This window comes from Cololabis saira, chromosome 4 (genome assembly GCF_033807715.1).
Source record: "Cololabis saira isolate AMF1-May2022 chromosome 4, fColSai1.1, whole genome shotgun sequence".
In the NCBI taxonomy this organism is placed as follows: domain Eukaryota; kingdom Metazoa; phylum Chordata; class Actinopteri; order Beloniformes; family Belonidae; genus Cololabis; species Cololabis saira.
Genome location: NC_084590.1, coordinates 157,501 through 277,500, shown reverse-complemented (window position 1 = coordinate 277,500; position 120,000 = coordinate 157,501). Strand labels below are relative to the sequence as shown.

The 120,000-nt window shown below is 42.0% G+C and overlaps 1 protein-coding gene and 1 pseudogene across 3 annotated transcripts; one reads left to right on the top strand and one right to left on the bottom strand.

The window, feature by feature from the left end:
* Window positions 1-26,737: 26,737 nt before the first annotated feature.
* On the bottom strand, window positions 26,738-29,537 carry LOC133442183 (uncharacterized; annotated as a pseudogene).
* Window positions 29,538-56,644: 27,107 nt separating this feature from the next.
* On the top strand, window positions 56,645-104,772 carry LOC133442199 (ATP-binding cassette sub-family G member 4-like). 3 transcript variants are annotated; one of them, XM_061720146.1, is made up of 16 exons: window positions 56,645-56,770; window positions 62,520-62,788; window positions 66,247-66,364; window positions 66,532-66,664; window positions 66,839-66,889; window positions 67,219-67,263; window positions 69,454-69,599; window positions 71,930-72,053; window positions 78,580-78,694; window positions 78,807-78,949; window positions 86,715-86,813; window positions 86,891-87,059; window positions 87,173-87,273; window positions 98,597-98,755; window positions 99,093-99,211; window positions 102,773-104,772. In XM_061720146.1, the coding sequence occupies exons 2-16, from the start codon at window positions 62,533-62,535 to the stop codon at window positions 102,996-102,998; spliced, it is 2,004 nt and encodes a 667-aa protein (XP_061576130.1). In that variant the 5' UTR covers window positions 56,645-56,770; window positions 62,520-62,532; the 3' UTR covers window positions 102,999-104,772. The 3 variants fall into 3 exon arrangements, with proteins under 3 accessions (XP_061576130.1, XP_061576131.1, XP_061576132.1); XM_061720148.1 differs by having other exon boundaries at window positions 56,729-56,770; window positions 62,520-62,562; XM_061720147.1 differs by lacking the exon at window positions 67,219-67,263.
* The last annotated feature ends 15,228 nt before the right edge of the window (window positions 104,773-120,000 follow it).

Sequence of the window (120,000 nt, the reverse complement as noted above, 5' to 3'; positions counted from 1 at the left end):
TCCTTTTTCTGAACACATTATTCACTGGATGGAAGGGATGGAAGATCCATTTCACCCAGTATAACAATAAATGTTTTTGAATACAATTACAGAATATACCTTTAATACATATATATATATATATATATTTTTTTTTTAATCTATTTATTTATTTATTTTCTTTATTATTATTAGGCTCAGAAATACTTAAAGAAACGCCGACTAATATGCATTTGGCCCTAAAGATTTGGGATGAAACACATAACTGTGTCTTTTTTTAATTTTTTTATTGAGGCCAGTGGGGGGGTTCAGCAAATTTGTAGGGGGGGGGGGGGCATGGGCACCCCCCTGGTGGCGCCCCTGTTGGCATGGACCATTTTAATCTCTGCTCTTCAGATCAGCAGGTCAGAAAGATGCAGTTTGTGAAGGAGGAGTTGGAGCTGAAGCTGGAGGAGATTATTCTGGAGACTGATGTCCTCTCAGCCTTACATAGCAGAGGGATGAACAACAAAGCCAGCAAAGAGTCTCTGAGAGTGACCAATCTCTGTCTGGAGGAGAGGTGAAGCAGGCAAATCATGGACATGAGACCATCTTAGACTATTTAAAGCATACAATTCTTACCTTTGCATTCGTTTTTGCATCCAGCATTTAGCAGCTGTCAGTTTTCAATAACTTTTAAGTTTGAATCCGTAGTGACTTGAATGGATTTGACCCAAACCAAACCTACAAGTCACTGAGGCGCTGATTAACCTTAAACAGATGACGCGTCTCCTTGCGCATGCATGCCAGTTGTTTGAAGGAATGTACATAAACATCCTTTAAGATAAGATAAGATAAGAAATCCTTTAATAGTCCCACAGAGGGGAAATTTGCAGATTACAGCAGCAAAGGGGATAGTGCAAAAAACAAGAGGCATCAATAGAAATAGTTATCACACAGTAATAATAAAACACTATAAACAGAAGAAGAAGAAGAAGAAGAAATAATATGAAATACTAGTATATAAAAAATAACAGATGGATATTTACAGATGTTATTTACTTAATTGCACGTTGCAGAGAATGATATTGCACATTATTTTCCGGTATGTATATTTATTGTCAGGTTGTTATGTTTGTGGTCTACTGTGAGCAGTGCTGGTTGTGTAGTCTCACAGCTGCAGGGAGGAATGACCTTCTGTAGCTCCTTCACACATTTAGGGTGAAGGAGCCTGTTGCTGAAGGAGCTCTCCAGCGCTCTGAAGGTGTCCTTCATGGGGTGGGAGTCCTTCTCCATCATTGATGACAGCTTAGCCATCATCCTCCTCTAATTAAAGGATTTCTTATCTTATCTTTATGATGCTCAAAAAAAGGGGTATTTATTGGTTTACAAAAGCTCCTTTGTCACCAACGAACTACATGCACTTATATTATATAACTTGCATGAGATCAGTAAAACAATACCAAACTGCAACATGCCAAGCCAAAGGGAAACAGTCAAAAAACTGTGATCACCGGCGACCAGCACACCTGCCGGTGATCAGCCTCACCTTTATAAAACATATTCCCTGGCTCCATAAACCACCTGAAGCACAACAATACAAATTGGCTCTAACAGAATCCATAATCTTCAATACGTTTTTCATTACTATGGATCTTAGGGTTTAGATCATAAATAAATGTTAAATGGATAAATGATCACGGCAGTGCTACGGTGTGTGTGTGTGTGTGTGTGTGTGTGTGTGTGTGTGTGTGTGTGTGTGTGTGTGTGTGTGTGTGTGTGTGTGTGTGTGTGTGTGTGTGTGTGTGTGCGTGTGCGTGTGCGTGTGCGTGTGCGTGTGCGTGTGCGCGAAGTTCCATACGAGTCATAATGCGTGCGCAGCTGTCGACTGAGCGTGTCAGGTAAATCTCATTGCGTGTGGTAAATTAATCTATTTGCATTTTCCCCTCCCAGTATTTAGCGCTCTCTGGCTGTTACGCCCCATATTGATTATTCATCAGGGCAAAAGTACTAACTGAATTGCGTGTGCAATTTTGCGCATTTCAGAGACGCAGTCGTCTTTGCACGCTGTTAGTAGATCAGCTCGCACATTGCGGGTGCTGTCAAGTTTGCACAGGTTTTTACGCACGCAAACCTTTAGTAAATCAGGCCCTAAAAGCGTGTGCATGTCTGTCTGTCACTGTTAGAAGATTTCTTTTACGCGGTCACACACACGTGCGTTTGCATCCCTGAGTGTTCGCAACCGGAAGTACATTTCCTCGGTGCGCAGCAGACGCATCACTTAAGCGTGTCGTGTAGTTTCTCTGTGTTCCATTTTCATCCAGTATATGGTGCTATCGAGTCAATAATAGGCACAACTCTGCTCACCTAGACAACACAGTCATCATCGGAGGAGACCTCAACATGGTTCTGGACCCTGGAGTGGACAGGCTCAGTAATGCAGGCGGACACAGGAGTTGGCAGTCAGCAAGTATTGTTAAGCAATACATGAATGATCTGGTTCTTTGCGATACATGGCGCTCTTTACACCCAACCCTTAGGAACTACACTTTTTTCTCAGCTGTTCATCACTCATACTCTAGGTTAGATTATTTTTTAGTCAGTAGCTCTCTGATGAGAGATATCTCAGAATCACAAATTCACCCAATCATTATTAGCGATCACGCACCTGTTTCTTTCACTCTGGGGAAGAGGGGGAGCTTATCATCCTCCAAAATTTGGAGATTTAATACATCATTGCTCAAACTAAAAACGTGCATGCGTGCGTGCGTGCGTGCGTGCGTGCGTGCGTGCGTGCGTGCGTGCGCGCGCGCGTGCGTGCGTGCGTGCGTGCGAAGTTCCATACGAGTCATAATGCGTGCGCAGCTGTCGACTGAGCGTGTCACTCGCGCGTGCTTTGACTGTGCAGCAAAGCAACGGGTAACATGTAATGTAGTTTCCCCATTGATTTATAACGGTCACGCGTGTATGCGCACGTTCATGCGTAATGACTGCTGCACACGCGTGATCACAGTACGCGTAGAGACTACATGTAACATTTACATGTTTTTTGCGAACGCACGCATGAAGATGATAGAACATTTTTGTGACACGTGCGTGCGCGCGTGCATTGTTACGTACGCAGACTACATCACACGTAACAAGAAGCTGCGTACTACACTAAGGGCCCGATTTACTAAGATCCTAAATAAAGAGTACTAAATTGCGTGTGCACTGAAAAAGTTTGCGCGTGCTGTTTGCGTGTGGTTTGCGGGTGATCAACTAAGATTGCGTGCGCAATTGATAACAGGTGCAAACAGCAGTATTTAAATGAGGTGTTGTGTGTCTTAAGGTTTGGGAGCGCAAACTCTGCGCCATGGAGAGTGGATGGAATGCACAGTCACAAGTCACAAGCGCAAAATGAAATTTGACGAGTTGGAGTTAGAGATATTAGTGGAAGAGACAAATAAACACATTCATGAACTACAGCAAAGAAATGTAAACATTACCAAAAGAAACGCAATATGGGAGAAAACCTGCGATAGAATAAATGCAGTTGGTAACACAAAAAACGGAAAAACGTCTGGTTTTTCATATTTCAATTTTTGGCACAGATCAAAAATACGAAATAGAAAAACCAGCCACAGGACTGAATTTGATTTTAATATTTAATTGGTCGGGTTTACGTGACCCCGCGGTGATGATCTGAGGAGAAAAAGACAATCAGACACAGAGCTGGAGAGCGCTTTGATTCATCTATTTATGAGTTAAGTTTTTATTCAGATGTCCACAGTATATTGCAAATATCATATATTATATAGCAAACACTGACAGTAAATGTGTGACAGACGGGACCATCATATGGCAAGAAGAGAAGAGAAGTGTTCAGAACAGCGCACAGAGCGCACACTAAAGGCTGATTTATGGTTCCGCGTCACACCAACGCAGAACCGACGGCGTAGGGTACGCCGTCGATTTAACGCAGAACCATAATTCAGGCGAAGCTGCAGTCTCTGCGCTGATCCTGACACACCGGGTCGGAGCGGATTGATGTTTAACCTGTGTTTTGTGATTAATAAGCACGGGTTTTAATTAAATGTAATTTACGAAGGATGATTTCACGTTCAATAAGATAAGTAATCAATAAAATACAAAGTTTTGGCACAAAGGCTTGTCCTGCTTGTGGGCGGGTGGAGGGGGGCACATTAAAAGAAGGTGGCAAGATATAAAGCGGAGAACTAAAGATAAAGTGGCCTTTAATAAAACTTGTGCAACCATTTTTAAAATAGCATGCAGCAGAATAAAGACTCTCTCTCTGCGTATTCTTTGATTTTGGATGTCGCCTCCTTGCCACAATAAGAGCAGCAGCAGATTAGCACCTTCCTTTCGAACGTATTAAATACAGACGCAATCACAATACGCGCAATTACTTTCAGGCTTGGTAAATCTCATTGCGTGTGGTAAATTAATCTATTTGCATTTTCCCCTCCCAGTATTTAGCGCTCTCTGGCTGTTACGCCCCATATTGATTATTCATCAGGGCAAAAGTACTAACTGAATTGCGTGTGCAATTTTGCGCATTTCAGAGACGCAGTCGTCTTTGCACGCTGTTAGTAGATCAGCTCGCACATTGCGGGTGCTGTCAAGTTTGCACAGGTTTTTACGCACGCAAACCTTTAGTAAATCAGGCCCTAAAAGCGTGTGCATGTCTGTCTGTCACTGTTAGAAGATTTCTTTTACGCGGTCACACACACGTGCGTTTGCATCCCTGAGTGTTCGCAACCGGAAGTACATTTCCTCGGTGCGCAGCAGACGCATCACTTAAGCGTGTCGTGTAGTTTCTCTGTGTTCCATTTTCATCCAGTATATGGTGCTATCGAGTCAATAATAGGCACAACTCTGCTCACCTAGACAACACAGTCATCATCGGAGGAGACCTCAACATGGTTCTGGACCCTGGAGTGGACAGGCTCAGTAATGCAGGCGGACACAGGAGTTGGCAGTCAGCAAGTATTGTTAAGCAATACATGAATGATCTGGTTCTTTGCGATACATGGCGCTCTTTACACCCAACCCTTAGGAACTACACTTTTTTCTCAGCTGTTCATCACTCATACTCTAGGTTAGATTATTTTTTAGTCAGTAGCTCTCTGATGAGAGATATCTCAGAATCACAAATTCACCCAATCATTATTAGCGATCACGCACCTGTTTCTTTCACTCTGGGGAAGAGGGGGAGCGTATCATCCTCCAAAATTTGGAGATTTAATACATCATTGCTCAAACAAATTTTTTTAAGAAAGAATGGGATATATTTTTACAAAATAACGACCAGCCGGAAATATCAGCGAGCATCCTATGGGAAGCAGGAAAAGCAATAATGCGAGGCAAAATCATTTCCTTTTCCTCAAATAAGAAAAGACAACTTAAAAACAAAAGAATTAGAATGTGAAATAAAGACGCTAGAGGAGGCCTTTCAGACCTCTGCAGACGAACGTATCCTTAACAGAATAAGGAAAACTAAAATAGAATTAAATAAAATAATTGACGCAAAAACACAGTTTCTAGTACAAAGGCTTCGCCTGGAAAACTTTGCACATGCTAACAGATCGGGAAAATACCAATCAATTAAAAATAAACAAAGAAAAAACAACCATAACATCTATTAAGGACCAGTCAGGGGAAGTTACACATGATACCTTTTTAATAAATTCAGTCTTTAGAGACTTTTACTATAAATTATACTCGTCACAAATTGAACCATCTGATCAATCCATTAATGAGTTTCTTGGAGAAATTAATCTGCCGAAGTTACATCAGGAACAGGTTACGAATTTAGACTCACAGCTCTCAATAGGAGAACTCCATGAAGCTCTCCAACATATGCCCAATAATAAAGCTCCGGGCCCAGATGGTTTCCCAGCTGAATTTTATAAGGAATTCTGGAGCATATTAGCACCAACATTTTATAAAATGATTCTAAATGTTAGGGAGAATAAAAGCTTACCCTTAAATATGAACTCTGCTAATATTAGTCTTTTATTAAAACCGGACAAAGATCCCTTGCTCCCATCGAGCTACCGCCCAATTTCATTGATAAATGTAGACCTTAAAATAATTAGCAAGGCCCTTACTGAACGTCTGAAAAAAGTCACCCCTTCTATTATACATCCGGATCAAACAGGCTTCATTAAAGGTAGACATTCCTCTACTAATATTCGCAGACTATTAAATATTATAGACTATTCGAGTATCAATAAACAGGAAACTACTATTATATCCTTAGACGCGGAAAAAGCATTTGAAAAGGTAAATTGGAAGTTTTTATTGGCAACTTTGCATAAATTTGGATTTGGCGAATCTTTCATTGACTGGATAAAAATATTATACAGCTCTCCCAAGGCACGTGTAAGGACAAATGATCAAATCTCTACAAGTTTTACCTTGCAAATAGGCACTAGACAGGGTTGCCCTCTCTCTCCCTCATTATTTGCAATATTTATTGAACCTTTAGCAGCAGCTATTAGACAAAATCAAAATATTACCAATATTACCAAATAGGTATACAATGCAAAATATTAGAGCACCAAATAAGTCTTTATGCGGATGACGTACTCCTCTTCCTCCAGAACTCACGATCTTCACTAACACAGACAATTGCACTTATAGAGGGATTTTCATCTCTGTCTGATTATTCTATTAATTGGTCTAAATCCACTGTTTTGTGTGTTAACTGCAATTTTAGGAATATAACCAATACTCAATTACAATCAGGGAACATTAGATATTTAGGCATAAACATCTCCCCTAGGCTGTCAGAGTTAATAAAATTAAATCATGTTCAGCTTATTAAGAAAATAGAAGATGATCTTTCCCGATGGAGCTCTCTCCCCATCTCGCTCATGGGTAGAATAGCCACCATTAAAATGATGGTTTTACCAAAAGTAAATTATTTTTTCTCAATGATACCATGCAAACCCCCTCTTTCCTGGTTTAAATCGTTGGACTCATATGTATCAAAATTTCTGTGGAAAAATAAAACTCCACGTATTAGTTTAAAGACATTGCAAAAATCCAAAGAATATGGAGGTTTAGAGCTACCTAATTTTCAGTATTACTTCATAGCCAATAAATTACAGTATATTGTAAAATGGTCAAAAGATCATCCTTTAGATAGTCAATGGCTGGACTCAGAGCAAGTGTTTTGCAACGAACTAGAAATCTCAGAGTTACCATTTATTAGTCAAAGTATCAAACATCATCAATGTTTCAAAAGCATTAATATTAACACAACTTTATCAGCTTGGTGGGAATTTCTTAAAGTAGCTAAAATTTCACTTTTTCCATGTGACCGTACACCCATATGGAACAACCCAGACATCGTGAAAAATGATAAAAAGATGGTTAATTTCGTTCAATGGAGAGATCAAGGAATACGGTATTTACAGCACGTAATTGTAGGAGGACAGTTTGTACCTTTCAATACACTTATTGTTCAATACGGAGTTAGCAGGAATACATTTTATGAGTATCAACAACTTAAGGCCATAATAAATAAAACATACAAAATTAGCCAATTAGACTTACAACTTCCCGCTAAGATAATAGATTCATTGAATCTAAGCACTTTAAAGTTGTTATCAAAACTCTATAGGTTAGTGTCTAAACTGGACGATTCAGTCTCTCTCCCGATTTCCAAGTGGGAGGCGGATCTCTCTTAATACCGACCAGTTTTCTTGGTCACAAATATGCTTAAATACGTTTACTATGACTTAAAACCCAAACTTACAACTTATACAGTACAAAGTTCTTCATAGAATACACTATACTGGACAAAGGATGTTCCAGATGGGCTTTGTCACCTCTAATATCTGTTCACAGTGCACAAAAAACACCCCAGATAATTATATGCATGCTTTATGGTTCTGTACACCGGTACAGAGGTTCTGGAAGGAGATTTGTGAGGATTTATCCACATGGATCAACTACAGAATCCCAGTGTGCCCCACGGTATATATATTAGGTCACCTGGGAGACATTCAAATAGAACCTAATTGGACACACCGGGTTCTCACTGCCTTATGTATCGGAAAGAAAACCATTCTAGTAAATTGGAAACAAAAATCCAGTTTATGTATCAACCATTTTAATTTTTTATCAGATCATATTAGTAGTGAGATAATGTCTGCCTCCACTGAACAACATTCGGCTGAATTGCACTCTCTCTGGTCCCCGATTATTGGCTTCGTTACCTAGTGGGGGCGGGGGGGTGGTGATCTCGTAGCCCTTGGGGTTGGGGGTCGGCTTGGGGGGTCTGGGGCGCGGGCCTCTGGTGGCCCCTGGGGGGCGGTGGGTGGGGCGGTGGGGTCCTGTCCCTGGCCGGTGGGGTCTTGGGGGCCTATGGGGGGGGGGTTACCTCATGGCGGTGGGGGGGGTGGCTGGGGGGGCTCGGGCGGGGGGCTGTGTCTAGGGCGTCTCCGGGTCTCCCGGGGGGGGGGCTGGGCCGTGGACGTGGGGGTCCCACTCGGAGGGCCCGGCCCTGCCTGGGTGGGGGGTCGCTGTCTGCGCTGGGGGGGCATTGCTGCCTTGGTCCTCCGTCGCTGGGCGGGCGCCGCGTGCCCCTGCGGATGTGGGGACTCCGTGACCCTTGGGGTGTCCGTGGAGGTACGGTAGGGCCCTGGCCCGGCTCGGAGGGCCGGCCCCCGTCTACCGTCTCCATCCTGCGACTACGCGCATTACTTTTCTCTTTCAAAAGTGTTACCGTGGCGACGCTAGACGCCCACAAGCGCACCCCCCCTTCATCTGATTGGTCCATATTTGATAGTTCCCCAAAAGGCACCAAATTTGGCACGCAAGCAAGGCTTGGCGATAAATATGATATTTCATGGTTTGCATTAATGGCTGTGGCAAAATGGCTCAACAGCGCCCCCGGAAAACTTTGTGCCTCAAGCCCCACAATACGGTTTGACGTACATGCACGAAAATCGCTACACACCTGTATCGTGGCACAACTTAAAGAAAAGTCTCTTGGAGCCATGGCCAAAACCGAACAGGATGTCGGCCATTTTGAATAAATTGTGTCATTTTGGCGAAATTTATGCCATTCCTTCGGTAGTTAATTCAGCCCGAACCGTAACGTGCACCCAGGTGTGTTATACATCAAAATGTGCGTCTACATCCTGCGACACCACGCATTACTTTTCTCTTTCAAAAGTGTTACCGTGGCGACGCTAGACGCCAAAAGGCACGCCCCCCCTTCATGTGATTGGTCCATATTTGATAGTTCTCCAAAAGTCACCAAATTTTGCATGCAAGCCAGACTTGGCGATAAATTTGATATTTCATGGTTTGCATTAATGGGCGTGGCCTAACGGCTCAACAGCGCCCCCTAGAATACTTTTATCTGCCATAACTTTTGAATGGTTTGACATAGGAAGTCGTGGGTGGTGTCATGGGACTCTGTAATGAGTTCTTAAGCTTCGTTGGCCTTGATTAGCCCCGCCCCTTCTTCTGATTGGTTGTCCCGATTTTCTGCTATAACTTTGGAATGGTTTGACATAGAGAGTCGTGGTTGGTGTCATCAGATTCTGTATGGAGTCCTTGACCTTCATTGGCCTGAATTAGCCCCGCCTCTTCTTCTGATTACAAATATTTAAAAAAGTAGGAAAAAAAAATTCCAGACATTTTATCGCTATGTTGCTCTCTCCTAAGGCAGTAAGTCAAAGTGAAAGGAACAGCTGAGACATAGCTCAGCCAGAAAATTGCGGTCTTTGGTGCCAGGGGTCGGGAGTTCGAGCCTGCCTGTATGCTGAAATTTTTGTCAGTAATTTTTGTCTTTTTTTTTTACATCAAAATGTGCGTCTCTGTCCTGCGACGACGCACATTACTTTTCTCTTTCAAAAGTGTTACCGTGGCGACGCTAGACGCGAAAAAGCGCTCGTCCCCTTCATCTGATTGGTCCATATTTGATAGTTCTCCAAAAGTCACCAAATTTTGCATGCAAGCCAGGCCTGGTGATAAATTTGATATTTCATGGTTTGCATTAATGGGCGTTGCCTAACGGCTCAACAGCGCCCCCTAGAATACTTTTCTCTGCCATAACTTTTGAATGGTTTGACATAAAGAGTCGTGGGTGGTGTCATGGGACTCGGTATTGAGTCCTTGACCTTCATTGGCCTGAATTAGCCCCGCCCCTTCTTCTGATTGGTTGTCCCGATTTTCTGCCATAACTTTTGAATGGTTTGAAATAGAAAGTCGTGGGTGGTGTCATCAGACTCTGTATGGAGTCCTTGACCTTCATTGGCCTGAATTAGCCCTGCCCCTTCTTCTGATTGGTTGTTCCTTTTTTCTGCTATAACTTTTGAATGGTTTGACATAGAGAGTCGTGGGTGGTGTCTTTTCTGATATGCTTATGTGGGGCGGTGGACGTGAGTGCGAGGGCCCGTTCATCGCTGCTTGCAGCTTTAATTGTTATTATTTTTTTTTTCTTCTGACAAAAGGAAGGCCTTTTTGCCCCCCTAAACGTACCCAAAAAGTCACCAAATTTTACACGCAAGCCAGGCCTGGCAAAAAATCTTATATTTAATGGTTTACATTAATGGGCGTGGCAAAATGGCTCAACAGCGCCCCCTTGAAAACTTTGTGCCTCAAGCCCCACGATACAGTTTGACGTACATGCACGAAAATCGGTACACACCTGTACCATGGCCCAACTTAAAGAAAAGTCTCTTGGCGCCATGGCCGAAACCGAACAGGATGTCGGCCATTTTGAATTAATCATGTCATTTTGGCGAAATTTATGCCATTCCTTCGGCAGTTAATTCAGCCCGAACCGTATCGTGGAACCAGATGTGTTATACATCAAAATGTGCATCTCCATCTTGTGACTACACGCATTACTTTTCTCTTTCAAAAGTGTTACCGTGGCGACGCTAGACGCCAACAAGCGCACCGCCCATTCATCTGATTGGTCCATATTTGATAGTTCCCCAAAAGGAGCCAAATTTGACATCCAAGATAGTTGTGGGTGGTGTCATGGGACTCTGTATTGAGTCCTTTACCATAATTGGTGAAAATTAGCCCCGCCCCTTCTTCTGATAGGTTGTCCGATTTTCTGCTATAACTTTTGAATGGTTTGACATAGAGAGTCGTGGGTGGTGTCATCAGACTCTGTATGGACTCCTTGACCTTCATTGGCCTGAATTAGCCCCGCCCCTTCTTCTGATTGGTTGTCCCTTTTTTCTGCTATAACTTTTGAATGGTTTGATATAGGAAGTCATGGGTGGTGTCATTTCTGATATGCTTATGGGGGGCGGTGGCCGTGAGTGCGAGGGCCCGTTCATCGCTGCTTGCAGCTTTAATTATTATTATTAGTATTATTAGTATTATTATTATGTATAGTATATCTTATTATTAGTATAGGTATCGGATAGGTGAATGGATGAATGAATGGGATGCCTGGGTCTGGGGCCCTCCGTTGTCGGGCCTGCGCGGGTGTCGCCCTGTTGGGGCGTTCCCTCTCTCGGGGCCCGTCTCCGGTCCCCCCGCTGCCTCTGCGGCGGGGCGCCCCTCTGGTCTTGGAGGGCCACTTTCGTGGGGGCGGGTGCGCCTGCCCGTGTCGGCGGCCGGGGCGGCTCTGTCTCTCCGGGCAGGCTGGCCCCCTGCCGGGTGGGGGTCGTTGGCCTGGAGGGTGAGGGCCTCCTGGCCACGTGTCCGGCCCGGACCGGGTGGCCGGGGATTGCCTGGGTCGCGGTCCGGGGGGCTCGCAGGCGGTGGGTTGCCTCCCTCTTACTTCTCCCCTCTGTGGGGTTGCTGGTGGCCTGGGTTCCGGGTTCTTCCGTGTCAGCCTCTGGTCTCGCGGGTGGCAGGGTTGCTCCCCCTCCTCCCCCACTATAGATACACTTCAGGTTGAGCTTTGTTTGGTTTATTACACACACACACACACACACACACACACACACACACACACACACACACACACACACACACACACACACACACACACACACATATAGCCACTCAGTCACATACATATACACAAACATACACAGCCACACAAACATATACATACACACACACACACGCATGATCATATACTTACTTGCTTGCTTATGGCAGTCCATCGTTGTCGATGATGACTTCATATCTCCCAGGGGGGGGCGGGGGGGGTTCAGCGCTTGGTGCGCTCATGCCACCTCTTGTGGCTGTGCAGACCAATTGCTGATCCGCACACTTTTCCACACAAGGGGCAGGTGTGTGTTGAACCTGGTAGAGCAGTCCTTGCAGCGCGCTCATGCCGCTGCCTGCGTTTTTCCGCACGTGTTAGGGATGACTTCTCCTCCAGGTGGGAGACACCTGAGAGGCAGGAGGATCGCCAGATGTCTCGGTCTGCTGCTGTCTTTTCCAGGTTGGTTGGTGCTATGTTGCAGTTCTTGAGCAGTGCCTTCATGTGGTCCTTGTAGCGCTTTTGTTGCCCTCCTGCAGACCTCAGGCCGGATTGAAGTTGACCATAGAGGACCTGTCGAGGTAGGCGGGCTGCAGGCATGCGGATCACATGACCTAGCCAGCGGAGCTGTCTGCGAGCCAGAATTACCTCTATGCTGGATGAGTTGGTGCGCTCGTAAATCTCTGCAAAGGTCATGTGATGTTCCCATGTGATGCCCAGGATCCTTCGCAGACAGCGGATGTGAAAGGCCTCCATAGATCTTATGTGTCGTCTGTATGGTGTCCAAGCTTCAGAGCCATACAGTAGTGTGGACACACATACTGCCTGGTACACTGCTGCCTTGGTTGATGCCTTCAGGTTCTTGTTGGTGAAGACCCGTGACCGTAGGCGACCAAACGCGGCAGAGGCAAGGTTGATGCAAGCTTGGATGTCGGCATCAACATTACAACTGTCTGAGAGGATGCTGCCAAGATACTTGAAGTGTGGTACCTTTTCCAGAGGGGTGTTGTCAATGTAGAAGAAGGTGTGGGAGTGTGTGTGGAACTTGGTTGATGGACTATTTGCGTCTTCTTGATGTTGACCTGAAGACCGACAGCTCTGTAGGTGGCAGCTACCACATTGAGGGCATGCTGAAGGGACTCGGGGGAGTGAGCAACCAGTGTGCAGTCATCAGCATACTGGAGTTCACAGACTTGGAGGGCAGTAGTCCTGGTGGATGCCTGGAGGCGCCGGATATTGAATAGGTTTCCATCCAGGCGTTAACTAATGCTGACTCCATCCGTGTTCCTCAGATGTTTATGGGAGATGAGTGTGACTGCTGTGAGGAATATATTGAAGATAACGGGGGCTAAGACGCATCCTTGTTTTACTCCAATCTTGACATCGAAGGGGTCGGACAGTTGTCCACCAATTCGAACCCTGGCTTGCATGCCATCATGGAACTGTTGGAGGATGGAGAGGAAATTGGATGGGACCCCAAACCGGCTGAGTATGCCCCAGAGTAGCTTTCGAACTACTGTGTCGAAAGCCTTCGACAGATCAATGAAAGCCATGTACAGATCTTGCTTGTGTTCTCTGGACTTCTCCTGTATTTGCCTGGCAGTAAAAATCATGTCTGTTGTGCTACGGTCCTTACGAAATCCACATTGGGTTTCTGGCAAGATGTTCTCTGATATGTGCATAGCCAGGCGGGAAAACATGATCCTTGCCAGGATTTTGCCTGCAACTGACAGGAGTGAGACACCTCTGCTATTGTCGCAGGAGGACTTATCGCCTTTCTTTTTGTAGATGGTGATAATGGTGGCATCTTTCCAGTCTTGTTGGACAGTCTGAGTTGTCCAGATGGCAGAGATGAGTTGGTGTAGCCGGCGTGTGAGGAGGTAACCTCCACAATTGAAGACTTCAGCAGGGATGGAGTCTGAACCTGCGCTTTTATTGTTTTTAAGGCATTTAATTGCTTTCTTAACTTCCTGAAATTGGGGAACTTCATCAAGTTGGTGAACTGAGGGGAAGCTGGGGAGTTCATCCAGGATGGACGTGTCTGTGGGGTTGCTCTGATTTAGTACAGTGCTGAAGTGCTCTGCCCAACGTTTTAGTATATGTTGCTGATCCTTTATGAGCGTGGTGCCATCTGCAGATCTGACTGGTGCGATGCTTCTTCTCTGGGGGCCATAGATGGTTTTAATGGCATCATAGAAGCCGTGCGTGTTGTTGACATCTGCGAAGGATTGAATTTCCTCCGCTTTCTTGACCCACCAGTCATTTTCCATCTGCCGGAGGGCTCTTTGAACTTCCGCTTTGACAATGGACAGTTTTTTCCTAAGGGCTGCCGATTGAGGGTTGGCTAGGGCGCTGGTATGTGCCTCGCGTTTTGCCTTGAGAAGGTCATGAATGCCAGGTGCATTTTCGTCGAACCAATCTTGGTGACGTTTTTTCGTGAATCCCATTGATTCTTCGGCAGCATGGTAGATGGAGGAGCACAGTGTGTTCCAGGCAGCATTAGCATCCTCGATGGCAGGGCTTTCTGGGATGTTGTACAGCTTGGCAGCAAGTCGGTCTCTCAGATGGTCAATGGCTGTGTGGGATTTAAGGGCACCACAGTCAAGCTTCATGCTGGAAGCCTGTTTGCGTTGCTGCGGGCGGATCTCCAGGTTGACTTTTTTTTTTTTTTATAAATTTTTTTATTGAGATCAATAGCCAAAGTAACACTGGTACATACATCTTCATAACTATTTCGAAGAGAAAAAAAAAACAAAACAATAGAAAGATCACTACATTCAGTGACCGTAGTGTACCAAGTATCACTAAAAGAAAATCACAAGTCAAAGATTTTTTTCCCCTTTTTTTTAACGCCTCCAACATAGAAACATAAAAATAAAAAAAAAATAAAATAAATGGATATAAAATTATAGCAGGATAAGAATTAATTACGAAAAAGAAAAAAAAAGAATAGAGAATAAATAAATAAAAAGAAAATAAATAGATAAATAAAAAATATATATATATAAAATAAAAAAAATAAATAAATAAATAAAAACAGCTCACTAAACTATTACTCTAAACACCATAATGCAAATACACACACACGCATAAATAAAATTGCAAAAAGGAAATAAAAAGTATATGAAAACACCTGAATGAGTGCCAAGCACTATACAGGCACCTCTAAGTGGGTAACACTTTTAAGTTTGAGACATGGGATATGAAATGTTGCCATCTTTGATAGAACTTTTCAGTACTACCACGACTGGAGTACCTGATTTTTTCAAGTTTCAGAAAAGACATCATATCCTTAAACCACATAGAAATTGAGGGACTTACAGCAGATTTCCAATGTAACAATAATGTACGCCTTGCTATCAAAGACGTAAAGGCAACAACATCTCTCTGGGCTGAGTTTAAATTCAGTGAGGAATCCGGAATCCCAAATATGGCGATGAGAGGAGAGGGCTTCAGATTAATTTTAAAGACCATAGAGATAGTCTTAAAATAATTCAACCAAAAATCATATAAGCAAGGACAATGATAAAACATGTGGCCAAGGTGACAAGGAGAGCACTTACATTTATCACAGATATCGGGAACTCCAGGGTAAATACTAGCAAGACGAGCTTTAGAGTAATGAGCCCTGAAAACTACTTTAAACTGAATCAAGCTGAGGCGGGAACAGGAAGATGATGTCCTAACACGGCTCAGAGCTTTGTCCCAGGTCTCCTGATCAATTTGTATTCCCAACTCTCTCCCATGAATTTCTAATCTTGTCACTGGAATCGTTGTTTAGTGTTAATATAAAATTATAGATATTAGATATAAGCCCCTTTTTGTGCGGACTGTATGAAATAACACTCTCCCAGGTCTGTACTGAAGGTACAGTGGGGAAATCAGGAAATGATTTAGAAACAAAATTCCGAATTTGAAAATAACGAAATAAATGGGACCTTGGTAACTCATAATTTGAAGATAGATTGGTAAAGCTGTCAAACTGTCCGGAAGTGTATAGATCTCTAATTTGATTGATGCCCTTGTCTTGCCAAATTGAAAACCCAGAATCTAAAATAGAGGGTGGAAACAGATGATTCTTGGCCACAGGGCCTGAAGCAGAGGCAATCAAAAAATTGTGACAACGTCTAAATTGAAACCAGACTAACCGTGTTGAGGACCACTTGATTATCTGTATAGTGCAGGTTTTGCAGGCAACGAGGAAAAAATAAGAGCAGGAATAGAAGACCCCCTGCAAGATAGCAATTCCATTCTGCACCAGGCGGAGCTAAATGATTTTAACCAGTAGCAGATATTTTGTATATTAGCTGCCCAATAATAAAACTGAAAATTGGGCAGAGCAAGTCCCCCGCTGAGTCTGCATCTCTGCAGCAAAGACTTACGAAGTCTAGGCGGTTTCCCATCCCAGATAAAACCGCTAATAATTTTGTTCAATGAATCAAAGAAAGATTTTGGCAGAAAAAGAGGAATTGACTGAAATAAGTAAAGGAATTTGGGTAAAATATTCATCTTAACGGCATTAATCCTACCCAAGAGGGAAAGAGGAAGATTACGCCATTGCTGCAAATCAGAAGTAACTTTTGCAATGAGGGGGGAGAAATTAGCGGATGCTAGGCCAGATAATGAGCGTGTTACATTTATACCAAGATACTTAAATCCATTTAACTTAAGTGTAAAAGGTAAATCAGACTGTTGGAGATTACATGCAGCTGAATTTATGGGAAAGCGCTCACTTTTATCCAAATTCAGTTTATAACCAGAAAAAGAGCTGAAATTACTTAAAATATTCTGGACATTAGGGACCGAACTCAATGGATCCGACACATAAAGCAACAAATCATCTGCATATAGGGATAATTTATGTACAGTTCCATTTCGGATGATCCCAGTGAATGAAGGGGAAGAGCGCAAAGCGATAGACAGGGGCTCAATTGCAATTGCAAAGAGCAACGGCGATAATGGACACCCTTGCCTGGTACCACGGCCAAGGGGAAAATAGTCAGAGAAGATATCATTTGTGTGGACACTGGCTTTTGGGGATGAGTATAAGAGGCGGATCCAGGAAATAAATGTATCATTAAATCCAAACTTTTTCAAAACAGCAAACAAGTACTCCCACTCCACCCTATCAAATGCTTTTTCGGCATCCAGGGATACTACGATTTCGGGAACATGAGAGCATTGCTTGGAATAGATTATATTGAAAAGAGTGCGTGTATTGAAAAATAATTGACGTCCCTTAATAAAGCCATTTTGCTCTTCAGATATGACAATGGTAGAACCCTCTCCAAACGAGTAGCAATTACCTTGGCTAACACTTTTACATCAGCATTCAACAAAGACAACGGTCTGTAAGAACCACATAATGTCGGATCTTTATCCTTTTTATGAAGCAAAACTATAGTAGCCTGTGTCAGAGTCAGTGGTAAAGTACCTCGTTCTAATGATTCATTAAACATTGCCAAAAGTAAAGGAGCCAATTTTTCAATAAATTTTCTGTAAAACTCGATGGGAAACCCATCAGGCCCCGGAGCTTTATTTGATTGCATTGCTTTGATAGAGTTTGTTACTTCAGTGAGGCTAAGTGGAGAGTCCAAGCCACCGGCCACCTCCGAACCAATAACAGGGCCATTAAGACCATGAAGAAATTCATTCATTTTTTTGAGTCAGTAGGAAATTCTGATGTATATAAAGAGGAATAAAATGATTTAAATATAGAATTGATTTCTTTGGGGTCTGTTGCAATGAAACTTCGGGTCTTTTGTATCCCATTTATGAACCGAGAACTTGCCTGACGTTTTAGTTGATGTGCCAATAGGCGGCTAGCTTTGTCACCGTATTCATAATATGAAGCCCGACTATGTAATAACAACCTTTCCGCTTCTTTGGTTGAAATTAAATCAAATTCTAATTGTAAATCAATCCGCTGTTTATACAGCTCAGGAGTAGGGTTTAAAGCATATCTTTGATCTAAATTACCAATGGCAGTAGACAGTTCGGCCAACCTCGCATTGCGTCTCTTATTCGAAAATGAGGAGTAATATATGATCTGACCTCTTAGGTAGGATTTAAGTGTTTCCCATAGTAAAGAATATGAAGTAGATTCATTTTTATTACACAATAAAAATTCATCGATTGAGTGAGAGATAAAATCACAGAATTCCTTTTCCGCCAATAGAAGAGAATTGAACCTCCATAGAGGTGGACTGCATTTGTGAAAACCTATCAGAACATCTAACAGTAGTGGTGCATGATCCGATATAATTATACTCAAGTAGTCAGAGGAAACTACACAGGAATTTAAAGACTGATCTATGAAAAAATGATCAATCCTGGAGTAAGAATGGTGTACCTTAGAGAAAAAAGAAAATTTTTGTACAGATGGATTGCGGGATCTCCAGGGGTCAACCAAACCATTACGATTCATAAAATCAGAGAATGCTTGAGACATGGAAGATATATTCAGACTACGAGGATTGGAACGATCTAACGCTGGATCGAAGACACAATTCAAGTCGCCTCCAAAAATTAACAAATGTGTATTTTACTCAGCAGGCTATTGGCAAAACCAGCATCATCAAAGTTTGGGGCATATACGTTGACTAATAAGACTTTTTTATGCATTAACAACCCTGCAACTATGACATACCTGCCATTCTTATCAGCTATGACATTGGTGGGTGAAAACTGAACTTTCTTACTGATTAGAATAGCGACTCCTCTGGATTTGGAGTTGAACTCTGAGTGAAAAAATTGACTCACCCATGGGCGCTGCAACCTATGATGGTCTTTAGTCTGAAGATGAGTCTCTTGTAAGAAAACTAAAGAGGGCTTTAACTTTTTCAAGTGTGTAAATACCTTTGACCTTTTTACTGGATGTCCCATGCCCTTGATGTTCCAACTAATGAAACGAAGAGATGTGCGTGGCCCAGCAATATCAGAACTTATGGTGTTATTATTCATTTAAGAACATAAAAAATATATATATAATAGAATGAAAAAAATAAAAATAAAAAAAAATAAAAAAATAAAAATAAATAAAAGTGAGCTGAGTTAAAACACCCTCCCCCCCAAAACCCTGAACAAGTACACCCATAGTCCCCATAAAGAACAAGAACAGTGGAGACAGCAGTGTCATTTTGAAAAACGGTTGTTCACAGCAAAATAGGAACAACTCGGAAACAGAGTAACCAATGGCAGAAGAACAAAGCGAGAAGTGACTCCCACCAATTTCAAAACAGAAATAAAATATGTGCAATATTGATAAAACATATAAAAAAAACAACCTACATTGGGAGTTCAGCAAAAAAAAAGCGCGGCTCACCCTGGGATCAAAGTCTTCACATAAAGCATCGCCTCCTCCGGAGAGGTAAAGTACTTCTCTGCACCCCCATGAGTAATACGTAGCTTCGCCGGGTGCATACCTGACTTGCATACCTGGCCGGGTCCATACCTGACTCCTTCAATGTCCCGGAGAACACGCCTGACACCGTTGAAGGCAGCGCGAGCACGGGCCACCTTCGCAGTATAATCTGGGAAGATCAATATCACTTTGCCCCCAAATTTGATTGCCTGAGGCTCTTTTGCACGACGTAAAATGTCGACACAATCATTGTAGTAGTGGAGCCTGCATTTTAAGTAGCCATGTGCTACTGCACGCTATGCTATCTTGTATTTTATCATAATTGTGGCATTACAGCCGTAGTTATATGTCTCTGTGTAGGTATGTCTTTTTTTTTTTTTTTTTTTTTTATTGAAATATATGCCCAGGAAAATGTTACATCACTGTAGGACAAAATGTAGATACACAAATATAGAATATTTCACATTTCAAATTTACATATCCATGAAAAACAATAAAGTAAAAGAACAAAAAATAAAAATAAAGAAAATAAAGAAGCTCGAGATACAAGATTTATTGTATTCTTCACACAGTCTTCTAGTTTTGCTGGCTTTAGGATTCATACTTTCTTTCAAGGATTTTAAATAGGATGAAAAAAGTGCTTTAAAGGAGCTTGAGGCTCCTTTTAAGAAATGAGACTCTCTAGCGCCACCCTTCACCACGACGGCCGTTGGGGGTACTGCAGCCAACAGTGAAGCCGGCACGGGAGAACGGGGAGAACGCAAATTTGGTACAATGAATATGAAATTTAGCTAATAGTATTAGAAGGTTGATAACATATAATTTATCTGAACTTATTTCCTCATTTTGTGACAGACCAAATAAAACATGTTGGATGTTCAGTTTACAAGAATAGTCAATTTTGTTATTTATGAAATTATTTAGATCGATCCAAAAGACATGAGAGTAGGTACAATCCCAAAATAAATGACATATGGTTTCCTCCATACTGCTACAAAAGGAACAGTATATCAATATTAATCTTGGATTTTACAAAAAGGGTCTTGACTGGATAACATCTGTGAAGTATTTTAAATGTAACTTCTCGTACCTTATTTGTGATACAAAACTTCCTTGATAACATCCAAGTGTTCTTCCAATCTATGTCATTATAAATACCATTCCAGTAGAAAACAGCTGCAGGCTTAGAAACAAAGTCTCTTTGAATAATGTTTCTAATGCATTGATTAGTGGCTTTATCACTTAATAGAGAACATAGGTTACCAATATATATGTCATCAGGAGTCAACACTGGAATAATACAATTTTTACCTTTAGGAGCAGATAACAATAACCTTCTTACCCCTTCTGGTATTGCATCAAATACAATAGAATACTCTCTTGGTGTAACAGGGAAACTATGTGCAGAAAGAAACTCTTCATAAGTGAACAGCTGACCATTTTCGTGTAGTAATTGACTAACGAGTAAGATTTTATTATCAACCCATCTCTTCATATACAAGGATTTGTTCTTAAATCTAATGTCTTGATTGTTCCAAATGAAATATTTATGTGGAGAAAAATTGTGCGAGTACATCATTGACCAGGATAACAAAAGCTGACTATGGAAGTTGGACAGTTTTATTGGTAATTTAGTGATATTGTAATTGCACCATAGGAGAAAATGCATTCCTCCAAGTGAGTTAAACACATGGGCAGTAATAAAGTTCCAGTTTGAGGAGGTGAAGTCTAGAGAATTAATAGAGAATAGAGAATTAATTCCACCAGAACATAGCTTATTTATCATGACATTTTTCTTAGTATAATGTATTCTTTTTTTCCAAATAAATTCAAATAATATTCTGTCAATTTTAGTGCATATTTTTTTGAGAAACCTAGTGTTTACACTCAGGAGAAGCTGCGAGCAAACTGTCAGCAGGTGTCACAGCTGAAGTTTGTAAAGAATTATGGCAGTCAACTGAATGTATTTTATACACTAGACATTTTAAGTTATTTTATTATTTCATATTTATTTAATGTATCTTATTATTTTTGTTAATTTACTGTGTCCCCTTTGTGCAGCATATTTACAGCTGTGGAAGTTGGATGTTTGTAGCTTTAAAAAGAGAAAATAATCAATACATTTACACAATCAGTGAGAAAAAACAAATAACTCCGGTAGTTTATTAGCAAAACTTTAATAGTCAAGTAAATCATTAATGGCTGATATTCAATTCATAGTCACAGCTCCAAATCACTGATGAGAAAATAAAAAAATGTCAAGACTTGATGTTATTATTCAGAACCCTTATTTCTTAGATTTTTTCGGAACAACACTTTTACTAAGGTTTGTGAGACTAGCACACACAATAACAATATCATCTAGAAGGTCAGCCTGTGACAGTGGAATTCTTGTCTGCAACATTTTGAAGTTCTTCCATCTCCCTATAACACGTTGTCTTGATGTGTCGACCTCCTGTGCAGAAAGTTGCCGTTTGCCTTTGGTGGAAGCTGGAATGCGCAGGGTGGCACCATGAGCTGCAAGTTCTTCGGCTATAAGAAATCCCCTATCCGCCAAAATTTATTTTATTTAACCTTTATTTAACCAGGCAGGCAATTTAAGAACAAATTTCTTATTTAAAAAGACAAAATCTCATCATTAAATTCCAAAAGATCATAAAACCCTGATTATTTTGTTATCCTCTTGTCAGAAACCCGCCCACCCCAACCCTTTGAGAGAAATTAAATAGCCCCAGCTGGAGTGATGCCAATCAAATATTTCAAGGTGTTATTGTGTTTATAGTTTGACCACGACTGGGACCTGGAGGTCATATGACTGGGTCTATTAATGAAAATCTCAGTGCAATCTATTATATAGCGGCATCTCTTAAATTTTCGCTTGAACATTTTAGGCATATTTCTTTGTGCAGCTTCCTTGCTTGGCCATTTAATAAATGGCTTGAGTATTATGGCCAGAGCTGGTATCCAGCTCCGACAAATTTTAGACAAGGTAGCTGTCGAGATCTTAAACCTATAGGCTAAATCAGTGTTAGTTAGGCCCAACCTTAATTTCATTAACACTATCAAAAGATGATCCTGTAGAGAGAGCTTCTTGCTGAATATTTTTACACTTCCTGCAATTTTGGTGCACAACCAGTCAAAGACTACAGATGTTATTCCAGTGATAAACAACAGTTGTACCATGCTGCACTTAATATTTGAGTATGAAAATGTAGACTTCTTCAGCTCCTCTTTAAGTCTCTCATTTTCATCTCGCAGCTGTTGATACTTTTCCTGCAGGTTGACGTGGTCACTCTTCAGCTCGGTGTACCTCAGGTTCAGGTCATTGTATTGTAAAGACAACAGTTGAGAATTGAAGACGAGATGAATGGATGAATGGATGGATGGATGGAGAGGTGTATAGAGAACATAAGATGGGCATTGGAATCAGTAGAGGACAGTTGTGAATAGGAGAGGAGAGAAGGACAGGGACAAGGAGATTTTATTTGTCACATACATAGACCTAAGATTAATTGCAACTGTGTTAGTCTACACTGTGCATAAATATGGGTTGTAAAGAAAAGAATGGATGTGGAGATCAGCATAGGGGGAGAATACTCAACATGGTTGAACCATTATACAATGCAATGAGACATGAAATTGTGGCTACACTTACTAGGACTGTGATACATGCTGGTGACTTCCTCTGGAGTTCCAGGAGCAGGAGCAGGAGCAGGTTGATTTGGTGGAGCAACCAGAAGTCTTTCACTCCATTTCTTTTTTCTTTGGTACCTTCACATAAAAAACTCAAATGAACAAAAATACTGATCTCAAGCTGTAATACAATACATTCCCATCTTAATTATCGGTTATGGTTTGCTTAATACCAAAATAAGTAAACCCTTAATATTCATGAGTTAATCATGTCATTAGATTTCGATTTGTACACCCGTACACACAACAGCTGGTGGGCATGTTGTTCTTTTATAACGTTACTGCAACTCCAAAAACGCAACTTAAGAAACAAATCTTCCCTCGCTCTAGTCAAACTCATACAACTTCTTCCGCTTCTTCCGCTGCAACAATGCGCTGTGATGACGTGACGTGTGACGTGTGATGACGTGTGATGACGTAGGCTGGAAAGGGTTATGTTTAGTTTGTCAGCTATTATGGAGATTTTTTCAGGCTTCCTGTGCTGAGCTGTTATGTTATTTGTGTTATTTTATGTAACTGTTTGCTGATGTTCTTTCAATAAAAAACGTAGATTTTAAAGTGATGAATTGAATCTGGAAATCCGCAATTTTAAGCCTTGCCATTGGCTGTCCGGAGGACCAGCTGCCCGGAAGTATCTTCCTCACTGTCACCATCTATTTTAATGACATCTTTGACATTTCCCAACACAGAAACACTAAAGTGTAACCCAGCAGTACGATAGATTAATGCTAAGGCTATCAATTTGAAATATTTCTTCTTAGATTCTGAGAAATACATTATTCTTTTGTCAGTTTTTGACTCGATAGCACCATCTACTGGATGAAAATGGAACACAGAGAAACTACACGACACGTTTAAGTGATGTGTCTGCTGCGCACGGAGGAAAGGAACTTCCGGTTGCGAACAGTCATGGAATGCGGACGCACGTGTGTGTGACCGCGTAAAAGAAATCTTCTAACAGTGACAGACAGACGTGCACACGCTCTTAGTGTAGTACGCAGCTTCTTGTTACGCGTGATGTAGTCTGCGTACGTAACAACGCACACACGCATGCACGTGTAACAAAATTCTCTGTTATTCACGCGTGCACACACGCTGCTGCGCGCGGCTCTTTTATTAAAGACGCTAATAGGACTTCATAGCGTGTGTGCGTGCGTGCGTGCGTGCGTGCGTGCGTGCGTGCGTGCGTGCGTGCGTGCGTGCGTGCGTGCGTGCGTGCGTGCGTGCGTGCGTGCATGCAATCAAATTGCAGGACAACCAATGACGAAGAAATGGTAACCAAAAAAATGATACCGAAGATAATTTCGTTTGGGTACAAAAACTATGAGGTGGTGAACAAAAAACGAATTGCAGTGCAAAACATGCGGGTCGAAGATCACAGACGGAGAGGCAACAACTTCCAACCTCGTCCGACATCTGAAGCTGCACAAAGAACGGTAAGTAGAGCTGGCGAGCTAATGCTCAGCTAACGTTACTTTATCTGCTAAGTAAAGTAACTTTGTAACTGTAGTTAATGATGCTGTACTGGTAACGTTACATTACAAACATGGTAATCTGTTGCGTCCACTCCCCGACTCCTACTTTGATGGTCACCCGAAATAAGTTGACAAAATTGGCTTTAACCAGCACTGCAAAGCTTCAGCTTCGAAGGTAACGTAACGTTCACGTTACTGCATGGATTTACCATGTATGCAATCCAGATGGAGTGTTTTCAGCTTCAGTCTGATAGTCAGTGCATCCGGTATTACTACACGGCTGGCTAAGCAGTGGTAGTCATTATTTTTGCTTTATAAAATCAACAGTCATAAATGTCTTAACATTGTACACAATTAAATTAATAGTAAGACAATGTTAAGATTGATATATTAATGATGTGAGTAATGAAGAGTAGTTTCACAAGTAACTCATGTGTGGCTATAAGCGATTTTCTGACATCTGTTTAATATGCTGGTATCTTACAGATTTGACGAATACCAGATGAACAAAAGCATTCCAAATGAACCACAACAGCCTTCAATCTCACAATTCCTGGATACTTCTGTTGGGCATTACAGCATGAGTCATCCACAACAGAAAGCTATCACCAATGCAATACTGTCTGACTTGATTATTGATTGCAACTTGCCCCTGTCTATCGTGGAAAACAAGAGCTTTCGGCACTTTCTGACAGTACTTGATCGTAAGTACAGCCCAGTGTGTCGCAGAACATTGACATAAAAAAACAGAGAACCTCGCTGCAGAGAGACGTTCAAAATTAAAAACTCAACTGAGCAACACTCACCATGTTTCAGTCACTGTGGACATTTGGTCTGACCGAAAGATGAGGGGGTTCCTTGGTATCACTGTGCATTGGATAGAGAAAGAGACGGAGACAATACAGCTAAAGTCCAATCTCTTGGCCTGTAACCGCTTCAAAGGCTCACACACAGCTGAAAGAATCTGTGACCAATTCCATGTAATATGCGATGAATACAACATTAAAGATAAACTGGACTACATTATTATTGACAACGCTGCTAACATGCGTAAAGCCTTCACTGTGTGCTTCCCCACCGAACAAGAAGATGATGATGATGACGGGGATGATCTAGATGACCCAGAGCTCTGGCATGACTTAACCCTGGAAGACCAGCTAACAGTAGATGCTGCCATGGCAAAGAAACAGCGCTTGCAGTGTTTTACGCACACTCTCCAGCTGGTGGTGGGAGATGGCTTGAAAAAAACAAAAGTGGCATCTCCTTCTCTTTCAAAGTTATCCAAACTCAGTTCACTGCTGCACACAAGCACGACGTTCAAAGATGTGTTTGATGCTCAATTTGGGGAACAGAAAGGCATTCCTGCTGCTGTGAACACAAGATGGAACTCAACACTAAGGCCAGTGAAGGCAGTTCTCCAGTGTGATCATCCAAAGCTCTGCGTTGTTCTGGAAAAGGCTGGGCAAAAGGAGTTGTCATTCACAGCACGGGAGTGGAATCTGTTGAAGGAGTTGGTGGACATCTTGAAGCCGTTTGGAGAAGCAACTGATATGACACAGGGGGAGAAGGTAGTCACAATCAGTGCTGTTGTTCCATCTATCTTGTCCCTCAATCACCACCTTGAGAAGATGAAGCCTCAAGTCCGTTTCCTGAGCGGCCTGGTCAGAAGTCTCCAGGCATCCCTGAACAAAAGATTTCTTGGAATCTTCATCAATGTGAAAATGGCCAGGACACAAGATGGGATCACTGCCCCCTTTTCAGACCCGTCCACCTCAAAGCAGCTGTCTTGGATCCAGCTTTTGCTCTGTTGTGGGTGGAGCCCCATGTGCTGGTCAGTCGTGATGTCGAGGCAGAGGTGGCACAATGAGTTAAAGGTAAATATTATTGAGTTTGATGTAACTTTTTTTCCCCTCACAGTCTGATCTAAATGATTGCAACAATAAAAATGTTTTCAGTCTAACACACTTCATCACCCACACCCACAATAAGGGCTTGTTTGTTTCTGCTATTTTTCACTGCAAAGCATCCTTTTCAGCAGTCATAAAACTACTAAAACACGGTAATGAGAATTTTCAAATAAAATGTAATTATTCTTGGAAAGTAGCAGCTGACTATATTTTAGCAGCTTGGACAATATCTTCATTGAACCTCTGAGACTGCTGGTCCACTCTGAAAAGTTCTGCAACTTTATTTCTTTTTCAGGACAATGTGGATCTGGCACTTCGCCTAAAAACACAGAGGGAGGAAGAAAACAACTAAATGTAATTGTACAGTAAATGTTCAACAGTCTGTATACAAACAGTGGGTAATTAAGAAAAGGTCACCTCATGCCAGCGCAGGGTAAAGACGGGCAGTACCAGATGACAGTGCGGGCAGGCAGGTGCTAATCTTGTCTGGGTCTCCTTCATTAATTGAGGGTTTTTGGTTGAACGTATTTGTCAGGGCGGTTGCGTTCCGTAGCTGAGGGGCGTCCTCTTGTCCAGAGGAATCACTGTCGTCCTCACTCTCTTCCTGCTCTGGCTCAACTTTTTCAGAGTCCCACTTGGCTGCAAGAAAACATCCCATCTGGTTTGACAAGAGGCAATGAGCATTAGTATTAATCTTAATAGGCATGGTTAAAGCAGCATTTAATTTTGGGCTTTAAGAAGTTTGGTCACTACTGGAAAAAAAAGAACATCAATTTCTTGCAGATAAAAATTTAACCCATAAATGAAATGGCTCATTGCTAACTTCCCTATGCTTTGGGGGTTTACTGTTATGGTCTTGCTGGATCTGTGTCCTATAGCCATACACGTATAAAAGGAAGAATGCCAGTTACATCCCTTAGTTGCTGCCTCCTGTGTCCACTTCTCAAAGAATGCTGCTCAAAAAATGACCTTAGTTAAATGACTTAATCTGCCTAGCATAACAGTGTCAGTAAAACTTCTAAGTTATAAATCTGATCAGTTAGGAAACACATCAAATGTAAATCACTAATTTTTAACAGCTTGTATCAGACCACATAATTACTCACTTACAATTCATGATAAATTATTGTAGCCTATCATGTATTCTAATTTAATTACATGAAAATAACTGAGAAGGACTACACTTTCTCAATGAAATGTGGACCCTGAAAGACGAAAATGTTTTTCAATCTGAACTTCACATTTCTGTTTCTCTCATGCTCTACAAGTTCAGCTTGTTAAAATGCAGCAATATAACTTGAAAATACCGTATGTTTGTCTATATCCTCGGCTGAAAAGGATGCTTTGTAGCCTGTACAAGACACAGTTATTTTTGCTGCTGGGAAAAACAAAGAAAGAGGTAATTAGCCAAAGAAAACACATTGTGCAGAGTTACTGAGCTTTGATGTAAATGTTGTATTTTCATACTTGAATGAAGTACACTGCTGGTAACTGGAGGAGGACTGGAGCTGTTGTCAGCAGCGAAACAGATCAGGCGATGCTCTGCCAGGTCTGTCAGTTTGACGTAGCGGCTGCAGCCCCGGCAGAGCTCGGTGCGGCTGCCGCAGACCACCCTATGCTCATCCAGGTCCTTCACCGGGACTTCTAGCTCACAGAACTCACACACCTGAAGACGTTCCTGACACTCATTCGACTGGGGGGGTGGAAGAGAGTAAGAGTCATTTAAGTGCCACAACTGGAACATGCAGACAATTGTTAGTTGTCCTAAAAACTCTATAGGCCATAACCTGAAAATGTATTAATTATTTAACCTGAAAATGTCACTCTGATCCGACAATATTTTCTTTTTTCATATGTAAAATGTTTTTGCTTCAGTTTTTAATTATTTATGGATTTTTTACCTTTTCAAAAATCTAATTAAAATATGAATATGATTGGAAATGTTCTCTGTACAACACTGCTGCATCTTGGGATTCACCTCATGATCCTGTAGGCAACATTGTTCCATCTTCCCATTACACTTGGAGCATCACACCTTCAAGTGAGTAAAGTTGTGTAAAAGCAGATCAGATGAAGGTTAATGTTAATCAAGCAAGCAAAACCATATTCTGTGATGTAATGGAAGTGTGAAGAAGTGTGGTGTGTTCACCAGGGTGTTCAGTGTTCCTTCAGCTGATCTTTGGGAACTGCTTCATAACATTCAGGGCACGAACACAAGAAATGCGTGCAGTGTGTTGCAGGGCGAAATTGGCTTCTGCAACCTCCTTGTTGCTATAAAAAAAAAAAAGAGATGCACAGGTGAAGGCTAACTTTTCTTATCAGTGATCAGAAATTAAGGCATTTCACAGCTGAAGTCAATTGCAGATGGCCACACCTGCATCTTCACCAGACCAAAGTCCAAACGTGTATGCAGGTATATTAAGGGCCAGTCTCAATACACCCCCTAGCCATACTTTTCAGCCCTACCCCTAAATTTTGCGCGTTCCTGTGAGGGTAGTGGTTTAGGGATTTCAGATGCTGACTTTGCGACCGAGGGCCAGAAAGATTTCCCAGAATGCTTTACGTCATCATTTGCAGACTGAATCAAACAAAAAAACATGGCGGACATTTCAAATTTTTGGTGAATAAAATCAATATTTTGAGATAGTTTCTGCATAAAAATGCGTTTTGATTACATTTCTAGCAAGAAATATGTATTTTACTTTCATAATATTCACTCAGTGGATGTACATAATCACTCGCTTGCCCGTTGTTGTGAAGTCTTTTCAGATCTCGCCAGAATAAAGGCTGATTTATGGTTCCGCGTTACACCAACGCAGAGCCTATGGCGTAGGTTACACTGCGACGCGCGCCGTACGGAATTCAATTCAATTTTATGTGTATAGCGTCTAATACAACAGATGTTGTCTCTAGACGCTTTCCAGAGATCCAGAACATGAACATAAACCCCCGAGAAATTATTACATAAACAATGGCAGGTAAAGTAAGTATTCACAAGGTTTCCCCACACTGTTGCTGGTATTTTGGTCCATTCCTCCATGCAGATCTCCTCTAAAGCAGTGATGTTTTGGGGCTGTCGCTGGGCAATATGGACTTTCAACTCCCTCCAAAGATTTTCTATGGGGTTGAGATCTGGAGACTGGCTAGGCCACTCCAGGACCTTGAAATGTTTCTTACGAAGCCACTCCGTTGTTTCCTGGACGATGTGTTTGGATCATTGTCCTGCTGAAAGACCCAGCCATGTTTCATCTTCAATGACCTGCTGATGGAAGGAGGTTTTCACTCAAAATCTCACCATTCATGGCCTCATTCATTCTTTCCCTACACGGATCAGTCGTCCTGGTCCCTTTGCAGAAAAACATCCCCAAAGCATGATGTTTCCACCCCCGTGCTCCACAGTAGGTACGGTGTTCTTTGGATGCAACTCAGCTTTCTTCTCCTCCAAACACAACAAGTTGTGTTTCTACCGAAAATTTCTCTTTTGGTTTCATCTGACCAGATAACATTCTCCCAACCCTCTTCTGCATCATCCAAATGCTCTCTAGCAAACTTCAGACCTGGACATTCAGCAGGGGGAACGTCTGGCCCTGCAGGATCTGAGTCCCTGATCGTAGTGTGTTACTGATGGTTACTTTGTTACTCTGGTCCCAGCTCTCTGCAGGTCATTCACTAGGTCCCCGTGTGGTTCTGGGATCTTTACTCACCGTTCTGGTGATCATTTTTACCCCACGGGGTGAGATCTTGGAGCCCCAGATGGAGGGAGATTATCAGTGTCTTGTATGTCTTCATTTTCTAATAATTTATCCCACAGTTGATTTCTTCACACCAAGCTGTTACCTATAGCAGATTCAGTCTTCCCAGCCTGGTGCATGTCTACAGTTTAGTTTCTCACATCCTTTGACAGCTCTTTGGTCTTGGCCTTATTGGAGTTTGGAGTGTGACTGTTTTCAGGTTTTGGACAGGTGTCTTTTATACTGATAACCAGTTAAAACAGGTGTCTTTTATACTGATAACCAGTTAAAACAGGTGTCTTTTATACTGATAACCAGTTAAAACAGGTGCCATTAATACAGGTAACGAGTTAAATACGAACTCTGCTAATATCAGCCTTCTATTGAAACCAGATAAGAATCCTTCAAGCTACCATCTAATATCCCTTATAAATGTAGATCTCAAAATAATCTGTAAAGCTCTTTCCAAAGGTTTGAAAATAATTACCCCTTCCCCTTTTCCTCCACCCGGATCAAACAGGCTTTATTAAGGGTAGACAGTCTTCTACTAATACTCGTAGACTACTTAATATTATAGATCATTCGAATATCAATAATCTGGAAACTAAAATTATATCTCTAGATGCAGAAAAAGCATTTGACCGGGTATTAGATAAGATAATCCTTAGAAAGATTAGTGGCGAACCTGAAGCGCTGGGTTTGTTGCTGAACCCTCCTGAGGTGTAGTGGGCCAAAATCAGCGAAACACCTATGAGGGAGGGAAGCCCACCTGATGATCCTAGAGTGCCATAGCTCGCTTCGCCTGAACACCCTACAGTGGTGATTCGAGTACCAACATCCAACTCAGGTAAGCTATGCGGTCAAGAGCAAGCTTGGCTCAGGGAGGAGGGCACCCCTGCCATGCAGAGTGCACGTGTCCCGTGTATCATATCCCATGTTCTATGAATCTGAATCATAGTGTGGGGAGACTGATGCGCCTGCAGCCACCACATGAGCCTTGGCAGAGAGGGGCCTTGATCCAATGGCATGGAGTCCATGATGACTGGAGACCGCCCTCTGCTGCAACCTTCATCTGCCTTCAGGTCCGTTGTGACTTACAGTGTCATCCTCCGCCACTTCCGCTGTTGAGGTCTTTGGATCGCACGTGCTCTGGAACCTCCCCCTCAACCTTACTGCCATGGTTGAAACTACCAGGAGCATTAATCTCCAGACGGTATCCCCCTTAGGTTCATTGGAACACACAAGGTTGAGGTGAGCGATATGGCAAAAATATCATCACAATTTAAAAAAAATGAATTCACGATTTTGATTTCATCACGATCTTAAATTGAAAAAATAAAAACATAAATCTTTCCTTCAAACTTATTAAAGTGAAAGATTGAATTGCACTCTGACAGCTGATTTAACTTTAAACCTTCTGCTGAATTTTTACCAGTACATCTTTTTTTTTTTGGAAAAGTTTTTACGGTTGGGCAGCTCGTACTGCGGGTCAGCGACTTTAAGCAGGCGTTTGGAACACCTCATTTTTGCACCGTCTTTAGCAGTACCACATCTTTTGTGAGATGAAAGGTAACAGCTTCTCCTCTTTCCATTACTGTTTTTGAGTTGTCAATGCCTGTGTTATTGTCGTTTGTTTTGGTCTCATGCTAGCTGCTGCTTGCGGCGCCTCCATGCCCCTCGCTGTTTGGCTCTCGGCATACTGCTCCCTCTTCAGGGGATTTTGTCTAACAGATTTGTCGCGTTACCACCCAATAATAAAAAACACTACAGATACAATAGGGTCCTTGCACCCTTGTGCTCGGGCCTTAATACTACTACTACTACTACTACTACTGTCATTTCGCAGACGCTTTTATCCAAAGCGACTTACATCTGAGAGAACAACACAAGCACAAAATCACATAGGAGGTCCAGCTGGATCAGTGCTGGTCAGACTGCTGGGAGTCCAGTTGGACAAAGGAGCTATAATAAACACTACAGATACAATTGGGTCATTGCACCCTTGTGCTCGGGCCCTATTAAACAGCATGATTTCAGAAGGTTCCTCGCACCCTCTCGTGCTTGGGCCTTAATAAACAATACATATACAATAGGGTCCTCGCACCTTCAGTGCTCAGGCCCTAATAATAAACACTACAAATAAAATAGGGTCCTCGCATCCTTGTGCTTAGGCCCTAATAATGACAGTAAGTTCATATGCAGTTTACTGAGGAGGCCTGAATCTTACATCCAGTCATTCAGTCAGCTATGTGGAGAGCAGGAAGCATCATCATGGACGTTCACCAGCATCAGATGAAATTACTTCAAATGCACCTGTGAAGACTGAATAAAAAAAGACCAGTCATCACTGGTTACATATGTAAGGGTGTGGACTGAACTTTGTTGATCTTTGTTATGAAAGTCTGATAAGATTTTCTATTAATCCAATTCAAATATGACCAAAGTGTTTGTTATGAAACAATATTTTCGCTGATAATTTTTATAAATTACACAATGATACGCCAGTAAGCTCCACGTGACAACACCAGCACACAGCACCTTGACCTCCAGAGGTTGCCATCTACCTGCAGAAACTGTCAAACAAACCTGATGGCATGTCAAGCTGGTTGTGATGTTCCTGCTGATTTAAACTTGCATGTCAGCATGAAATGGCAAAAACTAAAGCATTAAAATAAAAAAAATGATGCTCTCCATGGTTTTTCTTGTATTGGTTTATTTATCACGTCACAAAAATGTAGCAACCAAGTTTAACAATTTCAATATTTCCCTATCTCTGGGTCCAAATTCCAGCTTGAACCATTAACAGGACGTCCATCTCTGCAACACTTTAGACTTTTGTTTCCTGGTGGGATGAGTCATTTCCTTACAGTTTTGTTATTTCTTGTTAGTTTTTCTAATACATCTCATTAAATAACTACAGTGTTTATTGTGATTGACACTAAACAGGAGGAATTTGGCATAAAGTGATGATGTAGATTGCTGTTACTGAAGTCTGAGGTATAAATGTGGTACATGTACTTAATTTTATGAGTAAATTTGTCGGTTCAGTACGAGTACACTTTGAGAATATTTCATCTCCTCTACCCTAGACCCTAACAATGAGATTCATTTTAGGGCAAATTTGTAGCAAAAACTAATAAATTATAGGGAGGGGTCACAAACTTTATTCCCACTGTAGGTTAATATATTATATCAAGCAAAATTCAGAACCAGTCCATAAATCTGAATCAAGGACCCTTGGGAAAGAATTGAATGGGGAATTCATCACTTTACAAATTACCCTTTGTTTCTTTGCTTTGGTCTTCTGCGTTCAGCTGCACTTTCTAACATTTACATTTGGAATGAGACTTGCTCCACTGCTCTTTCAGAGTTTGTATTTAGTACAATGCAGTCAGCTTAGTGTACTAAGTAGAAATTGGTGGATGGGGTACTGTTGACTTGGTGATGATCGGATACAGCCAGGCACCAACCATCTCACTTCTGCATTGACGCTCATGCAGAACTACATTTCATTGTAGTGCTTGAACTGGCTGATAGAGGCTGGCAGCAAAAGCGAGTCAACCTCCCATGTTAAAATGTCCGACTTTAGAGCAGAAATAAACATATTTACAGCCTGGTTCACTGCAAAAACTCAATGGGGGGTGGGTGGCATCTGCTGCTAGTCTGAAATGAGAGAAACACAAGGAAATGCACAATGGGCACACAAGCCTTTGAAATCTGTAAGAGAGAAAACAAACAAATGCACCGACGCGAGAACAGGCAGAGACACAAACAGAAACCATTTCAGGTCTCTGAAACTGAATCAGGTGAGTGAACAGGTGTGTATGTCTGTGTAACTGTGTGTGTGCAAAGAGAAAACAAAGTTTTACCTGAACTGCAACTACAGTGCAGGAGGGAGGGCACAACCACGCTAACCTAGAGACCAGAAGCCGACGAGGAAGAAACCCGAACCCGGGCCACCAGCAGCCACATGGAGGGCCAAAAGAGGGCAGCAGGAACCCCTATTTAAAATAAATAAAGAATTTGAGGGAGAAAAAACCTTTTTATTGCATTGACTCTCTCTGCCAGGGAAATAGGAAGGGACCTATAAAACTGAACGTTATGTAGCAACATTACCAGCTTCCCAAAGTGACTGAAAATCTTTTGTCAATTCTATTCCTAGGTAAGTGAATTCATTGTGTGTAATTTTAAAAGGAATGTTTTGCAATATTGAGGGCTCACAGAGTTTAATTGGCATTAGTTCACTCTTAGACTAATTAATCCTATATCTGAAAACGTACCGAAGTGAGAGATGGTGTCTAAGGGTGCTTTTCACACCTGTCCTGTTTGGAGCAGTTGTTCCGAAACAGGGAGCGTTTCCCCCTAAAAATTGGTTCGTTTGGTATATCTGAACACAGCAATCGCGCTCAGATTCGGCACAAAACAAGCAAGCTGAGATTGCCTAGGAGAGGTGGTCTCGACTCGCTTCCATTCGAGACCTGGAGCAGTGTGTTTGGAGTGAAAACATAATCGACACAGCAACCAAAACAACTCCATTCATTGTTTATGTGCTACCGTGGCGCAAGGAGAAGAGTTGGCGCAGAGCCTCCACCATCTTCTCTCCTATTGGACACAACTTCTTCTCTTCGCCCTTCTCTCTCTTCTCCCTTCTCTCCTATGACGTGCCGAGATGTCGTCACAGCGTGGCACGGTGAAATTAAAAAATGTTCAATTCGAGCAGGCAGGCGCGGCGCAAACGCCATGGCAGGTGCCCTCTTGCAACCGAGCTCGGCGGCAGAGTGGTCCGCTCTTGAGCCACGGTAGCACATACACAATGAATGGGAAAGCTGGCAGTGGACTGCGCTTTGCGCCCTGTGAAAGGGTTGTTCTTCCCGGGGTACGGAAGAGGAAACTCCTTCCGCGTTCAGTTCTGACCAATGAGAGAACAGTTGGTTGGGGCATGGCATTTGTTAACAGCTTTGAACCGCTACAGACGGTTGCCCTGTATCGATTTAGCCCCTGAATCGGAACAAAACAAACAGGCCAAAGGTCTGAAAGCACCCTAAGATGGCTGGAATAGTACATTGAGGATTGGTTATAAGTAAAATTTTGCTATACGCATTATCATCCGCATATAGCGAAGTTTTACGTATTGTTTCTTTAGTACTGTATCCGTGTATAAGAGGGTTGGATTGAATTATTTGGCCAAGCGGCTCTAGGGCTAAGGCAAAAAGCAGCGGGGATAAAGCCTTCTCAGCATCAAGAGAGAGGACAGCTAAGTCAGATGTCCTCTCTCTCTGGGAGTAAATTACATTGAAAAGGCGTCGTAAATTAAAGAAGCAATGTCTGTTTGGTATGAACCCAGTCTGATCGGGGTGTATAAGTTTACCAATTAGTGAGTTCAGTCTTCTGGCCAAAGTTTTAGCTAGTATTGTCAGGATTTGACATTTTCCTGTTTTATTTTGAAAGCTCATGTCTTTGTGTTTAAGTTCTGTCTTGACATTCCTGTTTCCCGTCTACCTTGATCGTCTGCACCGGTGTCTCGTTAACCTTTGTGTATATCTAGTCTTCTCTTTCCCCTGCTTCTTGTTGGTCCATCCTGTTCCTCCTCCATGTTTTCCATGTCATGTTTTTTTTAGATTTTGGATTCTTGTTTCAAGTCCTGGTTTCGTATCCTGCTTAGCATCGTTTTTGGTTAAGTTTTTGTGAATAAGTCACACAGTTTTTGGGAACTCCTGCCGCCTGCTGTCCTGCATCTGGGTCCTCACTAAAACCTTCCTGACAGAACGGACCAGCCAGGATGGACCCTCCAGGAGAGCGGATATCCCTTTGGGAATTTTTCCGCCAGGAGGCAGAGAAGACCATGCCGCGGTTCAGGGAGGAGGAGTCCCCCTTCTGGGGAACGCGCCTGGCTTTCGGTGGGCCCAAGAGCATTCAGGCGGTGTTCCCGGACCCACCTTGCCCTGTTGCAGTTCCTGTTCCTGTTTCGGCGGTGGGCCCGGACGCATCAGTTCTTGCTCCAGTGATGGTCCCGAATGCCCCTCAGCCAGCGCCGATGACCCGGTGTCCCCCCGAGCCTGTGCCGAGGACCCGGTGTCCCCCGAGCCTGTGCCGAGGATCCGGTGTCCCCCCGAGCCTGTGCCGAGGACCCCGTGTCCCCCCGAGCCTGTGCCAAGGACCCGGTGTCCCCCCGAGCCTGTGCCGAGGACCCGGTGTCCCCCGAGCCTGCAATGGGAATGTCAGGATTTTCCATTTTCCTGTTTTATTTTGAAAGCCCATGGGTTTGTGTTAGAGTTATGTCTTGACCTTCCTGTTTCCCGTCTGCCCTGATCGTCTGCACCTGTGTCTCTTTAACCTTTGTGTATATCTAGTCTTGTCTTCCCCTGCTCCTTGCTGGTCCGTCCTGTTTGCCCGACCATGTTTTCCATGTCATGTTTTTGTAGATTTTGGATTCTTGTTTCAAGTCCTGGTTTTGTATCCTGCTTAGCAGCGTTTTTGGTTTAGTTTTTGGGAACTCCTGCCTCCTGCTCTCCTGCATCTGGGTTCTCACTAAAACCTTCCTGACAAGTATCTTTGGATCATACGTCAACAGTGATATCGGTTTATAGCTACCCACTTCTTCAGGGTCCTTACTCTTTTTCGGTATTACTATTATAGTGACTTCGCTCATAGTGGGAGGCAGTGTGTTATCTAAAATTGCCTGGGTGTACATTTTTAACAAATAAGGTGACAAGAGATCACTGAACTCTTTATAAAATCAAATTTTCAGTGAATTGATTGCATCCTGTGTATCTAGAATTAACATATCTGCGTTGAGGACATCTTTCTCATTCTGGATGGAAGATTACAACTGTCTAAAAATGTCTGTATAATAGAGTCATCTTTTACCGCTCTAGATGAATATAGTGATTCATAAAATTGTTTAAATCTGTGATGTCTTTTTGAGATGTTAAAATATGCTCATCTTCTGATTTCACTTTGCTAACTGTACAGTCACTTTCCATTTTCCTTAATTGTCTTGCCAATAACTTGTGGTGTTTCTCACCAAACTCCAAATATTTTCATTGCATAAAAATGAATTTGCTGGTAATAAGATCTGAGAGCAATTTGTATCTTAGGGAGATAATTTTTTTATGCATTTCTGTAGAAGGGTGTGCAGCATTATCTTTATCCAAACGATTAATTTGTTGCTCTATCAGTTTTTCTCAATCCTGGTCCTCGTGGGCCCCTGTCCTGTATGACTTAGATGCTACCCTGCTTCAGCACACCGTGATACAAGTACCTGTGTCATCAACAGAATTGTGCAGACCTTGATAACAAGCTAATGAGGACCATTAATTAGAATCAGGTGTGTTGGTGCAGGGAAACATCTAAAACATGCAGGACAGGGGCCCACGAGGACCACGACTGAGAGTTTCGGGAAGGTCATTCACTTCAAGGAAAAATGAAATCTAAAAGTCACTCTCAGTTTTGCGGGGTATAAAAGTCTCTATCGACCTCCTGGCTTGTCCCGAAGTAACTCCCTGGCTCTGTTAAATGCTGCTCTGCGTTTTGCGACCTCGGGGGTGAAATCAGGGAAAATGCGGATCCTCTGCCCCTGGTAGAAGACCTCCTTCAGGGTTGTGGCTCTCCGGAGCACCGTTGTCACGTCGCGGAAATAGTGGAGTCACACTACCAGTGCACGAGGAGGTTCTGTATCACCTGGCCGCCTTCGTAGAGCTATATGAGCGTGGTCCACAAGCGGTGCATCATCCAAAGACAGTACGTCTTTCAGGAGCCGCGAAACAAATGTATTTATCTCCGCGCCTTTCTCGGCCCCCTCTTTTAACATTGCAATCCGCACATTTTGTCGTCTGGACCGCCCTTCAAGATCCATCCACTTCTGTGCGAAGACGTTTAACCTCTGATGGTAGCGTATGGCATCTGGTGAGTGTGTGGCTGTGCACTCTAGCTCCGTAATGGTTCCGCTATGTTGGTCACTCGATATTTGCAAGGCTTGGATGGTACTCTGAGTCTCGATTTTAAAAGCAGACAGTTCTCCCCTAATCGCGATGGTTACTTCATCAATGCAAGTGTCTTCTGGCAAATTTCGGCCTTGGTGGCTTGTATGTTCGTACGCAGCACGTTGATAGCTTCCAAGATAGTAGCATCATCCGACAGGTTGCTAGCTTCAGGAGAGTGGGCCCTGTCTCTTTCAGTTACTTGTCCTTGGAGGAGTGCATTCTCAAACTTGCCTTCAATCCTGTCCTGGCACGTTAAATAAAGTTTAGACTATCCCTTGTCATAAATTCCTAGTTGTCCCGTGTTAAAATAGTGCTAAATACATTTAAAGTGTGCAGGAGCTGAGGGGAAACACGACCTACAGCTTCATTGCTCACTAGCGCCCCCCGGGGTCTCTCTTTTAGGTAGAGCTGAGAGGCTTTGCTGTTGTAGTAGCAACATTGTTATTTCGTTTTGCTTCATCATTACGCCAAGAACATCATTTCTGGGTTCCAGATCCATTGCGTTAAATCCTGGTTGTTCATGTGAATCCTGCGTGTTGAATGAGGGGTTCACAGGGAGTTGCACTTGGTCTTGTTCAAGTGAAGTTATATTTATGTTCGTATTTGTATTTGTTTCGATTTGTTTTGGAATAAATTCATCTACATCAACATTAAGTAACTGCTTATATTGTGTCTTTTCAAAATATGATGTCATCCCATTAGAAACCTTTGCTGCCCCTTTTCCACTTGTTGTTCTTCGTATCTTGAGAATCTCAAGCTTTGCCATTTTTTTCTACAATTTCAGTGTTCAGTTTGAGTTCTTCTCTCTTTTTGCACAGGAGTTGCTCCACTTCTTCCAAAGCGTGCTTTTCCTTTAATAATATTTGCCTCATGCTTAAGGCTGCCAGCTCAGCTTCTGCCTTTAAACGTATGGAAGAAGTTGAAGAGCTCTCTGACTGAAGTGTTTTGTGGCTTCCAACATTTAAAACACTGTCACTTGGTTTAATGTCATCCTCAATTTGATTTTCTTCATTCATTTCCACAGATTGTAATGGAGTTTCTGATGAATCCGGGTGCTCCTGAGAGGTTTTTTGTTCACTTTCAAAAATCAATTTTTGAGTGCCTTTTTTAAATGTATTGCTGTAATTCATGATACTTGAAAACCATTCCTTTTGTTTAATGAGTTCATCTTCAGGAAGTAAAGGCAACAGTCCATTGTGTGTAGTTGTAGCATTTTCACACAGTGTGTTTAATTTTTTCAATTCAATTTTATTTGTATAGCGTCTAATACAACAAAAGTTGTCTCTAGTGGTGTTTCAAGAGACCCAGAACATGACCTCCAGAACATGACTTTCTATCTCATAATTTCGATTCGGGGGGCTCAAAAATATTTCCAATTCCCCAAGGGGGGCCTGACTGAAAAAGTTTGAAAACCACTGGCCTAGTGGATCATGTCGGTGCACAACTGCAGCATCGGCCTATAGCAGCATATCTACCACAAAGCTAAGTTTGAGACTAACTATTATAGTCTTGTTCTAATTGTTTTTAACCCTTTATAGGGCACTCATTGAAATACTTGGAAATGTACAATTTCAACCCTAGAGTGTTATTGGGGGCTACTACCAGAGCATTTTTCATTTTTTTTTTATTCTTGATGCAAATCAAGGTCAAAGAAGTTACCATATATGGTTCCTTGCCCATCGCGAGTAACATTGTATCTAACACTGATGTTACCATACAGTATATGGTTACTTGCCCATTGTGGGTGAAATTGTACCCATACATTGGATATGTACAAAAATACAAAAAACACATAAAAAATAACATTTATGATACTCTCTTCATAGAGATATTAGAACTTTTATCTATAAATGGTACAACTTGACTTATAGGGCTTCTCTTTTTCTCCATCCATATATTTCGTCCAATCAGTCCAATCACCTCCTGACCCTCTCTCTCCACCAGCAGCATGCAAGTTGACCATGCCATTGACCATCCCACAGAACAAGAAGTGAAGAATAGCATTAGAATTAATGGTGGTACTGATATTATGCTATACAAATCTGTGGCAACATCCAATGCAACATCCAATATTGTCTTACCTTATAATGCGCTATTTGTAAAACGAAAACAGCCAAAGTATGACTTACTAGTTTCAACGGGCATATGTCTACAAAAGGACACTGTGACTTGAACTAGTTTGACCATAAGGGGGTGTATTTGTAAAAAGAATACACAAAGTATGGCTTACTAGAGTATCCGTCTATAAAAGGTTCCTCAGTCACTTGCACTAGTTTTACCACACAGGGGCGTATGATCATATATGGGATCACCATTATTCATGCTAACTATTTCATTAATTTCACTAATTCTGCACAAACAACACTTATCTCATCAGTTAGCACCATCATTCAAACACATACTGTGTGAGTGTCATCAATTTACCATGGTTAGTTTCAGCTTTCTGAACGTTTGTGTGAAAGAAGGTAGGAGCAAAAATGTGAATTTTCCCCTTCTTGAAAATCAATGAAGTTCCCGCTTCTCCAGGGCACTGCTGATTGGTCAGATGCCATGATGACACTGTCTGTGACAAAGCATGATCCGTGCTGATTGGCAGGATTAACTCATATGACTTCAAGACCTCACTGAGAAGTGTGGGGAAAGTAGTTTTTCATGTCCACGGAAATTACCGTATATGGTTACTCGCCCTATAAAGGGTTAAGTTTAGTTTTAAAGATGGAGGTGGTGTCAGCCTCCTTAACCCAGATTGGAAGTTGGTTCCATAGTAATGGTGCCTGATAGCAGAACGCCCGCCCTCCAAATCTACATTTGGAACTACGAGTAAACCTGCACTCCGAGAACAGAGAGCTCTACCAGGAACATAAAGCACTATCAGGTCTTGCAAATAATGCAGAGCTGAGCCGTTTTGAGCTTTATACGCAAGTAATACAATTTTAAATTGGATTCTGAATTTTACGGGTAGCCAATGGAGCGACGCTAACCCTGGAGAGACGTGGTCTCTCCTGCTGATTCCTGTCAGTACTCGTGCTGCTGCATTTTGGATCAGCTGGAACCTATTCAGCAAATTACTTGGAAATCCTGTAAATAACACTTTACAGTAATCTAGTCTAGAAGATACAAACGCATGAACTAGTTTTTCTGCATCACTCTGCAAGAGGATTTTCCTAATCTTTGCAATATTACGGAGATGGAAAAATGCTATTTTACAAACCTGATTAACATATAAATGACAAATCCTGATCGAAAACAACACCAAAGTTTCTCACAGTTGCACTGGAAGCCATTGCAACACCATCTAGTCCCTTCCTAAGATGCTCTGGACCAAGAATGATAACCTCTGTTTTATCTGAATTTAGAAGGAAATAAATTGCTGGACATCCAGTCCTTGATGTATCTAAGACAGTGGTTTTCAAACTTTTTCAGTTAGGCCCCCTTTGGGAAATTGGAAATATTTTCAAGCCCCCCCCCCTATTGTATTTTATGAACATATATTAATTTACATGAACTCCTATTTGTACTGCAGGTTGCAAATAATCACATCACTATTCAATTCCTATTCCACACTCTATCAATGACACTGTACTGTACAAACATTACTCTACTAATAGTAAGACACAAAACCCAACTATAATTTTATATTGTATTATTAATTGAACATGAACAAACGTGCTTGTATTTGCAAATGATTCGGTTACACTGTGAAATAATTAGAATAGTAAAATAATAATAATATAACTTTATTTGTATAGCACTTTCTCAATTCAAATACCAACCAACAATTATGATACTAACAATAACAACTAATAATTGAAACGAGGCCTTCTGCCCTGAGTATTCATTTTTTATTTTATGAACATATATTAATTTTCATGAACTCCTATTTGTACTGCAGGTTGCAAATAATCACATCACTATTCAATTCCTATTCCACACTCTATCAATGACTTGTGTGTGCTTGCTTTTGTTGGGTCCAAATCAACATTACATAAATTCATAATGAGGAAAGACACAAAGACTACCTTGGAATGGGTTTTTAGCGCACTCCTGCAGGAGGGGGGAGAGCAACAGGAGTGCAGAGCAACGTAGCCCTCATTGAGAACTCCTGAGCCTTCCCCAAGATCCTCCCTCTAGAAGATGCTTTTATTAAGAAACTTTGACAGGAATTGATCATATAAGGACAATGCATAGTAAACAGTAGACAGTAGACATTGGGTAGTGGACAATGGGTGGAAGTGATAACATTTGATTGAGTACTGACATTACAGTGGTCAACTGTCACAGGACAGTAGTCAGCTGTCACTAGGTCAGTTCAAAACCTAGTAGATCAGGAAGTGGCTGATGTGGCTTCTGTTAGCCACGCATGTGACAGTTTCACAATGACAAAACAAGTTCAAAGGTTGATTTACCTCACATTTCCCTCCTCTTGTCAATTTGAAACTTCAACTAAAATCCGTCCATTAGGCGTAGAATAATAGCCTCATAAACATTTAAGGTCAAACATTTAAGAAATAGCTAGGGCTTATCGCGTAATTATATGTCAAGGGAGAGGCGAAAACCCGATTATATGGGGCAAAATTCCTCTCCGACCCTCCTAGTGAGCAATCACTCTGGCCAAGACACATAAAAGCTTAAAACATTTCACAGTAAACAAAATGAAACAATCTATACTCCAGTGTTATCATAAACAGGTTGTCCTCATTTAGAGTTTGATGGAGTTGTTGGCAATACTGGACTAACTTCCTTAGTCCAGTGGATGGTTGGATGGTTCTTTGGATCATTGCACTTAGACACAGAATGATACACACAGAACAGTACAATGACAGTAATAATCGAAATCATAATCTAGCCATTATGTCAGTCCAGGGGCCGGAAGTCAGCCAGGACCCAAAAGTGGTCTCATGCTGAGCGTCTGTCTTCTGACACAACTTTGGCTAACTGACATAATTCGGCTATAGCTTTGGTAACATTCAGCTTCAGTTTATGAACGTACATCAGTGTAATCATAGTACAACACAGCAATGCAAGTAAAGAGTTTAAGGAACAATTCCTAACATGTCAGCATGAGTCATTAGTGGAAAAGTTTCTTTCATCTCTCGGACTCCTCTCAAGTCTGTTGTCGCATGTCCGCTTGGGCTAGTCATCTTCAGGCTAGCTTTCACTGCAACTGGTAGACGCATGTAGATCGTTCAGCCATCTTTACTGCTGTCGGTGTCCTGATGTAGACCACAAAGGGGCCATCCTGACGGGGTGATGACCATGTTTTTCGTCTCACCAATCAGGATCTGGATCTGGTTTCAGCAGTTCCTGCTTAGGAGAAAGAGAGAGAGAGAGAGCAGAAATCAGCAGCCCACAAGAAGACGATTCTCATGTACAGTTCGACTAATGGCCGTCATTCAGGCCATGGCTTTCCTGAGCCTTAATTTAACAGGCCATTAGTTCACTCCAAGAACGAAATCCATATGAACAACTTCAAATGGATAGGTCCTTTCACGACACTGACCTCTCTTAGGCCTCATATTGCCTTGCATATTGTATCTGCAACATGTCGGAAAGACCCTACAAAAATTTTTTAGAGGTTATTTAGTATTTAATTCTTTGTGTACTATACTATTCATCCCTCCTGTTTGAGCTATGGGACTTCCCATGGCTCAATTTATCCACCAGGGGGAACAGGTTTTCGTGTCACCTAGAATTTGAGTTGTATTGTCAACAGAGGTGGAGGTCTCGTTGTCATCGCTGCCAGAGTCCTGACTTCTTCCCAGATAAGTAAGTGGTTCTCCCACTTCTTGACCTTTGCACCCTGGCAAGTCGGCAGTCTGACTTAATGATTTTCTAGGGTCGGTTATCTCTATGTCCCAGAGAGATCCCCCAGATCCCCCCTCCCATCACCTTAGATTTAGAAGGGGGCAAAACCTGTTAAATTCTGTCTCCTATCTCAAGGACCACAGAACTCTCTTCATTCCAAAATTTTCGTATTTCAATGCCAAGTGTGTTATGGTTTTATGAAAGTAATAACACACAAGTTAACATCACGGTCCAGTGACCAAACGGTTAGTCACATAACGGTCCTGGCTGTTCAGACTCGGATGCCTCACAGACACAACTGTCTGTGCAGCAACTTTCATGCAACGTTAAACACTAGTCCTCAGTGAACTTATATATATATATATATACAAACAACTCATGGTTACAAAACCCTCTCCACACTGATCACATCTGGTGTGCACTCAGTTCCACGGGTTTGTTTCTTCTCCACACATTCCTTTCCTGTGTAAAATGTCACTGACTGACATGCAAATGACAATAGGCTCATGAACACGCCTCACTCCACTGTATCCAAAACACAGCAGCGCCCATTTCACGGGACGAAACTAGGGCTGAAACGATTCCTCGAATAATTTGAGTAATTCGATTACAAAAAATGATCGAGGAATTTTCTCTGCCTCGAGGAATCGTTTAATTTCACCATCTCAAAGCCTCGTATTAGATGGCAGTGATGCACCAGACTGATACCGAGGGCCTTCACCATCAGTCGAACCTGACAATTTACCCTCTTGAATTAAGCTTAGCTTTCTATGCTGCAATTCCAACTTATCCCTCTCAGTCTTTTGCCTCATCTCTTCCAAAGCCAGTTCTAGCTGCCATTCATGTTTTTGCTTTAACAACAAAAGTTCCTTTTGTTGCTCAAAACAGTATCTGCAGAAACTGAAAAACGAGTCCCCACACCAGGTTTAAGAATTCCTTTCTCCAACAAACCTGCCTTCACACTGACTTTAACAGACTCCTTTAATTTTCTATCTGCTACCTCAAGCTCATACTTCTCAGCAATTAGCAGCAACTGGTCCTTAGTACACTGATCTAATAGTACTGCTGACGGTGAATCAACAAATTCATCCACTACAGATGCCATGCTACACTATCTACACAAAGTGACAAAGAAAAAATAAATAAATCAATACTTTAAGTGTTGGAACCACAAACAAAGCCTGGGGGAAAAAATAAACAAGGAAAAAAGGTAAACCCAAAAGTAAAGAACCAAAAGGAGATGGAGATTCCGGCCAAAAAGAACAAAAGAGGGGTAAGCACAGGGCCAGCCACGCAATGGGCCGTCGGACCATGCACTTTCCCCACTAAAGAAAAACCAGGTAAATCTATAACCTTAAACAAAACTGACAAAACAGGACTACCGGCAATCTCCAACTCAAACTAAAATAAGAATACTCTGCCAATATGGACAGAGGAAAACACTCCTTCCCCAAGACCAGTCTCAAAGTTCCAACCCTCACCTTATTTATTGCAACCAAAGCATTACAAACCACAAAAACAAAACTTAAGGACAAATGCTCTCCTACTCCTAAACTCCACCGACCAAAACCTCCTTCAAAACTGAAAATCAGAAAGAGAAGAATCACATGTGGAACTCCCAACACTGGCACCTAACTAATTGGCTTCAACAAGTGCTACTAATAAGCCACTCTGAAACCAAATAACTTCAAATACAACTACGGCCAAACTAAAATTCCTAACAGGAACACAAACCATATGCCAGCATCAAAAACCAATAGTCAGACCAAAGGACGAGCCCCCATTTTGTCACACACCGGGCCAGTTAGTGACAAAGAGGGAGTCCACACATGAGTCACCAAATTCAAAAATGTAATTTATTATAGTAAATGTAGGTTTAAATGTAGCCCTGTTAAATCGACCCAGAGTCTACGCCGCAGCCTACACCACTCTCTGGCGAGGGCAGAGAGCGCCGGTCCGGCTGGCGGTGCTGCGCTGCCATGCAGGCTCTTTTGCCACGGCTACGCCGTAGGGTACGCAGCGACGTGCACCATTCTACGTTGTTGTAACGCAGAACCATAAATCAGCCCTTACCCAGTACATAAACCTCTGTTCCCGCCACAGTTTTAATTAAAAGAAAAGGCAGAAAATGTCAGACAAATAAAAACGTCCATCCATCCATTATCTATACCCGCTTTATCCCTTGCGGGGTCACGGGGGTCTGCTGGAGCCTATCCCAGCTCATTTCAGGTGAGAGGCAGGGGTTACACCCTGGACAGGTCACCAGTCCATCGCAGGGCCACCTGCGATGGACTGGTGGCCTAATAAAAACGTAATAAAGCTAAACTGGGTAGTTTTCAATTTTAGCTCTGTAATCATTCATGGATAAAACAATTAGCGCTGGTGCCTAATGTGCTCCAATACAGCAGCGCTCATCATTTTATTTTGAACACTGCCAATACTCTCACTTAAAACTTAACTAGAACTTAAAATTAGCTTGACACAAATGAAAGTTCAATTGAAACACGTGGAAAAAACACCCAACCTTTTAAGTTATGTGTGACACCAGGTGCAATGGCATTTCTAGGTTAGAAACAAGGACATTTCTTGATAAGATCCACAGCCCTTTGAGTGAAGGCAGTGAACCCGGTCAACGTATCAAGTTCAGGGTCTTCAAATGCACAGCCATGAACCCACTGTACCACATAACCTAGTCTTAGTGATGTCAATTAACATCTAACATCTTATGTATATTTATAATTTCTCTTTAACTAAACAAAAATATGTTTTATCCGATTACTCGATTAATCAATGGAATTCTCAGTAGAATACTTGATTACTAAAATATTCGATAGCTGCAGCCCTAGACGAAACACATCCTGATGAAGCTGTGAATCATCAGTATGTGACTTCAAGACAGACAAAGTAAAGACAAATTATTGATTTGTTTCACACTCATGTCACAGTCACCTTTCCATACGATTAAAACATACAAAGACCAAAAACAGTATTACAAAAGTAATCTGCAACCATTCGACAGTGAATTAACCCCATTTGACAATTCTACATCACTACACCTTCATTCAGGGCTTAGAATGATAGAAAACTATATTACTCAATTTCTCTGCCTCCTCAAGAGGGGAGTTTCTCACTTGAAACACTAAACAGAACACCCTCTGAAGCTCTTGTGTTGTAGCAGATCCAAATACAGTTATCTGTATCATTTTCCACAAAAACTTCCCCATAGAAAATTTAACACTCACCCCATGGACATCTAGTCCCCAAAATGAGAAGATCACTCCTTCTCAGGATTCCTCCAAGCCTCATCCATGCAGCTTCTCGTAGCAAGACAGGCAACATGGAGCACTTCTTACACAGACAATCTGATCTGCAGCTTGTCATGACCTTTGGCCTGCTTCAGCTTCACTCACACTCACACCCCCTGCACCATGACTGGCCCTGCAAACTCTGCAGCAGCCTCTCTCTTCTACTTCCCAATTTCCCATCAAATCACATCTCTTATACCATTCTTTTTCACAACTTTCCCATTTCTTTCTTTTCACAAGATTTTGTCACAAGCTTTAATTTCCTAGTTTTTAGGGACGTCTCCCGTAGACTAAGCATCTTTTAGAAATTATTTTAGGCATAAGTTTCAGCTTAACCACACATCTGCTATTTTAGCCAGCTATTTTTCTTAACTTTAAGTTTCTTTTAGCTCATAAGTTTCCCTTTTTGACAGTTTGGTTTTTAGCACTGATCTTTTCAGTGAACAATTGAAACTTGACTTCACAATTTTAGAGACCACAACATTGTCCATAAACAGTTTCAGTCATGAACATTAGACAAGAACATTAGACAAGACACACATTGGCCAAAACAAACATAGATAAAAAAACCAAAAACCCCATTCCAAATAGAAACCTCCTCTCGTTGGGTCCCCAGACCCGTGGGTGTTGGTGAAGTCCATGACTTCTCCACAGTGGTCCCAGACCACAGGCTATCCCCATTAGCCCCATAACCCCATCTATTAAAGTAACACATTTAAATACCCCAGGTATTTATCGAGAGGAGCATTTCTTACCCAGTCCCAGTGCCCCTCCTGGCTCGAGGAACCCCGTCACCGGGCATCGTCCTGACGCCTCAGATGTTGGGGTCCCGGGTTTCGGGCACCAAAAATGTTGGGTCCAAAACAACATTACATAAATTCATAATGAGGAAAGACACAAAGACTACCTTGGAATGGGTTTTTAGCGCACTCCTGCAGGAGGGGGGAAAGCTCAGGAGTTCTCAATGAGGGCCACACGTTGCCCTGCACTCCTGTTGCTCTTTAGGGTTAGGGTTAGGGTTAACCCTAACCCTAGCCTCATGGCGGTGGGGGGGGTGGCTGGGGAGGGCTCGGGCGGGCGGCTGTGGCTTGGGCGTCTCCGGGCCTCCCGGGGGGGCTGGGCCGTGGACGTGGGGGTCCCACCCGGAGGGCCCGACCCTGCCTGGGTGGGGGGTGGCTGTCTGCGCTGGGGGGGCATTGCTGCCTTGGTCCTCCGTCGCTGGGCGGGGGCCAAGTGCCCCTGCGGATGTGGGGACTCCGTGGCACCATTCCCAGGTATCTATGTCTTATGTTGTCAGTATGAATGGGAGGATGTTGGACCGTTTCCCCCTCCGTCTGGGGGCTCCGGCGGCGCCGGGGGCGCCCGTGGAGGTACGGTGGGGCCCTGGCCCGGCCCGGGGGGCCGCCCCCCGTCTACTGGATGGCCGGTGGGGGGACGCGGGTGTCTTATCAGGGCCGGCTTTGCTGGTCCTGCTTCCTGGCTTCGGCCTCCGCTCCCCCTCTTTCCCCCCCCTACACGATTCATACGTACATAGGCGAAGGGCGGGGGGTCCGGGTCGTGGGGGGCACCGTCCCGCGTGGCCCGGCACTCCCCGCCTCACGGTTTTAACAGCAAAATAGACACTGCACATTCAACACTTAATAAATACATTTGACAAGGACACGTAGTTCGGGAGGGGGGGGGGGTCGGTGTCCATCGATACTTGGCTCTCCCCCCTCCCTGTTTTTATGGCATTAATCACACGCACTCAACACCAGGGGCGGGAGGGGGTCCCACATCACCCGCGTTCCCTCACCGGCCTGGGTGGGGTGGGTCGGGTTACCCGGGCCTGGCGGGGCCCGCCGTGCAGCCTGGGGTGCCTTCTGGCGGTGCTGGACCCCCCCGGGGAGGGGGAAACGGTGCGTGATTGTATGTCTGTGTCGGTGAGAATGCGGTATGGAAGGGTCCTGCCATGGAGGATCTGAGCCTCCATTGGCAGGACATCAAAACTTAATAATTTATGAATATTATATTATACAAAGATGGTTATTATTATTATTATTATTAGTATTATTATTATTATTATTATTAGTATTATTATTATGTATAGTATATTATATTATTATTAGTATAGGTATCGGATAGGTGAATGGATGAATGAATGGGATGCCTGGGTCTGGGGCCCTCCGTTGTCGGGCCTGCACGGGTGTCGCCTTGTTGGGGGGTTCCCTCTCTCCGGGCCCGTCTCCGGTCCCCCCCGCTGCCTCTGCGGCGGGGCGCCCCTCTGGTCTTGGAGGGCCACTTTCGTGGGGGACGGGTGCGCCTGCCCGCGTCGGCGGCCGGGGCGGCTCTGTCTCTCCGGGCAGGCTGGCCCCCTGCCGGGTGGGGGTCGTTGGCCTGAAGGGTGAGGGCCTCCTGGCCGCGTGTCCGGCCCGGACCGGGTGGCCGGGGATTGCCTGGGTCGCGGTCCGCCGCCGCGGGATCCCTGGCTGCTTCTTCCCGCGCCGTGGGGGCCCCGCCCGCGGGCCCCCTCGGCCACCGCCGGGGGGGGGGGGGGGCTCGCAGGCGGTGGGTTGCCTCCCTCCTACTTCTCCCCTCTGTGAGGTTGCCGGTGGCCTGGGTTTCCGGGCTCTTCCGTGTCGGCCTCTGGTCTCGCGGGTGGCGGGGTTGCTCCCCCCCCCTCCCCCCCTCCCCCACTATAGATACACTTCAGGTGGAGCTTTGTTTGGTTTATTACACACACACACACACACACACACACACACACACACACACACACATATAGTCACTTAGTCACATGCATATACACACACACACACACACACACACACACACGCATGATCATATACATACACACACACACACATAGACATACACACTGGCTTGTTCACCTGCATGCTGGCTCTCTAGTTTTTGGGTTTAGGTAGCGGTAGCGATAGCTTAGCTCAGACAGCGATCAGATCTCAAGATTTAGGTCGATTGCTGTTATTGTTTTGGTTGGCTCCGTGCCGGTTTCGTGCTTTGTTTGTGTTTTTTTTTTTTTGTTGCAGATCTCCAGTGCTTGACGTGTGTCTCCGTGTGTTCCTGCTTCCTGGATTGGCAGTGGATGTCGTCACCCCCCCCACCCCAAAAAAAAAAACAAAAAAAAAAAACACTGGGTTTGTATGTGTATATTTATGTATGTGTACGCATATGTGTGCGTATATATATATATGTATATATATTAAATATAGTAATAATGCACATATATACACTTTTGGTTTCTACCGTCATGGTATCAATCAATAATATGTGTGCAGACAAGGTAGAAAAAAAAAAAAAAAAAAAAAAGCTGCTAAACCCAAACACAAAAACATAAAACAGCAAAAAAGTTACCACCAAATAAACTAAACCCAACTAATTAACTTTTAAGAAGCAGGAGGGTCCTTGCTTTCTGTTTTTTTTTTTTTTTGCTTTTTCTATAGCCCTTTTTCTCCAATACAGCCCTCCAGTGATCATATGATTGTGTCTCTGTTTCTCCACAGTACCAGTTGCCGAAATACTGCCTGTGTGATGGCGTTTTTTAGCTTTCCTTGCACTTGCTGCAAATAAGCACATCTGTCTTTCTGGTGTATTTTCTTTTTCCTTGGGCTGTGTGCTCTTCTACCTGTTTCCTACATCCGCTTTCATTGTGTGCTTGTGTCTGGGTGGATGGTGATGATAATGGTATATATGAAAGTATGTATTGTGAGCATCCAGGTGCAGCCGTCACCTGTGAGGATGCAGCCCCTGACAGGACAACGTAGCCAGGTGGCAGTTGTGACAGGTAGTGCAGCTGTGGATGTGCAGCTGTCAGTAGCAATAAAGGTGAAAGATAACACTTGATTGTTTTCATTGTAAATCCATTGTTTTGGTGCAAAATTGTATAGATTCTGTCATTGTTCAAATCCTTCTGTACGGAACTGTATATGAAGTATGCTGAGGTCCTCACCATTGTGTGAGTGTGGCAGCGTTTACTTCGGGGAGCTGGATGTTGGTCTCAATCATCAATCTACCGTGTGTTATCAGATGTGCTTGTATAAACGAGCCACCACTGTGAACCTTTTTCCCGTCACAGTGCACAGCATTTGGGCAGAGAGTGTCAGGAAGACGCTGTGAGGTTAATCAACTCTTTTGAATTAAGATTGTCATTATGAAAATAAAAAACTATCAGAATAGGAACAGAAGTCACCAGACAGGCCATTCCCTGATGGTATTTAGGTATTTAGGGCTTTGTTAACAGCTGAGCAGTGTCTTTAGACACATCTGTGCAAAGCCTCACAGAGTTCTTGTTTGTCTAGAAGGGGCTCATTTATTGACCCTTCATGTTGTTTCAAGACTTTAAGCTGACTTAAAGGTTAGCTAGGTTTAGTTGGACCATCTGATAACACGAGACCCCCATGAAGGTTGGCCTGGTGACTTCTGGTTTGTAAATAACCCAGTATCTTTAAAAACCATCTGTTCAAACCTCCAACAGAGGGTCCTGTTTTAGTTGACCCCTTGACTCTTTGTGTTTTAAGGATGTCTGTTTGTTTCTTCATACCAAGCCTCTTCAACTGAAAAGTCATGTGTGTGACCATCTGTTTTTGTCAATTGGCCATCTATACATTCACTGTTTCAAATATGGTCATTCCTGTCAGCTTACTGAATAAAAGCGCCAGCTCTGCAGAGAGCCAGTTGGGAGAGGTTTTGACGAGCTCTAAGAGAAGGGTCGTGTTGCCCTAAAAGCTCCTCAAGATTTCTCTCCAACCTTCTGCAGAAGGCCATTGAAAATCATTTCTGACAGTTTCCGGTGTCTTTTTCTAAGTTATTAATATTGTGATGACTTTTTAACCTAACAACGCCTCCACCACCCGGTTACAGTCAGGCCACTGAGCTGGACTGTGGGCCCCGATGAAAGATCTGAAAAATACAATCCCATACATACTATTAAAACACAACTTTTTTCAGTGTTATTTTGTAATGAGATATTTTGAATTGTTAATATATTTTTTAAACAGCCAAGACCTTGCTCTTGCTTAGTTTATCTACCTGTTGTAGCTCTGATGCTTCTATGGTGTTAGTTAAGTTCAGGCTTCCATCTGCCCGTCTCCTAAAACGCGACTCCACTAAATTCAAAAATAAAATAAAAAGTGTATGAATAAAATGCAACACTTGAACAATTGGAACATTAGTCACACAGACACATGTGTGTAACTGTGTCTGTTTATTAGCAAATACAAATGTAAAACTGTGTGGATTATCTCATGCTAAACAGTGAATGAATGCCTGCAAGTACCACCATGATTCCCCCAGGGGATGGAGAGTTGTAGTTTATTCACATTCTACTAATTATATACACTGTATTTACTTGCAACACTATTGTTGTTAATATTAAAAACAGGGGTTGGAAATATCTATGGTTTATAACAATGCATTGTAAAGATTTATTTCCAATTTGGAGGAAAACTCCTTTATGTTTTGTTTGATTGATCTACAAAGCCAAATCATGCTCATCTGATTTACTCCTATATCCGATTTTCAATCATTATAATTCGCCAAGGTTTGTTCATAAAAAGTTGATGATCCTTTGTTCCCTTTTTGCACTGCATTTTATTGTTTATCCGTACATAACTTTACATTCACAGGATTTAGCATCCGTCCCAAAACCACCTTTACGAGTGGTTTTGGCGTCGTTTTGACGCAGAACCATAACTCAGCCCTTACGTCACCATTAGTAGCATGTACGTTACAGAGCTATGCCACAGATCTTCATATAAAAATATATTTGCACTTACTTCTGAAACGTCCGGAAAATGTGTGGGGGGAGGATTTGCTGTAGTCGGAACAATCTTCAGGCTGGTTTTTCTGAACAGCAAACCGGAAAAAAAAAAACATCCCCAGCAGCTCCGCAGCGGGCGGAGCCTGTACTCGCTCCTGATTGGTCCATTTCTGGATATCGCCGGGACATCCAGAAATTTACCGAGCCCTGATTGGTCGGAGCTGTCAATTCTTGGTTAATTCTTGGATAGATGCAGGAACGCGATTGGCTGTCACAACCAGGAATAACCAAGAATAACCTAGATTTACAAGTGGCCAGAGGAATAACCAAGAATAACCTAGATTTACAAGTGGCCAGAGGCGCCACCGTGCCCCCATGACATTTTGACCATTCTAATGGTTGAATTAAATGATAACATCAAATTTTGATCAGCGGCCAAACCATTTTTGTGTTGGGGGTTCTTGACCACAAGGACAATTAGGAAGAAAAAAATGAACAAGCTTTTATGTAACTCAAATACTACATATTCTTTCCACAAATAGGCATATTTTGAAACATTTTGAAAAATGATTCCATAATTTAATGAGAATTGAAAAAAAAAAAAAAGAAAAAAACATTTTTATTTTTTTTTCAGTTCTCCCCCTACCCTGGGCCCGGAACAACAAACCCGTTTGTCCCCCTCTCGGTGGGCGTGCCGCCCGCACACGCAACGTGTGTTACACGGCTGGCTTGACCGCAGTCCCGCCCGCACCCGCAAAACTCTGAGAGTTCATGCCCGCACAATAATAGAGATGCAATCATTTTGTGTCCTCTCCCGTCCCGCAAGAGAAATGTCCTACACAAATCTATCTGATTTAATGTTAACATGATCATTGTGGAGCTTGATGGATAATTGACGGTTCATAGGCACCTGACCAAAAGTTAGATGCAAATCCATCATTGTCATAATCACACGTTTTTTCGCTTTTCGCTCATCAATTATGTGATTGAGGTTATAACAACGAGGCTGTGAGTGGCTCAAACACTAATAAATAACATAAAATAAACAAAGTTAACCAATGAAACAAATTAATTTAACAAATTAATCATGTGGCCATTACATTGCTGTGGAGGAAGAGAATGTTGCTGACCGATTGCAGTCCCAATCCCGTGCGTCTCTCTTCCAAAATGCGCCACAGACACTATTCGCAGTTTCTCCAAATATCTGACTTCCCTTGCTTTGTCTTTGTAAAGACCTTCTTTGAGGTTTATTTTTCACGTCATTGATTTCCACTTTGTCGCTAGACTACATCCCGATCCCGCATTGTTTTTTTTTGGCTGCCCGCTCCCACCCGCAGGAGAGTTCAAACCGCCCGCTCCCGCGAGATTTGCGTTGGGTCCCGCGGGACCCAGCGGGACCTAATCCCAATGCAACCCTCTAGTTTACAGCTCCGCTCTGTCTTCCCGCGCCCCCCCCTGCACCCCACAGTTTGAAAACTGCTGCTCTAAGACATGCCTGAAGTTTAGCTAACGGTTCTGTTTCATCTGGCTTCATAGACAAATAGAGCTGCGTACCAGCATAGCAAGGAAAGTGTATGCCGTGATTCTGGATTATACTTCCCAATGGCTGCATGTATAAACTGAACAAGATTGGCCCTATCACTGAACCCCCACCATAACAGACCCTTGACTGTTCTGAAGAAACTTCATGTACATGAACAAACTAGAACCTGTCAGATAGATACGATTTAAACCAACGTAGAGCTGTCCCTTTAATCCCAACAACATGCTCTAACCTGTGCAGCAAAATGCTAATCTACAGTGTCAAAAGCAGCACTGACGTCCAGTAGAACCAGTATGGACACTAATCCCTTATCTGAGGTCCAGTAGAACCAGTATGGACACTAATCCCTTATCTGAGGTCCAGTAGATCCAGTATGGACACTAATCCCTTATCTGAGGTCCAGTAGAACCAGTATGGACACCAGAGGTGAGTAGAGTAGCCAAAGATTGTATTCAAGTAAAAGTACTGTTACTTCAGAATAATATGACTCAAGTAGAAGTAAAAAGTAGTCATCCAAATAATTACTTGAGTAAAAGTAAAAAAGTACTTGGTGAAAAAACTACTCAAGTACTGAGTAACTGTTGAGTAACGCCTGATTAATTTTTTTAACACAACCATTCAAACAGACAAAAGTACAAAATAATCATCTTCAGGCAAATTAAATCAATAAAATAATAAAATAAATTAAAATTAATAAAAAAATGGCTTGAATTAAAATAATCTTAAAGTAAATTCAAGTACTTATATAAATAAATAAAATAACAGAATAAGAAATAAATTAAGCACAAGTAGCACAAAAAAATCCTTTGTACTTTTCTTTTTTAACCAGGCAGAACTAGAACAAGCCCATGAACTCATAGAAACTCTGTGTGTGTTTGAGTCTGTGTAAATGTGACAAAACATGCAAAAACAAACATTTTTCCCAAACAATCCCCTAGTGATGTCATGAGATTGACGCGTACGCGGATAAAAGGGATAAAAGTAACAGCTCAACGTAGCCTAATGTAGCGGAGTAAGAGGAACAGTTGCTTCTTCACAAATCTACTCAAGTAAAAGTCAAAAGTATAGTGATTCAAAACTACTCCTAAAAGTACAACATTTACCAAAACTTACTCAAGTAAATGTAACTCGTTACTACCCACCTCTGATGGATACTAATCTCTTATCTGAGGCCATAAGAAAGTTGAAGTTCTCCATACATTGTTTCACTTCCGACACATTTTCTCTTGTTTCATGAGCTCTTTCATTTGTGGTATCAAACCTTATATTTGATCAACTACACGTTTGTGTTCTTTTTGCAGTATTTCAACTTTATGCATCCAACCCTTTTCAATGAGTGAACATATTATTGATTATCTCAACAAGGCAGCATCAACGTTCCTCCTTGAAAACATCAAAGCTTCCATAGCCCATAGCAACAAAGTGCAGACGTCTTTCAGCGCACGGAGCGCACATAATGCCCAGACAACGCATATCCGACCAGCTTTTATTCATTCAACTGTTCCTTAAGGAGACACTTCGACGTGATGCAATCTGGATTCCTTCCTTCCTGTATACACATATACATATATATAGCAAGCAGCAAGAAGATCCCCGGTTCGACTCCCAGGTCCGGCAGGTGTGGAGTTTGCATGTTCTCCCCGTGCTTGCGTGGGTTCCCTCCGGGTACTCCGGTTTCCTCCCACATTCCAAAAACATGCATAGTAGGTTCATTAATGATTCTAAATTGCCCGTTGGTGTGAGTGTGTCTGGTTGTGTGTTACTTTTTTATTTTTTTATTTTTTTTTAATTTAAAATTTTATCAGTGCTCCTACAGGGTGCACACCGAGAAACATGGCCTCCCAAGGACAAAAAGGATAAGATTTACTCTATTGCTACTGTACATGGATGCATGTCTTCATCTACATTATGGTTAGATATTATTCAACAAATATTGGATGAAAATTATGCAAATTTAACTTAAACTTTAAACTGTAAATTCCTCATTTGCATTCAAGTGCATATAATTACGTCAGTGGTTGGAATGTTACAAAAGCCATATATAACTGATGTTCTGAAGGAAATTTGATCTCATATTGAATCTATTAAAATAAGGTAGGTAGTTCAGTGTCTCCCATTCCTCCCTAAACACACATCCCCCAACCTGCCCAATAGTATACAGCTGCAGGCTCGGAGGCAACGCCCTCCAGTGCAACTGTGACGGTCCAGAGACGCTGTAGAGGCGGCAGAGCGCTTCACGGTGGTGAAAGAGCAGCAGCAGTTGGAGAATAAACGCATCTGAGTGACTCTGAGGGACGACAGCCAGATTTCCCTTGATGCCGGAAAATGTAAGCTCTGTGATTCTCTAGTTCACCACTTTTATCAGGTCTTCGCTGGTCTTTGCTCCATATTACTTGTATAATCTTTATAGCGGCCGTCCTACTGTACATGTTCATACACTACTTTTCACTTCTCAGGTTTCTTTGACAAACTATCAAACACTGTCAAATAATTATTTTTTTTTGCATATATGCTAGTATAAACATTGTTTTAAAATATTTTAATTTCAATTTTAAAACTTTTTATGTCGTGTTTAATGGTATAAAGGTCTGTATTCACTCACACAAATGCAGCAAGTTAATACAGTTAAACTAAACCAAGATCATTTATTTTTACTTCAATTGGGCTAATTTCCACTACAACAATAGACCTGTATTGAGAACAGTTCAACATAATTAAAAACTTTTTTTTATTTACTTTTTGTTTTAACATTCTAGTCATTTTGATCACTAGTCGTAATTTCAACACTGTTAAAACGTTATGTCAGTTTAGTCTATAGCTATTTCTAGCAGCAAATCCTGCCATCCACGTGACTAGGCTACTCCAAACCTTCTCTCTACATGTATAAAAGATATCAGTTTTAAAAGAAGATATCCACTTTAACATGTTTAATAATATAAAGTTCCATATTTACTCCATCCTAGTGTAATGGAAAAATAAAGTGGAAGAGATAAACCATGTAATTAACTTAAATTATCACTAAATGCTCTAATTTAAACATTCCTAAATGTCAACCTTAATTAAGGTTTTCCTTATTAAGGTTTCTCTCTAACAAACTCAGGAATTTGTGAATCTGTGTGGGAGATGGTGAAGTTGACCAGGCTCTGCAGGTCCTGGGAGAGCTCAGCTGGCCATCCTTGTGGAGATTGGTCGGCTAGGCAGAGCACCGGTGTTGGCGGAGAGTTGAATCTGAATCAGGAGTGTTTTGGAGGTGACCACCATCTAAAGCACGTAGGCGACTGGGACCTGAGGGACAGGGTTGAAAAACACTGCTCTAGCTTACTGGCCCCAGTTAGCAGCCTGGAGGTAGCTGCTGCCAGCTGCTTCACCAGGAACCCTCTCTAATTAAGCCATTCTGTTAGAATAATTAAAAGAACAACAAGCCAGATTATGGTTATATCAAAAATGATTATTCTGTTCGATCTTTGTTCATAGATCAGAAGTCAAGTTAAGTATTAATAGCTAAAGTGATGACAACTGGCAGCATAAACAGCAACAGAGCTATCAAAGAGATGAAAAACTGTGCAACAATTTGTGGTTCATTATAATTTGAACTGACGAGGTAAAAAAAATCATCATCCACGTACAATGTTCATAGATGTGAAGTGTAGTAATGGAGATCAAAACCATTTTTTGCACCAGGTTGTATGCATGTTTTTTTAAAGGGATTGTGACATGAAAAACACATTTTTCTTGATTTTTTGTGTTTTGTTGGGTGTCTTGACATCAATTACACCCAAAAAACAACAAACTTTTAACATTCAGTGTATTGTGTGCTTTCTGGGATTTTCCGCATAACTATGCAAAAACGGCGCATGTGGTTTGGTGGCGGATCGTTACGTAACGATCCGCTAAATCACCGCCCCCTCCACCCAGCTCCCTGCCTCCTCTCCTCTCAGCGCACCATAAAGGCTGATTTATGGTTCCGCGTTACACCGACGCAGAGCCTACGGCGTAAGGTTACGCGGCGACGCGCACCATACGCTGAACCCTACGGCGTAGGCTCTGCGTCGATTTAACGCGGAACCATAAATGAAGCTTAACAAGGAGCTGTTTAGAGCCTCTTTTGTTCTAATCACCGGAGGAAAACTGCTAAGAAGACCCGCGGCCACTGACTGGACTTAAGATAAGGGGAAGATAAGGGGACAGTGCTGCTTGCATGCCTTTATTTTTATGATTGTTTGCTGTGGTTCGCCCTCCTGCTTTTCCGTGCATGCTTCGCCTCTCGCTCTCCGACGCCGCTGTGAGCGTATGGCTGGAGGAGGAGGAGGTTTGGAGGAGGAGCGGAGCAATGATTGACAGGAAAGGGGGGAAAGGAAGCATTTTTCACGGCGCAAAAAAACACTGTAATAAAAAGCCAGGAAAAGAGTACTAGAGTGAAGTTTTTCTTGTTACACTCTTTTAGACACATTTGAGGGATGTTGGCCAAGACTTTTAATAGTGTTAAAAGCATGTTAAAAATGATGTCACAATACCTTTAACAACGGGGTCAGTGGAGACAGACTCAGTTTTGGAGCTTGCCCCTAGTGGTCAGCAGAAGAACACTTTGTGCACTTTGCATTGGCATCAGTTTAGCAACTCTATTGTCACTCTTTGGTTTTAGTGTAGAAATGATTAACATCAATGAAAAAAATACTAAAAGATTTTACACAACAGTGTAAAAAAACCTATAGTTTGCATAAAGCAAAACAAATTACTTTTGTTCACTTTAAAATATCAATCGCAACTTCATTTGACGGAATATTTGTTTACTCTTATGACGCATCTTCTAGCTGCAGTGATCATCCATTATTGGGCAAATTCAGACACAGTAAGTTCTTCTTTGTCATGGTCGGACAGTTGTGTATCACTTACAGTTCAATGTCACATATCAACAACAATGAAACTAGCACAGAGCGAGCCACAGGACACATCATAAGGACAGAAAGATGCTCAAGAAGGTAATAATGGAAGAGAAAATGAGCAAGTGAGCAAGGGAGTACAAAAGTAATCATTTGATTGCATTGTATAAGCGTCCACACCTTCCCCGCCAATATGATTGTGTCTACTGCTGTGAATAATCAACTAGCTGATGGATTGTTATGCAAAAAACAAAAACAAAAGTCAATCAAATCTGTATGAGAAAAGCAGTTTTGAATTATTCTTAGCGATTTGTACCGTACCAAGCAAGGTTATTGAGTTTGCATGCTTATGACGAAACCCATTTTTATTCTTAAAAAGTTTCTTGATTTATTTAATTCCATCTTAATTGCTAGGCAGACTATATTTTCAATGCAAGTATCATCCGAAAATCAAGAAATAAAGCTAATTATGTGATAAGTTTGACAAACAAAGAAGCCTTTTAGCCCTTTTCACACAGCATGTTCAAAAGGCACATCCCTGTGTCATCTGTAAGCCACCTGAGGTGGAAATGTGGGGGTCACCACATTTAAGATGAATGTACAGCTGAAAGACTTGAGTTCACACCTAAAATATACGTATATATGCAAGACCATTTACAAAGGATTTAAATTCAGAAACCATTTCTTAAATTATTTGCAAGTCTTTATAACAAACTCATTACACTTTTCTGATGACTATGTTCTGGAGGAACTGCAGTCAGCTGAGAGAAAAATTCCCATACTGATGTTGTACAGTGAAATGCAACAAAACATTAGAAATAAACTTTAAAAGTACGGTGTGAAAAAAACTGTGAGGTTAAAAGAAAAACGGTTTACCAGGTTATGAGTTTATGTAGTTTGAATTCAAAGTACAGATGTGTTTCGAGAATACTTAAGAAATAAAAGCCTTTTATATTTGTGATATTTCCTACACAATAAAATCTGGTTTTCATTATATTCAGTTCAGCTTTGAACAGTAAGGTCATAACAGAAGTTGGGGTAAAGGTTTCTCACAGCTGCATTTTTTCTCACTGGTTAAATATATCGGTGTTTACATGAGTAGCTTTTCAAATATCCATTCCATCTTCTAATACCTGTAGTTAAAGAGGTTTACTAGTTGTAGGTGAATTGGTGACACCAAACAGAGCTAAAACTCCAGAAGGAGTTGGATGGTCCTCCCTCTCAGAGAGGCGAGATTTTCACTTTTATTTATTCATCTATAAGGCTATTATTGGCTTGCTGCGACTTATGTTTCCTCCCTCCTTGCTTGGCCTGCTAGTTCACACCACACTCGATCCAAAGTCCCCCGAGTCTTTACTGAGCTTGGTAGATCTGCTTTTGGCTTTTCTGCACCATCCACCTGGAACTCAAAACACTCTAAAAATCAATTCACTAGTATCTTTTGGTCATTTTAAATCCCTGATCTTAAATATTTTAAGCACTGTTTGTATTTGTTTTAAATTATTTTATTGTTACATTATTTATAAATTGTAACTTCATTTTTGTTTAATTGACTGTTCTTTTGTTATTTTGTTTTTGTTTTTGTTTTTTGTTTTTTACTTTTGTATTTTCTCGACGTCATTGTAAATGAGGGCTCGCCCTCAATGATTTTCGAGTATAAATAAAAGATATATATTGTGAATAAGATTTTACATTTCAATTCATATGAACTGGAACTGTTTACATGGAAATTTGTATACAGTTTTATTCATAGTATTGTGTTAATCTGGTTAAAATCTGAATATTGTCAATGCGCTGACTGACAAAAATGATGACGTGACATTAGCCGTATAAAAAGTGGGGCTTTACAAAAAAGAGATCTTTTATGTTCAAGGTTCTTTCGTTTAAAGACTTGTTATGGCAAGCTGCTTTTGCAAATGATGGTCTCCACAGCTCCTACTGTTTTTCGTTTCCTCCTGCACTTTGTGGTGAAGTTGGGGGAGGAGGGCTCGTGGACTGGTTGCAAAAGAAGAAAATAAGGCTAAATATGCAATTATGAACAGAAAAAAAATATTTTAGCTGTGAAGTTTGGAGGTCATCATACAGGTCAGGTAAATCACAGAAACCCTGAAACACAAATAACCTTTTGTTCATTTGAGTCAGCATAACTTTGTTATGATCACTTTTTTCTCATGGATCTGTGAAGACATGATTTCTTGATTTAATTCTAAAAGCCTTTTAATCCAGCTGGTACATCATGTCTAATAGTCAAACAGAAGTGTAACAGGGTTACAGTATATAATCTGAAGCAGAATGATCTCAGGTCACCGAGTTCTTTCCCTCTCATCTCTCCCCTCTGTGGACCTTTCCTTTTGTCCCGAACATTACTGTCCATCCAAGTTAACTCGTGACATGTTAGCTTTGTAAAATCTCTCTTTTTCCCAACCTCCCTTTTTTAGGATGCTTTGACACCAAGAAGAACTCTTTCTATGGGCTCTCTTCCCTCTTCTCTTCCCTTGTTGTCAATATAATCTGTTTACATAACAGTGTGATGCTGAGGGCAAGTGAAGGAGTGCTTTATTCCCATACGTTAGCTTGGTTTGGTTCTTGGTGGTGTACCTGAGTCTGTGGAATTTTTCCCAAGCCAGTAACCTCAGCCCCCTCTAGCTCTGATAAGATCAAGGGTAGAAAAAAAAAGTTTATTTTAATCCCTGAGAGGATTAAGAACCCAATGAGTGATTTAATGAGACTTCTTTCTCAAAAAGAACAATTTACTGTACCACCACAGACTTGGGAACCATTTTTACAGTGGTCAGTGCAAAGTCGATTAATCATGTCTCCATTTTGATTATTACTAATCACTTCTCGCATATTTCTGCTACTTAGAGTCAAATCTCATTCATCATAATAAAAATGGCCATTTCAAGGACTTTGGCTTTACCTGAGCTATCATTTTATGTAACACATGTATGTATTACACGTACATACATACACATACTCTATGTATACATACACACACACCAAAATTCTTTTCTCTCATTTGTTGGCATTGCTAAAACTGTTTTCCAGCTCATTCTTTCGGCTGTTTTGTTATTTTTGTGTCAATTTACAACTTTCATTTAATAGCCTTCAAAGATGCACACACAAACACACACACACAAGCTGACTTCTTTCTCATTAACATTTTTTTCTTTATTTTCGTTACATCCTCCCACAGTGAGAGAGTTGATATGGACAATAAAGCACTGGAGCCTGATTCTGTGAGTATCTCCATGGAGGAGGCTGTCATGTGTAACGGGGGTTGCCAGCCTTTAGCTCAGACTCACCTGCACCAGGAACCATCCAGGCTTGCCCGCCTGAAGAAGGTTGAAAACGCTATTAGTGATCCACAGCGTTTCTCTCACCTACCCAAACGTTCAGCCGTGGACCTGGAGTTCATCAACCTCTCTTACACCATCCAAGAGGGATCTTGCTGGAGGAGGAGAGGTAGTATATACTCAAGAGCTGAAGTTACAGTAACCACAAAGTAAACATGTTTCACCCCTTCTTGACCAGTTTGAAGCAGGTGAGGCTGGGCTGGTGCTAGAGCCAGATCAGAACTAATTCAACAGAACTGCTTTGCTTTTCCATAAACAGAGCCTCTGTCATCATGCCATTTAATCTCTTCAGTGATCTTTGAACTTACATTTAGGCAGGGCAAGTTTATTTTTATAGCACTTTTTCAGCAACAAGGCAACTCAAGGTGCTTTAAGTAATGAAAACATGATAAGTAAAAAAAAAAAAGAAAGATTATGAGTTACAGTACAAAAGCATAATACAGAAAAGTTAGACTTAAAGGAGCATGAGGCTCCTTTAAGAAATGAGACTCATAGCGCCACGACGGCCGTCGGGGGTACTGCAGCCAACAGCGAAGCCGGCACAGGAGAACGGGGCGAACGCGCATGCAGCGCCATTTGACATCACATCCGCAGGACAGCGCTGGAAATTCCGGTCCTGGATTTCCCGCGCTGTCCTGCGGATGTGACCTCACATGGCGCTGCATGCGCATTCTCCCTGTTCTCCCATGCCGGCTTCGCTGTTGGCTGCAGTACCCCTGACGGCCGTCGTGGCGCTATGAGTCTCATTTCTTAAAGGAAACAAGCTAGAGTTACAGTGTAGTACTGAAATTAACATTGTTTAAATTTAAATTCAGAATGGTTTAAATAATTCAGTCAAAGGCAGCTATAAACAAATTGGTTTCTAACCTTGATTTAAAGGAACTGAGGGTTTCAACATTCCAAAACGTGCGTGGATTTCAACCTGAATCCGTGCGTGGAATTTTCACGTACGCAAAAAAAAATTCAGATTTTCAAAACTGTGCGTACACCCAAATCCACGCAGGTTCCTTTGAACATCACAATCAGGGTGGATTTGAGCGTCAACACTCCGCCCTGTCTCCTCCCTCAAATACATATGTTTGAATATGATAATGAAGATAATTATCCATTAAAAACCGCTCATCCTAACAAGGAACTTGCAAAAACAAGTAAAGCAAATAAAAAAAAAAAATTGGCTGTGAACTGGAGACGCTCATGTCAAAAGTTGAGGCCTAGAAAAAATAATTTATTTGGGGGCATTTCTTCCGATTTAAGCTGCATTGCATTATGGGTATTGCTGTTCTTTGCTTTGTGTTGCGTTCCGTGAAGAGTTGTGGGTTTATTATGATTGTAAGGGTTTGTGAATGTTTATGGGCAGCGTTAGTGCATCATTACACTCTGCTTTTCTTGTTTGTATTTTAAGAACCGACACCAGAACTTATATTGGTGGATGAAAAACGGCTGCTCGTTCCGTTTTATTGTCACGCATGTTATATACAGACGGATTAAGACCAACATGTGTATTGAGTTTTACACATTATGGATGTCCGCGATCACCTCTCTCATAAGTATAACAATGTGAACAACATAAACTTATATTCAAAACATGAAGCATCACGATCTGAGCTGCAGAAAGACAACTTGTGCCAACGGGATTATCGAGGTGCAAACGTGAGAAATAAAGAGCAAAGTTGCTTTAACTCGGAGTGTTGCATCCGCAGGAGGAGAGACCGGTCTAGATCCCGGTCCAGGTCCAGGTCCTGAGAGGAGAGACCGGTCTAGATCCCGGTCCCGGTCCAGGTCCAGGTCCTGAGAGGAGAGACCGGTCTAGATCCCGGTCCATCACCAGAGAAACACTTTCTGGATCCTGCAGCACCTGCAGCTGACTCCATATCAGACTGAAAGTTGCCTAAACATTCAATAAAAACTTATTTCATTCAACTTCATTCATTCATTGCTGATTCACATCAGTTCGTACCAACAAACCTTTCCAAAAGACAACTTTAGAACCGGTTTTTTGCTGCAAAATGTATTTTAATGTTTTTCTGTCCAGACACCGTTACCGGATGTTTTAGGATCTGGCTTTTATCTTCAGTAGTCGTCCCATATGGTTGTCATGGCGACTGAGAGATGTCTGACCTGTAGCAGCTCCAGCTGAAAGCGTCATGTTGGTCTTAACCGGAGCAGCTGGTCCAGTTCAGGGCAGAGATCCAGAAGATCCTCTTGGTACCTAAACCAGCTGATGGTCCAGTCTTAGTCCTGGACCAGCAGGTCCAGACTAAACCAGCTGATGGTCCAGTCTTAGTCCTGGACCAGCAGATCCAGACTAAACCAGCTGATGGTCCAGTCTTAGTCCTGGACCAGCAGGTCCAGACTAAACCAGCTGATGGTCCAGTCCTGGACCAGCAGATCCAGACTAAACCAGCTGATGGTCCAGTCTTAGTCCTGGACCAGCAGATCCAGACTAAACCAGCTGATGGTCCAGTCTTAGTCCTGGACCAGCAAATCGGTGTGATCTGATCATCAGCTGGTTCCTCTATCGGAGCCAAAGCTCAGGTGGTGGTAATGCACATTTTTTGAGGTTCACAAGCTGCATACAAAGAGACGAAAAAGAAGAATTTGTTTCCATTAATTTGTTCAAGATATCTCATGAACAATATTAGCATTTTAGGTCAATAGCCTCCAAGTCATTTTGTTAATTGACTTCAGTGTTTGATCATAGTACTACTCTGGCTGCATGAGATACGCCTCCAAGTTTTATATTTAAAATCTGTTCATAATTTTTTATTAATTTCTATATGTAAATATTAGCATTTTAGCTCAATAGCTTCCAGGTCATGTGATCTATTGACTCAAAAACAGTGTTGGATCGTAGTACTACTCTGGCTGCATGAGATATGCCTCCTGATTTTATATTTCAAACCTTTTTATAATTTTTATTAATTTCTATTTGCATAAAGGCGTGTCTCATGAATAATATTAGCATTTTAGCTCAACAGCTCAATAGCTTCCAGGTAATTTGGTTAATTGACTCAAAAACAGTGTTGGATCATAGTTCTACTCTGGCTTTCTGAGATACGCCTCTTGATTTTATATTTCAAATCTGTTAATAATTTGTATTAATATATTTGTATATGTAATATATATAGCTTGTTAGCTCAAATACAGCTTTAACAGCTTTAAATACAGTATCTATGCTCATGAACGGGATGAGGCCTTCTTGTTTCACACACAATGTAGAGTCACACTTTGGTGCTGGATATGGAATGCTTGTTTTGTATAGAATGTATAGGACACATGATTGCATTATTTTTGTCTCTTGTTTGAGCCAGTATTTAAATGTGGAGAAAAATCAGTGGCCCACTTTTACAGAAATGTTACAGAACACCAGTATGTAAACTCCTAGTATGTAAGCGCCTAAAGAAATGCTGGTATGCAAGCCCCTAAAGTTTTTAAAGGAACAGCACAATAACATATCATCAGAGTAAAAGGGATTAGATGCTGCTGAAATGACCAATATTTGTTAAGTTCTTGATTCATTTATTTCTTTCCTTTTAGTGTCTTGAATTTCTGTTTTATTGTTTTTAGGTTACAAAGCTTTATTGAAGTGCCTTTCCGGGAGGTTCTGCACTAGAGAGCTGATAGGAATCATGGGGCCCTCGGGGGCCGGGAAGTCCACTTTAATGAACATCTTAGCCGGATACAGGTGCGAGAACAAAGTTTGGTAAAAAAGACATAGCTAATGCAGTTCATACAGAAAAGTATAACACTTTCAGATGTTCGTGTTTGTGTATCATATGGTCAGTTTATGCCTTTTTATAAACATCTCTTCACCTATTTAACAGTTTGGTATATTTTGTTCATGCTCTTCAGGGAAACAGGGATGAAGGGTCAGATCCTCGTAAATGGGAAACCCAGGGACCTGAGGATGTTCAGGAAAATGTCCTGCTACATCATGCAGGAGGACTTACTCCTGCCACACCTCACTGCCAGAGAGGCCATGATGGTTAGATGTTCCAAAAACCTTACACTCAGAGAGGGATCTTATTTTTAAGTGTAATTTGATTATAGTGATACTCCTAATCATTAATTATCCTGTGTTGTACTTGAGACAGGCTTTCCCTACAAAGTCTTAAATAACTTTCTTGACATAACACCAAATTCTTTGTCTTTCTTGCAGGTTTCTGCCAACTTAAAGCTGAATGAAACAATGGATGTGAAAAAAGAATTGGTGAGCAAAACAACAACCTCAACTTCACATACAAACGCAAGCACAGACAGCACACACAGCTCACATTTGAAGTTTTTTTGTTACCCTCATTCGACAGAGTGAACTCAGCCGCACGTCTACCAGAAATAACCCAAATCTGGATTTTGTTTGATCCAGTGGGCCACGTTTGCCCTCAGAAGACTTTCCATAATCTATTTCAAAATCAGTTTTTGTCACTTGTAAAACATATTGCCCATTCCACACTTGGCATAATCCAATTAACACCAAGCTCATGACCTTTGGATTACATCTGGCCCAGGTAATACTTTGTCACGCTGTTGTTGATTTAGGACCCAAATGCAGGAGACACGCCAGGAGGCAGGAGTTCCAAAAAGGTGATTTATTTTGAAAAAACAAACCAAAAGCACTGCAGAGCAGGGTTAACAAAAGCCACAAGAGCTTTAGCCAAAAGCCAGACCTGAAACATGGAGGGATCAAACAGTACAGTACACAGACACAGGGTTCAAAATAAAACAGGAACTGACCAAACCCGGACACACTTGCTAGTTTCGTAACCGAGCCATAAATGCCAAAAGTAACTCTGACTGGGACAAAATGTCCCTTCTGTCTGGGAAATAGGTAACAACAGTAATACCTTTTTCTGAACACTAAACCCTGACCTTAAAGTGGCATATTCATTCATACATTATACATCATATCTAGGGTTGTCCCGATCAGGATTTTTTAGCTCCCGATCCGAACCCGATCAGTTGAGTTTGAGTATCTGCCGATCCCGAGTTTTCCCGATCCGATCACTTTTTTTGGCTCCCGATACATTTCCGATACTTTTTCCCGATCAGATACATTTTGACAATGAATTAAAAAAAAAGAAAAAGAGGACCAAAACTAAATTATCCCAAGTTTCTTTTATTGTCCATTGGAGAACAACATGGACATATATTTCAACAAAGCTTATCAGCGCTGGTGCTACAAAACATAAAAACACAAATTGTGAACTAAAACAAAAGGTGTAAACTGTAACAAAAGGTCCAAGCATGAACAACTTTCACCAGTTAATGTAGTTGTGGACCAGTTCAGACTTCAGACAAATCTTGTGATCTGCCTGGTTTCAGAGTCAGACTTTCATAAACAAGACAGAAGAGAAAATGTGTCACTTATAAAATACTGGTTCCCCTTAAATCTAAAATGACTAAAATAAAAAAAAAAGCAAAAGAGGCCTGTAATCAGTGTACACAAGAACACATGGATGATCATTGTTTGTGGTCACTGATGCACTGATTCAAGACTAACAAAGGTAAAACGGTGAAGGGAAAAAAAAGAACAAAAATCTAAAAATTAAATCTGACAGGTATTCTTTGATTCAGTTGTTTTTCACCAAGGAAATAAATGACATTTGACTCAATTTTCATCCCAAATAAAATAAAATAAAAAGTATCAAAAGAAAAAAACTATCTGAATATTTAATTTAATTTAATTATATTTAAATAGCGTCTATTACAACAGAAGTGGTCTCTAGGTGCTTTCCAGAGACCCAGAACATGACTCCCGAGCAATTATTACATAAAAAATGACAGTTAAAAACTCCCCTGGTGGGAGGAAAACCTTAAACCAAACAGTGGCAAGAAAAACTCCCCTTTAGGAGGGAAGAAACCTGGACCAGGACCAGGATCATAAGGGGGGACCCTCCTGCTGGAGGACAGCTGGACAGAGCAGGAAAAGAGAAAACAGACAGAGAGATACATAAGACAAGATATATTAGTATTAACTAACCAGGTGGTGCAGGAAAACTATGTACATATTACTGATACGTGGCTACTTGGTGCACAACAGAAACATCTACACAGACAGGTGGAAGCAAGCAATGGGATAGTCAGAGGGTGGGATTGCAGGGCAGGATGCAGCTCCTGAAGCTCTGGCCTGCAAACATGTACAGAAAAATATGATGAATCCTCAGAACTAACTGCACTTCTCTCAATGCATTGTACCATTTTTTACCTGGATGATTCAGTTTACAACAATTCAATTCAATTCAATTCAATTTTATTTATATAGCGTCTAATACAACAGATGTTATCTCTAAACATAAACCCCCGAGCAATTATTATATAAACAATGGCAGGTAAAAACTCCCATAGTGGGAGAAAAGCCTTAAGCCAAACAGTGGCAAGGAAAAACTCCCCTTTAGGAGGGAAGAAACCTTGAGCAGGACCAGGCTCATAAGGGGGGACCCTCCTGCCGAAGGCCAGACTGGGGGAGTCAGGGACGTCAGCAGCACACAGCAGTCATGGGGAAGCAGCAGCGGGATGACCAGAGGGGGAAGGTGCAGGCAGGCGGAAGCAGCAACAGCAGACATCCACGTAGGCAGGTGGAAGGAGCAACGGGATGACCGGGGATGGGGGGGGGGGGGCATTTATATTTGTCATAATCAGCACCTTTTTCTTTCTTTGATGCCATTTTCTTTTATATTTCTCCCCCATCTTTTAACTTGTTATTAATTAAAAAATAACATTCCCTATATTTGTACCAAGTTGTTGTTGTTTTTTTTTAACCTCTACTACTCTTAGGTGAATGAGATTCTGACAGCTTTAGGGCTTCTTGACTGTGCTCACACACGTACCAGCTCATTATCAGGTGGTCAGTGTAAACGCCTGGCCATCGCTCTGGAACTGGTCAACAATCCACCACTCATGTTCTTCGACGAGCCCACCAGGTGAGACAGACATTGACACTTTGAGTGTGAAGAAAAACGTGATATAGATATATTTGTAGGCAGCATGATCCCAAATCATTCATAGTTTTTCTTTTTCATCTTCATTTTATTTGTTAGTATATATATATATATATATATAGTATGTCCATTTTATTTTTGAATTTCTGGCCTGCAGCACACTCCAAAAAAATATTGACGATTTAGTGTTAATAAGGAGGTGAAAAGAGAAAAAAATTGTTATTTCAAACAGGTGATATTCCCCTAAAAAGGATTGGCCACCTTTCTAGGATATTAACATATTTTGTCAACATATGTGTGAGAAAATCATTGAAATGAAAACAAAAAAAACTTCCTCAAAGAAAGATCAGAAAGGATTTGCATTTTTTTCTTCTACAGTGAATAATACTATTAAATATTTCAAAGAATCTGGATACATTTCACTGTGTGAAGCACAAGTGTGTATGCATCTCATCAGTTTTATTTTTTACAACGAATGAGATGAGATGTTAGTCTGGGTTTGTTGGATATCTGTGTTCCTCAAAGGCAGGACTGATGGAAGTGGATCGGGCTTCACCTGGGAGGCCAGGTGTGTGTAACAACAGCTAAAGAAGAACCAAAGAGACAAAGATAGTCCAAGTCTGAAGTCAAAGCAATAAACAAAGTCAAGAGCAGAGCAGCTATTTCTTTAATGAAACGTGGACATGTTTGCTGGTTTTAACATTGCTGATGACAATAATCAATCAGCAGCTACTTTCAATCAGTCTGGGCCTTATATGACTGTTCTGATGAGGTCCATGTTGATGAACTGTATGGGTATCAGTTGCTGAGGAGCAGTTGGTGTTCTTGTCTCAGGACAGATAGAAACAGCCGACAGAGCTTGATGCTAATAAATATGGAGCTAGAACATTCTCAAAAGTGACAAATGACCACGCCGATCCACAAATGCACAGGACAAGAGTCAAAAATGCACAGACCAATTCACTGGTGGGCTGTTACGTCCACCGATCATCAATCATCTGAACTGGATACAGAGGTCATCGCTCGACCGACACCGACTTTGCTCCAGATATTTCGGTACATTAATCTCCTGACGACATGTGTGTGCACGCTCCACCTGGCTGCTGTAGCTCCAAGCTCGTCCTCGTCAGGTAGCAGGATGACAGCCAGCTCTCTGCTGCGGTCTCAGACTCGCCGTGTCTGGTTTGGAGCCTGATCAGCGGGACAATCCCAGAAAGATCAGGGGGCCGCCCTCGGGGCTGGGCAGAAAGATCAGGGGGCCACCCTCGGGGCTGGGCAGAAAGATCAGGGGGCCACCCTCGGGGCTGGGCAGAAAGATCAGGGGGCCACCCTCGGGGCTGGGCAGAAAGATCAGGGGGAGCCCTCGGGGCTGGGAAGGGCAGAAAGATCAGGGGGCTGCCCTTGGGGCAGGGAAGAAAGATCAGGGGGCCAACCTAGGTTTCAAAGTTTATTTAGACGGGACAATGAATATTCATGAACACTACATTAAGCAGTGTAAATACACCGGGTTTAGCAGAAATGCTAGTTTCCACCCGCAGTCCCCACAAACAACCAGACACACTCACACTCACGGGCAATTTAGAATGATCAATTAACCTAGCATGCATGTTTTTGGACTGTGGGAGGAAACCGGAGTACCCAGAGGAAACCCACGCAAGCACGGGGAGAACATGCAAACTCCACACAGAAAGGTCCTGCTGGGCCTGGGAGTCGAACCGGGAACCTTCTTGCTGTGACGCAACAGTGCTAACCACTAAGACACCGTGCTGCCAGGTGGCTTAGTGGTGCCCAGCCCTCGGGGCAGAAAGATCAGGGGGCCGCCCTCGGGGCTGGGCTGAAAGATCAGGGGGCCGCCCTCGGGGCTGAGCAGAAAGATCAGGGGGCCGCCCTCGGGGCTTCAACTCTGGCCTGAATCCCGGGCGCGTGGCGTGAGCCAAGACCGTGGTGCTGGCTGAAGAACGAGCAGAGTCCGTGGCAGGGTTCTGGGAGCCAGCTGAGGGGCAGACAGGGTCCTGGGTGCCAGCAAACAAGAACAAGATTCTATTCAAGAAAATGACAAAAAATGTCTCCAAATCCCAAACTTTTCAATGAATAGGAGTGCATATGATGATACTCATTCATAACACTATCCAACATCTAATTATTGGAACAACATATTAACTTTAGGTTCAGGTTTAGTTTTATCTTGCAAAACAAAGTTAGAAGTGAATGTAGTTCATTATCATAATAGCATTTCCTTAAAATCTATTGTGAAATAATTCCCTCTACTTTTGATATTACTTAGGTATTCATCAATTTCATTTTGTTTTCAGTGGTTTAGACAGCGTCTCGTGCTACCAGGTTGTGTCGCTGCTGCGCTCTCTGGCACTAGGAGGACGTACAATCATCTGCACCATTCACCAACCAAGTGCCAAATTGTTTGAGATGTTTGACAAGGTTGGTGTCTGCCTGTGATGGATGGATGGATGGATGGATGGATGGATGGATGGATGGATGGATGGATGGATGGATGGATGGATGGATGGATGGATGGATGGATGGATGGATGGATGGATGGTAGGATGGATGGTAGGATGGGTGGATGGATGGATGGATGGTAGGATGGATGGATGGATGGATGGATGGATGGATGGATGGATGGATGGATGGATGGATGGAGAAGCGATGGTGCATGCTAATGTTACATTTTCATAGTGACAAGAAAATCTTTTGTGGGCAATACCAAGTACCCCCTTTATAGCTTGATGGACAACAGGTATACAAACCTGTATAAAATTAGTTTAGAGCAGATCTGGAGTATGCAGGTGTGTGATAACACAATGCCAAAAGGAAAAGACATCAGCAATGGTCTTAGAGAAGCAACTCTTGCTGCATATCAAATCGGGAAAACATTGAAAAACTGTTTCTAAACAGTTTGGAGGTTGGCGTTCTACAGTGAAAAGATTATTCACAAGTTGAAAACATTCAAGAATGTTGCCAATCTTTTCAGAAGTTGACAACCTTGTAAATATACCACAGGGACCCTACATGCCTCATTGCATATGGTAAATGTTGAAGTCCATGACAGTCCAGTCAGAAGACGACTGAACAAGCACAGTTTGTTTGGAAGGGTTGCCAGGGAAAAAGCCTGATGGAAGTAAAGGTTTACACAACTGTATCTGAAAAGAAGAGGAAATCAGATGTAACATTTCAACAGAAGCTGTCTATACCCATTGTCAGGATCAGCATGGGAGGAGTGATGATTTAAGGTTGTTTTGCAGCCACAGGACCGGACACCTCGAAGTCATTGATTCAAGCATGAATACTGACCTCCTCTGCATACCAGTGTTCTAGAGGCAAATGTGACATCTGTTATAACTGGATTGTACAACAGGAAGATGATCTAAAATGCATGGCTGAAAAGTAAGAACTGAGATTGTTTGGAATGGCCTAGTTGAAGTCCAGACATTAATCCAATCAAAATGTTGTGATGCAGCCTTTAGAGTGTGGATCATAAGTAGGCAAAAAAATATAAATCTCAATGAACTGAAGCAGCATGGTAAAGAGGAATATTTTTATGTTCCCTTAGAACCATCTGAGAAACAAAAAAATAGAACTATGAGAAACTCAAAGTCATACTCGAAACGAGTAGTTTCCAGTATGACTTAGTTATTGCTGGTAAGAGTTCCACGACTAGCTCTTGAATCATGGGTGTACTTAGTTTTATCCTCAAGTTATTTGTTGTTGTTTGTCTGAAATCATACTAATGGAATAGTAAGACCCACTATGACCAGTCAATATGTTTACATGCACTATAGTTTATTTCTTTATTTCAATATTAATGCATGTGAAGGGACTCATTATTGACTAAATTAGGCCACACTCTAGGGCTGGGCGATATGGACCAAAAGTCATATCTCGATATTTTCTAGCTAAATGGCGATACTCGATATATATCTCAATATTTTTTCTGTGCCTTAATTGGGGTTTCCCCCAAAGCATTATAGCATAGCATCTCTGTTAGCTTCATTTTTTTCTGAGGCAAACCCTTAAAAAAACAGTCAGTTTTAATACAAAGCCTCTTGCCAAATGTCACACGGGTACCTTTGTTAACAGAGGTCTGCACAATATCAAAATGTATAAAACAAATGAAATAAAAATAAACTGCCTGCATATATAGAATAAAAATGCGTCTTGAATAAAATAAAACAAATATCCCTTTCCTGCATAACAATTACATTAAAATACACTGTGCAATTAATACAATGTAGACAGTAACAGGCAGACTTTTCCACTGAGGTTGCCAGTTGTGCAAATAACAAAACATTTGTGCAAATCTCAAATAAAACATTCAAGTCAATTTGTCACAAAATAAGCTATATCAAAATCATTAAAAAAAAAATGTAAAAAAAAAAAAAAAAAAAGTTTTTTTTTTTTTTTAAATCGATATAAACGATATTGTCTCGTACCATATCGTGTTTGAAAATATATCGATATATATTAAAATCTCGATATATCGCCCAGCCCTACCACACTCTAATGGCGCTTTTACACTAGTACCTACTCAGCCCGACTCGACTCGTCATCCCTCGTCTCGACTCGCCTTGCCCTCTTTTCTTTTCAATACCCAGATCAGAAGTAGGAGGTTGGAGCGAAGCTGCTGTGACGTACTCGATTGTGTGATCTAAACGAAGACAACAACACTAAAGATGTAGAACCTGGAGGAGATGATAGATGTGCTGCTGGGTCTGTGGCTTGTGTTCGATAATAAGTTAAAAAATGAGAGTGAGAGAAGCTTCAAGCGGCAACGCTTTTTTTTTGTTTGTTTGTTTGTCCCGGCGCTGATGAAAAGTCCGTTGGTAGCCACGAGCAGCTATGAAGTGACAAAGCTCCTGGTGGATCTGGTCGTTCCTTATTGCCCTTCTCGATCCCTTTTTAATTCTCTCCTCAGCACCAGGTTTATGAACATCTGCACCTCAGAGTTGGATTACGAAACAGACTTTTGTGCTGCCATTGCCTGTTGCCTGACTAAATTGAAAAAGAAGCCGCAGTCAGAGTCTCATTCGCTGATTTCCGCCTCCTGACTCAGATGTCTGACTCCCAACCCCCCGACCAATCTGTTGCCTGTAGTGTGATGACGTCAGATGGAGCCAGACTCAGCCCCAGGATTAAAGTTCTCCGTCTCTAGAAGGATTTCCGTCAGTTGGAAAATGAGGGAAAAAAAAGAACAAAAAACATTTGCACGTGCGTTTTCTTGTAGTAGAGTTAAGACTATCCAATGAAATCATGTTAGGCATTAAACTGACGCTGTTGTAAACCATTAAAGCGAGCCAGAGCCTTGGTATCAGCCAATCAGAAACAGAGGAGGGCGGGTTCGCCCCGCCCCTTAGGGGAGACGGGGACCAGTAGGCACGTCATTTAATTCACATATCAAACAATGAACACGGCGTCGAAGAGCAGCGGTAGCGTTAACAAAGCAGCGGTAGCGTTAACAAAGCGCTGGTTTTTAAAACTCAAACTAAATTACGTTTTCTTTTGAGAAAATGGTGAAAGAAGCGGCCGCCTGAGAAACCAGCAGAAGCTACAGAACCACGGGTTACTCTGTGCAGACAGCGGGCTGCGCAGGACTGTTAATGCTGGAAATTACTTGCTGTTTGAGTCTGTGTTTATGCTGCCATATGCGTTAATGCAGTGTCGGCGCCATGGGCGGGCACCAGGGGGCAGTGGCCGCTTACTTCAGTCACTGTGCCCCCTCACTTTTCTTCTTTGACGGTAAACAAATTTCCCGAAAGCGCTCCTCCATTACACTATCCTCCTCTCCATCCAACACAGACTCAGCCATCCTGGTGGCAGTCTGTCCAGTCAGCCCCTTCAACAGAGCCTGACTTCTAGACTCTGCCATCTCGCTCTGTACACCGGTCGCTTCGCGCTCCGCAAAAACCTGCGCCCCACTTTGCGCCTCGCCCGGCGCCTCGCCAGGCGCAGCAGAGTCGGCTGGGCTTTCAGCTCTGACAGCCGGCTCTGCTCCCTGCCGTTCCCCCGCTCTGTCGGGGCATGAACGGATCAACTTGATATATTAAAAACATGTATGTGACCTCGTTGTGTGTTACGAGTAAAGCCTTTTTCACATAGAACACGGCAACAGCGCCGGGGTGGCGCAGAGTCGTCGCAAAGCATGGCGCGCCTGATAAATGATTCAATTGATCCTGATATGAGGCATGGAAATGCTATATTTTATTTTAAATGAACATTTTATTGTTAAAAGAGCAAAAGAATATCACATTTCTACCACTTTTAAACACACAGGTATGTCCACATTCTAGGAGATTTCTCTCCACTTTTGTCCCTTTTTATTGATGTCCCGATAGGCCTGCAGTCTCGCATCCCACAGCTCCTCACAGAGACTCACAGAGACTCACAGAGACGCCCATCCCGGCGTGCGCGGCGCAAACTTCGTTCTAGGTTAAAGCCGCTTTGCGCCTTGCTGCCGCGGCAACCCAGCGGCGTGCGTCCACTTGCGCCCTTTGCCGCCGCGCAAACTCAGCGGCGTGCGCCGTGATACACAAAGCATATACACAAAGCCGGCAGCGGCTGCCGCTGTGCGCACTCTATGTGAAAAAGGCTTAAAACGTTTTCAGTCAAATTAAAATGTGTGCTTCCTTGCATTATTTCCACTTAGTGATTTGATTTCTCCACATGTTTTAGACAGATTATTAATAGGAAAGTAGTGAGAATGCACTTTTTTCCTTAAAATGCTGTCCTACACGACTGATTTGGTGCCCGCCCTAATAAGCCTCGGGCCCCCTCTGAATACTTGCTCTGGCGCCGACCCTGCGTTAATGTCCGCTCACACAGACAACTAGCTGCGTTAAGAAACGGACCTCGCTCCAACCACGCGAGGAGAGCGCAGCATGCTTTGGGTTGCCCCCCCGTAGGGTATGCGGAGACGCGCAACGTACGGTGCACGTCTCCGCATACCTTACGCCGTAGGCTCTGCGTTGGTGTAACGCGGAACCATAAATCAGCCTTAATTGGGAATTAAAAGTTGCGTTCCGTATTGAACCAATACAGACACACAATATGCTCTTATTTATTTATGTCATAATATACAGGTGAAGGTCGGAAAATTCAACTTAAGGTGAAACAAATATATTATTTCCCACTACATGCAGATATTTCAAGCCTTTTTTTGTTATAATTTTGGTGATTATGGCTCACAGTTTATGGAAACCCCAAATAAAAAATCTAAAAAAATTAGAATATATTATGAAATCAATAAACAATTCAATCATCATAATTATAACAAATAAAGGCTTAACATACAGTATCTTGCTTTGCCTTTAATGAGACTATGTAATATACATGTATTAGTTTCACCTCTCAAGTTGAATTATTGAAATAAATTAACTTTTACACCATTTTCTTCACCTGTAACTATATTCTACATCTGGGCTGATGTGGACATACGTAGCATAGGAGGATATTTCAGTTGCTAGTACAGTTGTCTGTCTGTACAGTCATGCAAGTTCAATGCTATTAAAGCACTTTAAACTTTAAATAAAAGCGTTTTGTTTTTTCATATAAAATAAATACATTTCTATGCCGTTTAGAAGTTTTGGGGATGTCACTTTTTTTGGCTCCTGCGCTGCTGAAAGCGTCCCTTATTTCTATTTCTGAAAGGTGGCAACTCTAGTCATGCTGTAATACAAAATTATGATTCCACCCACTACAGACGTCGCTGTTAAAGTAAACTGTGTGCTGGCAAAACTTGCAGATCATTGAATCGCCAGACACGTTACACACAGACAAGGACACACTCATACACACTCATACACACCCCCACCCGTGCACAACCCCTGTTCAGTATGTTTTGGATATTTCAGCTTAAATTTCAAAACGTTATATAAGTTCAATGAAGTTCATATTATCTATATTTATTATAGCTTGTTTGGTTTCTTCTGTAATTGGACACAAGGTTTGTCATGACACCTGAAAAATGCCTGATGCTTCATGGCAAGCTGTGTGGCTGTTCACTGCATTAGCTATTGCAATCTTTTTTGCACTTTAAATGGATATTGAAAGGACCATTTGAGTTATTTATTTTTTAGTTATTTCACAATAAGTATTGTGAAATTATTATTTCACTAGTTATTTTACAGTCGTATAATTCAGGCAACAGCTCAAAAAACATTTTTAATAACACCTCCCACATCAATATCGGGTCGGATCGAATCAAATGATGATAAAAAACAGAAAACAGAAGGGCTAATACAGCATTTAACTTTTTTACTTGAAACCTTTGGGAAGCGTCCGCAGTGATGTGGTGCAGCGCAGAGATGGTGGGGGAATATGGAACTGGCCTGAAAATAATTTTTCAGTCAACAATATTTTTTTTTGCTTTATTCCCTGCAGCCCACTTAGAACCTCGGCAGAATAGATACAGAAAAAGTATCTACTCGGCACGCTTCCACCCGCCTCCACCCCTAGTGGAAAAGCGCAAAACTGAGGCGTGGCGAGTCGAGTCGGGCTGAGTAGGTACTAGTGGACGTCATAGAGCCTGCTTTCAGCTTGTTAGCTCTGGGATTTTTCAGTTGACCTGTTAACCTCACACAAAAACAGCAGACAAATCTTTGGTTCAGCTGGTGGCAGAAAAACTGAAAAATGATTAATAGCATCAAACTCTTGGCTCTGTACACTTGTGCGTCCTGTAGACTTTAGTTTTGTATTGTATTGTATTGTATTGTTGGCTTCTCCCTGGGGTGTGGGTCAGAAGCAGAGCACACAGACCGATTCCAGCCTTGTTTCATTTTTACAGCAGGGATTAACTACTACTACTACTAATAATAATGAATTTAACTTGTAATGCACTTTACATTCAATGAATACTAATTTGATTATCATGTGGATCTTAGTGAAATCATATAGGATTAAAAGTGTGGTCTAAAGGTTTTTCGTATATGTGCAACATCTTTTTTCTTTGCAGCTTTACATCCTCAGTCAGGGTCAATGCATCTACAAAGGTACAGTCCCTTACCTCATACCCTACTTGAAGACTCTGGGCCTGTACTGTCCAACTTACCACAACCCTGCTGACTTCAGTATGTTCATTTCACATGGGTTCCTATTTTGCATATGTTACTAAAAATGAAGTGAAACCGGTTTAAGATAATTTACAGTTTCTTTTTGTCTCTGTTTTTGCATCTGATTCAGTCATTGAGGTGGCATCAGGAGAATATGGAGACCTGAACCATCTGCTGTTTGAGGCGGTCCAAGAAGGAATGTGTGTGTTGGAAGAAAGGAAAAACCACTGTGACACCAACAGCACATCCATCTGTGCAACAAAGTGCTCCACGGTACAAAATAGATAACATATTGCAGTACAACGGTTCTTCGTTGAAAGCTGGATTACCGGCAGTGCAAATTATGTTGCAATAATTTATCACTCATTTGATCAGTTGATTCAATTCAATTCAATTTTATTTGTATAGCGTCTAATACAACAAAAGTTTTCTAGGTGCTTTCCAGAGACCCAGAACATGACCCCCGAGCAATTATTCCATAAACAATGGCAGGTAAAAACTCCCGTAGTGGGAGAAAAGCCTTAAGCCAAACAGTGGCAAGGAAAAACTCCCCTTAAGGAGGGAAGAAACCTAGACCAGGACCAGGAATCATAAGGGGGGGGGGGGGGGCAAATAATGCAAATAATGCGGAGCTAAGCAGTTTTGGGCTTTATACGCAAGTAATAGAATTTTAAATTGGATTCTAAATTTTACGGGTAGTCAATGGAGCGACGCTAACACTGGAGAGACGTGGTCTCTCCTGCCGATTCCTGTCAGCACTCGCGTTGCTGCATTTTGGATCAGCTGGAGCCTATTCAGCAAATTACTTGGAAATCCTGCTAATAACACATTACAGTAATCTAGTCTAGAAGATACAAACGCACTAGTTTTTCTGCATCACTCTGCAAGAGGATTTTCCTAATCTTTGCAATATTACGGAGATGGAAAAATGCTATTTTACAAACCTGATTAATATATGGTTTAAATGACAAATCCTGATCGAAAACAACACCGAGGTTTCTCACAGTTGCCCTGGAAGCCATCGCAACACCATCTAATCCCTTCCCCAAAGATACTCTGGACCAAGAATGATATCCTCTGTTTTATCTGAATTTAGAAGCAAGAAATATCCAGACATCCAGTCCTTGATGTCCCTAAGACATGCCTGAAGTTTAACTAACGCAGTGTTTCTCAATCCTGGTCTTCGTGGGCCCCTATCCTACATGTTTTAGATGCTACCCTGCTTCAACACACCATGATACAACTACCTGTGTCATCAACAGAGTTGTGCAGACTGTGGTGACAAGCTAATGAGGACCTTTAATTAGAATCAGGTGTGGCTTATACAGTACAAAGTTCTTCATAGAATACATTATACAGGACAAAGGATGTTCCAGATGGGCTTTGTCACCTCTAATATCTGCTCACAGTGCACAGAGAACACTCTGGACTCTTGATAATTATATGCATGCACTATGGTTTTGTACACCGGTACAGAGGTTCTGGACGGAGATTTGTGAGGATTTATCCACATGGATCAATTACAGAATCCCAGTGTGCCCCACGATATGTATATTAGGTCACCTGGGAGATATTCAAATGGAACCTAACTGGACACACCGGGTTCTCACTGCCTTATGTATCGCAAAGAAAACCATTCTAGTGAATTGGAAACAAAAGTCCAGTTTATGTATTAACCACTTTAGGAATCTTTTATCAGACCATATCAGTAGTGAGATAATGTCTGCCTCCACTGAACAACATTCGGCTGAATTGCACTCTCTCTGGTCCCCGATTATAGGCTTCATTACCTAGTGGAGGCGGGGGGTGGTGATCTCGTAGCCCTTGGGGTTGGGAGTCGGCTTGGGGGGTCTGGGGCGCAGGCCTCTGGTGGCCCCTGGGGGGGGGGGGTGGGTGGGGCCGTGGGGCCCTGTCCCTGGCCGGTGGGGGCCTATGAGGGGGTTACCTCATGGCAGTGTGGGGGTGGCTGGGGGGGGGGGGGGGTCCGGGGATCGGGCCTCACCTGGCCGGAGGGTGCGCCGGTGGGCGCGGCGGCGGGATGGCACCATTCCCAGGTGTCTATGTCTTATGTTGTCAGTATGAATGGGGGGATGTTGGACCGTTTTCCCCTCCGTCTGGGGGCTCCGGCAGCGCCGGGGGCGCCCGTGGAGGTACGGTGGGCCCTGGCCCGGATCGGAGGGCCGGCCCCCGTCTACTGGATGGCCGGTGGGGGAGCGTGGGTGTCCTTCCAGGGCCGGCTCTGCTGGTCCTGCCTCCTGGCTTCGGCCTCTGCTCCCCCTCCTTCCCCCCCTACACGATTCATACGCACATAGGCGAAGGGGCGGGGGGTCCGGGTCGTGGGGGGGCATTGTCCCGTGTAGCCCGGAACTCCCCGCCTCACTGTTTTAACAGCAATGTAGACACTGCACATTCAACACTTAATTTGACAAGGACATTTAGTTCGGGAGAGGGGGGGGGGGTCGGTGTCAAATTCATAGTTGGTCCTCCCCCTCCCTGTTTTTATGGCATTAATCACATGCACTCAACACCAGGGTCGGGAAGGGGGCCCACATCACCCGCGTTCCCTCGCCGGCCTGGGATAGGAGTGTCGTGATGCCCGGGCCTGGCGGGGCTCGCCGCGCAGCCTGGGGTGCCTTCTGGCGGTGCTGGACCCCCCGGGGAGGGGGAAATGGTGCGTGATTGTGTGTCTGTGTCGGTGAGAATGCGGTGTGGAAGGGTCCTGCCATGGAGGATTTGGGTCTCCATTGACAGGACAACTTATTACAAATGTAATAATTTATCAATATTATATTATACAAAGATGGTTATTATTATTATTATTATTATTATTATTATTATTATTATTATTATTATTATTATTATTATTATTATCATTATTATCATTATTATTGTGAATAGTATATCATATTATTATTAGTATAGATATCGGATAGGTGAATGGATGAATGAATGGGATGCCTGGGTCTGGGGCCCTCCGTTGTCGGGCCAGTGCGGGTGTCGCCCTGTTGGGGGGTTTCCTCTCTCCGGGCCCGTCTCTGGTCCCCTCCGCGGCGGGGCGCCCCTCTGGTCTTGGAGGGCCACTTTCATGGGGTCGGGTGCTCCTGCCCCCCACAAAAGTGGGGGCAGGAGTTTTGTTTGTGGTTTCTGTTGCAGATTTGCCGTGCCTCCGTGTGTTCCTGCTTCCTGGATTGGCAGTGGTATGCGTATATATATATGTTTATATATAGTAATAATGCACATATATAATAATAATAATAATGCACACCTTTGGTTTCTTACCGTCATGGTATCAATCATTAATATGTGTGCAGACAAGGTAAAAAAAAAAAAAAAAGAATCAGGTGTGTTGGTGCCGGGAAACATCTAAAACATGCAGGACAGGGGCCCACGAGGACCACGATTGAGAAACACTGAACTCACGGTTCTGTTTCATCCGGCTTCATAGACAAATAGCGTATCATCAGCATAGCAATGAAAGTGTATGCCGTGATTCTGGATTATACTTCCCAATGGCTGCATGTATAAACTGAACAAGATTAGACACAGCTGCCCTGGGGCAGACTGACGGAAGCGTGGCTGCCATATCGCACCAAACGGCCCCTCCGACCACCACCAACATTCATACACATTCAAGCACATTCACACGGGGCAAGGTGGGTAAGGTGTCTTGCCCAAGGACACTACGACAGCAAACTGGGACAGAGCGGGATTTGAACCGCCGACCTTCCGATCATTGGACGACCCGCTCTACCATCTGAGCTACTGCCGCCCCAAGATATGATTTAAACCAACGTAGAGCTGTCCCTTTAATCCCAACAACATGCTCTAACCTATGCAGTAGGATGCCATGATCTATAGTGTAAAAAGCAGCACTGAGGTCCAGTAGAACCAGTTTGGACACTAATCCCTTATCTGAGGCCATAAGAAGGTCATTCGTGAATCAAACCAGTGTTGTCTCTGTGCTATGATGCATTCTGAACCCTGACTGAAAAACTTCAAACAGATCATTTTCTTTACAAATAGTCACATAACTGGCGTGAAACTGCCTTTTCCAGAATTTTAGATACAAATGGAAGGTTGGAAATTGGTCTATAATTAGCTAAAGGTGTCTGGGTCAAGAGAAGGTTTTTTTAAGTAAAGGTTTAATTACTGCAACTTTGAAAACCTGTGGTTCATATCCTAAGTTTAGGGATAGGTTGATTTGGTCTAGTATTGTCGCACCAATAAGAGAAAAAACATTTTTTAATAATCGAGTCGGGATGGGGTCTAACATACATGTGGTTAACTTGGCTCTATTGATGAGTGAGGTCAGCTCAGGGAGGTCTACAGGATCAAAACAGTCTAGAGTCAAGTCAGAGCCTAGGGAAGTCGCTAAAGCTGAAGAAACACCTACAACCGGCTGGTTGATTTCTTCTCTAATTCTCGTGATTGTTAAAGAATCTCATAAAGTCTTCACTAGTGAGAGCTGCAGAAATGCACGGCTCAACAGAGTTGTGACTCTTTGTCAGCCTGGCTACAGTGCTGAACAGAAAACGTGGGTTACTTTTGTTATCCTCTATCAACGTTAAATAATAAGCTGTTCTGGCTTTGCGAATGGGTTTTTTTTATATACTATTAGAATATCTTTCCATTCATGATAGGAGTCTACAGACTTACAAGAGTACCACTTCCTTTCCATTTTACGCACGTTTTGTTTCAACATGCGGATATCTGAATTATACCAGGGAGTTAAGCTCCTGTGGTTAGAAACCCTCCTTTTCAAATGAGCAACTTCATCTAAAGCTGAATGCAACAAATCAGCAGTGTTACTAACAAGGAAATCAACATCTGCAGAGGTAGAACCTAGGTCACTGGCCTCGACTACTTCACTATTTTCCACTGTCGTAAGATGAGTAATGGCCTCCCTAAATTTAGCAATAGCTTCATCAGACAAACATCTGCTAAAATGATACCTCCTATTTTGCACTTCAACATCGACAATATTAAATTCAAACGTTATTAAATAATTGTCGGATAAAAGGGAGTTTACAGGTGACACCAACAGATCATCAGTTTCAACACCGTAGGTGAGAACGAGATCGAGATTATGATTAAAACAGTGCTTTGGTTTATCCACTTTTTGTGAGATATCCATTGATTGTAGAAGAGAATTGAAAGCTAATTTAATATTATCGCTTTCAACATCCATATGAATATTAAAGTCACCCACTATGATGAATTTATCTATACTGATCAATAATCCAGATAGGAAATCTGAAAATCCAGACAGAAACTCTAGATAAGCACCAGAAGGGGGTCGGTACACTACCACTAACAAAACTGACTTCTCTGATTTCCAGCTCGGGAATTTCAGACTAAGCGTGAGAATTTCAAATGTATTATAATTGCACTTAGGTTCAGTTTTTGTTTGGAGACTGGAGTTATAAATTGCTGCGACTCCTCCACCTTGACCCGTGCTTCTAGGATAATGATGATTAAAGTAGCCGGGCGGAGTTGATTCATTCAAACTAACATACTTTTCCTCCTATAGCCATGTTTCTGTTAAACAGAAAATATCACTCCTGCTCTCTGTAATTATATCGTTTACTAACAGAGACTTGGAGCTTAATGATAGTATATTTAGTAGTCTGCATCTAATTTTTCGGTTCGCCAATCACCAGGGTCGGCTTCTCAACGGGTGTGTTGCTGAGTGGGGAAAAACGGTTAGACACATGAAGCGAGTGGTGGTGTTCCGTGTGCCTTTTAGGACTACGCTTCCTCCGAACCGTCACCCAGCCGCCCTGCCTGGCCGGCTGCTCGGGAGCTGCAGGGGAGCGGCTAACAGCAGCTACTACAGGCCGGTCCGCCGCTAACTTAGCCTGACTAGGTAACAAGTCTACCGGACTATGGTCTAGTTGGCGGAACCGCACCTCTAACTGACTGAGCCTCGCCTCCAGTCCTGCACATAAACTACACTTCAAGCACTTACCGTCTTTGCTAAAGGAGGCAGAGGAATAGCTAAACATTTCACACACTGAACAGCAAAGAGTTGAAACGGTGGGAGAAGGTGGGGCCATGCTAAGAGGCTAACAGAGGCTAAGAGACAGAAAATGTATCGGTGATTGGTGACAATGAAAGTTATGGAAGAGTAAAATGTGCGAGTGTTGAAATAAAGACAGAAATTTACCAGATATAGTATTATTTTACCAGAAAACAATCTTAAGTTTAGACAAAAATGTCTGGAGAGATCAGAGCCAGCAACGCCGTGCAACGGCATCAGACCGTAACACCAGGAGGTGACGTGATGCGCGACGCAATACGTTACCCAATCAGCCTAGGTAACAATTAGCTGCACTGACGAACATCATTTCACATATCATTGATAATGTGTAACATCAAACTGAAAGAAAACAACAAAAGTCGAAATGTTTTTTTTTTTCAGTTTCGCTGTCATTTGTACACGGGATTTACTGTAATGTAGTGTTTCCCAAATCCAGAAATAGCGCTGCTTGACTGGACATCAATTGGTGTTAACATGATTCTCTTAATCTTTGAACAATCAGGTCAAAGTGCTATCCTACCAACCAAATTGCAACTTCATTGTTATGGATTTCTTTCTTTGAACCCAAGAGCACGACACCAGACAGGGATAAACTTTGGTTTACAATTAAACTACGCCAAAACATGGCATAGTTTAATTGTAAACCAAAAAACTCCCACAGGGAATCCACAGAGATGTGTACAAAAAAAACTCCTTACTCAAAAAGGAACCCTCCTCATGGGGAACTAGAAAATCACCAGGCACACAGCAACAAGCAAACAACTAAACAAACAAACAAACAAAATGAACACGCCTCGAGCTACTTGCAGCCCCGCTCTTTAACTTCTCCCATAGATGAGCTGACGAGCTGCAGCTGAGCTAACAAGTGCAGTTGGTAATTTTATAAGCCAACAGTTTTAATGTTGGCTAGTTACAGTATAGTTTAATACAAACCTAAACTTAACTGTACAAAATCAGCAAGAGCATTTCACTCACCAAAGCACGTTGCCGTGTAGTTCGAAGTTCAATGTGGTCGCCGCTGACTAGAAGAATTTAACATCATCCTCTTTCTTTGGAAGCAAAATGAAAACGCAATCCTTACGTTACATTCAGCCCACCACTAATATTTTAAAAGGAAGTAAACCCTCCCTCCAAATCAAACTCTCCAATAACATCTACCATAATCTGTTTGTCCCACCTAGAGTGCACCGAGCTGTTTCTTCTTCTATTCAGTTGTATTGACGCAACAGGCGCACTGCCACCAACAGTTTGGGGGTGGAACTGCAGCAATGATAATCAAATTCTCAGCTTGCCCATTGATTGACAGAACAGGGGCACTTCTGGGGCCTATCAGATTACAGGCGGGGTCTCAGCCCCCATGTCCCCGTTTATACTGTCCGAAACAAGATGACATTATATAATATTATTATATACGATTATTATAATATTAATATTATATAATAATATTATTATAATTAATATTATAGTTATGACATATACGTATCTGCGCAGCACTTAGCAACCAAACACTGCTGCATTGCATTGTGGGAAGTTTCTGCTTAGCTAGTGTCCATCAATCCATACTAATAAATTTCTCCGGAATGAGTATGGGTAGCGCATACTATTAAGTACGTACTAATGTTTCGGACGCACTACAAAAGTCTCACATACTGTTTTTGCATACTCATTAGGGTGGAAGTATGGAATTTCGGACGCAGCCATGGGCTTGAAAATAAAACAGGAAATGTCAAACCCTGACAAAATCTTTTTTGGAATTGTTTTCATTCAAGAATCTTTTGGATCAATACAATAATGATTAAGCTTCTCCACTATGAAGATGATAGTGATGATGGTCTTTATCATCATCATAGCAGAAGCATCATGATGGTGATGATGATGGTCAAACATTTTTCATGGTGATGATCACGCTGATGATGCTTTTACTAATGATGTGGTCATGATGAGGAGGAGGAGGACGAAGACAATGATGATGATGACATGATCTTCTATCTCCCTTAGGATTCTGGACAGATAGAGAGTCACACCTTTGCCACAAATACCCTTGTGCAGTTCTGTATCCTCTTCAAGAGAACTTTCATAACGATATGTCGAGATCAGGTAGGTGAGAACATTACTGATTGAAAACATATGAGCCTGAAATGTTTAATATTTTTCACCTGCTCCCATGTTCCCAGGTGTTGACCCACCTCAGATTGATGTCCCACATCGCCATAGGTGTGTTAATAGGTTTGCTCTATCTGAACATTGGCAATGATGCCAGCAAGGTGTTTAACAACACTGGATTTCTCTTCTTCTCTATGCTCTTCCTCATGTTTGGAGCACTTATGCCAACTGTGTTAACCTGTAAGTTGACCATGAAGACATTGGACTCATATTTGTTGCCTCTTGTGATAACTAGTGCCATTCTGTATGTCCATACTGTACTCTGTTTGTAAATGTTTAACACTGTCTGGCAGTTCCTCTGGAGATGAATGTGTTCCTGAGGGAGCATCTTAACTACTGGTACAGCCTGAAGGCCTACTACCTGGCCAAAACCGTGGCTGATATTCCATTCCAGGTGAGCAGATAGCTTTAGGACAGCGTTGGTAAGTTTTGGTAAGCCAAAAGCCCTTGGCTTACCAAACAATTACCCAGACAGCTCCTGCCTACCTTCACTGCTTCATCCAGAGATACACTCCCTCTTGACAGCTCCGCTCAGCCAGTGAAACACACCTGGGGTCCGTTTCACAAAGCAGGTTTAGTAAAAAACTCTGAGGGCCTGATTTACTAAAGGTTTGCATGTGTAAAAACGTGTGCAAACTTGACAGCACCCGCAAACCAAAGTGCCAGCTGATCTACTAACAGCGTGCAAAGAGGACTGCGCCTCTCAAATGCACAAAATAGCACACGCAATTAATTTGGTACTTTTGCCCTGATGAATAATCAATATGGGGCGTACCTGCCAGAAATCGCTAAATACTGGGAGGGGAAGATGCAAATAGGGTAATTTACCACACGCAATGATATTTACCAAGCCTGAAAGTAATTGCGCGTATTGTGATTGCATCTGTTTAATAAGGAAGGTGCTAATCTGCTGCTGCTGTTATTGTGGCAAGGAGGCGACATCCAAAATCAAAGAATACGCAGAGAGAGAGTCTTTATTCTGCTGCATGCTATTTTAAAAATGGTTGCACAAGTTTTATTACTTTTATACTTTTTCTTTAGTTCTTCGCCTTATATCTTGCCACCTTCTTTTAATGTGCCCCCCTCCACTCGCCCACAAGCAGGCCAAGCCTTTGTGCCAAACTTTGTATTTTATTGATTACTTATCTTATTGAACGTGAAATCATCCTTCGTAAATTACATTTAATTAAAACCCATGCTTATTAATCACAAAACACAGGTTAAACATCATGACCCAATCCGCTCCGACCCGGTGTGTCTGTGATCAGCGCAGACAGACTGCAGCTTCGCCTGAATTATGGTTCTGCGTTAAATCGACGGCGTAGGGTCGCGGTGCGGTGTGCGTCGCCGCGTACCCTACGCCGTCGGTTCTGCGTTGGTGTGACGCGGAACTATAAATCAGCCAATCAGGGAGCAAGGGGTTGGGGGAGCTGGGTTGATGTTGATCCGCGGACAAAACTTGTTAAGGAGCATCAAACTCACTCTTATCTACGCGGAAATAACGCTAAAATATAAAGAAGGCTTCCCAAAGTGTGATCTATGGTGAAATAGGAAAATTAAGATGTGCAACTCTTCTAAAGGTGAGACATGCATTTAATTGACTTCATGGCGCCAGCCTTGGCGTTTATTATTACGCAAATGTGGAATGTTTGGGTCTGTCTAATTTCGTCAAATTAAATTTGGAGATTCACTGTTCACATTTGTATGTGTATGCGTTGTATGAGAGAGAGATGGAGAGGGCGAGGGAGGGAGGGAGGGAGAGACGTGGCCTGTACGTCGTTGTTTTTTGTTTTTTTTTGCAGTTTGGGTGCACAATACACTTGTGTGTGTGTGTATTAAAAAGAGATTGCGCAGCACGGTGGCTTGGTGGTTAGCACTGTTGCCTCACAGCAAGAAGGTCCCCGGTTCGACTCCCAGGCCCGGCAGGGGCCTTTCTGTGTGGAGTTTGCATGTTCTCCCCGTGCTTTCGTGGGTTCTCTCCGGGTACTCCGGCTTCCTCCCACAGTCCAAAAACATGCATATTAGGTTAATTGGTGATTCTAAATTGCCCATAGGTGTGAGCGTGAGTGTGATTGTGAGCATGGTTTGTGTGTTTATATGTGGCCCTGTGATGGACTGGTGACCTGTCCAGGGTGTAACCCCTGCCTCTCACCTAAAATGAGCTGGGATAGGCTCCAGCAGACCCCCGTGACCCCGCAAGGGATAAAGCAGGTATAGATAATGGATGGATGGATGTTGTGTAATTGAAACTGGTTTGCTGTGATCGTTGATGGCAAACTCATATTAAGCATTTACATCGCTGGTTATTATGTGCCCCCCCAATGGGCCTTTACGCAATACACATCCGTTTTCTGCACGACGGACAGCAAGCGGCAGAGTTAGAGAGCAGAAAAAGCATATCTAACAAACGCAATTTAACTCATTCTGTTCACTTTTTTCACTATGTCAGTGCAACAATATCACAGGGACATCCGAGTTTAACTTCAAACAGTTAAAGTCCAAATGCAAAAAGGAGAGGGACGGCACAGAAGACAGAAAGAGAGAGAGTAAAAAAAGTCAAATATTTCCCTTAAACAGATTTATAAGAGGGTAGGGTGATTTGATATCTTACCTTAAAGCCGCGTCTACAGTTGCCGTTCAGAACGCGTACGCGTGACGTCACGCGTATCCTGCGTTCATTTGGCGCGTCGACAGGCACGTTCTCAAAAAGAAACTGAACGTGTACGTTACCTGCAGTTCTCGCTCTGGCCGCTAGTGGCGCTGTTCCCGGTCTGATCCCAGCTGGCACTGCTGCTCTCAGCTGGAGAAAGTTCCCCATGCAGGTTAACTTCCCCCTTGTTAACTCACTTTAACTTCACTTTAATTTTACACCAGAATATATATATTTTTTTTTATTGAAAGATAGATACAAACAAACAAAGCACATAAAAGTCATATCAGAATTACAAAATTTTGCCTTGGGTTGAGCAACATCAGTATATACACTGAGAATCTAATTATTGTACAACATAAAATAAAAATTAAATAAAAAATACCTAACAAGGGCCATCTTATATTAAATCATATCTTTCAAGTAAAGAAAACAGTTTAAGGGCTTTCTTTTCTTTAACAAGACTTAAGGACTTACTCAAGAGCTTTAGCTCATTTCTCTAATGGGTCAAACATGGTTTGGTCTTAAAAAAATCTACATTTATGAATGAAGAACTTTCCCAATAACACCAAATTATTAAGGACAAAGTCAAAATTCTTGTCTTCAACAAAATAATATTATTCTAGTCTATTCCACCCATTTTTTGGAAAATCATATTAGGAACAATAAACCAGATGGAATGTCTATTTGTAAGGAAAGATTTTAACCATTTCAGTTTCAAGACACCATTCATAATATTGAAATCGATCACATTCAACATCACCATAGTTTTATATATGCATATATATATATATGCATACATATGGGGGGGGGGGGGTAAATTAACTCAGTTGAGTTGAGTAAATTAACTCAAATCTGCTGTTCTGGAACCGAAAACTCAGAGTTTCTGATCTCAGAGTAGATCAACTAAGAGCTTCCACCACAAAGAGGCGTGAAATCAGTAGCTAGACTCTTCTCCTCCATTCTTCCCCGATGGTAGAATGACCTAACAAACTCTGTTCGATCTGCAGGGTCTGTACCTACTTTTAAGAGCAAGCTAAAGACGAAGCTCTTTAAGGAGCATTTCTGCATCTAGTAAACTTCTCTGCTCATCAGAATTAGTTAGAAGATTTTTGCACAACTCAGCACTGAGTAAGCTGCATGCATACAAGATGATCAAAAATTATCTTATGATCATTTTTGTATTAAGGGGCTGTTGTGTTGGATGGGAAGGGAACACTTTAAAATAGAAAATTAAAAAATTGTGAGGGCTTGGCCTGGCGGGGGCTTTCCTCCGCAGCCCAGTCACGCTGGGAGTGCGGAGTCGGCGCGGGGTGTGGCCAAGAGGAGCTGCGCACGCAGTGACGAGCACGAGCCGGCGATGGATGTGGCAAGCCATAAGGGCCAAAAACTGGACTTGAATGAACGCTCTGCCGAAAAAAAGGGCGTAAAAAACGTTATTTTGAGCACAAATAATGCAAGGGGCATTTTATACGAGTCATGAATGCGCATGAAAGCGGCACGTAAAAAGCGACGTTTTCGTTCAAACTTAAGATCCCTCCCCGTTAATTTTTTCCAGCCTACTGTACTACCTTTCTCCAACCAATTTTTGTAAAAGAACGTTTTTTGTTTCATCAGAATGCATCTGATGTTCCAAATTGGGACTGGATGTGTTTCCAGTATTGCAGTCATCTAACTGGAACATAATCCCACCAAAATCTTTAAAAGCTTTTTATGAGGAAAATTATGCCAGTGTTGACATGGGTGTATGACGGAATGCATCTTGTGCAGTTTTATGGATCTTGTAGGGGGTAAAATATGATAACCCCCATTCATGCTTCTCCAAGTGAAATCTAACTTGTCTTATCGATTTTATCAGATATATGCGATGAAAAAGCTGGATAAACGTCAGCGTCAACAGCAGTGTTTATGATATTGATTCGATTAAACAAGCTGAGATGGACTCCATTTTAGTGAGAAGAATACATCCAAATATAGATAAATCTCTGAAGCCAGCCGTTGAAAACAACTTTACTTTTCGGGATTTTAGTTTATGTACATATATAAAACGCACACATGCATATGTTTTCTCCACACTGAGCACCTCATTTGATGTTTTTATAGCAACATATGCATGTGTGCGTTTTATATATGTATATAAACTAAAATCCAGAAAAGTAAAGTTGTTTTCAACGGCTGGCTTCAGAGATTTATCTATATTTGGATGTATTCTTCTCTCTAAAATGGAGTCTATCTCAGCTTGTTTAGTCGAATCAATATCATAAACATTGTGGTTGACGCTGACGTTTATCCAGCTTTTTCATTGCATATATCTGATAAAATTTGTAGGAAAGCCCTAGAGTTCAGCTTATAGTTTCAGTTCGTTCACTGATTGTGTGCTGTTACCGGCCCTTTAAGAGGTGCAGAATGTTCCGGAGTGGGAAGTCTGATCAGTCTGTCTGCTGAGAAGCTGTGTAGAGCTGTGTGGATTTCTTCTGTTTGGAGAAGTGTGTACCTGACTAATGTGAGTATTTATGTTTAAACTGCTCTATTTATGTACTAAAGCTTATGTAGAGGTCGATCTGTATCTGCCGGAGTTTCAGTAACGGTAAATTAGTTACAGTGAATTAGCTATATTAGCTGTGTTAGCCTGCATGTACTGGCTGAGTTAGACATGTGCTCCTCATTTGCAATGTTCGCACAATTGATATTCTCCTTTGTGGTGGGCTATGGACCTCAACAACCAGATGAATCTCCTAAAGATCTAGCGCACGCATTCCGGAAGCCAGGCTAGGGAGATGAGGTCCACATCTGTGAGGAGTGAGCCCACACATCGGTCACAAGCACCCGGACAGCAGGCTAGCGAGGCTAGAGCCCCATCTGAGAGGAGTGGGCCCTCACGCCACTCGACCACCCGGTCTGCCCTCAATGCTGGTCTTGGCCCCCTCCTTGGCTCTGTCCGCTCATCCGCGAGTGCAAATCCCTGTCATGCTCTGTCACGAGTCCAGGAAGCTATCCTGCAGGAGAATATCCATTGCCTGGAGCTCGAGGAGTTACAGTGCCAGGTCCTAGAAGACAACAACACTGATCTGGAGTGTCAGCAGCTCAATGCTCAGACCCCTCTACCGCAATCGGAGAGCTTCATATCTTTTGCGATGCTAGGAGCGAGCATATGGCTCGGTTGCTTACATGAGGACTATGGATGACCAGCAGCAAGTCCAGGTTTCCTTTGTGCTTTCCAGGTCTCGGATGGCCCCTAGGAAGCAGCTATCAATGCCCCGCCTTGAGTTGAGCGCTGCCCTTACAGGTGCTCAGCTCGCCGATGTACTCCAAACTGAGCTCACTGTGCCCATCCAGCGGGTTTTCCTGTGGTCCGACTCTACCACTGTCCTTTACTGGACTAAGTTGGAGTCCTGCAGGTACAAGGTATTCGTGGGAACACGAGTCGCAGAGATCCAAAACCTGACTGAGCCTGACACTTGGAGGTACTTGACCTCTGCCACAAACCCAGCAGATGACTCGAGGGTTGACACTGGAGGCGTTGGCACAACCACATCGTTGGAATGAAGGTCCGGAATTCCTCTACTTACCTGAAGATCAGTGGCCTACGATGCGCTCTGTTGGTCCAGAATCACACAACAGCGAACAGCTCCCTGCTATAGCAGACCTTTCTTCATGGAAAGAGCTTGTCGAAGTAACAGCCAGGTCCCTTCACGGGGCAGCTGACTCCCAGATGACAGAGGAGCCTTGTGATGCGGCTGACTACCTGAACGCGGAGAAGGCCTTCCTTGTCCAAGCCCAGCTGGACTCATTCCCAAATGAGATCAAGTCCAACCGGCCTCTTCCATCTGACAGTCGCTTGAGTTCTCTAGCCCCAGAGTATGACAAGGCTATAGGTCTCCTCAGAGTCGGCGGTCGACTTCGCAGAGCAGATAATTTGGATATGGACGCTATCCACCCAATCATCCCTTGACGAAGCTGCTCATCCAAGATTATGATCAGGCTCTTCTCCACCCTGGGCCAGAGCGAGTGCTTGCCGATCTCCGGCGGAAGTACTGGGTTCTAAGTGAAAGGGAAGTGATCAGGAAGCATCAGCACTACTGCCAAGAATGTCAGCTTTGGCGAGCAAAGTGCCTAAGATGGCTGACCTTCCGCCCTCACGCTTACGCCTGTACAAGCCACCATTCTATTCTACAGGAGTGGACTGCTTCGGCCCATTCCACATTAAAATAGGGCGCTGGAATGAGAAGAGATGGGGGATTCTATACAAGTGCATGACTACACGCTGCATTCACCTTGACCTCCTTGAGAGTTTGGACTCTTGACGCCTTCCTCATGTCCCTGAGATGCTTCATCTCACGTCGTGGTACACCATTTGAGCTTCTCTGTGATATTGGTACCAATTTTGTTGGAGGAGATAGGAGCTGCAGGACACCTTTACCGAGATGGCACCGAGACTGAGGGACCAGTTGGCCAAGCAGAAGATTAGATTCTGCTTTAATCCACCAAGTGCACCTCATTTTGGTGGGACTTGGGAGAGGGAGATTAAGTCTATGAAGACCGCCCTTAGGGTTATCCTGAAGGATCAGACGGTATCTGAGACCGTCCTTCGCACGGTCCTCATCGAAGTTTAGGGCATCATGAATGCAAAGCCATTGGACTATCCCTCCTCGGATGTTGCAGACCCAGATCCCATCACTCCAAATATCCTCATCATGGGATGCCGGGATTCATCCCTACCACAAGCCGTCTATGACTCAAGTGACCTCCTTGGCAAACATCGTTGGAGGCACAGTCAAGTGCTGGCCGACCATTTTTTGTCCACCTTCATTCGGCGTTACTTGCCAGGTCTGCAAAATAGGAAGAAGTGGAGGAAGGATGGGAAGGAACTGTCTGTTGACCAGGTGGTCCTCATCGTTGACCCATAACTTCCTCGGGCACTATGGCCTGTAAGGAAGGTCACACAGACGCACCGCGGATGTGCAGGTGAAGGACAAGACCTATTTGTGCCCTGTGTCCCGACTGGTGCAGCTCCCGAATTTACCTGATACAGAGGACCCCTAATTGGCTTTCCTGCTTATGTTCAAAAGCTCTAAACAGACTTTTGGGGGCGGCTGTGTAGGAAAGCCCTAGAGTTTAGCTTATAGTTCCAGTTCGTTCACTGATTGTGTGCTGTTACCGAGGTGCAGAATGTTCCGTAGTGGGAAGTCTGATCAGTCTGTCTGCTGAGAAGCTGTGTAGAACTGTGTGGATTTTTCCTGTTTGGAGAAGTGTGTGTACCTGACTAATGTGAGTATTTATGTTTAAACTGCTCTATTTATGTACTAAAGCTTACGTAGAGGTTGATCTGTATCTGCAGGAGTGTCACATGTTTTCACACTGGTATAATTTTCCTCATAAAAGCTTTTAAAGATTTTGGTGGGATTATGTTCCAGTTAGATGACTGCAATACTGGAAACATAATTTTCAACACGATTTTTCAACACATTCAGTCCCGATTTGGAACATCAGATGCATTGTGATTAGGGATGCCCCGATACCATTTTTTTCATACCGAGTACGAGTATTTTAATTTGTGTACTCGCCAATACCGAGTACCGATCCGATACTTCTACTACAAAAATAACTAGGCTAAAAATGCAATCAATCATAATTGACATAATTGATGCAGCGTGAAAGGCGAAAAAAGGCTTGTGCGCTGATGACAATGATGGATTTGCATCTAACTTTCAGTCAGGTGCCTATGAACTGTCAATTATCCATCAAGCTCCACAATGATCATGTTAACATCAAATCAGATAGATTTGTCTGGACTTTTCTCTTGCAGAACAGGAGAAGACACTAAAACAATGCATCTCTATTATTGTGCGCCGTGCGGGCATGAATTCTCAGAATTTTGCGGGAGGGACGGGAGTGTAACACACAGGTTGCGGGCTGTAATGGTCAGAAATTCAGCGGGAGCAGGATGAAGAAAACAGTCCCGCTATAGCAGGGCTCTAGTGCTATCTTTCTTGTGTTTATTATCATTTGCCACATAATTAAAGCAACTTTATACTAAATTAAAAAAAAAATAATAATTATCCGATAAGTCGACTAATCGTTTCAATAGTCGGTGACTAGTCAACTATTTAAATAGTCGTTAGTTGCAGCCGTAGTGTTTAATAAAGTTCCCTGTGAGTAAGGGTAATACTCAACCATCCAGTTTGTATAATTAAGGAAGATAGAATTTACTGAAACATGGACGGCTCAACATCTCCCCCTAGCGGCGCTAACCAGTAACTACAACAACAATGAAGTATCAGTGCGTGGTATCGGAGAATTTTTGCGAGTACGAGTATATGAGAGCAGTATCGGCCCCCGATACCGATACTGGTATCGGTATCGGGGGCCGATACTGCTCTCATATACTTGTTTCATCAGAATTAGGGCATCCCTAATTCTGATGAAACAAAAACTGTTCTTTTACAAAGATTGGTTTGAGAAAGGTGTTGGTCCGTTCTACACTTTATCTTGCAAAAAATAAAAACCACCTCATTGAATGCATATTTCTTTATTTTCATTATTATTTAAATTGTGGATTTTCACCAAAGGCATCACAACTATCCATTAAATGCGTCAGCAGTTTAACATGGATCAGTTTATTCTGGATGAAAGAGAAAGAAAATCTCTGCATAGAGAACCAAGCAGACGAGCTGATTCCTCTGATTCCGACTCTGATTCCTTTCTCATTGGCTCCTTACAGTTCGCTTTTAGTGGCTGGAAAAAATTAAGGGGGAGGGATCTTAAGTTTGAACGAAAATGCCGCTTTATTCACGCGTGGTAGTTGCACAAGACGCGCGCTTTTTACGCGCGTTCATGAACGTTTAAGGACCGAGGGAAACGCGTTTTTTTTACGCGACTCGTTTAAAACGCAGCTTTTTATGGCATTTTTTGTGCTCAAAACGGCATTTTTTACGCCCTTTTTTTGGCAGTGCGTTACTTCAAGCCCTATTTATGGCCCTTATGGCTTGGTTTGCCATAACACCTGCAGCTCGTCAGCTCATCAGGAGGAAAGGTTAAAGAGCGGGGTTGCGAGTTGTTCAGTGCTGGTTCGTTTTGTTAAACTTTAACTTGGGAAGCTTTGTTGCCATTACCTGTGTTTTTTTTTGTGTTTTCATTAAACCACGCCACGTTTTTTGGCTTAAGTTAACCCTGTTTGGTGTTTTGCGCTTGGGTTCAGGGAAAACGATCCATAACAAAAATTCTAGTACTAGCATGGCAGCACCTCTGTCCAACTGGACTCTCAGAAGTCTGACCAGCACTCATCAGGCTGTACCCTCCTAGGTGCTTTTATGCTTGTGTTCTCTCAGATGTAAGTCGCTTCGGATAAAAGCGTATGCTAAATGACAGCAGTAGTAGTAGTAGTATGACAGAGAACTGGCTCAATGAGTAAACGAGTGCTGACAAACCTGTTACATACAGCAAAGTAAAACTAAACAGCTCTACAGATGGTCGGTGTTTCATGCGACGCCACTCACGCATGATTCTCACGTGATCTCACGTGTGAATCACGTCTTTTGTTCGAGGGGGGAGGACGGGGGGGGGTCATCAGAGGCTGCAGTGTAGCCAAACAACCACCAGGGGGCATCTGTGAGCAGGAGGACACCGCTCATAGCCGACATTAGCAGGGAGCCAAAATACTATGTTTAGATATTTAGATAGATATTTAGTTGTTGCTGTTACTGTTATAATTATCATCAAAGCTGCAAGCAGCGATGAACGGGCCCTTGCGTGTGCAATTTGCACCAATTAAGGTCAATGACTCAACACTAAGTCCGATGACACCCACGACTCTTTGTCAAACAATTCAAAAGTTATGGCAGAAAATAGGAACTATAAAATATCGACCAATCAGAAGAAGGGGCGGGGCTAATTTGCACCAATGAAGGTCAAGTACTCAAAAACGAGTCCAATGACACCACCCACGACTGTATGTCAAACCATTAAAAAGTTATAACAGAAAATAGGGACAACCAATCAGAAAAAGGGGCGGGGCTAATTGAGGCCAATGAAGTTCAAGGACTCAATACAGAGTCTGATGACACCACCCACGCCTCTCTATGTCTCTGTGCCTAATAATTAGGGCCTTCGCACTTACAGTGCGAAGGCCCTATTGTATCTGTAGGAATTCTTTCTTTATTCTTCTGACGAAAGGAGGGCCTTTTTGCCCCCCTAAACGTGCCCCAAAAGTCACCAAATTTGGCATGCAAGCCAGGCCTGGCGAAATATTTGATATTTAATGGTTTGCATTATAATAGTGCTTCAATGTCGCCCGCTCTGGCCCCCGGGATGCACCTTACTATGGTCGCTGGAGTCGGCCTCACATGCCTGACTATGGAGTCGCCAATCACCAGGGTCGGTTTCTCAACGGGTGTGTCGCTGAGTGGGGAAAAACGGTTAGACACATGAAGCGGGTGGTGGTGTTCCGCCCTGACTGGCCGGCTGCTCGGGAGCTGCAGGGGAGCAGCTAACAGCAGCTACTACAGGCCGGGCCGCCGCTAACTTAGCCTGGTTAGCTGATGAGTCTATCGGACTATGGTCAGGTTGGCAGAACCGGACCTCTAACTGACTGAGCTTCGTCTCCAGTCCTGCAAATAAACTACACTTCAAGCACTTACCGTCTTCGCTAAAGGAGGCTGAGGAATAGCTAAACATTTCACACACTGAGCAGCAAAGAGGTGAAACTGTGGGAGAAGGGGAGGCCATGCTAAGAGGCTAACAGACAGAAAATGTATCGGTGATTGGTGACAATGAAAGTTATGGAAGAGAAAAATGTGCGAGTGTTGAAACAAAGACAGAAATTTACCAGATATAGTATTATTTTACCAGAAAACAATCTAAGTTTAGTCAAAAAAGTCAGGCGATGCATGACGCAATACGTTACCCAATCAGCAAGCCAGCCTCAGCAAGTTCATAGCTTATAATGTAGTAGTTCCAAATGATTTGTTTGTCAGGACAGTTTAATAATTTGGGGTAAATCCTGCTGTGCATATCGTTCTTATCTTCTATTCTCTGCAATTTTAAAGATAGTTAATTAATTTTTTTGTAGGTGATCTGCCCCATCATGTACTGCAGCATAGTGTACTGGATGACAGAGCAGCCTCCTGAGGCCACCCGTTACCTCCTCTTCATTGCGCTATCCATCTGTACCGCCTTGGTAGCGCAGTCGCTGGGCTTGCTGGTTGGTGCTGCTTCCACATCACTCCAGGTTTGTGTGTTCACCAGATGTTCTGGCTCATGTTGCCAGGCTCGGCAGGAGGGTCCCCCCTGATGAGCCTGGTCCTGCTCAAGGTTTCTTCCCTCCTAAAGGGGAGTTTTTCTTTGCCACTGTTTGGCTTAAGGTTTTTCTCCCACTAGGGGAGTTTTTACCTGCCATTGTTTATGTAATAACTGCTCGGGGGTCATGTTCTGGGTATGGGTCTCTGTAAAGCGTCTAGAGACAACTCTGTTGTATTAGACGCTATATAAATAAAATTGAATTGAATTGAATTGAAAATGTTGTACACATAAAACAGGTTACTTATGTCTTCTGCACTCTTCTACAGGTTGCCACGTTTGTTGGACCTGTCACAGCTGTCCCGGTGCTACTTTTCTCTGGATTCTTTGTCAACTTTGACACAATCCCCAAATATCTGCAGTGGAGCTCCTATGTGTCCTATATCAGGTGTGTACATCCCTAACTGACATTCTCTCATGCTTGTATGTATTTTAACATCTTCCAGACACCCTGTGTTCTGCCTCTTGTCGCAACAACCACTGTGACAGAGCCGTTGCCCTGTCACAGTGCAGTCTGCACCACATCCAGATGTCTTTTCTCTGGTATTGCCCTTTTTTATCTGTCTGGCAGCTATATCCCCAATATACAGCATTGTGCGTATTCTCTATCCCTCCTCTTTGTGTCCAAACCTCCAAATCTCAATTTAGCCTTTCTCTTACTTTGCCTCCAGGGTGTCTACAGTAGTCCTGGCTGTTCCTCTCTGTGTTCATTTCTAATCTTATCCATCCTCATAATCCCCAAATAAAATCTTACCATCTCATCTTTGCCACCTCCAGCTATGCTTCCTGTCTTTGTACTGATGCCTGCATAAAAATCCGAGTCTCACTACCATCTTGTAAACCTATCCTTTTGTTCTCACTACTACTCATCTATCACAATTAACTACTGACACTTCACCAGCTCCACCCCTCCTGCAGTCTTCTATTCACCTTTTTTTCACACGTCCTATTGTGCTGCACAGTTTAGGACAAATATTGAAACTCCTGCTCCTTCATCACCTCCACTCCCTGCATCATCACCATTCTGCCTGCACCCCTTTCATTTACACATGTATTTTGTCTTGCAGTGAATAAGCTCTATTTGTCTTCTAACACATATCTTCACCTCTCCATATTTTCTTCCACCGGCTTCCTACTCTCACTACATATTCATGTAATCTGAAAACATCATGGTCCATAGAGATTTCTGTCTGATTTCAACTGTCAACCTATCACCATGACTAACAAGAAAGGGCTCAAAGTTGATATTTGATGCAGTCTTAGTTCCACCTGAGTCTCCTCCTGCCTGCACACCTCACTGCTGTCATGCTGTCCTCATACATTGGGTACGGAAAGTATTCAGACGCCTTTAAGTTTTTTACTCTGTTTCATTGCAGCCATTTGCTAAAATCAAAAAAGTTAATTTTATTTCTCATAATATACAATCAGCATCCCACAACTCACAACAGTTGTGAAAAACAAAAGTTTTTCACAACTGGATTTGGGGATCCTCTCCAGTTCTGTCAGGTTAGATAGTGAACGTTGGTGGACAGCCATTTTCAGGTCTCGGAGAGATGCTCAATTGTGTTTAGGTCAGGGCTCTGACTGGGCCAGTCAAGAATGGTCCCAGAGTTGTCCCGAAGCCACTCCTTTGTTATTTTAGCTGCTTAGGGTCATTGTCTTTTTGGAAGGTGAACCCACATGGCGCTTTTCCACTAGTACTTACTCAGCCCGACTCGGCTCGTCACGCCTCCGTTTTGTCCTCGTTTGTTTTTCCACAGCCAGGTGAGAAGTGGGCAGGTTGGGGTGAAGCTGCTGTGACGTACTCGATTGCGCAACCGCTTTGTTCATGTCGGCGCTGATCAGAAATCAGCTGGAGCCGCGATCAGCTGAGAGTAAAACAGCCCGTCTACACCCCTTTTTTAATTCTCTCGTCAGCCACCAGGTTTATGAACATCTGCACCTCAGAGTTGGATCACCAAACAGACGTTTTGCGCTTTATAATAAAATCCCAGCGAGCCGCGAATCGCTCTCGCGCTGACTCCCGCTTCCTGATTCAAACGTCTGACGGCCCCCCGACCAATCAGTGGCGTGAAGGGTGGTGACGGCCCCGCCCCCCGACCAATCAGTGGCGCGGAGGGTGGTGACGTCAGAAATAGTGCTGGCTCAGCCCGGTTAGAACCTCGGCAGAATGGTTACAGAAAAAGTATCTGCTTGGCGAGGCTCGGCCCGCCTTGGCCCGTAGTGGAAAAGCACAAGACGGGGGCGTGCCGGGTAGAAGCGAGCTTAGGTGGTACTAGTGGAAAAGGGCCATACGGTCTTTAGCACTCTGGAGGTTTTCTGCTAGGATTTCGTCTTTCCTTTAATTACAACCAGTCATCTTTCCCTGCAACTGAACAGAAAATGATTCTCATTTGCTCATACATGCACTGTGAGCTGTAAGGTCTTAAAAAGACAGGTGTGTGCCTTTCCTAATCACGTCCAATCAGTTTATTTAAATGCTTTTGGACTCCAATGAAAGAGCACAGCCATCTCAAGGAGGATCAGAAGAAATGGACAGCATGTGAGTTAAATATGAGTATGCCAGCAAAGGGTCTGAATACTTATGAGCATGTGATATATTTTTTTAATAAATTTGCCTAAATTTAAATTTTTTTCTGTCAAGATGGGATGCTGATTGTACATTAATGAGAAATAAAATGTACATTTTTGGATTTTAGCAAATGGATGCAGTGAAACAAAGAGTGAAAAATCTAAAGGGGTCTAAATACTTTCCATACACCCCCAACACATTTTTTCGCTACTCAAGACTTCCTTATGAAATGCCACAAATCCAGCCTCTCCACTCTAAGGCACACTTTTTCTGAACCGTCTAAGATACAGTGCAACTGCTTCTGACCTTTCTGTACTTCATCAGCATTGTCAAAGCAAACATTGCATTTATACTGGTCCTTCTTAGCATGAACCCCTAAATCCTTCACAATTCCATTTTTCTTTACCTTCTACTTGTATATTTGTAAAAATATTATGAAATTCATTCAGTTCAGTCTGATCGAGTGGCATGAAAAAGTATGTGAACCCCTTTGAATAATCAGGTTTTGTGCATTAATTTGCCTTGAAATGTGAATTTGTCTTTATGCAAGTCACAATAATAAAACACAGCAATGCACACACACAAATTATAATTGTTTGTGTCTTTGCTGAATACATAAAAAAAATCCACAGTGCTGGAGGGAAAAACAAGTGAACAAACAGACTAATTCCATCATAATCTGAGCCCATTTTCAATTAAGTAGCAGCAGTATGTCTTCTGAAATCTGCTTTTGTTAGGGATGGTTCTCAACAGCAGACTTCAAGTGTTTGTCTTTTATCAATAAAAGTAGCTCTAAACCACACCTCAAAACTCATTTCATAAATTGGATTTCAGGTGTGCAAACTACTAACTCCAATTAGGTCTTTGTTGGAGTAATGACCTGGGAGGAGCCATTCACACCAGACTTCTTATAAATGTGTCCGAGCTGAAGCAGTTCTGGAAGGAAGACCAGAATTCCTCCTGAACATCTACTGAGAGAACATACTGATACTGAAGAAGCACTGCTGCCAAAGGAGGTTCAACAAGCTCTTAACTCAAAGATTCCTTTACTTTCTCCTCCTGTACTGTAAATGCTTAAAGGGATGTGCTCAGTAAAGACAATAGACATTGTAATTGTTTATGTGTTATCAACTTAATCAAATTGTGTTTGTTATTGTGACTTGAATGGAGATCAGATCACATTTGATGGGATTAGTTTTTCTTGCCAATGAATGTCACTGATTTTTTTACTGCTGGACACAACCTGTTTGCTTAACCAAACTAAGAGTGGGCCAAAGCAGAAAGGGCAATCAGATATTTGCTGAACTGTTACTCCAAGTCCAGAGGTGGAGCTGTTTGCAGTCATAAGATTGCCTCAGATGTTGAATTTCTCCACAGGTATGGCTTTGAAGGAGTCATCCTGTCCATCTATGGGATGAACCGCTCAGAGCTGGAATGTCCAGGGAAGGTGTGCAAGTTCCAGCAGCCTGAAGAGGTTCTTCAGATGTTGGATGTGGAGGATGCAAAGCTCTACATAGATTTCATTGTCCTGGGTGTTTTCTTCATCATGCTTCGACTGGCCACTTACCTCACATTACGCTATAAAATCAAGTCTGAGAGATAGGTTTTCCTTCTCTTCTTAAGTTGCTCTTCCCTATGCACAACATGGGGTGTCACGTGGAAGTTGTCCCATTTAATTTAAGTCCTTGCTGCTAATTGGAGAGATCACAGTTTCAGAACTTGTTCTCCTGCCAGTGAGGAGTCATCTCATAAGTCAACCTACACTGTTTTACCTCATCAAGACCATGTCAGGGATACTGAGCCACAAACACCAGCAAACCTGGGCGTTGTATATGATACCAGTGTTTGGAGAGTAAGGCTGATGTGATCCAGGGTCAGGGCATCTATGTTTTACACTTTGTCATTCTGTTGATGTTAGAACATTTGTCTTCAACACTACCCCAATCTCTTGTCCTAAAACATTTGTGTCCTGACAAGCAGTCATATCATTTATCAATCACATAGTTTTTTTTAGTATAATATTCTTAGTAAAATTAAGTCTTTTGTACCTCTAAAATAGAAGCTAAGATCTTTAAAATCCTAGTTACAAAAAATTATTAAGCCTTAATTGTTGTATACTGTTATTTGTAAAAACATAATGAAAACTGTCTGATCTTTGTTGTTCTTTATAATAGGCCAATACTGTGATTAACAATCACCAACATAATTTTTTAGTGTACTATTATTTATTGAACAAAAATGAATAATAAAAGAAAATAAATGTAGCCAATAATAAGTACCATAATCGACTAGTTTGTAGATTAACTGTTATGATCAAAGACTTGTCTGACTTTATCAGTCTCTTCCATCGTTGTGAATGAATTTCTGTGCGTTCTTTTTTTACTTGGTTGTTTTATTTCACTCATACACAGCTTTCTTAAGATAACACCATTACATCACAATGCCCCGATTGCTGTGGTTCACAGCGGGTAGGAAGTGTTTCTGCTGAAATGCTGCGTTTGACTTTAGTAAAGACAAGGCTGAGTATTGAGGCCAAGCAACTCTGCTTTCTATCTGTCTATAGGACATTGATCCAGATTATTTCTGGTTTGTTCGGAAGCAGTTTTGCGAACCTCAGTTATAAATCCATCATTTTGTTTTGTCTATTTATTCTCAAAATAGACAAGGCTTTATAGTGACACCCTTCCAATAATCTGCATTCTTCACTCTTCTAATCATGCCATTATGGACATGAACATTTATCCAGCTCAGTAAGGCCTTTACAGTTAAGTCTGAGATGTAGCTCTTGCAGACTTTTCTGTATTTCTTTGACCATTATGCAGTCTGACCTAGCAATTTTTTGAGATATCCACTTACAGTATAGGAATAATGGCAGCCATCTTTAACGTTTTCCATGACTCTTTTCAGATGACAATTGCTAATGTCTTTCCCTTTTGGCGTTATGTAAGCACACACCTAAATGCTCCAGACATGCAAGCTGCCAGAACTTTGGCTTTTATAGGGGTCTGCACATCTGCCAATGATCAATTCGCCAAGAACTGACTATTCGCAGCACCTGACTACAACTTAAAGCCTCTTAAATCCTCTGGAAGCAGTAGGTTTGTACGTAGTATTGCCCATGTGACTTTTTCTTTTGGCTTCATTGGTGCTGTCTGAATTGTCATGTTTACCAAATATTTTAAAATGGAATAAAACTTGTATGCATCCAGAAGTATGTATATATTTTATATACACTGTAAACTCAAATGTGTTGTTTCAACTTAAAATTATGGAGGTATAGGGATGCCTTAAAATTTTAAGCCAAGTGAAAAAGAAATGCAGCTTGTTTCAACATCACTTTGTTGTTTTGAATAAATCTTTTCGTTGTGTAATTCTTATTTAGTTAGGTTCATTTGGATCTGATAAGTGTATATATATATATATATATATATATATATATATATATATATATATATATATATACACACTTATATATATATATATATATATATATATATATATATATATATATATATATATATATATATATATATATATATATATACACACTTATCAGATATATTATATATATATATATTTAAAAGGTGTCCATTTGACTAGATTAGTTATTGGACTGAACAAATCTAAAGTTTTTTTAATTTCCAATTATACTTTAACTTAATTGAGTCTCTGGTGATTTGAAGCCAACTTATACATTCAAAAAACATAAACATTACTTTAACTTAAATGTCAAATGAATTTCAGGTAGTTAGGTAATGTGGTCTGTTGTAATAACTTAATATCAGCGCAAGATACAAGGTACAATATTTACCTATACATTAGGTCCACACTTGAAATCGATTTATGATTTTCCATTTCACCACAACTAATGAGCACGATTAGCAAAAACCTATTCAAAATCTTTCAAATAATAATAAAAAAAGATTTTAAGTGTAAATACTAATCACGCTTGTTTCGAAAGGAAATACAACACCATCGATGAAAATCCAACTAAAATATATTTATTTGTCCATATATTTGGTCAGCCAAGTCTAAAACTCTCATTGAAAATTAAATTCTATGTTTATGAAAACACATGACATGGACCTTATATAACAAAATTATATCAAAAGCTGAAAATTTTCCACAGGAGTTCTCAAACCATGCACAAGTGAGGGACGCTGTCCTCCACCCAGGTTGATCAGAACCTTCTGAATGATTTAAAATGTATACTTCAGTTCTTTAGATAGTCTATGTTTAGAGCAGGGGCGGATTTATGGATTTATATACCCAGATTGACAGCTTACCCACCCCATTTTTTCATGGAAAAAAATAAAAAAATATTTTTATTTTTTTCTTCATAATAATTCCTGATCAGTTAACTTTGTGTCTGCCTTAAAAGTGTAACTGTGTTTTCTTGTTAACATTTCAAATTTAAAATAAAAATATATAAAAACGAACTTCCTCTCACACATGATTGACTGATGTTGCGCGTCATGTTTCAGTTCACGAGCGGGTCAGAGGGCGGGTCATTTAGGTAGACTACTTTTGCAGGTAGCTTAAATCGTTGAACAATGGCTAAACAGCGTCTTTGAGCCACTTTTTCAACAGCTGGACAGCTGCCCTCCCGGCCTAAGATCATCCATGCTGACTGGTCGCCTCAATAACCGGACACTTATTTCATTTGAAAGAGAAATGATTGACTGTTCGGATTATGATGACAGGATCAACGCTTTTAACTCCAAGCTCAGAAGACTCCGTCTTGTTTAGCAACTGCATGTAAAACAGTGTTGTTTATTTTTTATATTTCTGGCCCGCCGTGGCATGTTATGATTGCATTTACATGTGGGGAAGCACAAAACTTTAACATGTTCAATTTGTCTGACATTTCAATATCTGTTCTATACTACCCAACCTCACTTGCAAATCGCCAACTTTATGAACGAACCTCATAAGCGAGTAATGGTTGCAACAGTCAGGTGAGCTGCGCTTTCCAATGTGCTGAATTTGTGTCCGGAGCGAGGTGTGAAGATTTATTTATGCTATTAAGTTAACAGAGAAAAAACATGTCTCTCATTGTTTAATATCAGCAAAACAATAAAGTTTCAGCAAAGACATAAACTCGATCTCTTTCGTTCTCTCCCTCTTTTTTCCTTATCACGTCTTAACAGCCAATTTTAACAGAACAGAGGTCTAATTGTGGAGTATACAGTAGGACTGCTGTATATCCTTTCATACCTGTAGATATTTATCTGACAGCAATCTGACTTAAGTACAAGGTGTACTATAATTTACAGATTTTTTTACACAATATAATTTGTACGCACATCTCAACTTTTAAAAAATCAGGCCCATCCAAATTTTTGCAGGCCCACCCATTAGCTACATTCTGGTTCCGCCACTGATTTGCAGTTGCTATTTTGTATCAGGTTAAGTTGGATTTTTGGGTAGCTAACGTTAAACGGTCAAATCATAAAGTTCGGTGTCCTCATCACTTTAATTTCTACAACAAATCCTGCCTTGAAGTTGGACCAAGCGTCAACACTTTTGTATGCCTTCAAGCTTTGCTTCGTGTATTTCCCCGGCGTAATTAAGTACATATAAATATCAGGAAACACGTGGCCAAATATTAATGTCCATGGACCACTGGTTCTTCAGGTAATGTACGGGTCACTGTCAAGTCCAACTGCCTTTAATTTAAGCCCATAATCTGCTGTTATCCCGTCTTCTCCACTAGTTGCAGCCATTTTTGCTGATGTTTTCACTCAAGGCAGTAAGGCGGCTGGTCCAGTGGGGAAGTGACGTCAATGCATACCCTCTATAACACATACATCGGGGAGACGGGGGGAGCTTTATTAAAAGGAAGAAAGAACATAAAAAGGAAGGTGAGAAGGAGACAACAACAAGACAGGAACACTACAAGTCAGCCATCACCGATCACTGCAGAAGGGGAACCAGGCCAGAGGCCTCGGCACCCAAACACCAGCTGGATCAGGGAGGCCATAGAGACCAGGAAGGCCTGAGGACCATCAGCAGGGACGAGGGAACACTACCTGCTCTCTCCCACCTGGAGCATCCTGGAGGAGCAGCAGGGGACGGGACTCACCTGTCAATCTGACAGCTGAGTGCCACCTCCCTATAACTTCAGACTATAACTTTTTTATTTAGGGTTTTCGTAAGCCATAATCACCAAAATTATAACAAATAAAGGCTTGAACTATCTCATTTTGAATGTAGTGGGAAATAATATATTTCTTTCACCTTTAGTTGAATTTACTACGAATGAAGTTTTATTCAAATATAAGTATATTGAAATTTTCCGACCTTCCGTATATTATGACATCAATAAATAAGAGCATAATATACATCTTTCAAATAATAATAAAAAAAGATTTTAAGTGTAAATACTAATCACGCTTGTTTCGAAAGGAAATACAACACCATCGATGAAAATCCAACTAAAATATATTTATTTGTCCATATATTTGGTCAGCCAAGTCTAAAACTCTCATTGAAAATTAAATTCTATGTTTATGAAAACACATGACATGGACCTTATATAACAAAATTATATCAAAAGCTGAAAATTTTCCACAGGAGTTCTCAAACCATGCACAAGTGAGGGACGCTGTCCTCCACCCAGGTTGATCAGAACCTTCTGAATGATTTAAAATGTATACTTCAGTTCTTTAGATAGTCTATGTTTAGAGCAGGGGCGGATTTATGGATTTATATACCCAGATTGACAGCTTACCCACCCCATTTTTTCATGGAAAAAAATAAAAAAATATTTTTATTTTTTTCTTCATAATAATTCCTGATCAGTTAACTTTGTGTCTGCCTTAAAAGTGTAACTGTGTTTTCTTGTTAACATTTCAAATTTAAAATAAAAATATATAAAAACGAACTTCCTCTCACACATGATTGACTGATGTTGCGCGTCATGTTTCAGTTCACGAGCGGGTCAGAGGGCGGGTCATTTAGGTAGACTACTTTTGCAGGTAGCTTAAATCGTTGAACAATGGCTAAACAGCGTCTTTGAGCCACTTTTTCAACAGCTGGACAGCTGCCCTCCCGGCCTAAGATCATCCATGCTGACTGGTCGCCTCAATAACCGGACACTTATTTCATTTGAAAGAGAAATGATTGACTGTTCGGATTATGATGACAGGATCAACGCTTTTAACTCCAAGCTCAGAAGACTCCGTCTTGTTTAGCAACTGCATGTAAAACAGTGTTGTTTATTTTTTATATTTCTGGCCCGCCGTGGCATGTTATGATTGCATTTACATGTGGGGAAGCACAAAACTTTAACATGTTCAATTTGTCTGACATTTCAATATCTGTTCTATACTACCCAACCTCACTTGCAAATCGCCAACTTTATGAACGAACCTCATAAGCGAGTAATGGTTGCAACAGTCAGGTGAGCTGCGCTTTCCAATGTGCTGAATTTGTGTCCGGAGCGAGGTGTGAAGATTTATTTATGCTATTAAGTTAACAGAGAAAAAACATGTCTCTCATTGTTTAATATCAGCAAAACAATAAAGTTTCAGCAAAGACATAAACTCGATCTCTTTCGTTCTCTCCCTCTTTTTTCCTTATCACGTCTTAACAGCCAATTTTAACAGAACAGAGGTCTAATTGTGGAGTATACAGTAGGACTGCTGTATATCCTTTCATACCTGTAGATATTTATCTGACAGCAATCTGACTTAAGTACAAGGTGTACTATAATTTACAGATTTTTTTACACAATATAATTTGTACGCACATCTCAACTTTTAAAAAATCAGGCCCATCCAAATTTTTGCAGGCCCACCCATTAGCTACATTCTGGTTCCGCCACTGATTTGCAGTTGCTATTTTGTATCAGGTTAAGTTGGATTTTTGGGTAGCTAACGTTAAACGGTCAAATCATAAAGTTCGGTGTCCTCATCACTTTAATTTCTACAACAAATCCTGCCTTGAAGTTGGACCAAGCGTCAACACTTTTGTATGCCTTCAAGCTTTGCTTCGTGTATTTCCCCGGCGTAATTAAGTACATATAAATATCAGGAAACACGTGGCCAAATATTAATGTCCATGGACCACTGGTTCTTCAGGTAATGTACGGGTCACTGTCAAGTCCAACTGCCTTTAATTTAAGCCCATAATCTGCTGTTATCCCGTCTTCTCCACTAGTTGCAGCCATTTTTGCTGATGTTTTCACTCAAGGCAGTAAGGCGGCTGGTCCAGTGGGGAAGTGACGTCAATGCATACCCTCTATAACACATACATCGGGGAGACGGGGGGAGCTTTATTAAAAGGAAGAAAGAACATAAAAAGGAAGGTGAGAAGGAGACAACAACAAGACAGGAACACTACAAGTCAGCCATCACCGATCACTGCAGAAGGGGAACCAGGCCAGAGGCCTCGGCACCCAAACACCAGCTGGATCAGGGAGGCCATAGAGACCAGGAAGGCCTGAGGACCATCAGCAGGGACGAGGGAACACTACCTGCTCTCTCCCACCTGGAGCATCCTGGAGGAGCAGCAGGGGACGGGACTCACCTGTCAATCTGACAGCTGAGTGCCACCTCCCTATAACTTCAGCTGATAAATGATGGGTCACACACACCATCTTGTGACTCTGATGAAGGCCAAAGGAATCGCCGAAACATGTCAGGGATTAAAAAACCTAAAAATGTCTTGTCCGACAAAAAGAATTAGCAAATTAAAGAGCAGATTTGAGGTTCATATTTGCTAAAGAGACCACATGATCCCTCTCTAAGATAACTTGAAAAGCCTTACTTACGTGATGATACTTACCTTTTAAATAAGGTTGCCACCTTTCAGAAATAGAAATAAGGGACACCCCGTGTCAGCAGTGCAGGTGCCAAAAAAACTTCCCAAAACTTCTAAACTGCATAGAAATTTATTTTATATGAAAAAACAAAATCCTTTGATTTAAAGTTTAAAGTGCCTTAATAGCATTGAACTTGCATGACTGTACAGACAGACAACCATGCTAGTAACTGAAATAGCCTCCTATGCTATGTATGTCCACATCAGCCCAGATGTAGAATATAGATACAGGTGAAGGTCGGAAAATTAGAATATGGTGTAAAAGTTAATTTATTTCAATAATTAAATTTAAAAGGGGAAACTAATACATTACATAGTCTCATTACATGCAAGCAAGATGTGTTAAACCATTATTTGTTATATTTTGATGATTGAATTGTTTATTGATTTCATAATATAGAGATTTTTTATTTAGGGTTTTCGTAAGCCATAATCACCAAAATTATAACAAATAAAGGCTTGAACTATCTCATTTTGAATGTAGTGGGAAATAATATATTTCTTTCACCTTTAGTTGAATTTACTACGAATGAAGTTTTATTCAAATATAAGTATATTGAAATTTTCCGACCTTCCGTATATTATGACATCAATAAATAAGAGCATAATATACAGTATGTCCGTATTGGTCCAATACGGAACGCAACTTTTAATTCCCAATTACGTAACAATTCCGTATTTCAAGGGACGGGTGGCGAGCCTACTTTTAACTGTATTTACATGCTGCAGCGGGTGCAAAGAACACAAGGTTAAAGGTTGAGTGTTGGTATAGCGATCTCTAGTGGCGGCTGCTGCAGCTGCAGCCCACTGAAGAACCACTGAAGTGATGTGTGTGTCCTGTGGGGCCACTGTGATAACAGCATCGTGGTAGAAGTTTAGGGCTTTAATTGCTTTTTTCTAAGCTTATAAAATTGTGTCAATATTTATATTCTCACTACTGCACATAATTTGCACAAAGTGTATGTGGAGAAAACGTATATCTGTGTTTCAAATACAGAAACTACAGCATAACTCAGGCATACGCCGTCACTTTAGGGTCTCACAGGGGGTTTAAACCAGAATGTTGCCCTCAAATGGCTAATTAATTGGATTAAAAATGGATTAATTACCTAGACAATAGACAACAGTTTGTTTTTTCTAATGGTATATCATCTACCAAATCAAGAATTATTTTTGGGGTTCCACAAGGATCAATCTTGGGCCCTTTATTATTCTTAATTTACATTAATGACATGCCTATGTCTTGCAAAAATCTTTTTCCCTTATTATTTGTGGATGACACTTGTTTAACAGCTGTTCATGATGACTTCAAGTCCCTTATTGCATTGGTAAATAATGAATTACAAACTGTTTCTAATTGGTTCCAGATTAATAAATTAACTAATAAGTTAAAAAAAATGTAACTTCATGATCTTCTGCAACAACAACAAACCTCATACAAAAGAAGAAATCAAAATATTAATTAACGGAACTGAAATCCAACGGGTACCTCACACCACATTTTTGGGTGTAGTTCTGGATGAAGGTCTTAACTGGAAAAACATATTGATCAAGTATGCAAAAGATCTATGAAGATGCTTGGTATACTGAGGAAAGTCTGTCCCCTGATCCATCGCTCCGCTCACTTAACTTTGTATTATAGTTTTCTGTTTCCATATACTGTATGAATTACTGTAATATTGTCTGGTCTGCAACTTATCCATCCTTCCTTAACAAACTACTGATAATCCAGAAGAGATTTCTGAGATCAATCTCTATGTCCAATAGACATAATCCATCCGCACCTCTGTTCAAAAAATATTCTATATTACCCATTCATAAACTCAATGTTTTTCACTCATGTTTATTTGTGGACAAGTTTATCAACAATAAGCAAGATCTTCCGGACACCTTTCATAATTTCTTTAGTTTTTCATCTGATTTGCTTTCATACTCAACTAGACACAGTGTCAATCTACATTTACCCTTCTGTCGAACATCTTTTCATCAGTTTAATATTTCATTTAGAGGTCCTAAACTCTGGAACAATTTAGATATGTCTCTGAGGTCCACATTGTCATTTATATCCTTCAAAAAATTGCTGAAAAAATATCTCATGTCCTAATTTTTCAATGTATTGTCTATTATGTATCCTTGTTTACTTTTCATGTTTATAATTAGAGTTTTCCTATGTTTGTATATTTAATTTTCTGTTTACAGTAGATGACGGGAGTGGAACTCTGGGCTTTGTTCCCTCCTTGCACTATTTTTTAAATTGTGCTAAATAAAATAAATAAAATAAATACAAATAAACTACAAATAAAAATTTTTCTGATGCTTTTGTTAGGTCCCACTTGGGACAACAAAAAAACAAAATAAACAAATGAGACTCGCGGCACCTAATTAACCTCTTGGTTGTGGGTTGACTGCATAAAACGGGGCTGATTATTTCAGGATTTTCTCACGTTGCTGAGAACTATAGATTTTATTTTCATGAGTGCAGACAATACGGTACACAAGGCAGGATTAAGACGTCATCTTCACCGTCTTCGAAGCACTTGGGACATCTCATGAGTGTGAAGAATGAAGTCCACACTCTCTTCGGCTTAAAGTGAGACGGGTTGTTATGGTATAAATTAGGGCTGGGCGATATGGCCTTTTATTAATATCTCGATATTTTGTCTTAGCCTTGAATTAACACTTTGATGCCAACAATCACACCAGTATGATGATTCTATGTGTCTACATTAAAACATTCTTGTTCATACTGCATTAATATATGCTAATTTTAACTAACTTTCATGCAAAAAGGGGGAATAAATCAAATTTACCAAAACTGTATTTATTAAACACTTACTAAGCAGTGAGTGGCACAAACATAAAAAGTGTCATTTCAAAACAGAAAGTGCACGTTGCATCCCTCTGACTCCCCGTCTGAAGAACATCTGCTAAGTAATGTCCTGGTTTTACCTGGTTTTACCAGGATGACCTGGTTTTACCTGGTTTTACCAGGATGACCTGGTTTTACCTGGTTTTACCTGGTTTTACCAGGATGAGCTGCTCTGAGCAGGAGGCCCCTTATATTCAGACTAATGTAGGTGTAGGGACTGCAAGGTTTCATCCTCTCCTCCTTTACTTTGCATCACTTTCACTTACTTTTAGCAATATGACGTCATATAGTCTTGTTTGTTTCGATGATAGTGATTGATTTCTTGTGGCCACATTTAAGCAACACTAGATGACGTTTCTCAGCTCTGGAAGAGAAAGGCTCGGCGGTGCGTGGACGCGTGTCGCGCTGGGGGGGGGTCACAAAAATGTCCGTAAGGGGACAACAAACTAAAACACAAAAGGTTCCACATAATTCTGGAGGTTTGACTTGTCAGGTATACTAAATTAACAGATTTTGGTGATTATAAACTATAAAATAAATACATATACACAAATGGAAAATTGACTCTGTTACACTCACCCCCCTAGAATCACACAAAATTCTGGGTCATAACACAATCCACACCCACAAATACACTGGCCATGAAGAAAACAAACACACAATAAAGCAGAATGAACCAGCTTAATAAGCTACCCACCCATTCATGGACAGAGAATGCATCGGCTTGGTCACCCCTGAAGTAAGGTGGTGCTTTGGTGTCAGAATGCACAACAACCTTCCACTGTGACAAGTCAGCATGACTGGGCAGCTGACTCATAAGAGACTGAGGCTGGATGGTGCTAGGCTGGCGCATAGTGTTAATGCTGGCAGATATATTATCTCCAAACTGTTTAGCCAAATCTGCAATCAAAACACCAAAAGTTTCAACAGATATGACTTGTGTGGGCTTGGGGTCTGGCTGGGAAATTGGCGTGGAGCTAGCAGTGGGTGCTAACGGTGGCCCAATAACCGATTGATCAACCGTGGAGCTATGAACACCCGGGGGTACAAACCTACCATTTATCAGCCGGCCCCTCCCTATCCCAAATGGGACATCCTGCCTGCAACCAGCCATAATGAAAAGCAATGATGGCAGGAGCAAGACAAACAAAAAAATAAAGGGATAAAAAAAGAACATCTTAAAATCAAGGCACAATAAACAGTCAGGTACCATTCAACAGTATGAGCCCCCCCCCCCAAAAAAAAGAGAAAAAAAAATACACTTGCTTATCGAGTAGAATAACAAAAACTACAAGGCAACTAAAATCACATGTACATGACTACTCATGAGGGATAATGAAAAAGAAAACCGTTGCAGAATTGAAGTAAAAATAAATATGTCCACAATGCTGCTTACATTAGGATATTATCTCTTCATAATCCCATAACAGTTAACTTTTATAAAGCCCCTCAATGACTAATTTGTCCCTTTAATGCACTGGCTAACTGCTACAGATTAACCAGCAGAAACCGACATGAAATAAAAACATTAGAGGAACATTATAAAATAAACCACACTTTTAAACGGTACTCAAACGCCTCATCAATCCTCCGATTGCCCAACACACCTGCGCGCACACTCGGGAGCGCGAGAAATTCCCCGAAGCTGCAGCGCGGGGAGGATGGAGGAGGAGCCAGGTGTCAGCAGCGGCACCCCGGGGACCAGACGAGCGCTGATCGGGGATACAACGGGTCTGACGGCACCAAGTGTAACCGGTGGGGTCTGTAGGGTGGTGTGCGTTGTGTTTAACAGACCGGACTCAGACCAGCAGGACTCTTTTGGAGGCGATCTCCATTTATTTCCTGACAAACAGAAATAAAATAATGTTTCCTCCAGTCAACATATGCAGCGAGTTGAACCCCTCTCCCATTGACATCAGTAACAAAAAGGTCTTAAGACAGAAACATACCTGACAAACAGAAATAAAATAATGTTTCCTCCAGTCAACATATGCAGCGAGTTGAGCCCCTACACAGATAATAACAAGGAATATTAACATGCTACAAGGGAAACCCAAACTGTGTCTATCAGACTTCACAACACTCACCTCTCCCATTGACATCAGTAACAAAAGGTAAGGGGACAACAAACTAAAACACAAAAGGTTCCACATAATTCTGGAGGCTTGACATGTCAGGTATACTAAATAAACAGATTTTGGTGATTATAAACTATAAAATAAATACACAAATGGAAAATTGACTCTGTTTCACAGAGAAAAGAGGACGGTCCGTGTATCTTTTGGTCATTGGATTTTTCCGTCATGAGTGGGAATCAAAAAACAAAAAACGATTGGTTTATTTGATTTTCCTTTTAAAACAAAAAACAAATATTGAATACACTGCATTTTTTCTTTTTCTGTGTTAATATGATTTAACAAAGATTCAAAATACGCTTTTATTTTCGTTTTCTATTTCATATAAGAAAAATGAAATCCCTAGTCAACAGGAAGGAAAAAACGAACCAAAAACAACCGTTTATTCATATTCGTGCACCGGAAGCTGGCATTTACAACCGAGTGAACTTAGTTCTGGATATTTAACAGGCATTCCTGACAATTCTCTCCAGGGGAAGTTTGATTTTAATATTTTATTGGTCGGGTTTACGTGACTCGGAAATGGCTCTGTATGCTGCAGTTCGGGTAACCATGGCAACCATAGCGGCGCTGAAATAACAAATTAAGGATTATTTTTTAAAGATTGATTAAGGACTTGTTCCACAGCGGTTTGACGCACAATGACATTTCCTGCACGTTGCAGCAGATGTGTCTCCTGCAATGCTCAGAAATGAGCGTCAGAAGATTCTGTGCTCGGCATCATCTGAGGAGAAAAAGGCTACGCAGAGCTGGAGAGCGCTTTGATTCAATCTATTTATGAGGTTTTTATTCAGATGTCCACAGTATATTGCAAATATACACACTGCATGCGACGCAAGCGAGAGTCAGCGTCAAAAACAGTTCCATTGCTTTATTTTTTATTGCACTGTCTATACTGGTTGCGAGCGACGCGGCGTCGTTTTGAGCTGGACTTTTGTCGCACGCCCTGCTTCTATTTTCTTCCCGTCGCTCGCGTTGAAAACCGGTTGAAAGTTGAAAAAAAAGTGTAAAGCGCTGTAGGAAACAGTCATTTCAATACAAGAACTTCAATAAAGTGGCAGCTGCTGGAGGGAGATCGCCAGGCTGGAAGGTTCTGATAAGATAATAAGATATAATAAGAATCTTATCTTAATCTTATTAGGGCTTAATTTGTCCCGGATCCTGCCGGATTGATCGTGTCCTCTGCTTTTTCCCCACATCCCAGTAATGATCTGACATGCTGACATGTTTGCACCGCACGCCGGTCACTCCAGCTGTTCGCTGTTTGATTGCGTAATCACACGCCGTTATTAATTGTTCGGTTTTTTCCCCACTTATTCCACCGAATAATAAGCTTGTTTTCTGTTTAGAAGTAAAAGTACAAACGTAGGGAGATTACAAGTAATCACCCATCTTTTACTTGTCCCTTTACTCTTTTAGGAGTCGGCTAATGTTAGGAGTTTCTTTCAGGAGCGCACGGGCGGGTGAATAAAGGCTGATTTATGGTTCCGCGTAAAATCGACGGCGTAACCTACAGCGTAGGGTACGCGGCGACGCGCACCGTTCGGTGACCACGCCGCGTACCCTACGCTGTAAAGTCTGCGTTGATGTAACGCGGAACCTTAAATCAGCCTTCTAAAAGGCGAGTCTCAGCTGTCAATCAAAAGAACGTGGTAGGTAGAACGTGGGGCCGATAACGCGTTCAGAGCGGGTCCGATGCCACGCATTGCGGCGCGACAGTCGGACGCTCGCATGCAGTTAGGACAGGCTGTTAGGGAGCCGTAGCCTAATTTTTGTTGACAGCTTTGTACTGAACACTGATCACCCCGATCACGTTTGCAGTGTACACGTTTAAAACCCATTAAGCATGTCGGAAGGCCGTTGTGGCTGAGTTTTGTCATTAAACGCCATAAAACTTCTGTCGGACTCAGCGTAGCCTACTTCTCTGTCAGCAGCGCGTCATGCAAATATACAGGACCTAACAATAAACTCTCAAGCGGCTCTTAAAAGTACAGGAAAGCCGCAATACCGGCTATCTGTCTTCACTGGGGGTGCTTGCTGGAGAAGGTCGGGTTGGAAGAACCTGAGAGAGCTCCATCAGCCATACCATGAATTCCGGCGTCAGGTAAAGTTTGTGCTGCAGTGCAATTTATACATATAATGATAATCACGTGGATACCTCACGCGTGGGACTAAATTAATTCTTCCAACCCGACCTTCTCCAGCATGCACCCCCAGTGAAGACAGATAGCCGGTCATTCGGCCATGATGAATCAAAGCGCTCTCCAGCTCTGCGTCTTTTTCTCCTCAGATGATGCCGAGCACAGAATCTTCTGACGCTCATTTCTGAGCATTGCAGGAGACACATCTGCTGCAACGTGCAGGAAATGTCATTGTGCGTCAAACCGCTGTGGAACAAGTCCTTAATCAATCTTTAAAAAATAATCCTTAATTTGTTATTTCAGCGCCGCTATGGTTGCCATGGTTACCCGAACTGCAGCATACAGAGCCATTTCCGAGTCACGTAAACCCGACCAATAAAATATTAAAATCAAACTTCCCCTGGAGAGAATTGTCACAGGAATGCCAGTTAAATATCCAGAACTAAGTTCACTCGGTTGTAAATGCCAGCTTCCGGTGCACGAATATGAATAAACGGTTGTTTTTGGTTCGTTTTTTCCTTCCTGTTGACTAGGGATTTCATTTTTCTTATATGAAATAGAAAACGAAAATAAAAGCGTATTTTGAATCTTTGTTAAATCATATTAACACAGAAAAAGAAAAAATGCAGTGTATTCAATATTTGTTTTTTGTTTTAAAAGGAAAATCAAATAAACTAATCGTTTTTTGTTTTTTGATTCCCACTCATGACGGAAAAATCCAATGACCAAAAGATACACGGACCGAGGACGACAATTCCATTTACTATTGTTCAATTTTGGTGTGCGATGTGTGTATGCTGTGTGGGTCCGTGTATCTTTTGGTCATTGGATTTTTCCGTCATGAGTGGGAATCAAAAACAAAAAACGATTGGTTTATTTGATTTCCCTTTTAAAACAAAAAACAAATATTGAATTACACTGCATTTTTTCTTTTTCTGTGTTAATATGATTTAACAAAGATTCAAAATACGCTTTTATTTTCGTTTTCTATTTCATATAAGAAAAATGAAATTACTAGTCAACAGGAAGGAAAAAACGAACCAAAAACAACCGTTTATTCATATTCGTGCACCGGAAGCTGGCATTTACAACCGAGTGAACTTAGTTCTGGATATTTGACAGGCATTCCTGTGACAATTCTCTCCAGGGGAAGTTTGATTTTAATATTTAATTGGTCGGGTTTACGTGACTCGGAAATGGCTCTGTACGCGGCAGTTCGGGTAACCATGGTTACCATGGCGGCGCTGAAACAACAGATTATTTATATTATATATATATATTATATATTATATATATATTATATATATATATATATATATATATATATATATATATATATATATATATATATATATATATATATATATATATATATATATATATTATAATTAGGATTATTTTTTAAAGATTGATTAAGGACTTGTTCCACAGCGGTTTGACGCACAATGACATTTCCTGCACGTTGCAGCAGATGAGTCTCCTGCAATGCTCAGAAATGAGCGTCAGAAGATTCTGTGCTCGGCATGATCTGAGGAGAAAAAGACGCAGAGCTGGAGAGCGCTTTGATTCATCATGGCCGAATGACCGGCTATCTGTGTCACTGGGGGTGCATGCTGGAGAAGGTCGGGTTGGAAGAATTAATTTAGTCCCACGCGTGAAGTATCCACGTGATTACCATTATATGTATAAATTGCACTGCAGCACAAACTTTACCTGACGCCGGAATTCATGGCTGATGGAGCTCTCTCAGGGTTCTTCCAACCCGACCTTCTCCAGCATGCACCCCCAGTGAACACAGATAGCCGGTATTGCGGCTTTCCTTAAAGAGCCGCTTGAGAGTTTATTGTTAGGTCCTGTATATTTGCATGACGCGCTGCTGACAGAGAAGCACGCTGAGTCCGAGAGAAGTTTTATGGCGTTTAATGACAAAACTCAGCCACAACGGCCTTCCGACATGCTTAATGGGTTTTAAACGTGTACACTGCAAACGTGATCGGGGTGATCAGTGATCAAAGCGGTCAACAAAAATTAGGCTACGGCTCCCTAAAAGCCTGTCCTAACTGCATGCGAGCGTCCGACCGTCGCGTCACACTGCGTGGCATCGGACCCGCTCTGTCCTGAAACACTGAACGCGTCATCGGCCCCACGTTCTACCACGTTCTTTTGATTGACAGCTGAGACTCGCCTTTTAAAAGGCTGATTTATGGTACCGCGTTACACCAACGCAGACCTTACGGCGTAGGTTACGCGGCCCAGTCACCGAACGGTGCGCGTCGCCGCGTACCCTACGCCGTCGATTTTACGCGGAACCATAAATCAGCCTTTATTCACTCCTGAATTATGCGCTCCTGAAAGAAACTCCTAAAATTACTCCTGAAAGAGTAAAGGGACAAGTAAAAAAATGGTGATTACTTGTAATCTTCCTACGTTTGTACTTTCTAAACAGAAAACAAGCTTATTATTCGGTGGAATAAGTGGGGAAAAAACCGAACGGTGACGCAATGAAACAGCGAACAGCGTGAGTGACCGGCGTGTGGTGTTAAAGCAGCAAACATGTCAGCATGTCAGATCATTACTGGGATGTGGGGAAAAAGCAGAGGACACGAGAAATCCGGCAGGATCCGGCACAAATTA

Bases quoted from the DNA above. Each gene is read 5' to 3' on its own strand.
- LOC133442199 (XM_061720146.1), top strand. From the start codon at position 62,533: ATGGACAATAAAGCACTGGAGCCTGATTCTGTGAGTATCTCCATGGAG. The intron at 78,695-78,806 runs GTATGTTCATTT...CATCTGATTCAG, and splicing joins CCACAACCCTGCTGACTTCA to TCATTGAGGTGGCATCAGGA. The intron at 86,814-86,890 runs GTAGGTGAGAAC...CCATGTTCCCAG, and splicing joins TAACGATATGTCGAGATCAG to GTGTTGACCCACCTCAGATT.